This window comes from Tauraco erythrolophus, chromosome 1 (genome assembly GCF_009769465.1).
Source record: "Tauraco erythrolophus isolate bTauEry1 chromosome 1, bTauEry1.pri, whole genome shotgun sequence".
Taxonomy (NCBI): domain Eukaryota; kingdom Metazoa; phylum Chordata; class Aves; order Musophagiformes; family Musophagidae; genus Tauraco; species Tauraco erythrolophus.
The window spans coordinates 125,085,650-125,228,517 of record NC_141465.1 but is presented as its reverse complement, the minus strand read 5'-3'; the positions used below and the strand labels follow the sequence as shown (position 1 = coordinate 125,228,517).

The following is a 142,868-nucleotide window of genomic DNA, read 5'->3' as shown; positions in this document are numbered from 1 at the left end:
CCTGATGAGATGCTGAGAACTCACTGCAAACCAAAAGCTTCCCAAATTGCAGGTCTTTTTTTTTTTTTTTTCTTTTTTAAATTAGACATGACAGAGTATTATGGAGCTGCACCTGGGGACGAATGAGGTCCCGACTGAGAGCTTATGGGTTAGGATTAAAGGCAGAGTAGGGACAGGGGACGTAGTAGTAGGGGTCTGCTACAGACCACCTGACCAGGAGGACTGGGTGGATGAGGCTCTCTACAGACAGATAGGAGCTGCCTCATGTTCACAAGCCCTGGTCCTCATGGGGGACTTCAACCACCCTGATATGTGTTGGAAGGACAAAACAGCAAGGCACAGGCAATCCAGGAGGTTCCTGGAATTCATGGATGAGAACTTCCTTCTCCAAGTGGTAGAGGAACCAATGAGGAGAGGTGCTACGCTGGACCTTGTTCTCACTAACGGCGGAGGGCTGGTGGGGAACGTGACGCTCAAGGACAGCCTTGGCTGCAGCGATCATGAAATGGTAGAATTCAAGTTACTTAGAGAAGCAAGGAGGGTGCATAGCAGGCTCACTACCCTGGATTTCAGGAGAGCAGACTTTGGCCTCTTCAGGGATCTCCTTGCTAGAGTACAATGGGACGAGGCCCTGGAGGGAAGAGGGGCACAAGAAAGCTGGTTAATATTCAAGGATCACCTCCTCCAAGCTCAGGAGCGGTGCATCCCAACAAAGAGAAAGTCAGGTAGGAACACCAGGAGGCCTGCATGGATGAATAAGAAGCTTCTGGACCAGCTCAGGCACAAAAAGAAAGCCTATAGGGGGTGGAAGCAAGGACAGGTAGCCTGGGAAGAATACAGAGATACTGTCCGAGTAACCAGAGATCAGGTTAGGAAAGCCAAAGCCCTGATAGAGTTAAATCTGGCCAGGGACATCAAGGGCAACAAGAAAGGCTTCTATAGATATGTCAGTGATAAAAAGAGATCTAGGGAAAATGTAGACCCTCTCCGGAAAGCAACGGGGGACCTGGCCACCCAGGATATGGAGAAGGCTGAGGTTCTCAAGGACTTCTTTGCCTCAGTCTTCACTAGCACGAGCTCTAGCAGCATGGCCCAAGTCACGGAAGGCAAAGGCAGGGACTGGGAGAATGAAGAACCGCCCACTGTAGGAGAAGATCAGATTCGAGACCATCTAAAGAACCTGAAGGTGCACAAGTCCATGGGACCTGATGAGGTGCATCCACGGGTCCTGAGGGAACTGGCAGATGAAGTTGCTAAGCCGCTATCCATCATATTTCAGAAGTCGTGGCAATCTAGTGAAGTTCCCACTGACTGGAAAAGGGGAAACATAGCCCCCATCTTTAAAAAGGGGAAAAAAGAAGACCCAGGGAACTACAGGCCAGTCAGTCTCACCTCTGTGCCTGGCAAGATCATGGAGCAGATCCTCCTGGCGACTATGCTAAGGCACATAGAAAATAAGGAGGTGATTGGTGACAGCCAACATGGCTTCACTAAGGGCAAATCCTGCCTGACTAATTTGGTGGCCTTCTATGATAAGGTTACAGCATTGATGGATAGGGGAAGAGCAACTGGCATTGTCTACCTGGACTTATCCAAAGCATTTGATACTGTCCCACACGACATCCTTATCTCTACACTGGAAAGACGTGGTTTTGATGAATGGACCACTCAGTGGATAAGGAATTGGCTGGATGGTCGCACTCAAAGAGTTGTGGTTAATGGTTCAATGTCCACGTGGAGGCCAGTGACGAGTGGTGTTCCTCAGGGGTCGGTGCTGGGACCAGTGCTATTTAACATCTTTGTTGGAGACATGGACAGTGGGATTGAGTACGCCCTCAGCAAGTTTGCAGATGACACCAAGTTGTGTGGTGTTGTGGACATGCTGGAGGGAAGGGATGCCATCCAGAGGGACCTTGACAGGCTGGAGAGATGGGCCTGTGAGAACCTAATGAAGTTCAACAAGGCCAAGTGCAAGGTCCTGCACGTGGGTCGGGGCAATCCCATGCACAAGTACAGGGTGAGTGGAGAATGGATTGAGAGCAGCCCTGAGGAAAAGGACTTGGGAGGGCTGGTGGATGAGAAGCTCAACATGAGCTGGCAATGTGCACTGGCAGCCCAGAAAGCCAACCATATCCTGGGCTGTATCAAAAGGAGCGTGGCCAGCAGGTCAAGGGAGGTGATTCTGCCCCTCTACTCAGCTCTCGTGAGACCCCACCTGGAATACTGCGTTCAGCTCTGGAGTCCCCAACACAAGAAGGACATGGAGCTACTGGAACGAGTCCAGAGGAGGGCCACGAAGATGATTCGAAGGCTGAAGCACCTTTGATATGAAGACAGGCTGAGAGAGTTGGGGCTGTTCAGCCTGGAGAAGAGAAGGCTCTGGGGTGATCTTATAGCAGCTTTCCAGTACCTAAAGGGGGCCTACAGGAAAGCTGGAGAGGGACTTTTTACAAGCGTGTGTAGTGATAGGACAAGGGGCAATGGATTTAAACTGAAAGAGGGGAGATTTTGATTAGATCTAAGGAAGAAAGTTTTTACATTGAGGGTGGTGAGGTACTGGAACAGGTTGCCCAGAGAAGTTGTAGATGCCCCATCCCTGGAGGTGTTCAAGGCCAGGTTGGATGAGGCTTTGGGCAACCTGGTGTAGCGGAGAATTTCCCTGCCCATTGCAGGGGAGTTGGAACTAGATGATCTTTGAGGTCCCTTCCAACCCTAACCATTCTATGATTCTATGTTTCTATGATTCTATGATTATTAACCTCAGAAATGACAGAAACAGGTAGCAGCTGTCTAGGCTAAGAAGTTAATGAAAACTGGAACTGTACCGAGTCATTGACACAAACACAACTAAGGGATAAAGGAGGTAAACCCACAAGTGGAGAGGCAACCTGGGACCCTCCAGTGCCCAGTGAATTTTTTATAAAGAGGGGACAATGAAAAGAAAGGAATACTGAACTGGAGGTGGTAACGTGTGAGAGGAATGATTTCATGGGAGCTGGGTCATTATCCCCCATGCTGGCAACACCTCAAGGACTTTGGGTGTGCTGGACTGGAACAACTAGGCATTTTGTCATTAAGTATAGGCTAGAATTGCTTTTATATTTATTTTACTTGCAGCTAATTGCGTTCAAAACTTTGTCTGACCTTGATGTATGTTTTCTTTTTAAGCTTGCTGGGGGATGTTCTGAGGAGGGAGTCATATAAGAATGGAAAATGGTAAACATTCAGGAGAGTTACAGTAATTGTGTCTTTGCCATTTTCATCTCTCCACGCGAAGCAGAGCGTGTTCTAGTGGTATGAAATTCAGAGAAGCTTTGTAAGGGCAAAGTGTCTCTGCTGAATATGCTAGACATCCCTTGCAGCATCAAGACTTGCCTATTTGAAGTCACTGCGAGTTCTCTGTGGTGACGCTAAGTGGTGACATGACGGTGGTGGTGACGCTCTTCAGCAAGGTCCTACCCTAGAGCGCTGTCCTCTGATGCTGGATCAGGAAGCTGTGGATCTATTGCCTGCCAGGCCAAGTGCATGAGCGCGGAAGGGCTTTAATGTCAAACTTTGTGACTCTGCAGGGGAACAGAAGCAAAAGTTGGGAAGAGCGATGTAGAGAAAATTTATCTCCAGGTATAGTCATTTGCCTTTTAGAACCTCTGGGTGGGATGGTCAGTGAGTGGGATGATGACCTTGACAAGAGGACATCAGAGTTTCACTCTCATTTGGGCCATGCAGCCTATCTGTGCCCTTATGCAAGTGCAGTATGTCAGCTTTGGTCTGCTCTGCACAGAGGGCCGTTGAGGTCCCCAGACTAGGTCATCTCTAAATCTTTCAGGGGAGTATGCTTGAATCAGCATACAGCAACTGTGATTTAACAACAAGAGCCCAGTTCTTCTGGCGCTACGGTAATGATAGCTTTGGTGTCTCCCTTAGCTAAGCACGTCCTCACATGCTCCCACTCAAATCACTGAGGTGCGAAAGACTTCAGTGGGTGACCACCTAGGGCCATAGTTAATGGTAATGCTTATAATTCCAAACAGGTTTTTTTTCCCTCTTCTAGATACATGTTATAATTAATATTTCATGACAGTCTCTAGAGATACAGGACAGAATTTCTGGTCTTGGTTTAACAAAATGCATCAACAGGACCACTGTGCATGGGAAATTAAGTGTGCCCAGATGTTCACTAATGCTGGGGCAAAGTATAAAGTTGTGTGATATTTTTCTGATGAGTAGTAGGATTTCACCTTGTTGAGGATGGGTATTTTAAAGGAGGTAGGTGCTCCCCATGGGAAGCAGAGTCATCAAAGCCATATTGAGAGCTTAGGGCTGCCAGTCCTCCTTCCGAGCCACTGCACTTGCCTTGGTACACTTCAGAGTGACACTTGGCTCCTCGCTGAGCTTGCTGCAGCCGTGCATGGTGGCACCAGCAGTTTCTAGCCTTGTGCACGCACAGTGGAGTGTTCAGCACTTGCTGAAAGCAATTCACTGAGCAGCATATTGTTTTCACCCTTGGCAGCTCAGTTGTCTGTCAAGGTTTCTCTGCTGTGGGGTATTTGGAATATGTCAGTAAATATCTTCCCTCTAACAGTGCCAGATGCTTCCACGCACAGCAGCTCCCACAACCACTTTGTAAAGGTTTCGTGGTGAGAGGCTGCCCAGTGCACGGTTCCTGCTGGCTGTTGTGGGTGGTGAGCCGCTGCATGGCTGCTGAGAGAAGTACAAACTGACAGCCATCCATGAGCCATCACTGCAGGATCTTTCCGAATCGTTGTTTCAGCTCCCATCTTAATGACCTGTCCCACAGTGGGACGGTCTTGGTCCATCAGACTTTAGGCTAGAGGCCAAACTCACTAGTTAGCTGGGTTGCTTTTCTTCTGAGCCATTGAGAATTTAAGCAAACAAGATATCAGGTGCTTTTCTGTACAGACCTAGTGGCTTGAACCTTTTGAGATCTTGCCCTCAGGATTTTGTGTCCCTGCAGACAAGTTCAGGATCAGTTTCCAGCACCTTTCCGTCCTCACAGTCCTCTGAGATCTCACACACCGGTTTGTGTATGTGTCCCAAAATGTGCCAGTGCTGTGCTTGGGTAACACCTTCACACCAGTGATTTAACCAGGTGTTTTGGAGAAGACTCATTCAAGAGTCTCTCTGGCACCTCCATTTTTCCAGCTGGTTGAGTTTTTGTAAACAGTGGCTATGTAAAATGTTCTTATCCAGTAATTAAGGGCTCTTGCTTCGTCTTGCTCATCTGCTTCTACCCTGCCAGGTCATGTGAGAAGGGATGTCCTCTCCTCAGCCACGTGGCAGCAGACTGGCTGTGTGGCCTGAGACCGTAGCAGGGGAGGGGCATATGCACAAATTTTTGTGGTATCAAGGGAAGCTTTGTGGAGCATACAAACCATGGTGCAGAACTGATATTACTGCTGGAGTGCTGTGGTGGTTGCGCTGCAGTCAGTAATCTGGTTCGATGCACTCCCTGGGGATGACTATGCTAAAACTCTAGCTCTTGTAAAGGAAACAGGTTTGCTCACCTGTTTTGTTGTTTTTTTTTTAATCAAGAATACCTGATCTATTAAACATTAATTTGTCTCCTTTGTGGTAAGAAAAGTATGTGACTTGAGAATGCCAAAAATGTTGGAGCGTGATTTGTAGCCTTGCTTTTGGGTGGGGTATCAGGGACACCCCAAAATGAACACTGATGGGACCCGAGGTGCCCTGTGGCCACCACCACAAGATTGTGCTCCATCACCATGCGCCTTTAATCACTGCAGACCTCGAGCTCACACATTCTCCTCGGATGAAGAGAGTGCGCCTTTATTACACTGTGAGGACTTTAAATAACTCATTATTGGAGAAAGCAAAGGGAAGAGCGATGCTGTTTGTACCACACTCTAATTGCTGAATGTACTGTGACCTTTCAAATGAGGCCCTAGATTTAATCACAGTTCTCTTCAGGTGCAACCGTTGGCGAACCGATCTGTTTCTCCATCTGCTGCAGGGGGATGAGGGTGCTGGTTGTCCCCATAATATTACAGACGTCCCACCTGCGGGGAAGGAGGTTTCTCTGAAACAAAACAGCAGCCAGGTACGAAACGGCAATGATGGTCCCCAAGGTGAGAAGCACGGTGAATGTTTTAAAGGGAAAGAGCTGACTGTAGGTCCCATTCACCAGGGAGCAGGCTGGGTAGCAGATGACAGGGGGGATGCTCAGGGCAGGCTCCCCAGCCAGCAGTCTCAGGAGGAGCCCAACCAAGAAGCCAGCAGCTGAGCCATAGGTGTTGGTGCTGGGAGCGAAGAGGGCACAGCAGAGCTGGGGGAAGAGCAGGGCATACACCAGCTCGCCGCTGAGGAACCAGAGGTCATAGACAGAGCTGGAGTAAAAAGCCAAACTGGCAGCCCCAGCCCCAAACACCAGTGTGGAGGTCCTCATGGCCCAGAGGACCTCTGTCTCCGTAGCCTGTAAAACAGTGATTGTAACATTATAGACACAGCGTTTACTGGCAGGGTGACCAGCACTGCCCTGCCCTGGGCTGGTTCTCACCAAGCCATCACTGCTTTCAGGCAGTGCTTGCCACCAGCAGCCAAGGGAGGCACCCCTGGAGATGCACCTGCCCTCTATGATTTTAAGGGTCATGGTTTTATGCTGTTTCCATTAATATCCTGGTCCAAATTTTATACCAGTCATTTTATAAAGAGCAAAACTCACCAGTGTGAGTATTTTTATCCCTACCAAGGATATGAACACCCCTGACCTATGTTTGAAGCTCTGGCTCCAGAACTCAGTTTAACAGCTGAAGGACTGACACCTCTAATCACAGACCACACAGGCTGGATTTGAAACTGTTTTGAAACCCAAGCACCTTTCCTAACACAAAAAAACTGCTGAATGCAGTAACCAAGTACCTTTTTCCTCAGGATTTTCCTGTAGATGTTGTGAGCGAACATGGAGCTGGCAGAGAGAAGAGCTGAATCTGCGGAAGACATTGAGGCAGCAGCGATAGCTCCCAAACCAGCGACGGAGATGTATGCTGGGCAGAGGTAGTGTAAAACAAGTGGCAGTATCATTGCTGATTCCCCTCTCTCGAGTGGGCTTGGAAGACCATAGCTTGTCTGGTTCCAGTCTTCAGAACAGAACAAGTTAAAATCACAACAAATCCTTCACTGACGTTTCTGCTGCCTTTCCACAGGCACCAGGCACAGCAGGGCTAAGGACAGACTCACTTGGTGGTTTAGGACTTGGATTAATGTTTTGGATTCTCTTATGATCTCTTGTGATTGCCCTTAGCATGCTGCAGCTCTCACTAGAGGAAAGAGTTTTCTGTTCCCCAGCAGCATGTATAGAAATAGCTGTGCTTTGTCTGTTCCCAGAACTGGGACAGTTAAGGGTCAACATTCTAGACCCTGCTCGTGAGGAGAAGGGAGTTTTGCTCTGATGCTGCTAGTGACAGATGAATTAATGAGTTCAACTGATTTCTTTAAATGTTTGGTGATCTGGCTGATCTTTAACCCTTACTCAACCAACACAGGACTGAGCCCTGGGAGGAAACTGAGTTTTCGGGACTGAACTTCTTGATTTCTTCAAGCAGGTTTTCTTCAGAACGTTATGAACAATCTGTAGTAGTATTGCTGGGTCTTACTTGCAGAAGGCATTAATAGAAGCAAGCATAAGATTTCTTGGAAAATAGAATTATACAGGGTTTTACAGGATCTGCCTTCATCTTTCCTCAATACAAGGTCCATGAAAAGCCATTTCATCATAATGAAAGAGCTTTAAACAGGTCTTGGGGCTGTTCAAATGTCTTTAGGTAGTTGTGCACTGAACCTTAGAGACCTCCACATTTTTGGTACAGGCCACCTAGCTTGGTGGCCAGGGCTAAGCTTTTAGGTACACAGGACTAGGTAATTTGAAATTCTAAATCAGGACAAAAATATGTTCATTATTCAGAGACGAACAATTAGTCTTACCTGTTGATGCTGCAACTGCACCAATAAGCACAGAGGGAATGGCCATTAAAAAGCACCCAAGTGCAGAGAGGTAGGAGATGAGCCTTGCCTGTCCTGGCGAAGCAGCAGAGAGCACTCTTTGGAAGTAAGTTTGCCACGGGATGCTCCCAAGCACCTGAAATATTCAGATGTTACCAGTGGTATCCACCAGGCTGCTGTAGGACATCATCCATCCATTCAGATGAATAATAATCTTCACTGTTATAAAACTCTCGTTTCAAATGCATAAACATTACCCAGCTTTAACTATTGAGGATGATATTTCTGATGGTCAAGGGCGGGTTTTTTTTTCCTTTTTTTTTCATTGTAATGGATGTGGAATTTTGATCAAAACAGATTAATGGATTGAAAGACTGAGAAAGCTGAAAAATAGGTTGCTTGGCATAGTGGAACAGGCATAGAGGAAGGAAAAGAAAAGAGAAGATTTTCAGGAAGGCAACTTCTGTAAAAAATCTGTCCAAACTTAGCTAAAGTATAATCTAAAATTAAAAATAAAATCATAATTTTCACTTTCTTAACAGATAAATTTAATCAGATAAAAATCTGAAGATTCTGTCCTCACCAAACAAGCTCAAGCTTCTGTGTATCCCTATTGCCAGTCTAGCAAAACCAGAACAACCTCCTGTAGTCTTGGCTATATTGGTAGCACAAAAGTTGAGTTGTGCATTGGAGCCAATGGCACCAGGCTTGCTGATGACCTGCAGTTGTGTCATTTTAAGATTTCGTTTCAAATAGAGGGAATTTTACATAATTATGTTCAAAATGCACTATTGAGGCTCCAAGACCATCCTCTCAAAAGGTAGGAAATGCTTCATTTAGGTTCCAGGAGTGGAACTAGTTGCCTGGATGGTCTTAATCAAGAGGTGCATTCCTTCATGTGGGTAAAGGATGAAGTGTTCCTACTGCTTCTTTTCTTCCCACAGCTGAGCTCTGAATCTCCCCAGTCCATTAAGTGTGCTGCAGAATGGCTGAGAGAAGGTTTTACACAACATCCTGCCCCTGTCAACTGTGCAATTTAGGGCTCCTGGCTGGAAGAACCCACAAGTTTTCCAGACAGAAAGTCCCTGCACAATCCCTTCTCCCAACCACTTATCCAATAAATACTCCATACCAGGTAGAAGAAGTCATCCAGCCACCTTCCAAGATACTGTTGTTCTATCTTCCCCATCCAAGGGTCTTGATAAGATTGATGAGTTGCAGTGTAATAAATACTTTCCGTTGCAGAGTTCACCAGGGCAAAGGGGATACAGACCCACTAAGACAGAAACAGAAATAGTTAACCATTTCTCCAGGGTCCTTGTTGTTGGAAAATCTATTCAGATATTGAAATTAAGGTGGATGTAGAATATAAAGTTACATAAGATTAAACCCAGACTATGAGTCTTCCTTTCCTGCCTTTCTTTAAATCGACATTTTTCTGGTTTGTGACATCATCAAGAACGTGAGTCTGTAATTCAGGTCAATTGGTGCCTTCAGTGGACAGATCCCTCTCCTTTCCAGCCAACGTTGTTCTGGATGGGTTCTGCAGAACTTACTTGTGAGCAGCTGTGTTCACCCAGCAAGGCCAATAGCTTGTATGAACACTGTCTGAAATGTGTGAGGAGTGTAAGATGTTTCAGGAGACCTATTGTCCTGAAGAGTAACTGTCGGGAAGGGGCCAGTATTGGTGGAGTTATTTTTGGTCTGAGACATACTGAAAAGAAGAACAGGATTTTTTCCCTTAGTTAGGGAACTGGTAACAAAGAAATGCACAGAACTTGCCAGGCTGAGAGTAATGAAAACCAGCTGGATGACATCTGTGTACGCAACAGAGTAGAGGCCTCCCAGTAGAGTGTAGAGTATGACAGTACATGCTGAGATGATGATAGCCAAAGAGCCTCCAATATCCAAGATAACCCTCATTGTTGCTCCTGCAGAAAAGGACAGCAGTCAAGTGTTTTAAGGCAGATTTCAAACGCGTAGAATACAGAATAATTAAGGGTATGTTATTCCCTTTCTGCTGACACACCACACTGTAGGAGAATTGCATCTTGTACACAGAGTGGGCAGAGTGGGAACTCAGGTGAGCCCATGTTCCCTTTCTGCTCTTGCTGCTACCTTGATGCATGACCTTTGCCAGGCACTTTGCCTTTCTACATCTGCTCTCCCCCAGCAAGAGGAAGGTGCTCTCTCATATTGCCAGACTTCTGTATTATAATGTCATGAATATATAATGCTGTCATTTGTTTTAAACCTAAAAACATAGTTTCCAGAAGTTAAAAATGCTCGCATTTCTCTCACAAAAGGAGACACAAAGTACAACTTTCCAACACAATTCCCAAATGTGTATTATACTCTGATAATTGTACTGCATGACCTTTAAAAAATGTAACAGCAAAGTAAGTATTTACCCAGGGATGCCAGGATAGCTGCAAACCAGAACACCTCTCCTAGCAGTGGTGGAATGAAGAGTAAGCTTCCCATCACATTCCCATAAGTTTCTTGAAGGGGATCCATCACTGTCACATAATTCTTGGATCTCATTGGATTTACAAAGAAGAAACCACCTGTCAGAAGCGATGACATTTTTAGTAGAAATTTGCATGTTTTATATTAGAGGGAAAAAAGTAATATGATGGTATTTGGGTATCAGACCTATATAGTGAGTGTGGAATTCATACATAATGGACCCCAGAGAATGATGCAGCTGATGAGACGCTGGGGCCTCAATTCACTTGCCTAAATGTGGGATTTCATCCATTTGAGAGGTCTCAGGTTATAAAGGACATCTGCTTACAGCTGACAGATAGGACCCTTGAATTTTGGCAGACCTACATCTTTCCAGAGTGGCTACTGAAGACCAGGTAGGACTCCCAAGGGCATCCCAAATGGCGTAAGATACCTGTGTGACTGTAATAGGAACTTAGCTCAGAGGGCACCCACATATAGACTCTTCTCCATCTCCAGTGACCTACCAACCTGAGACACAAAGTTTTCTGAACTTGATTCCTGTGGAAAGTATCAATAAATAAAGTGAAGCATTGAAGACTCATATTTGGCTAAAAAAGAGCCAAACTTGTCCTTGACCATGTGAAGCAACATGTTGATATACGCTCCTTTTCTGGTTACATTTTCATTTTCTCTTCCCAGAACTATATTGTTTTAATCTGCACATTCAGCTGAGTCCCACCCACCTTCATCTAAATATTAGGCTTCAGATGTACAGTCGTCTCATTAAAACCAAAGAATACATATTGTGCCTAACCCTGAAGCCAACAGGACTGCTTGTCTGGGCACTACTGACCTGAGTAAAGATTGCAGGATCAGACCTGCACTCCTCAATTTCATTAGTAAGAATTACTCACATAAGAAATGCTGGCAGTGTATTTCCAAGCCTGATTCATATTCACGTCAGTTGGACTGTTTTCTCTGACTTGAGAGTAAAGGTTATTGTTCTTTTAGGAATTCCTGTGCCAGGTATGCACAGGTCTCCTTGCATTAATCATTCTGTGTCCCCAGAGAGTTATGGCATAACTCAGTGTGGACTGGAAGAAACTTTGGTCTTGACAAAACAGCTGAACCTCAGCATGAGTCCAATAATTCTTGGAGTTAGAAATGGCCACTTAGGTATAGGACACTGCAAACTTAGCTTAGTTTCAACAAAACAGTGACCAGCTGTAAAGTGGGATAAGCTGGATGAACTACAAATTCATCCTGAGATGAGACTACTCAGAAGAATGCATTTTAGTGGAAAAATCAAGATAGTATTATTTTATCACACAGAAATTTTGAAGAAAAAATTAAAATTATACCAATACTCTCAATAGTCTGTGAATTAGAGACCACGACAAAAAAGCAATATGCACAGTGACATGTTTCTAAAGTTCACAAATAAGATTTTTGTGCTATAAATTCTCCAAGCAGGCAAAACTCTACACTAGCTCCAAACTACCCCAATTTCTATCTTTCAGTTTAGAGGACAGCATTATAAATGCTTATTCAGGATCTGTGGGAGACTGAAGAAACAAAGTCACCTTTAAAACGTACTCTAAACACAGTTATACATCTTAATATACTCATATGATTATTTTTAAAAGCTTATGTGTCCTAATTACATGATTTACCAATAACAAGGGACAAGGCAAATCCCACAGGTGCTTGGACCCACAATAGTCCTTTTGAAGGCAGATAGACAATTTCAGCTGTGCCGTTGATATATGCTCCTCCAACCCACGTGGCTGTAAACATGGAAGATGGAAAGGTAAGAATTGCGATACATATTCTCAACTAGTCTTGTGGAACACTCTGAGATCTTGTAAACGTCTTTCTCATACAAACACTTAATTATACTCCTATTTTCTTTACAAAGTTTCCTCCTACAGTGAGATGTGCTGCTGGGTACAGGTAACAGTAATAGAATCTCACCTTAAATAATTTCCCAGGTTCAGGAAGGAAGATCTATGTGTGCATGGAACAGCTCAATGTTTAAACATTTAGAGACAATTTGAATATACTCATTTTAATTTTGTTTTTCTCAGTGGCAGACTTTTGCTAGAGCAAACAGAATTATCTTTGTTATTCTGCTGTGACTAATAGACCATCCTTCATGAGCATCACTTACACAGTCTAAGAAAACAGACATTAGGAAAAAAAAATGCAAGCATGCATTGCAGTCAGAACACAGACTTACAACACGGGCTTAAATGCCTTAGACAGGCAAATACCACTTGGAGAAGCCTTCACAAAAAATGGGTCAGGGAAGCAAATTTCGGATGATGCCAGGCAGCAAGGAGAGGAAAGGGAAGCAGAGGGCAGCAGTCAGTGGGGAAATATTTTCTTTTCAGAAGAAAGCCACATGCTCGACATGAGTCCCAATTTATTCCACACAGAACTGGATTGTTCCCTGAGTAAAATTCTTCTATTATGCTGGATAACAGAAACTGGTTCAAGATTGAGACCATAGTCCTGCTTAATGAAAAGTGTCATATTCTTCAGTCACTCTTCAATTAAACTCTTTAACTCTTAAATAAACTTTTAAATTAATCTCTTTAATTTAAAAGAATCTACATAAACATTAGGTTCTGCTCAGTGTGAAGAGGTTTGGAAGAATCCATCCCAAAATGATTCATGAAACCATACTCCTTTAAAGCCACACTTACGTAAAATCTGCCCTGACATTAAAGGAGTTCATCTGCTTTGAAAGAAAAATCCCCCAGACCTATGTAATGGCGTGTGTTTTAAGAAGAATTTTTACAAGTCCTTTAAGAAAACTTACCTGTTGCAGTAAACAATCCAATAAAAACGGTTATATTTCTGCCTCCAACTATGGCCATTTCAGTTGGATTTCTGTTCTGCTGCTCTTTTTTGCTTTTCCAAGAAGCCCAAATTCCAATAGCTAAAGTTAACATAAAAAACACACTCAAAGATACTAAGCCTGGTATATTTAGAGCCATTTTCTGTTGCTTAATTTACATCACAGAGAGGAACAATGGCTTGATGATAATATTCTTTGATCTAGCCCACAATCAGAAAAAAAAAGAAAAAAAAATCCCAAAAAACAGTGTCGCCTTGTAAAGAAACTGCTAAGTCTTGGTTTGCTGTACTTTGCAAGGAAAGATGCAGTATGAAACACAGCTGTAAACCCAAAAGTCTTGAGGACTGGATGCAGAGCCTCTGTCTTTGGAGGGCTACTGGCAATTCTTCAGTGTTCCCCCTTCTTCAGAAGATATCCAGTCTTATTTTTCTGGGGATCAGAGATTAAGAGGGTAGGAATTAGTGTTGATAAGAGCAATGGAGCACTGATATAAAGGGTAATACCAGCTCGGCTTAAAGGAGGGGAAATGTTATGTTTTGTCTGATATACAAGAGTATGAAAATAACCCGAATTTCTCTAGGTTCTAGGCACAAGGCTAATCCAGAAGATAGGGCTAAGAATTTGTCTGTTTAAAGTTGACTGAACTAAACCCACAATAATCATCAAAATAAATATGGGAAACAGTAAAAGAAGATTTACCGCTGACCAAAGGAGCTGGACGCTGATACTTGAAGCAAGATTGTTATCATTTCACTGCTGGAAACAGGTAGGAGAGCAAGGTGGTGTTAGACTCCGCAATAAAACTACAGGAAAGATACAAATTTTTTAAAACTACTTTGTGAAGCTCCCTTTAAACAGATGTAATTCTGAAAAAAACTCATATATGCTTTAAGGAAATGAGTCAGTTATATTTAGTATAGTGTTACCACACCAGTATCTTCTTAGTTACCCTGTGAATCTTTTTCCATCTGTCCAGGCATGATTTTTCATAACCAATTCTTTGTAAAAACTGGCCTATTTAGGGCACTTGTTTGGCTTTCCTGGATTTTCACATTCATCTGTGAAGTGGGAATTTCCTTTCCTCATGGAAATCAGATTTCTTCTTCACAGATACAGTTGGAGCAGGAGTTTTAAAGCCCAAATCTTTAGGAAGGTTTTCTGCAGTGTGCCAGCTCCTGCAGACAGCCAGGCGTAGCTGTGCATGGAAATGACAGTGGCACAGGTTAAGCACGTCCCATGGGCAGGACATGGTAGGAACACACGGGTTCATGAGTGATGGCTGTGGGAAGAAGGAAGGAGAAGTGCAGGAACCCCATGTTTTCTGTGGCACCTCTCTGTACAAGGGAAAATAGGGGTTCAGTAAGTTATGCAGTGATCTGGCAGTGTTTAAACTACAAGAAGTGTTTAAAAAAAGGTGAAAATTAAAAAAGTTAAAAAAGCCTGACAACCAGATGATTATTTATCTTGCCTTAGGAGAAATATTCCTTTCTATTTATAATCAAGTGCTGTTTTGACTGAGTAAAGGGTTTTAAGTTTGACCCAATTATTTATGTACAAAAAGGGACACTGTGCATTTTAAAGGCACGTTTTCTGAGTGGTAATTAGAAACACTCCCTTTCGCCTTAATTGTACCAGCTATAGAGTCATAGAAACTGCAGCTGTTGGTGGCAATGGAGCCATTGGTTTCTCTGGGTTGCCTTACTCGCTCAAAATGGGTTGTTTCAAAAAACTTTTGCCGTCTGCTGTTTATACACAGACACACGCTAAGCTTATTTCTATAAACAAAGGTTTTGCAGCATGTTTCCTGGGCAGGAACAGGACAGGGTTGAAGGTGCACGTGGCTGAAGGTGCATGCAGCCAGGTCTCAGCCCGCTCTGCAGCCAGGCACTCCTGGGAGGAAACGTCTGGCATTGCATCCTTCATGTGGGGTCAACTAAATTCAACATGTCCCAAGCAAGATTTGAATTTGTTCTTTGACATCTGCAAAGAACGTCTGGACTGACTCTGCTTTTTATCATCTCTTGAAAAAAAAAAAACCAGTAAAAAGTGGCAGGCATAAAAATCCACTGGGAAATTAAACTTTATTTAAAGACCCAGAGGCATGGAGGGCAGATGTAGTAGGACAAAATGTAAGTGAAAATGTTACATGATGGGATGAAGGAGACTTAGAGAAAAGTATGTGTAAGGTAGTTCAGCTGAAGCTGGAGTGTTTTTTGATGATATACAACGCATGGAAGAAGGACTGTAAAAGCATGAAGTTGTATCAAGAAGACCAGTTTCTCCCTGACTCTGTTGTGCTCTTTTGCCACTAGATGACTCTCAGCAAAGGCATCTATTTTACCAAACCCAGGAAATCTAACGAACAGATGTCACCCCACTCACAATGGAGGGCTACAGCTTTGGGTGCCTGTTGCTGCGCCTCTCACCCGAAGCTCCCTGTGTAACCCCTGGGCAGAAATATGCAATTTTAGGATGTGATTCACTGATCTATTTTAGGTTCTGTGAGGCAGGACACAGCAAGGGTAAATCTCACGCTGCTGGACTCAAGGCTGCTTTTGAGAGTTGTGTTGCTGTACCCAGTAGATATTTCAGGGCTTGAATTGGCTTCTCATGTAGAGATGGCTGGTGCCACCTGAGATGCTCTAAAGCTTCTGAGATGTCCACATTCGCAAGTGGGTGTTACAGAGCTTCTGCAAGAGACACACGTCCTTCTGGAGCAGCAGACCGGATATTCAGGTGTATCTCAAATTGTTCTCAGTATCTACCTGGAGGATACTCAGCTGAGCTCTTTCTCTCTCCCTATTGCTTGACTTTGATGCAACAAACTCTGACATGGGTGGTTGATAAAAATAGAGGAGTGCCTGGAAGAAAGTGAGGCATGCTCTATGCCAGGGAAGTTTTCTCACTCCTCTCTCCAGTTGCAATTGCTGTTGTGCAGTAACTTTTTCCCCTTAATTTTTTTCTCAGAGAAACACTACCGCTGTTGCTGATGGGCTCAGCCTTGGCCAGTGATGGGTCCATCTTGGAGCCAGCTGACATTGACTCTATTGGACGTGGGGTACGCTTCTAGCAGCTTCTCTCAGAAACCACTCCTGTAGTCCCCCCGCTACAAAAACATTGCCATGTAAACGAAATACAGGGATCTTTTTGAAGTGGTTGACTATGAGGAGCTCCCTGGGAGGAGGGACACAGGGCTGGAGATGGGGCAGCAGAGCAGAGGTGGGGACCAGTCTGGCACTGGTTTGCTTTACTCTGCATGCCAAGAAAAACTGAGGGCTGGGTCCTGAGGCATCTGAGCTATTTGCATCAAAATGATCTGACAGTTCCTCTTGAGATGGTATGAACTAGTCTTTGGTTTCCAACCCAGGTATCTGAATCATGTCCTTGATCTCAGCAGCTGAAATACCAGACTATTTGTCTCCAGACATTTACAGTTTTTCACATGGTGTGCTTGGTCTGAAGTTTTATTCCTATACCAAGTCAATCCCAGGAACTCCTTTTCCTCACGTTAGAATTATTATCTTTTCCAAGCAACGCAGACTTGCAAGTGGCCGATCTGCATGAGTTTCAAATGCGGAAGAGAGAGAGAGAGAAATTGATTGGAAAGTGACATATTTTTACACCTTGTATGAGAGCCTGTGCGGTGAGACTGCACAGCGAGAATAAATATAAAAATTAAACAAATATTTTGTCATTATGCCTGTGTAAGTTTTTGACCATTAATTATTTAAGATTGATACAGAGAAGACAGATTGATAGTTACATAGGTAGGTAGATAGATAGACAATGAATACAGATGAAAGATAGATATAGAGGACTATTACGAGTTCCTTAGTTTTACTAAATTCTTCATATGTACAATACATAAAACATTTCAGAGACAAAATGCCTCTCTTCTTTTCTTAGGAGATTTCACTGAAATAATTTTTCCCATTTTGGAAAAAAAACCCCAACAAATTAAAATCTGTAGTAATACCAACTCTGAAACATAATATTTTATCTTTAGTCGAGTCAACTCTCTGCCCAAAACAAAATTATTGTTATTAGCATTATGTAGCCATTTTCTTATAGCTCTCTCTGCAGTGCCTGGAGCTGCCTCTGTTGCGATGTGCCGACCAGCTCCTGGAAAAGGCTCTGGTGACACTTCTGAGAGCTCAGGCTCTGATGCGTGTAAAAGGCAATTTACGGGGCCCAAAAAGCCATGAGCTGAAATGATTTCACGTGATTTTAGCCCATCTTTAGTTTTCTTAGGTAAACGAAATTTTAGCGTCCTTGTGTTTGCAAGGGACAGGCATTTGCTTTGATCACCCACACCTCCGCGTCGTTAGGTCCAGCTGAGATACCTGGGTCTCCAGAGATCTGAGAGTGGCTCTCAGGTGCAACACAGGACATGACAGACAGGACATATGTGACTCTTGCCACCTCGAGTGGCACCTGGAGGCTGAGCAGAATGCTTTGTTGCACTTTAGATGTCATCAGATGCTCCTGTCTAGGGTGGGCAACTGAATGTTGCCTGGAGAGGCAATTCCTCCTGCCAGCTTTAGATATCTCTTTCAGTGTGGGCTGGGGGAAGGTTGCCTCTTTCCATGGACTACATAGCTTGACGTCTACCACAGAAAAGACTCCTTTTCAGTAGTTCAAGTCAAACAAGATGAATTCAACTCTACTTTCTGTGTTATTCCATGTCTCTTCCTACCAGAGTTAGTTTGAAGTCACAGTCCCTTTAGGTGACACAAATCAAACCAGAAAATAACTTCAGAATAACAATATTTAATATTTACATATAGCAGTGAGGCCAGCAATTGCACAGTTGGCAGGACAGAGGGTGTCCCCTTAAGAACATAGACACGACAATAAACATCCCCAGGGCAGGACAGCTTGGAACAAGCAGGTGGCAGCAGTACAGTACATTTACAATACATTTACTTTTCCCATGCTGGAGTCGGTGTGTGCCAATGGTTACCTTTCCCTCTCCTGGCACAGCCCAAACTGGCTCTTTCACATAAATTAGAGACAAGGAGGCAAAACTAAAGGATGAGGGGAGGCTGATATTTAGGGACCATGAGGAGCTCATAGAGCCCCTCTGCTGATGAAGGAGTCTCGCTCTGTCTGGCTACATGCTGAACATCCTTACTTCTAGCTGCCTCCTTGACTCTTTTTGAATCACTTGGCTTTATTTTGATGACTGATTTATATGGTAGCACTGCTCGGGCTTCATTGCTGGCAATGAACCGGAGTTTTTAAGCCACCTGACAGGTTTGAATGCACCTAGTCATGGTTGCAAACTTTAACAAGTCCTACCCTTTTTTTTACAGAAGGTACTTCTAAGTTTTATGGGGCGAATTTCCTGCTTCTAAGGGTGAAGCTATGCTCCAAGAAAGCATGCATATGCTCCTCATCTTGGCACAACTGATATTTTCTTCCCCATTTTGTGTAAAGGAGTTTCTGTGCTGCGTTAGAGGACAGCACAAACAGCTGTATTTGTCTGCAATAACTGTGTTCACATAACTTGCTCCCATGCTGAAATGCAGAAACATGAACAACTTTTGACTGAGAAAACATAAATGCCTCTCCTTGAAAAACAGACTCCAAGTGTTTTAAATTTATTCATATTCTCATAACTGCATACATGCCTCCAGGATGGATAAAGATTATTTTATAGTTTGGCTGACTCAGGGAAGTCAGTGGCACGTCCAAGAATTATCCTTTGAGGAAGTCACTGAAATGATGGGGTTTTTGAGATTTACTAGTCATGGACTTTAGCATCAAGGGCTTGATCTTGAGTGATGATGAGGAATTACACAGTTCCTGGTTGGGATTACTGTTGCTGTAACACTAAGACTGATGCAATTTGTTATGTTTCAGATTATCTCTCTTATTTGTTACTAAGCTGCACATAATTACTACCTTTATCAATGTAATGTTTATCTTTACCAGTTAATTGCTTTGTCCATGTGATCTATTCTAGAATAACCCTACAGACCTGTGTAGAAATTAGTGAGACTCCTATGCAGTCTCATGAGGGCAAAATTGGTGCTGAATTTATCCTCTTTTTTCTTGGACATTGCTAAACTCTTGCTCCAAACCCTAGCGTCTATATTGACCCAAATACCCCTCCAGGGCTTCATTTCTCAGATACTCCTGAAGAAATGATTTAGAAGTACATTGGACTTTGTCAAACATGACAGCAAGCTAACAAATGAGAGCCAGAGGATTTGGCTCCAGAGTGGTTGAGGGAGGCTGAAAACCCCGTGCTTCAACTGTCTCTGTGGTGTTCTCGCAAATGCTGCTCAATATAGCCTCTGCACATCCTAATTTACATCTGGAAGTGCCCAGTTAGTAAGTTAATAGGAACAGGCAAGTGAGCTCAAGGTGGGATTTAGAGGGGGTGGGAGGTTATTTACGTCCAGCCAGAGCACCTACTTTGTGCAACTGAAAAATGTATGCATTAACAGCGGTTCAGTTTCTCGTACACGCAAGAGGGCAAGTTTCTCGTACACGCAAGAGCTTTTATCTGGGGACTCTTGTGTTTTATGCACAAGTATGGCAGTCAGGACCAGACAAATTATTGGTTTTGCCAGTACCTGCGATTTAGCAGGAATATTTAGAGAGATGAAAATTTGGAGTCTCAGATCTAAATGATCGAGCCCTTTTCCATCCTGACTTCTTTGTAAAAAATTCATTTTGCCCCATGAAACTCCTAAACATTTTGGGTTTTCTTCGTCACCCTTCCATAAATACAGCACAGTGCACCATTCTTATTTTATGTGAATTGGCAGCTCAGGGCTCGTCTTTGCATCTCCTGTAGGTCCTTCACATTCCGGAAATATTTGTCTGAAAGACAGTGAATGAAAGATGATTAATTAATATTTCAGAGGGATATCAGACTTACTGCAAGCATCTTGTACAATGAAAATAAAGAATGAAAAGGAAGCAGTGGTGATAAATGAAACTTGAAAGAGGTTTTCTTCCATTTTGTAAAACTACATTTTTACTACTATTGGCCAGTTAATACCACCTCTGCTTCTCATCTTTCTCACTTACAGATGCTGAGGGGTCATTACACTTTGTCAAAAAGGCTTCTTGAATAAGAACACATCCATGCAACTGAGTATATCAGTACATCACACTGCTCCGGTGTTTTGAAATACCTGAGGATGGAGTTTTCCCTGACTACAATGGGATGGAGAGAGAGACAGTGTGCAAACACATCCGTATTACCTCGGCTCCCCGGAGGAGCTCATTCGGGGCTGTGCAGATCTCTCTGATCATGTAGCATTACTGGAGGGGGCAAAATAAAAGCGAGAAGAACGTAAAGCACTCTGGTATCTTTTACTGCATACCAACCTTTCTTTTCCTCATACATGTGCCACATATGCAGCCAGTAAGTCTATTGATGACTTGAATAAAACAAAGAATAGCTTCAATCACACCGATGGCCAGGAGAATAGAGAAAAGGACAATATTCCAAAGGACGATGTTTTCAGGTTCTTTGCAAATGCTCCATGTTGTCTGCTTGAACAAATAATTGTCTCTGTGATAGAGAAAAATAATTGGCAACATATTAGAAGATAAAAAATTGAGACTGCTTTCTGTGTTACATTTTCTGAACTTGTTTGCACAATGTAAAATGAGTCTCAAATTCTGCTACAATTGGCAAAAGCCAGTGATTCTCTTCAGATTTTCCTTTGCAGAGCTGCAGCTGATGACTAGAAAAGAGAGCCACATCTGTACTTCGTTGTGCGCACAAGAATCTCCCTTTTGGTTTATGGCAGTGTTAATAACTGAAGGGAAAGATCTCTTATGCTTTAAAAAGGTGTCTTCATATTCTCCATTTTGGCTATGGTATCTCAGTCCAGTTCATCCATCATCTCTAGCTCTGGTTTGAAGAGCGTGGTTGCCAAGGTTAACTTTAAAGATTCAGAGAAAATTTTTGCTTTGCATTTCAGAAGTAGGTAGATCAGACTCAGTTCATGATGATTTAACAGATTAATATGGCATAGTTATTGAATATTTCCTTTTGACTGCAGTGAGAGTCACAGCTCAGCAGCCTTTTGAAAGCATGGTGCAACTTGCACAAGGGGTTGCTGACAAGCACAACAGAAGAAACTCAGGCAGCTTGCCCAGAGACGATCCTTGGTCAAAGAGATAACCAGCTGGAACATGCTGGATCAGAGAAACGTGAATTTACTTGTAGAACGGGTGGACCATCAGTTCACTTTGGATAAATTAAAATTTGGTATAAAAAGATGTGTACGTGGGGGATTAGGGAAAGCAAAGTTGGAGAAGCCTGTAAGTCATACTCACTCCAGAGTGTCATTCCTGAAAGGGTAGAGATATTCTCCATCACCCGTGTCGCAAAGAGGGCCCCAAATCAGCCCCAGTGAGGAGATGACTGCACAGTACACTCCTCCCACAAATCCAAGGACAGCCAGAACCACTGACAGCAGGATCTGAAAAGGAAAAGACCTTCAGCATCACATGCACAAAGACATCGAGTAGCATGGAAAGCTTACACTGAATGGGAAAGAAATGTATTTTACCTGTTTCTTGCTATATGCTGAAACTCATAATAATAGTGTGGTATTTGTGGGAATAAAAAATAGTTGACTTTTTCTTACTAGTGCAGCTATCCTAGATGTTAAAAGATTTCAGACTGTATTTGTTTTGCTTTTAAAAGTGGGTATGTACAGAGCTTGAATTATGCAGAGTTTTATACTGGACACATCGATTATAAAAAATCTAGTGGATTTTCTCTCAAAAAGCCAATATGAAGCCAACACTGGTTCAATGTGGTCCATATCCTGTGCCTTGGCATTTCCAGCTCTTCACCACAAGCACATTTCTCAGCCCTTGTACCAACAGAAACTAGCAAGCAACTAGAGAACCAGGTATGAAAGCAACAGAAGGTGCATTAGTTGTTTTTGCTAATTGATGAGGAATGCAAAAGAGCCTTTCTTATTGCTGCTTTCCTTCATTTTGCAACAACATGACATGTGATTACCACTGCTCGTGTTGAGAAATCTAATTGTGCTACGCGCGGCAACGAACCAGCAGTTTCTTCAAATTCTATGCAACGCACGTGTACGTTTCACGTCCACCACTCCCACGGAAACGATACATTTACTCTGTTTTGGGATAGTTTTCTACTAATGGATGGGATGAACCTGCTTGCTGTTTGTACATAGAAACAAGAATATCAGGTGTACCTGGGACAGGCTTCCCACTGGTCTTGTTAAGAGTCCCTGCCTGTGGTTGTTCAAAACTCTGCCAAGAAGGAGAAGAGAGAAGAAACTCTGTGGAGTGGACTGACAGAGCCTGGGGAAGACCTGGACTAGGAGCAAGGTGTCAAGATTGCCTCCCAGCGAGGGCAGAGGCACGGCAGAGGAAGCACATGGGAAACGCTCCTGTCCACGACTTGAGTTGGAAGCCAAATACCTCAGGCCTCACATTTGCCTGTTGCCAGCAAATACCGGTGAAATCTAATAGCCCACAAGTAAAGCAGAAACTTTCTCCTAATGCCAGCTGCTCCACAGAGCGCTGCATTACAGAGTCGAATGGAAATATCCACCACCCATGTTGCAGATTTGTGGCATAGCCCTGAAAACTATCCACTATCTAGACATGTTCAAGCCAGTGAATGCAGTTTCCAACTTGCCAGCTGATGAGATTACTGCTTCCTGTACAACCTTGCATGCTGCCAGTGTGTGAATTGACGCATTTTGTGTGTCCATTTGCCTCGAAAGCAATCCTTGAGTTAGAAGTTGCTGAGATTTCTCATGAGATTTATTTCATCATTACTGATTAATAACTCTGCCTTTTCTTTTTGCAAAGCTGGACACTCTTTCTGTCTATCTGCATATTGACTGAGTTGCCTCTTGGCAGAGCTTGATTGTCAGCAAAACGTGGGTAATTCAGTATATTGTCCCAGACTAAGGCAGTGCTGGGTTGTAGCTGGTGTACTGTCTCTCATAATAAGATCACTAGCCATGCCTCATGGTGAAGGCGAGTGACTGATACTTTGTCTGAAACTCCTACCTACACTAAACCACTTCTCCTCACTTGTTTTTTCACTTACTTCAACTGTACATTCTGCATCTTGGTTGAAGGATCCTAATTACGCTAATGGTTAATTTTGGAACAGCATAGCAGCATGGGGCATCCCAAAGCCAACTATGATAGAAAATGTCAAATGGTATTTTGCTGCTACTATGTTTTTTGATAGTGGTTAATACTAGTAGTACCCATCAGGGCTATTTTTGATTACTGGTTTTTGACACATGATTTTCTCATTTGAAATCAGTTGGCTGTATGGCTGACTTCATCTCACCTCTTTCCTTTACTGTGCATGTGTTTATATAGACAAAGACTACTTGTCACTGAAAGGGAGTCTGAAGTTGCTGCAGCTGTTAAACTGGACATCCTGGGCATTTTCTAGACATGCAGAGACATTTCCCCATTGTATCTACTCTTCTGGAGTCTTTTCTGGAGACTTGTCCCATATTCTATGGAAAGCCAACAATGTTATTAACCATCACATCATCTCAACCTTTCAGCATTTTCCCTAGCTGCACCATCCTCATTTATCGCTTTTTTTTTGAGATTTTTTCATTTCCTCATTTATGCCTTCAGTTGCAACATGAGGTCTAAACTGGGATGCTTAAATTTGTTGAAATTATTTTCCCATAGTGTTGGTCTATTCTCTATTTCTTTCAAAGATTTAGGTGATCATTTTCGCTGATGGTCTTTTAATGTTTTCCTTGCTCTATTCTTCACACAATTGGATTGTCTCGGGTGAGCTGAAGGAGACTTTTCACGTTCATTCTTTAAGCATTTGCATCAGCTGCTTTGGTGAAGTTATGAAGCTCCTCTTGTCCCAGCTTGTGCTATTCTTTATTGCCCTGGTTCTTGTTTCATGCGCATTTCTTTCTTCTCCATTTCTTTCTCTGGAGGTGTTTTTATGTGGAATTAATATCCTGCCTGGTTATCCAGATACATTTGCTTATCTAGGTTTGTTTGTCTGGAAAGTTGCTATGGCTATTCTTGTTCTACTAGTGACTCTTAAGGAAGGCTTACAGAGAAATACTGGAGCATGTTTGCTCATGCAACAACAGAAACTGTATTTTGGGAGGCCTTTTTTCCTCATTGTGCCAGTGCAGTGGATGCTTTCAGATGTGTACAGACTAAGCTGCAAGACACGGAAGCTTTCTAAATCTGTTGCGTTCCAAAATCATTACTCCATAATGGAAGGACAAGAAACATTTTGGGTATGTTTGCAGGCAATAATTTAAAGTGGAGTAATGAAAAACTTCCTCAATGCAGCACATAATCACAGTGAACTGGAGAACTCAATAAAGTGAATAAAAGGATAAGAAATTTAGCAATTACTGTTACTGTTGTTGATATTTCAGCAACGTGTAAAGGCTGTGATGAAGTCTGACAGTATTAAACCAAGGATTGCATAGAATATAATAGGATAGAGTCCCTATCCTGAGGAAAATTGTTATGTTCTAATTGAATAATAATTCTGATCAGTATTAACTCTATAGTCTTCTTTTTTTTTCCTATGAAAAACAATGCTGAATATTCAGTAAATTATAATTTTATGCCTAAGGTCCCCAAAGCAGAAAGGTGATCAAACTGGCCTTTGGATTACACAGGCTCCTCAGTAGCTCCAGTGGGGACTATTTCTCTGTCAGTAGGCAGAAGCTGGTGGACAAGCCACCAAGAGCTGTGGACCCCGTATCGAGTCCACCCAGACCTGCCTTACAATGGGAAGTTGCTGCCATCATGCACGTTTGTACCAGTCCCAGAGCTCTTCTGCTCTCCAGCACCTGGTGATTCACACCATACCCTGCCTTAGGTATACTGCCTATATGTTCAGGATGTCAGAGCAACCGTGCTGTGTGTGTCTGTGCATTTCTCCCTGTTATCCCCAAAGTAGTTTCCCCTAGGTTTCTTCTCCTTCTCCTGAAGGACATCGTTGGCCTTCAGATCTCCCTGCAGTACTCACCTCTTTTTGCATGCTTGGAAAGCGCCGTTCCCAAGGAACTGTTCCAGGAGAAACTGTTTGTTTTAATGCCATTCATGGCCACTAGTTCTTTGCTCCTGTACCAGTCCCTACATTGAGCCACATTCTGTTTAAACTACAGGGTGACTTGTAAAGCTGCACTCCTTTCAACTTCAGAAGTGCGCAATTTCCATGGTCCCAGAAGACAGCATTGTCAAAGATATACTGTCCTCACTGAGCCTCTTTAGTTTGGTTGAGCAGCTTCATCACCTGGCCATCAGCTCATAATCAAATAGCACGTACTCAAACTACTTTCTCAACATCTATTGTGTTCCTCTGTAACAGCAAACAAGGAAGCGGAGGAGCAGTGTTCAGGTAACCCATCAGTGATGGGAAGGTGCAGACAGGGTACCTGGCATCCATATGCTGCTGCTAGAAATGGCTCAGATGGTGAAAGCGTGGTGGAGGGGAGAGGAGGAACATGGAGAGTCTGCAAATGTGGGCTGCAGGATGGCACTGTGCTACTGCCTGCGTCAGTGGGCTGGGGCGGCGAACTCAGCCAGTCTGGGGAAGTTTGACTCTTGGCTCTGTAACATTTAGTGCTGGGATGAAAGATGGAGAAGGGAGACCTGAGATGCTGTGTGAACTGAGCCCATTTCAGCTGGATTTCGTCTGGTGACTTACCACGTTCAGCAGAGTGTGGGAGCTCCCACAGTACGGCTGGTTTTCACCACTGCTTTCTGCATCACTCAAAACCAGGAGAAGCAGCTGGTTCAGGCGCTGGGTTCAGGGTGCCTAGGCTCACATCCCAGCTCTGCAACTGGCTTACCTGGTCATCATTAGCAAATCCTCCTTGCTGTGTATGTGACATTTGGTAAAATCAATGTAATGAATGTCCCTTGGGATGCAGTTGCTCACATCCTAACGAAGAATGTTTTTTTGTTGTTATGAATAATGAATTAACTTAAGTAAAACATCTTGAAGAGGCAAAGGTCTTCTCATGAATCAAACTAAAAATTAACTGAAGAGTACAGAAAAAACATGTTTTATTTTATGGAATCTGTCATTCCAGGCATCTTCTGGGAAGGATGCAGACTAAAAAAAAATTCTAAGTCAGTTTGTTCTTGCTAATAATGATAACCACGTAGAAACCTGTGGCCAAGGCTTGAGCATTAATGGAGATGCCTGTATGACATGTTGTTTTATAATATTCTTAATTATCAATGAAAAAGTCTCTCTGGTCTTTCTCTGGATGACAAAAAGCCCAAATGGCATTTGCATCTTCATGTGCATAATGCTTGGGCAAACGTGTGCTACAGGTCAAAGCCTTCCATGGGGTCCAGCCTCCAGGAAGAAGCGCTGGCACCTTAGTGCCATCCGCAGCAGCTCAGGCTCTTAGCATGAGCCTGCAAAGTAGGGGACCTACCTACCCCTACAGATGTAAGAACCTGTGGAAAAGCAAATTGCTGTGGAAGGGTATGGAGGAAACAGGACCAGGGGGAAGCAGAAGGAACAGGCAAGTGTCCCAATCTTTAGGATTGCCTTGAGCAGGAGGAAGCTAGAGTCTTGCTTTACTTTATGTGGGTTAAAGTTAAGTAGTTTTGTCCCCCTCTGCCCTCAGCCATGTGGCTAAACGCTCCAGCACCTGGCCTGGCTGAGTATGATTTCCCTCATATCAGTGGCAGCAATATCATAACATTTTTTTTGGCTAACTGAGCTCTGAGCCCCAGCCCAGGGACGCTGTAGATCAAGCTCTTCTTCTGCATTTCCCTGACATGGCTGTTGATGGTGGTGTGATGGTTTGTCATTGTACGTTTCCACCTGCTGAGCAGCCATTTAAGAGCCATTGCGCAAACCCTATAGTGTCATTTCAACACATAAATATCCACTTACCCCACATCTGTTAGCGCAACACCCGGCGCCGCCTGCTCCCAGCATCATGAATGCTGGCAAAATAACCTGTGAGAAAAGCACAAGATGAATTGGTGTACAATACTTCCGCTGGGATGGTTCTTAAAGTCTAGGAGCTGGGGCATCACGTTTCTCGAATGCAAACCACCTTCTGCCTCTTCTCTGTGAGTTACACCTGCGTAGATGTTGATGCTTGCTGAAGAGTATCTCAGGAAGAAGCATGGGATTACAGCTAGAGCTGGCTGGAAAGTTTCTGGTACAGAAATCCTGATTGCTGAAGGTATACTGCTTCTTTTCAGTAGGGTTTTGGTAGTTTTTTTCAGAAACAAATGTGTCAGCTTTGAGAAAATGGAATTTTTGCTCAGAAAAGAGGCATCACTAGAGTAAGAATTATGTCAGTTGAAATCTTCTGAGCATCCTGCTCTGGATTATAATTGGAAAATCAGTCTTAGACTTCCTGAAATACATTTGGCTTTGCTTCCTTGTGGTAAGCTTCTGGGAAGTCTACAAATGGGCTTCACTCAGTAGGGAATTCCCAGTTCACACCAGCTTTCTCCACAGTAATTATCAGGTGGAGCTGGACTGATACAATAAAGTCAGTAACCATCTGCATGTCAGGATATAACACCACCTCACAGAGCCACTCTGGAGATAGAAAAAGATGCATTTAGTTTGGTAGCTGGAGGGCAAGAAAGCTTTTGTGGGTCTAGCTGTGCAGCCAGAGCACTCCTGCTTCCTGGCCTTTTCCCACCACTGCTTGTGTGGGCATCTCACTGAGCAACACAAGAAAATGAGTATTTGAGAAAGTAGGAAACAGTCCCTACAAAGTCAATGAAAGAAGGAGAACCTCCCAAACAAACAAAAAAGGTAAAAGCTGTAAAAACAGCCTGACTACATGTTAAAGAGACATTGTCCCATGTAGGGCAGGAAGAGCAGAATGTCTATGGTGAATGAAGCTCAGGTAATTTATGTGTGGAGTGTGAATATCTCTGTTAGACTGTGCAGGACAGTGTTATGAAATCTCCTTAGATTTGCAGGCCTCTAAATAGTTTTCAAAAGATTTCCTCTCCATTATCTTTTATGCACACTCCAGAGGTAGCCTCCAGCACCTGCCGTGGTTGCTGGACCACAGCTGGAGGCCTGCAGATGCAGAGCATTGAGGTTAAAAGACGTTCCTCTTCCTGAAAAGAAGTCAGCTCTTAAATAACCCCAGGTGGTCCCCAAGGCAGTTTCATTCCCAGCATACCACTGTCTGGCACACAGAAGGAGAGCTGATACCTCTGCCCATCAAACCAACACTCCCTTTCCTCCAGGACTGTCTTTCTTCTTTGAAGGCTGTGAGCACTTCTGCGTCCTGTATTAGCCTGGATCAGGATGAAGGGTTTGCTTGGCAGCTTTCTTTTTTTTTGACATGCCTGATTATAAACACCTGCCTTTTGACACGGGAATGAGAATTGCTAGATTTGGCCGTTGTTGGTAAAATGAGGGCGGTGAGTGAGCCATGGCTCCTTCCGGCATTTCCTGGTGTTGCGCATAGACTTTCCATCAGGAAAGACGTTCCTGTGACACATGGAGCCAGTCTTCTTGTCTTTACACACTAAACTTTTGAAATAAGGAAATAGAGAGGTTTTCACGTCATATAAATTTCCATTAGAGAAGCAGCAGAGGAGGAGGAAAGGGTGGAGCTGGCTGCTGAGCCAAAGGGTGTGCTGATGATCTAGGTATCAGTCTATGGATGACATTCCCAGATGGAGGCAGGTTTTCTGGCTCACAGAGACAGGCAAGGCTGTTATGAAGTTTCCCTCACAGTCTTGGATCCAGAGGCTGTGTCCTGGTTACAGGGGGGTTCTCCAAGGTTGCGTTACCTGTTGACATGACTATCCTGAGTTTCCCTTGGGGAGAAGCTGGGCGCATGGAGGAACACAGTGCAGTCTGGTTTGTCCTCACTGTGGAGTCAAGAATGTCCCAGGCTCCAGTCATTGGGCACTCTTGCCCCTTGCTTAGCTCCCTAAGAGGCCCAGAAGCCAGCGTTCATTTTTTCATGCTTCCAGCACCTGGAAAATGGAGCTGATGATAATGCTTTCTTTCCCCTTCTCTTCACATGTGGGCATTTGTCATGCTGTTTTCTGGAAAACACATACACCCAACAGCATTGTTTGTGGATTGATAATCACTCCTAATGCTGTGTTTGAAAGGTCAAGGCAAATTTTTCCTCCTCTCTCACTAGCTATTCTCATTTTTGATGTACATGATGCTGGCCACAGCCCAGCCTTAAAAGAAGGCATGTTTCCAATGAGCCTGTGATGCTCTCATGCCTAACATCTGCCTTTCCTTTCATTGAATGCCAACGACTCCTGGGCTTGCAGTGATATGAATTTTCCACAGGTCTCTCATGTAGTTCCACTTCTTCCTTTAGGCTTCCTTCCACAAACTCATGCTTACGTCCAAGCTCAGCGTGAGTAATAGACCCAAGTGGTAGCTGGAAGAAGAAGCAGGCAAGCTGCTGGTGGAGAACAATTTATTGAATGATCTTATACCATGTTTCTGCTTCGGGAAATATGAGTCTGAACCACATCCGTTGTAGTTTTTCCATAGACTTAAACGGTAGTTGCATCATAGCCTGACTGTGAATGAGATTTGCTTCTTTCCGAGTTAATTATTCTTAAACATTCTTCTTTTTTGATGCGGAGGTAGCCAGCTCTGTGCCAGTTTGCCATCCGCCTAGGCTGTGTAACGGCCAGTACTTGTGATATGCATGTTACCTGCTTGGCTTTTTATCCGTGTTTGGGTGGATAAGTGGAAGAGTGTAAAAGGAGCAGGCTTTCTAATGAGTTGGAAGGATCAGTGTTCCCAAATATGTTCCTTTCTAGTTATGGATATCCACATAAAAGCAATCTTTCCTGAGTGGTGGAATGGAGAACTGATAATAGAATAGCACATACGAACCTGAGCAAACCCAAAAGGAGATGGTTGAGTGTGTGGGAACACCGCGGGTATTTGGGATTTAAGCCATTTGCAGATCCATATTCCTTGAATGTTGGCTGGGCCTCTAATGAACACCAATTGAAACATGTTTCAGTTTTGCCCCTAGTGTTTTTTGTGAATTATGTGAGCATAAAATCAGTTAGAGAAGTAACAAGGGAGTGCAAATAGTGAAAACTCACCACCTCTACCTGAGCTTAGGACCTCAGCTTAGCTTCAGATCATGGAAGACGAACACCTGTGTCACCCTTCTCTACAGTGAGAATTCAGTCCTATTGCTTCCTCGTGACTTGGAGTCCTGATATTTATTTCAGGAATGCCGTGTATTCCTGTAATTAGGGACTTTTTCCAGTCTTGAATGCACTTTCCCAGTCCTGTACCCAACTTCCCAGTTAAACTGCTCACATATTTATGCAAAACACATTTCTACGACTTTTTTTGTTAACAGAGGTTTTCTTAGCCCTGAATTTAAGACAAAACAAAACAAAAACCACAATAAGAAGAAGTAGCAATACTTTTCCCTTACCAGTATCCCAGCTCCCAGAATGCCATGGAAGAACCAGACCAGATCGGTTATCTCGCTGAGCTGCAGAACTCGTCCACTGGGGAAGTACAGGAGGATGTTGGAGACTATGGCACATGCCGCCAGCGGGAACAGGGTGATCCCAATGCACTTTGAACACTTACCAGTGCACATGACAGCTCTCTTCTGAGAAAAGACACAGGGAGGGTTGGGTTACTACAGCACAGGGAGCATGGGATTTCTGCCGTTTTCTCTTTTAATGAAACAAGAATTAGTTTTGAAGCAAGAAATGTTCCAGTTAAGACTTACACAGATAATCGTGTTCTACAGAGTCTGTTCCCTTCAGAGGCTTTATTTAAAACTGAATTATTAAGAACTGGAACGTTAACTGAATTTATTTCAAGTTGCCAGGACTAAACATATGTTGGTATTAAACAAACAGAAAGTTTTGTTTTAATTGTTAATGGACAATTGTCTGTCCATTTGGAACATCAGTAACACAACCAGGGCCACACAAACCGATACCCTGGCTGGCAGACTTCATGGTGAGGTTAAAGCCTTGAGTAGAAGAGGAGGTGGATGCACCGGGTTGTCTGGGACCACTGTCTTGGGAGGCTGCTTTGAGATCTCTTGCTCTGAAGGAAATGACTGCCAGAAACGCTGTAGAAATGTTCAACCCTGCCTTGGTGCTGAGGCAGACTGGGGAGCCTCACCAGGGTCCCTACCAGCTGCATTTTCTCTGTTTTAGTCAAAAAGCAAGAATTGGAAAAACTGTCATTACTATTTCCCATGTTGTGCTTATTCTGCAGATAAGGGGAGATGACACTGTGGGTTATGGGGCTGTTCTGCACCCATGCTAAAATATCTGAAAAACTAGAAATACGTCTAATCCTGTGGCTATTTGCTGAGGGCAGGTCACAAAGTCATCCCACCTCATTTTCAGACATCTGCCATAATGTGTAAAACAGCAGCTTAATATTTCAGGTTCTTCTTTCAAGATCAAAGAATCATCTTTTAAAATCAAAGAATCAACATAAATGAAACACTGGTCGAAAGGGATGTCTGCAGGTCTTCAGTCTGACCTCCTGCTGAAAGCAGGACTACCACCAACACTAGCTTGCTGTGTCAGCCATGGCTTTGCATAGCTGAGCCTTGAAAATCCCCAAGGATGAAGCTACCACCATGTCTGTGGGCAACCTTTGGTAGGACTGCCTCAACCTCTTGGTGAAAAGATCTTTCCTCATGTCTAACCTGAATCTCCCATGCTGTAAATGTGCCTGTTGCTCCTTGTTATGTCCTCTCCCATAACTCCATCACCTCTATCTCTTCCTCACAAATTTGATGTAGGCTGCTATTAGATCCCCCTTCGCCAAAGTGAGCAACTCCAGCTCATAATGTACCCATGCCGTGATCTATAGCCGAAGAGAAAAGGCTGATCAATATAAAAGTGGATCCACAGATATTTCTCCATGTTAGGTTGGAAATTTCGGACTATTGTAACTGAGATTATTGAACTTTCACACAGACATTAACTTTATGGCATAAACCGATCACAACTTCTTCATGATGTTTTATCACAGCTGCACTCCAACTCAGGGCTTTCAAATGCATAAAAATGCAAAATGTCAATCTGCGGGTTTCTGTCCTTGGAGAAATCTGACTGTTCATGACAGAGATGGCTTAATTCTACCACTAGCAAGTTATAAAATGTATGAGAAGGATGATAATCTGGATACACATCATTTCAGTACACACGCCCATGTTATACACACACACGCAACCATGCATGAACGCATGCCTACGCTTGCTACATGTAAATAGTTTTTGTAATAACCGAGGCAGTAAACACTGAAATGTCCCTCAATTTATTCATGTGTGTTGGCTCATCCTGAAAGTTTTCTGACAGAAGTCAGTGTTGAGAAGGTATTAAATGGGCTAGGAGTATGGCAATCAAGCGAAGTTGGGTTCTCAAGCAAAAAAGCCCAGGTGAAAGACAGTATGAAGATATCTGAGAAAGCCAGAGACAGGCTGAAACTGGCTTTGTTGACAGAACGAAGACAGCAAAGAGGTGAGGTAAGGCACGATGACAGACCAAAGTCCTCAGACCTCTGTAACTGAGAGGGAAAACAGACAGACTTTATGGGATGCCATATATTGCTGTGAGATAGCTGAGACTGCCAGACACTTTTTGTGAGTTTACATTTCTATAGCAAAAAATCTGCCTTGTTCTCTGCTGCTATGAGTTTAATAAGAGCACTGAGCTTATATGTTTTATGATCTGAGCACTTTACAATCATGTTATGCTTTTTAATCCAGCTTTAAAAAGAGTTACCTGGCATTAAACTATTTGAGAAGGAAAAAATTTAAACAAAGATTCTTCTTGGTTTATGGTCATTACCTATTGTTTATACAGTGCTCAAAATTGGGCAGGGCATTTTGCAAGCCTCTGGGCTCAAAGAGATAAAAATCTAAGCAGGCCCACAATATGCAAATGAAAGATGAAGCAGGGAGGGAGTGGAGGGGAATGGAAAGAATATTGGATACCTCACTCATCTTTCTCTCAAACGCCCAATGCGTTTGTTATTTTTTTACACTGATTTTTGCCTGTCAGCTTTCCCCTCTCATTCCAACTTTTGTTTTTCCATGTGTTTGCCCAGCCTCACCTACTTCTCCCCTCCCAGAGAGAGGCAAACAAGCACAGGCACAGTCTGACCTCCTTCTATAAAAGCTAAGTCTTGAAGGCGAGTTATAAATTCTCTTCTGCATCTTTCACACATAGCCGTAGGACCCAATTCTCGCACAGTGCGAGGGAATACAATACTGCTTTGGCTGGAAGAACAGGGGTTTATAGCCCATTCTCTCTGACCTATCTCAACACCACTTCAAACTGCAAGGAGAACTTACCTAAACATCAATCACCAGACCTAGCGAGAGCCTCTACCACCAAAATCAGTGCCACTTTGCTACTTGTGTACATCAGAGGATCTGACTATGTTATTACAGCTTAGGAAAACACTCTGGATTGCCAGAAGCACTTAAAATGCTTTATTAATTCAGCAAACAAAAGCCCTTTCTACAGCTTTGTTAAGCATGGTAGCTAAAGCAAGCTTCTGATTTTTAACTAGGGTTTTACTTTTTAATGCTGAAGGAAGCAAGTGAATACCTTGGCTTACCTTCTATACTGAGCTAAGATGACCTCCAGGCTCCAGTTGACTTTGGGCTCTCCAGCTCCTCTCTCTCTGCAGCGTGGCGTTCCGATGGAGGCACAGCAATGTTTTCAGCACAGCAATGACAGCTTCTATTAAACAAACAGCTGTTTTCCTCTGGAGAATGAGGAAATACCCCAAGTTATCCCCAGTTGGCCAGGATGAGGTTGACATGCCAGCAGTGCTATTGATTATTTTAAGGCAGTGTTCCAGTGGTCAATGCCTTGCCCCCCCGGGACACACAGACTGGAGCAGCGGAGACCTTTTTACTGCCGTAACCATTTCAGCCGTGCACAGTTTGGCAGGAGAGGAGAGGCAGGAGATGGCAGGAGGGCAAGCATGTGAAGAGAAGCAAGGGATGCATGGCAGAAAATGTGACGGAAACAGAAGGTGGTGGCACAGCAAAGTATGACCATTAGTGCAGAGTCATCTTCTGTACAAAATATGGCCCTGGGTTTATTCCAAAAGCGTGCTGTTGGGAAAGCTGGGTGAGGAGAGTGTGGATGGGAAGAGGAGGAAAGAGAATTCTCAGTAAGACAGGGGAAAAAAGAAAGAGAAGAGCAGAAGGGCTGGAGAGAAGGGAGAGGTGTGACAAAGTGAGGAAACAAGGAAAGAAAAACACAATTCCAAGGAGGAGAGAGTGGGAATATAGAAGGGAAATTGAAGATTTTCTTTGGCAAATGAGAAGACAAAGGTAGAAGAGACACTAGGGATGGGTCAAGAAATGAAAAACACAGCAAAGTGTATGAAGAAATGTTAAAATTAAACTGGGAGTAGGCTCGTACTGAGGAAAGAGGGATGAAGTAATTTTCTTTTGTAGGAAATGTGATAGTAATAACCATTAAAATACGTCAAAACACTAAACGACATGAACATATAAGTCACTCAGCAGGTTAGATTTGGCCCAAATCATGCTGGGGATATGCTCAGCTATGTCTTCAGCTGAAAACATGCCTCCTGCGACAGGCACCGGCCATTGCCTTGTTCTCAACATTGAGATGGAAGGGCGACTTGATCACAAAAACGTTGATGAAAATGGCATGTGAGTGAATGCAAAGATGCAAAATATTCCAGTCTCCACCCTTCTGTCTCTCATATTCATTCTCATCTTTGGAGAAAATTTCTCACTATGAAAGATTGGTTGTGTAGAGTGGAATTCATCTCACATGACTTTAGGCCTCCATGAGGTAGATGTCACCCTAGACTGCTTTTATTCCTAGTGAGAAAAACAGACACTTTGAAGGAAAAAAATCACCAAACCTATTTTAGCAGCTATTGTAGGGTTACAGTAAATCATTAATGGTGAAAGAATCTCAACGCTTGTTCAGACCTAAATGTTGTCACCTGTGGTCAGATGAATTCCATCCATGAGGACTACAAGTGTGGCAGGGTGGCTGCAAATGCACAGGGGCACAGCTGGGGACTTTGGTCCCCAGATTGTGCGTTTAATACTACAGCATCAGAGGATGCAGGGAAGGCTGTCTTCATCACTGACTCACAGCCAGTGAAAATCTTTTAAAAGCCCTTAGAGTAATCTCAGGCAAATAAACTTCATCACAGTACAAGTGGCAAAAAAGAGAGAAACTGAGCTGAACCCTCTGAGCCTGAGGCCTCAAACTTCAACTGACATCAGTGACAACAGCGTTTCCCCGTGCTTTATGTGGTTCCACTTCAACCCCAGGGAAAAGGAACAAAGTAAATCTCAGACAGTCTTCAGACAGGGCAAGGGCACAAGGTCTAATGGCATTTAAAGTGTTTAAAGAATTAAATTTAGAACAACTTGAAGACCATCAGCAATTTTCACTGACAGCTGGGGCACCTGGGGGAGACCTGCCAGCATATGTAGAGAGCTAAGAAGCAAATAAGGAAACTTAAAATGAACCTTTCCCTTAAATCTCATATCCTGGTTGCTTGGAGTTTTTGTAGACTCTTACTGTATGATATCTCCAAGGTGCCACCTTTCCCATCCTCACATAGCTAACACTCTCATTTGGGCTCAGCATCCTTGATTTTGATTCTGCTTTTCTCTGATTTCGCCTGGCTCAGAGCCCTCCAGGGTGATGTTCAAGGCTCTCCTCTGTAGTTTCTCATCTGTACCATGTCCCCAGCACTGTACAGGCCTTTACTGACCTTTTTAAGTTTCTTCTTTTCACCTTCTAAAGCCTATCACATCCTACCATACTTCATTTATTGCTTATCACTTAGTGTCTAACTTGATACCTAGACTCGTGTCTCTTCATTTCAAATACCTTTCAGTGCCATTCTCCACTGAATGCTTAATAGTTTTTCAAGCAATTGCATGATGAGCAGAACAGATATTGTATTAGTTTTGTGCTGTTCTATTTGCCTACAGCAATCTGTTGTCCTTTGTTCTATCACATAGATTTTAAACTGTTCGGGAGGAGTTCAGTGTTATCATCTGTGTTTGTACAATGCTTTGTGCTCAGGGGCTTAACCAAAGGCATTACAGAAAAATAAAAACACTGGTAAGCCAAATTAAACACAATTCTATTACTATTTCAAGAATATCTTCAGGTTTGCTCATTTCTGAGTTGGATCTATATTCAGTCTTTGATGAGATCTGAATTAAATGCTGCTCATTGCGAGATTCAGGAGGGATGCCAAAAAGAAGAGCACAATAAAAGTCTGTATTAACACCAGAGAGTCTGACTCCAACCTGTTTTTCTGAAGTGATAAACTCATCCTAAAGAAATTAAATAAAATTCCAAGCTCTGAAACACTTAGAAAAACTGAGTTTTGTTTGTGAAGTGTTTAGTGGCTAAGCTGAGTGTATACGATTGTGTACATCTATTTTTCCCCCTGCAATATTGACTTTGGAGGCAATGAAAGCATTTTGTGTTCCACTGATCAATGCCTCCTGATTATATTGACGCACGGTACATCAGCTTTGGTCCTCCTTTTATTTCTATCCTTTTAGCCATAAACTCTTTATTAATTTTCCGGTTACATGTAGCAGCATGAGTAACAAGAGAGAAAGTGTAAATATGTAAAAAATCTTGTTTGTGACACTAGGAATGAAAACCATTCCAGCCCTACAATTTCCTTGGGTAGTGCAATGTGTGAGTTAGAAACTGAAGAATCACAGCCCCGTGCAGGTTTTTGAAGGGCATATCTGACTGCCCACTTACTCTATTAATAGATCTGCCCTATTTGGAGTGCAGCTGCAGCGCGTGGATGAAAAAAAAGGCCCTTTTTGCTGTTGATACCCCATGTAAAAAGGAGCCAAGCAGCTCTACTCTCATTTATTCTAGTATAAATCTTAAGTGCTTTCTCTGTAGTCAAAGCTTTATTCCAGGTACACAGTGATACTCCACTCAATTTAATTTATTTCACTTTGGCACCATGACACAAGTTATCTTGGGCTGCTGTTTCCTATGACACTTATGTTGTTAACGTTTTCTTCAACTGAGGGAAGGAGAGGTTGATTTTCCCAAAGAAAAATCAGGAAGCAAACTGCTGTTAAGAGGCTTCTTCCGAGAGGAGCTGGCTCTGAGAAGGTTCATGAGCTTGAGCATTGCTAATAATCTTCCCCGAAGCCCCAGCTGACTCTCCCTGCTCTTGCAGCTGGTACTCAGGTTAACATCCCTGCCTGTATCCAGAAGTGTGCAGACGCCCTGTTAAGGTAGAAACACCAGGTGGAAACAGCAGTACTGGTGTTGTTCAGGTTTTCCTTATCCAGAGTATCGGAGATTCACATAACCCCAGCCAACAAAGCGCTGATTGCATTGCAAGAGCACTGAGCAAGATGAGGGGCAGCTCAATGCAAAAAGGCTTAAGTCTTGAATCAGATCAGAGATAGCCACAATAAATGACATTGAATAATTGGGTGGTGCAGGTTACGATGCTTATATTAAGGTTATGTGCGAGTCGGAAGAGGTGGAACGGAAGTTGTTCTGGACCAAGTTTGAAGTAGACTCTCCACACTCTTTAGGAGTATATTCACTACACGGTACCGTCACACACAGTTGGTCCTAACACACAGCATATGCTGGACATGCACTTCACAGTGACAACATCTTACATGTCACATGGATGGATCTTTCTTTCTCTTCTATTTTACCATCTTTTTTGTTTTCCTTCTTTCTTTTCCCTTGTGTCTCATTTTTATGCACAACCCCTTTCTTACATACTTAGGCTTTCTCTCTCCTCCCTCAGATGACATCCTGCTGAGCACAGGTTTCCCCCTCCGATGGCAGTGCACACATCATTGTCTCTGGGGACACTGGTGCCACTACTAAGAGACAGCCCTTTGGGAATAATCTCCGTGGTGATCAGTGACTCTTGTGAGCCTGAGACAACCCAGTTTTGCACAGCCAATGTGCTGTAGAAGCATCTTCTGCAATAGGGGGGAATGGTGTTGAAACAACAGCCAGTGAGCTCTGCTCGTCCTGCAAGGTGTTACCCACTGCTTGCTTGTGTGTCTGCCTGTTCATCTGATTTATCACAAAGCTCATTTTATTTAATTGCCTGAGTGTTTTGCCCAGGGACAGCACTGTGCCAGCCCCACTGTCTTCTAAAATGGCAATGAACCATGACCTGTGGTCAAGGTTTGTTTGTGCTCCTAACTCAGAACAACACTGTCACTATCCAATATTAAAATAATTAGAGGTTTGTGCTTTCATTTTGCTGGTTTTGTGCAACACTTCGTTCTGGTTTTGGCTGAAAGGCATTTCTCATCCCTCTGTATTGTCACTGGGATTTGTCTAAGTATGTGCTCAGGGTGCAGGTGAATTAGGAGCTAAAACCAGTATTGACTGGAAAATGGCCTTATTTACCTGACCAAACAGGAGAAATGTTACTCCTTCTGATGATTGTTCTCCTTCTTCATAACTTGCCCTGAACTGCTTTGTTTCTCCCAGGAAGACTTCAGCAACGAAGAACAAATATTGAGAATCTACTGAAAAAGCATGGGCTCTGTTAAAAAATATTAAAAATTTTTGTTAAAAATCTGTTAAATTTTTTTCTGACATTGTCAATTGGAGGAAGGTTTCTGAGGTTCAAGGTGTTGTTTCTGGTCAGCCTGAGACACATATGGCTCAGCTGGATGACCTATAAGAGATTAAAGCCCACTGTGGGACACTGAAGCACCTGGAGCAGCTACTCCAACCAGAATGAGAGAAGAGGGGAACAGACAAGAAGTTAGGAGCAATCATCAAACAGGCTGAAAGAGTTGGGTCTGTTCAGCCTGGAGAAGAGAAGGCTTCGGGGTGATCTTATTGCAGCCTTCCAATATCTAAAGGGAGCCTCCAAGAAAGCTGGAGAGGGGCTTTTTACAAGGGCATGGAGTGACAGGACAAGGGGCAATGGCTTCAAACTGAAAAAGGGGAGATTTTTGTTAGAACTAAGGAAGAAATTCTTCCCTCTGAGAGTGGTGAAGCATTGGTACAGGTTGGCCAGAGAAGTTGTGGATGCCTTGTGCCTGGAAATGTTCAAAGCCAGGTTGGATGAGGCTTTGAGCAACCTGATATATTTTGTGATGTGGTTGTCTGCAAGCAGAGAATTTCAGAAACCAAGACAGTGCTAAAAAATGTCCAAAGGCACTTCCCACTTAGGGAAATAATGCCCTAATTGCCTCAGGCCCTTCTGCTACATAAGATACGTGGAGATTTAAAATACTCTTCTGTCCCATAGTGGGCCCAAACTAACAACTTCAGACTCAGCAGGGTGGTGAACTATCCATTCTTCAACCAGCCAGTGCCAGTTAGACAAGTCAGACAGACCTCAAGGTCTGAAGACCAGCTGTATTTCCAAAGGCTTATCCAATTTTTTCCATGTGTCAATTTCTCTGATACAGGCAATGTAAGTAAGCAGTAAGTACTTTCACTAGCAAGCAGTCACTCTAGCTACAAACCTGGCCTCATGTATGTTTGAAATGTCATAGCTATATTAACACAACTAGTATTGATTTTCTTTTTCTTTTTTTCTTTTTTTTTTTTTTTGGCACAAAACCATCCAGCCAATTCCTTATCCACAGAGTGGTCCATCCATCAAATCCATGTCTCCAGTTTAGAGACAAGGAAGTGGGGCAGTGTCAAATGCTTTGGAGAAGTCCAGGTAGATGATGTCAGTTGCTCTTCCCTTATCCACTAATGCTGTAACCCCATCACAGAAGGCCACCAAATCTGTTAAGCATCATTTACCCTTAGTGAAGCCACATTGGCTGCCACCAATCATGTCCTTTTTTTCCATATGCCTTAGCATAGTTGCCAGGAGCATCTGCTCCATGATCTCGCAGGGCACAGAGGTGAGACTGACTGGTCTGCAGTTCCCTGGGACTTCCTTTTTTCCCTTTTTAAAAATGGGGACTATGTTTCCCTTTTTCCGGTTGGTAGGAACTTCACCGGACTGCCATGACTTCTTAAATAGGGTGGATAGTGGTTTAACAACTTCATCTGCCAGTTCCCTCAGGACCTGTGGATGCACCTCATCAGGTCCCATGGACTTAGAATCGTAGAACAGAATCATAGAATGGTTTGGGCTGGAAGGGACCTCAAAGATCATCTAGTTCCCACCCCCCTGCCATAGGCAGGGAAATCCTCCACTACACCAGGTTGCCCAAAGCCTCAATCCAACGCTTCCAGGGATGGGGCATTTACAACTTCTCTGCAAAACCTGTTCCAGTGCCTCACCACCCTCAGAGTCAAAAATTTCTTCCTTAGATCTAATCTAAATCTCCCCTCTTTCAGTTTAAAGCCATTGCCCCTTGTCCTATCACTACATGCCCTTATAAAAACTCCCTCTCCAGTTTTCCTGTAGGCCCCCTCTAAGTACTGGAAGGCTGCTGTAAGATCACCCCGGAGCCTTCTCTTCTCCAGGCTGAACAGCCCCAACTCTCTCAGCCTGTCTTCATAGTAGAGGTTCTCCAGCCCTCAGATCATCTTCGTGGCCCTCCTCTAGACCCGCTCCAGCAGCTCCATGTCCTTCTTGTGTTGGGGACTCCAGAGCTGAATGCAGTATTCTAGGTGGGGTCTCACGATAGCAGAATGGAGGGGCAGAATCACCTCCCTCGATCTGCTGGCCACACTTCTTTTGTGCACCTTCAGGTTCCTTAGATGCTCTTGAACCTGATCTTCTCCTACAGTGGCATTTCTTCACCCTTCCAGTCCCTGCCTTTGCTTTCTGTGACTTGGGCTGTGTGGCTGGAGCTCTTGCCAGTGAAGACTGAGGCAAAAAATTCATCGAGTACCTCAACCTTCTCCAGGTGGCTTCCCCTTGCTTGAGCAGGAGGTTTGGACCTGTAGGGCTTCAGAGGTCCCTTCCAGCCTCAGCCGCTTTGTGATTGTGTGGCTCTGTGAAGGACTGTGATATATCAGAGAGGGATAGCAGCACAGTGCTCGTGTGGCTCAGGGGCAGCTGCACTGTCCTTTGCACCGAGTGCCATGGTCACATTAGCAGCAGTGGCACTGTGCTCCCATGGGGTTTTATCTCTGATACCTGTAGCAGAGCTGTCTTGGGTCCTCAGCTACTCTACTACCGGCATGAGGAGGACATCAAAAAGCTAGACTTAGAAAGATGAATAAACTCTCCAGCGTACTCTGCTGTCATTCCTCGGTGGTGTAATCCATTCTTTTTATTAGGGTGTGGGCCTAAATTGAGCTAAGGGCAGAACATGCAGTAACTCTGCGATGATAGCAGGTCTCCAGAGGCTGGGGAGAAAGGCAAGAACCTGGGGAAGTGTTAAGTAGGAAGATACAGGGTGGAGACAGGATCATAAAAGAGCTGGGTGAGAGATGAACCCACACACACTAGAAAAAATGAAAACCTGGAGGGCCTCCTCCAGTAGGAACATCTTGCCCTGTGCAACGCTGGGGCTTTGTGCTTGTGTCTTGCTTGGCCAGCAGCACAGAGAGGCAATGAAAGATAACATCTGGTGCTGTCAGAGCGAGCTTAATGAGAGCCCAAGGATCAAATGCAGACCTGGAAAGCTGAAGTAGTACATGGAGAACAGCTGGTTCAGTGTTTTAAACCTATTTTTGATATCCCTAAGATGTTTGTATTGTTGCATACAGCTATTATGAGATAAGGATGCATTTCCCCATGACCTGTCAGAAACACTGCTGCCTCTTCCTTGCAAGAATTGCTTTTTGAAAGAGGCTGGGATTCTTTAAAGAGTATTTTAATAGTTTTATAACAGCACATGTCTCATGGTAGCTTGCATCAGGCATTGTCTTCCTATGAGGAGCTCACAAAAAAAATACAGCTGGTTTTGTCCTTAGCCTGTTTGCCAGCTGGTATTAAATGAACTGGATGCTTTTATTTGGGAAAAAGTACACAAGAAAACCATATGGATTCATACAGTAGCCAGAGGAAGTTTCAGCAGTTGCTCGATTCACCTGGGACACAGCCACAACCTCCTTCTGCAGATGTACTGAAATCGTTCCTGAAGGAGGGGAAGGATGGATATGCCCAGCCACTGGGCTAGACTGGTACTCCCCAGCCAGGATCTGCTTCTGTGACCCTTCGCGCTCTGAAGGAAAGGTGGGATGGCTCAGATCAGCATGTCTCACCCCAGAACATCCCAGTCCCACTACACTACTGGCCTTGGCCATGCTTCCCATCCCCTCTGCTGAGCCAGTGCCAGCCCTTTCGCAGCCACGTGTGAGAGGTTTCAGCATTTGGCTGGGCGCCACTTGGCTCTGTTGCTCCTCTGTCCTTCTGCCTGCCTAGTCAGGCATTAGATAAAGGAACAAATTACTGCGGAGCATCTCATCACTGCATGTAAACTCCTCTGTGGTGTGCACCCAGCCCTTGGCTCCCTGGGAAGGATGAAGACTCATTGCGAGAGACTCACCAGGCGTCTGGGAAGGAAGAGGGATGAGCTGCCACCAAGCCCATGCTCATCTCCTTCCTGCTGAGCAGCTGATTGACAGCAACCTGTTACCGCCAGGAATTTGTCTTACGTCTTCAAATACTTCAACTTGCACTTTGAGAGTTTTGACTTTTTTTTTTAAATGAGTGTAATACTTTCAGTCCTCGTCACTGCAGAGAAAACTTCAAAACCGCTCAAAAAATCAGAGGCTAAATAAGGACAATTAGCATTTACTATCTTTCGTGATAAACTTTTCCTTTTTGAGAGCCTGACTTGTGATTTTTGGACACCCCAGAAGAGCGATATTATGCTTTTTGTCTAGCAAGGCACTTTCAAAAAGCAACTGTTGCAAAAAAAACCCCTGCGTGTGGTAAGTTACTACACGCGTTGCTTTTCTCTGGCTTTGTGCTCCTTTCATCGCTCTTTGTCTGGTTTATCTGGCTGGTGAGATTAGGAGCACTGCAGGGCAGGGAGGGTCCCTGTCTGCGTATTTGCACTGTGTCTTGCCACTGGTAAAGGAAGCCAGTAATCATCGCTCTTGCTGCTTTCATGTCTACTTGCACAATAGAAATAATTAATAGTAATAGCAATGCTTTGCCTATCTGCGGCTCCTTTCATCTGAAGACCTTAAAGTGCTCGGCAAGCATTAACTAAATTAGCTTCCAAATACCTGGAGAGGGAGTCAGATATAATGATCCCCACTTTGCAGATGAGCACATATGAGGAGAAGCCAAGGCTAACTGAGTGCTTACAGTTAGTCAGCTCAAACCAGGTTTTCTCCATTGGGGGATGTTGCTCAGCACTTCTTGAGGCTCAAACTGTTTTCTCAGGTGCCCAAAGGTGGGTTTTGATGTCCACTTTTTGACTTCCAAAACATACAGGCTGTGGACCTGCATGATCTGCCCCAGGTCTTACAGGAGCTGGAGAAGGCATTTCAAGTACCGTGATTCATGAATTTTCCCATTTGAACTACTAACCTGACCTGGGAAAGGAGGAAGCTCTGCTTACACCCTGTTGGCACCAGTGGGAGCAGGCAAAGCCAGGGTGACTCTGTCTGAGTTATTCCTGGTTTCAGAAATGTAAGCAGACTCCAGTGCAGAAACTCTCCAGCTCGGACCTGGGCATGGTGCAGCCACATTTGCATCGTGCTGCCTTTCACTTCATAACCCTTTCGGAGAAGGATCTGCATCTGAGTTGGCAAATTTGCTCAGTCTTATATGTGTGGTGTGGACTTACCAGGCTGCATCCTGCCACAGCATTCACAAGCCCTGCTTGCAAAGAAAGATGCAAAGAGTCCTGACTGAACTCGAGTCTTAATCCACAGTCATCTTGTCTCCTGCATGTCTTGCTTAGCCCAAGAGTGCTCTACACCTCCCAGGATTGTACTCAGCAGGGAAAAGGAGAGACTGGGCAAGAGCTGGGCAGAGAAGAAGTCCTCAGTGGGGACTACATGAGATTCAGTACTAACTCAGAATGATAGAATAAAGGTAAATGATGCTTTGGGAGACCACAGCAAGCTCTTAAAGGTGATAATTGGGTTGTTGGAAGGGAGAGGGTTTTTTCCATAAAATGTGGAATTTCTAATTCTGTAGAAATTACTTTCCTTTTTAATACTAGACTTGAAAGGTTTCCACTCTAGGAATGGCACTCTGGCTGGAACACAGGCTTCTTCAAAGAGGAAGCTACATTGTCACTGAAGAGCAGCAGGGCCGCTTTTTATTGCAAAGCTTCATAGACAAAGATGAAAGACACTGTTAAGTGTTGGCAGCCATCTGCAGATCCCATAAAAAATCACATCATGTCACTGTAGGCAACCATCCAGGCTTCCACAAGGTCATGACATTTTCCCCACAATCTCCTTTTCAGGCCGAGAATCTGAACAGAGGAAGTTGTCTGGACAGCCCGTAATTTCTGTTAGTTCCTCCACCTCACACAGCACTCTCCTGTTTGATCAGCAGACCCCCAGCAAAGTGTCACGAGCCTGCCAGGAATTTGGGTGTTTATAATACTCTTGGGGATGGCTTGCCTGACAGAAGTGAGCTTGGAAGCCACTTGTGCAGATGCAGCCACATCACTTCTTTCTTTTTTTTCCCACAATGTTCCATACTCTCCTTTCTGCTTTAAATAGTCCTGGTTAGTTTTCCAGTGCTGGGGTTTCTTACCACAACTCCCCTATTTACCTAGAGAGAAAATGGGGCAATGATCTCATAGGAGGAAAACAAAAGAGCCACATTTTCCCTAGGGTAAGTAAGTAGGTCAGTGCTGTGAGACGTGATGGAAGAGGATCCCGTGATGCCCACAGGGCGACTGGAGGAGGCTGGACAGGCAGCGGAGCTTCTCAGGGAAGAGCCTTGTTGGCCCTTGGTGCTGGCACTCCTGCTAGCAGGCAGCAAAGATGGGTACAAAAGGGTTTCGCCATGCAAATGGTTCAGAGCATCGCTCCCGTGAAGAATGAAAGACCAATGAGACGCTAGTCTCCCCCACTCCTGTGCACAGAGGGAAGGTCGTGGGGCAGGAGGGTTGTCGCCTTGCTTCTGATGCTGGACGGGGAACCAGGAGAACAGACTGCCTCCCAGCATGAGTGCCTGGAAGTTACCTAGCCTTCCTCTTTCCTCATTTGTATAATAAGGTTAATAAAAATGCTGTGCCCCACAGTGATGACGTAAAGTTAAGCTCTTTCATGTTTGTTAGATGCTACAATGGGCAGCACCATAGAACCCCATAAATAATATACCTTGAAGTTCTGTCGAGGTATTAGCCTTGTTTTAACAGTGCAGGTATTACATTAGTTGCTGCACGCAAGAAGCTTCTCTTAATTAGGATCAAACCCTCCTTTTTTTAGCTTTGCTTTAATGGCTTTTGTGACTGAACACATTTCACTTGCCCAGCCTACTTGGCAATTTATTATATTCTCTTCAAACTTGCAGCTCCTTTCAGTACACTGTTAAACACCTTCCTTCTCATTGTTGCATCACTTTACAATCTTTGAATTTAAGTGTCTTTTTTTTTTCAATGTATAATTAGTTTCTCTAAAGTCTAAATTCAGCTACAGTATCATCCTTTGTTGTCGGCGTGGCAGGTATAGGATTTGGCTTAAACCCATGATAGAAAAGAAAGGCTCTGTGGGCCACTTCTGATATAAGAGGATCCCTCTTTTCCATTTCACACCTTGGCTCAAGATTTGTCCACAACTGGTAATGTATCAAAGTAGCTGTTCTGCAAGAAGAGTGTCTGCACAGAGAAGTTCAGAGAAAATCCTTCTGCCCTAATGATCTCCAGACAACCATTGTGGTAAATGTCCAATTGTGACCCTGAGCTGGGTGCGTGGACTGAGCCCAAATGGCTGGAGGGCAGTGCTGGTGAGGGCAATGTGGGAACCTGGAGGGCTGGGTTCAGTCTCCCTCCTGCCACAAAGACTTCTGGGCAGATGTGAGTCAGGTCCACACTGGGCTGCCTGCAATATGGGCCACAGCTGCCCTTCTAATATCCTCGCTGATCACAGATCTTTGTTGTTCTTGGAGTTTCAGCAGCTTTTTTGTCTGTCTCCAGCAGTTTCAGCGCTCAGACTTGGAGTATTACTGGGAAGTCCTGTACATGCCAAGGATGCCTTTCTCACCAAGATCCTATCCAGAATTGTGAATAGAAGTGGTGGATACCTTGGAGTGCAGATGATTTTTGAGATTTCAAACCTACCAGTGTGAACTCAAAAGACTCAAGCAATTCAGATATTCAGATACATCTTATGTGACGATTCAAGACTGTAACATGAGGTTTACCTCTGCTTACTGCCGCTGCAACTCAGAACATGATAAGAAAGTGCAATAGAAATGTTTTTTTTTTCACAGATGTATCGTGAGGATTTTGTATTTCATATGTGTTCGTGGCTGGAGAGCGTGGGAAAACCGATGACAGGGGAGGACGACTTGGTTAAAACAGCAGTGTGAAACTTGGGAGGGTGTAACTCAGTTCCCAGCTTTACCACAGGCACTTGGTAAATCACCTTGGGATGGTGTCCTGGTTTCAGCTGGGACAGAGTTAGCTCTTCTTTTTAACAGCTAGGAGAGCTCCGTGTTTTGGTTTTAGTCTGAGAAGAACGCTGGCAGCGCACTGATGTTTATGGTTGGCGCTGAGGTCTCAAGGACTTTTCAGCTGCCGTGTTCTTGCCAGTGTGCAGGAGCACAACAGGATAGGGGGGAGCATGGCCGGGACAGGGGGTCCACGATTTGTACTTAGACTTAGGATTGAGGGCTAAATTGGCCAATTAGCATTCCATATCATGCAGCATCATGCCCAGTATAAAATGAGGGTCAGCCGAAAAGAAGGGCCTTTGCTCTTCTGGACTCTCACTTTCAGACTCTCGGAGTGCTCTCTCTCTCTCTCTCTCTCTCTCTCTCTCTCTCTCTCTCTCTCTCTCCAGGCCTCTCGCTCGTCCAGGATTGCGATGTCGGGACTTATCTGTTTCGAGATAATTAGTTCGGGACTAGACGGGCCTCGGTCAAGGGGTGGTGAGCAATTACACCGTACATCACTCATTTGTATATATTTATCATTGTACATATCTGTATATATTCATATATTAGTGGTAGCGGTATTAAATTGTTCTTATCTCAACCCACAGGTCTCTTTCCCTTTTCTCCTTTAATTCCCTTCCTTGTCCCTGGGGGAGTGGGGAGCGGTGAGTGAGCAGCTGTGTGGAGTTTAGTTGCTGGAGCGGCTTAAACCACGACAGATGGTCACTACAAGCACAGCTTCAGCTTTGGTGGCAACACCAGCTAAGTGTAATCTTATGCTGGAAACAGGCAGACTAATTCCTCAACCTGGATTGCAATGCAGACACAAACCAACATAGCAGGGGGACTGGGAAGGAGTGTCTACAAACGGGAATGCCAACATAGCAGGGGGACCGGGAAGGAGTGTCTACGAATGGGAACGCTACTGCTATCAAGAAGCAGAGGGAGGAGCATAGTCAATCTGCTTGAGCATCAGCTCATCATCTGCTCAATGGAGAATGAAAGCCGGGTTTCAGTAGCAGGCAGTCTGAATAAAATGCTCATCTCCAAACTCATGTCACCTCATTTCAAGGAACTGTAGAAGATCAGCACATCCAATATCTCTCTTCACTGTCCTTATGGCCATCATCAGGTTAACTTCAGTATTCTATTTAATTCACTAACATTAGTTGGCACAAATCTGGGCTTTAGTGCATTAACTTAAACTAATTATTGTAATAATTCCTGATGTACTTAAGAGGAAATCTCCACTGGTGATGTTTCGAGGGCTCATTCACAAGCTGGTACTCAAGGTATTCACTCTGCAGACCTATAAACATTGCTCCTCCTTACAAAACTCAGAAATCTAGCCATGCACTGATTTTAGCCTTCAGATGGACAGAAAGTCTCAGAGAAACCAGCATCCAATTCTTTTGCTGAAAGGATCTTGAACAAAGGAACAAATTTAATCCTATTACCTCGCTGCCAGAGGGAAACTTCCCAGAAATTTTCCTGATGCAAGAGCAAAACAGCTGTTCTTTCATCTTTTTCTGAGTCATGCCCACAGCACCTCTCTGGCATGTGAATGTGCCTGGTTTTAATGATGTGACAAGGTAATTAGTGTTAATATGTGGATGCAAATGGTATACAAGTTGCCAGATCTAGTAAATGCTGAAGCCAAGCTAAGGCGTTTACCAGACTTACAACACATTGCTGATATAGGGTGCTAATGCCCACAAATTATTCCTGTTACACAAATAATTTTTACAGTAATAGACAAAGAAATTAACCTTGTATTTGAATTTCAAATAGTTATTCTAGCAAGAAAGCAACCAGGACCCAATCCTGGGAATATGAGAAGCAATAGAAAAGCTAGGACATAGCACTATCATTATTTAAATTACTATAGTGCAGTCAAGGGCCAGCTCGGAATTGGACACTTGCCCTTCCTATTCCCCATTAGCTCAATGTGCTTGAGTTATGAGTCCACATATATATAGATTTATGTTAAACATATAACAGAATTTTTCAGTTACAAAAAAGCAAACAAACAGAAGGTCATAGCAAAACTATGTGAATTAAATTGTCCCCATGCCTGGTCTTTAAATCTCTCTAATGCCATGCAAATGGCTGATTTAGGCAATTGAGCTCTTCACAATCTAATTCACAGTACATGTTACCCTCTAAATAAACATATTTCCCATTCAAATGCAAATGTTCTTATGTTATAACAACGAATATTTGCATAACAGGCACCCAGTTCTGTAAACTCAGGTGCTTAAGTGACAGGAGATGAAGCTGGTAGTTTGCCTTGGCTCAGGAGAGCTGCTCTGGGCAAGGGCAGTATTCACTGCAGGAGGCTGCAGGGTCCCAGGCGCTGTGCAAAGATTACAGTGGGAACCTGCTAACCTGTGAAAAGGCCACCTTGGCCTTTTCACAGCTTCATAGCCCATGAGCTGGCCCGTTGGTCCCACCACAGTTGCATCTTTGGTAGTTGTGCCACCAGCTGACAAAGCCTCTGCCTGTCCTGCAGTCATTGTCTTTTCTTTTCCTTTCTAATTATGCCTTTCAGAATCACAGCACTATTAGTTGGCATCAGTTGAGTAGCCGAGTGACACAACAAAGCAGTGGAAAAGGAAGGTGATTTTTAACTCTTGGTATTTTGGAAGAGAAAGCATAGATTGACGTGAGATGCCAAGAGGTTGGGCGGTGTGTGGTTTGCAGCAGAAGGCTGAAGAGCTGAGCAAGGTCTTCAAAGTTATCAGGAAGCTTGTGGGTGCCATTTCTGCAGATCAGGATCTCTGCTTATACAACAACTGCCTTGTCCCATCACTTCTCCTCCTTCTCATTGTTCATCAATTAACTGACTTGAGATAGTGAACATCAGCATACACCAGAGAGCAGCTTACAGCTGAGGGACTCTGCTTTCACAGCTACGTTAAGCTGACCATTTGCAACCAGCTGACTGTATCCTTACCCACCTATACAGGGCTTTAAGCCCTCACAGCTAAAGAGGGACAAGGCAGGGCCTAAAGGAACGGAAAGCTTCTTTAGTAAGGTGCTCTGTGCGTCTGTGTGCCTTGTGTCTGAATTTAGGTGAGACTCTCCACAGTCCAGGTGGCTGGAGGCTGGGATGCTGTGAACCTCACCTGCTTTTTGGATTCTGTGTGTGACTTCAGAGGCACCTGAACATCAGCGATGGAGAGAGGTGTTCGGCACAGCTGACCATACGTGCAGTTGTCGCTATCACATTCCAGAGGGTGAACATCGGGCAACAGTCACGTAAAAACATTCACATCACTGAGCTAAGTTTTGACAGATCAAGTTAAACCAAGTTCATCTGAGCAGCCTCTTACACTGATATCCATGAGTAACCATTAGCTTCAACGGGAAGAGGGCAGATGATTCTGGAGCTGAAAGGGGAATTTCGCAACTGTTAAACCTGGCAATGAGTCTCAAGTGTAATGCTATATTCCAGAACTGCAACTTCTTAATGTCTTTAGTTGTTTAAAAATGAATAAGAGAGCAGTATGATTTTGCAGAGTGTTTTGCTGCTTAGAGGATGCTGCCTAAATGATTTAGGATACCCTATCAATTCATACTTGTGTAGATTTACACTTTGCTTTGCCAAGAAGGCAATAAAGATGTCCTCTTAGAGGAAGTTAAGCTATAAAGGGAGGGACTGATTTTCTAGAGAGCTACGTGGGCACGTTAATTACCAAGGTTAATAAAAGGGTAATCTTTATGTGTCTCAATTCTTAGGTGTCCAAATGGAAAAACTATGCAAGGGCTTTATTTCTGAAATGTTTGTAAAAAAGGGCCTCATTTGGTGCACTCTAAAAGTGAATATAGTTAGATCACTTGCAATCTTAACAAATGGGTCAGAAACTCCTTGAAATTGGAGAGGTACTGGCAAATTCTTCTCTCTCTCTGATAATGCTGGATTATAACCCAGTGTCATGTTATTGAGAAAACCCAATGAAGACTACAAGATGCTAGCTTTAAAAATATCAGACATGATAAAGGAGTTAAAATAAAAATTAAAAAATAGAGTTTTGACAGGGATGGCAAGAACATCCCCAAACTCCCTTCCTCAATATGCCGTACTATCTGGTCTGGAAAATGGAGGACAAAAAAAGTATCTGAACTTCTGAAAAAGCACCAGCTGGCTCTAGCCTGGACAGGTAAGTGAGCAATTTATGTATTCACCAAAGGATTGGCATAGGTCCTACCATGACAGCAACCTCCTCCCTAGCCCTGCTCTGCGTAGCCAGGTTTTCTACCTATCCCAGTCCTAACCTGCTAAAAAGGAGGAGCTTTGCTCTATCCATTCCTTATTTATAACTTGTTGAGAGCTGGGAGGGAGGGAGGGGTGAACTCTCTGTGGTGCATCCTGCTGCTGCCTGCCCGCTGCCAGCCTCACAATCACAACTACAAATGCCTCCCGCGCAGCTTGGTGACTGCCTTCGAGCTCTTGGATTCCTCTGGCTTTTTGCAGTGGTGGAAGCAAAGACCAGAACCTATTACCTCGGGATTGTGGAAGAGAACTGGGACTATGCACCATCTGGAAAAAATCTGATCACAGGACAAAACCTCTTAGAGGACAAGTAAGTCACTGGGGGCTCTGATAAATGTATCGAGACATATGGACAACTCCAAAGAAAATTGACTGACGTGGTTAGTGTTGTAAATGACTGAGGATGGCCTTTTTCTTATTTTTCTTCTGATGATGTTGTCATAGGCAGGATTTCAGCTTCAAGGCAAGAATAAAGTTTTGTAGACTTCTCTTCCATCGTGGTTCATTAAGCAAGGGGATAGTTAGTGTGTATTTGAAGGCGATGTTATGGAACTGATGTTCGTCAAAAACGGCTCAGGTAGTGGCCTCAAACTCCCCTGTGTGGGTTTCATGGCGATGCAGGTATTTCTGGGACTTGTTGTCCAAAGGCAAATTTCAACTTTGCCGTAATCAAGCACAGCTCTTTGCAATAAGACATAGAAGTCTGTTTAACTGGCAAAAGACTCTAAGTTTTCTCCCTGTGAGATGATAAAAGTTGAAGGGATTGGTATGACATTGCAAAATTCAGATGTGTATAGTACCTATCAATGAGATAAAAGTAGATGGTCCATATATCTCTGCGGTGTACACAACTGTGGATTTCCTCCATTTAGGAAATCTATTTAGATAAGTGCTTCAATATACAACAGCAAATGGTCACACCGAAGTCCCAGCAATCACCGATGCTGAAAACAGAGTGTGTAGGTAAGCACTGTGATGAATCAGTCAGTGGAAAACAGGTGTCCATTCTCATGCAACCTCGCACTTCTTGGGTTGGCTACGTGTCTCTCCCACACCAGGAGAGCTGGCCTGGACATTGGATGGGGATGACACAGACCCTCGGTGCCTCTCTACAGAGTGAGCTTCAAACATGGATGGGAATATTTTTAAGATTTCATTGATACCTTTGACATCCTAGAGATAGTGTGTGAGTCCTTCCTCTAAGCCTAGGATTGGGATTGGGGTGGGAGCTGTGAGCAAGTGAGGAGGTTCTAACGTCCATACCAGGCCTGGAGGCACACTGGGAGCTGGATACTGTGTCCTAAGAGTAGGAAATGGAAATGTCCTTTCTGACTTTTCAGGAAATCCTAAGCAATGATGAACTTTTCTCTAGTGGCCAGTAATTTCAGAATCACTCTCAATTGGATTTCATAAAGAAAATTACTTTGCCACAAGCAGGAGGCATGAAAGAGTTTTATTTTTCAACATAAATATATGCTTATGCTCTTAGCAACCAGAGGTCCCAGATAACATCCAAGCCAATAGGTGTTACATTTTTAGGTAGAAATCAGGGTAATGGTTTGTTTCTAGCCCATGAAAACAGGCTTTGCTGGAAAGGTTATTCTTCAGTTATGTTAAACACTTGAATTTCTCAATTCCCTACTCTTTTTAGCAGGGCATAACTTTCTCCACTCCCTAAACTGGAAGACTTCTCACTAAAATTAGTTGAGCTTTAAGTGAAGGACAGCTACTTGTAAATGCACCCCAATACCATAGACGGGTTGGAATCTGTTATGTAAACTGTACTTTAAAGCTTTTTTTCTGCACTTTGTGCTCCCTGAACATCAAATGACACATTTACTTTAAAGTCTGTGACATAAATGTAATGCCTCTTACATGGCATGACAGGAAAGGAAGATAGCTTATGTCTTCAGTCATCGCTGTAATGTAATAATTACAGAATATTAATTCCAAAGGGTTTACCCACAGAGGATTTTAATGTACACTATACATTCAAAGCTGGAGAGCTGTTTGTGATGAACTCCCTATGTGCAGAATAATAAAATGATTCTTGTAACTAGTTTACTCCATTTCCAAACTGTACTGAGTTGAACTAGAAAAAAGTCCTGTATTGTGGAATAATAGTCTGTCTGCATAAGCATGTGGACTAACTAGTGAACCAGTAATAGCTATTTTGACTATTTAGCCCTTTAGGATTACCTCTAATGTGAATTTAAAGCAGTATACTAATGGGTTACTTTTCAGCTAATTAATTGACTCCTGTGGATATTATAAAAAACATAGTTCCACAAACAAAGTTTAAGGATCAGTTCCTAGGTGGAGATAGGATTGCATTTTGAGCCAGCTGTGTTCTGCTAGCGCAGTGCTTCGGCTCGCTGAGCCTAGCACTTCTCACCCTGTGATGCGTCCTCACAGCGCCCATCTAATGGGGCACTATCTCAGGTTTATTGATAGGGAAGTGAAGATAAAGAGGTTGCAGACAAACTAATTATCTTTAAAAGAGTCGGTGCATACATATAAAGGAACGCTCCCTTTGATTCCAGCTAGCTCACAGAGATATAATCAAAACCACTTGGTCTTCACTACTTAATAAAAATGCTGAATTACCAAGTGTGTAATGGAAAGCGTTACGTTACCTGGATCAGAGGTGAGATTTAAGAGATAATTTTCAATGTCGCTCTGCCAAAGTCAATAGTACCTTCCCCAGCCTTTAGTTTTTAGCAGTAAAGAGGAGAAAGGAGACTTCGGTAGCTGAGGCATGGGGCTGGAAATGAGGTGAGCTGGTTCAGGCACCAGGCACGGCTATGGTGCTCGGTTCCCCTGGTGCTGGTGCTGAGTGAGCCACCTCCTGAGCCACGAGCTCTAGAGCTGCATCAGCACCTGGTTGGGCGTGACCTGAAAAGGATGCCTCTCGTCAGAGCTAATTAACCCAAACTCAGCCCTGTGTTAACATAACTATTCTGCTTGGATTCTGATTTTTATTATGCCCTGTGTTGCTGCAGTGCTCAAGGGCCAGCCTGCTGCTTGCATGGAGCAAGGATCTGGCTGTTCATCAGTGCTTTGTATGTAAAGAGAGTAATGAGGCTGTTTGCCATTTGTCTTGTCTTCTTGAAGCCTTGAGCTGTTCCACTAATTCTCATAATTTGGAGTGTTATGAATGAAACCAAGACATTTCACTCTCGGTTCTCCCTTTGAACATTAAGCTGGCATTTTCTGAAGCACACAGGACTTTGGAAATCACAGATCCAAATTACGGCCACTGAGTGTAGGTGAGCTGGGCAAGTGTTCAGCAGACCCCGCCACTTGATATAACTGGTAAAAGAGCTGACATCATTAAACCATGGTGGACTGGACACACAGGCCGCAAGGTGTTGTCAGTGCTGCTGGACGTGCAGCAGATTTTGTGGATTAGGGTGTGATATTGCTGCAGCAGGAGGGTGAGCTCAGACATTGCCTACTCCCTTTAATGGTCACATAGGCAACGGCCTTTCAAGACAAAAAATACACCTAAGTGTTGTGGCTTGACATACATCAGCCTTTCCCTCCCTACTGTGGCTCAGCCCTCGGGATTAGAGTTTGGTTTATAATCCTTTTAAATTAATTTGGTACTTGTTTATATGATGGACACTTAAATCTTGCTCTGCTGGTGGTAGATGTTATTAAGTTTTGCCTTATGTAACAGCTCATCCCTTCTCTTTAGGCCACCAACCCTACATTTATCTGGGCCAAGTCTTGCACCTACCAACACTAACGGGTGTTTTTTGTTACCACAACATCAAACACAGTTTGTGCAATTTGCCTATGAGGAGATCCCACCCAGATAAATGGCAGTGAAACTGTCGTCACAGATGCTAAACTATTGGCTGAGTCATCATGCAGCCAAATGACCCAATTGCATCAACGGAGGTGATCATTGTGGGAAGGGTCAACATCAAAAGGACATTCGAAGCAAAATCCTGGCTCTAATGAAGCCTGACAGGAGTTTTGTTATTGACTTCAGGGAGAGCAAAAGTTTATTCTAGGAGAGAAACCATTACAGCCATTCTTAACCAACAACACCTCAGAGCTTCATCCAAGATTTTCTGGGTTTGATTGACCTCTTCCATGGCTTGAGTAGGTCAGAAAAGGCCTAAAACATCCTTTGAGGACATTGTGTCTCTCTCTTTCGAGAACACACAACTTAATTTGTTGTTTGATGCTTTGTGATGAGGCCATCATCTACAAATGTGAGTTGGTCCCCCTCCACTGGCCATCCCTCTAGCACAGACATTGCATTGGCCTTAGCACAGGGGTCATGGTTTGGCAGAGTGTTACCCTGAACAGGTTACATGAGCCAGGGGTTAGAATAATTTGGGCAGCCTGGACACTGTCCTAGCTTTCTCCAGACACAGGAAAAATGAGGAACTCTGAGGAAAAAAAAAAAAGTTATAAACCGAGCCATAGAATACATGAAGAGGGTAGAGAGTAAGGAAGGTTTCACCACCAACAGATTTTAGGGAAAAAAACCACATAGTTGTTTACATGGTTGTCATTGTAAAATCTATGGGACTTTAGGAGAACAATGGTAATTGTTGATGATTCGAGGGCTGAAGCACCTCTCCTATGAAGATAGAGTTGGGGCTGTTCAGCCTGGAGAAGAGAAGGCTCCGGGGTGATCTTATAGCAGCCTTCCAGTACTTAAAGGGGGCCTACAAGAAAGCTGGAGAGGGACTTTTTACAAGAGTATGTAGTGATTGGACAAGGGGCAATGGCTTTAAACTGAAAGAGGGGAGATTTAGATTAGATATAAGGAAGAAATTTTTCACTCAGAGGGTGGTGAGGCACTGGAACAGGTTGCCCAGAGAAGTTGTGGATGCCCCATCCCTGGAAATGTTCAAGGCCAGGTTGGATGAGGGTTTGAGCAATCCGATCTAGTGGAAGGTGTCCCTGCCCATGGCAGGGGGGTTGGAACCAGATGATCTTTAAGGTCCCTTCCAACCCAAACCATTCTATGATTCTATAATTCTATGATGGTAAGAAAAGTTGCCTACAGTTGCACCCAGGAGTGTATAGTGACTATTGGACATGTTAACCACAGGAGAAATTCTGGGACTCTACATCTGGCAGTTATTCAAAGTGCCGATATTTCAGCAGTGATTACAGTGGCAAACAAACTCAGCAGGCTTTGAAATTGTATCAACGAGGGATCTGGCTCCAATCTACTGAGGAGCTATTTCTCTGGCTGTGTACAACGTGTAGCTCTTTCCATTTCTTACTGCGCCCTGTAAGATAGTACTCATGTGAGCTGAGGTTGGTTGTTTTTTTTTTTTAAATAACCTCTGTCAGGTTGTAGCTCCATTTCTTAAGATCAAAGGTAGTATAAACACGGTAAAAATGTTAGCAAAATACTTTTTCTGTATGATAAAAGAGATAGACGTAGAAATTACACTTAACTCATGGTCTTACTCTAATTTGTGGTCCTACACTGAGATGGCAGATTATCTGCTTGTCTAGTCTTTATTTGAAGTAGGATCTACGTGACACACTTGTTTTACTCTTTCTCTCGTTTGGAAGAGTTGTGGTGCTCATCATGGCAGGGAGATGGCTGTCTGTAACTATTTTAATACTTATTTTAACGAATTAGAGTTAATTCTCTATTAATAACTCCCTGTCTCACTCTTGTGTTGCCAACTTTTCTTGGATTTAAGAACAGCTGAGAGTGGTCAACTGGCAAAATAAAATCAGGCACAGACATAAAGGCAGGATTTGCATAGTTTTCTTAGTCCGAACGAGATTTTTTTGTGCCTTGATTCACAAGCCTGCTTACCTCTACACATAACGTCAAGCCTCGCCTGACTGGAGGAGATGAAGGAGGGCGTTTAGGAAGCTTGTATGGGTACAGCTCCAGAGGATGGAGTATTCCTCTTTCCTGTAAGAAGTGGGACTGGCTGATCATCATGACTTTCTGCACATGAAGTTCAGGCTGACGACTGAGTTGGCGGGAGATAGTCAAGATTTAGAAGAGCAGCTCTTACATCTACACGAGACCAGAAAGATGGAAGAGGTTCAGGCAGCGATATCACAAAGCCAACAGGAGGATGAAGCAGTCTGAAGTGAGCAAGGGAGCATGGAGAAGCAGAGAGAAGGTTTCTCTTCTTGTAACAAGAGAGAAATGATGGACAGGAGACATTTTGGCAGGGGTTGCCCAGTAGGATAGGCACATTGTGACCACTGGAAGAAAGAGGAAAAAGCAAATTCAGGGAATGGATGTGTTTATCCATTACTGCATTTGGAGAAGCCACTGCTACAATAACATATTGGAATATCAGTGGGTGGGAACGAATGAAAGAGGAGATGCATTTGAAGGGGTTGTCTAACTCAGTGACTGAAAAGGTGAAGTATTTCCCAAGGAAGCAGATACCATCAAAAGAAGACAGAGAATGGTGTTTGAGAACTGTTGTCGAAGACAGGAGACGAAAGGTCAGCAGGACACTACCCTGAAGCTGAGAAAATCTCTGAGGGACTCTGGAGATGGCTGGTAAGGAACTGCGGGGTGGGAGATGGGGTGGTATAAATGACACTGGCAGCAGCGCCTTCATGGAGCACTGAGAAGAAGCTCTCACTGAAAGAAAGAAGAGAGACAAGGGGGAAACCTCTGTGTCCCACTGATGGAGCAGCAGGGCCCATGGCACTAAGCCTGCGTCAACTCCCTCCGACATATCCGCTAGCTGCACTGTGGCATGGGATAGAGGTATCAGCCACACAGTGTGGCCACATGCCTATGCTCCTGGAAATGCAGAGAGGAAGCTGCTCACATCCGTGCATCCTTTCTGTGAGCTTCCTATGGCTGATACCATTAGCTCCAGAGTGAGTAGTCTTTCTGCAAAGGACTTAAGCACTATAATGTGCAGCACAGCAACACTTGTAAAGAGGCATTGAGCTACCGGCTGCTTAGAAGGCTGAGGTGGGCACCCAAAAACAAAAGTCTGGGACAAAATGGAGCAGCCTGGATAGCTTAGAGTGAGACTCACAGCAACCAGTGTACTCTGTTCTTAGGTACTGAGGGTAACCAAAAAGATAAGCTGAAAATACATGTACAGGTAGGAGAACTGGCCTTTACCCATTCCAGACAGAAAGAGAAGTGAGGCTGAAGTGTCGGCACTCCAAGGAACTCCCAAACATCAGGGAATTTTGAGTAAGATACTCTTCTGTTCTTTGGAGAGTGTGGGTCTAGAAGGAAAGGAAGCTGTGAAAGAGCCCGAGTCTGCAATACAACAACAAGGGCATCACTGGCATGTAGGATTTGTCTCTCAGAGTTGATCAGTTGTTTTCTTTTGGACAATGACTAAACAAAATGCATAATTAACCAGAACCAAGAGGACAAGTTGCTTCTTTCATGCTGTGATTCCTTTCTGGCTCCATGACTCTTGCGTTGCTTGATGCCCTGCACAGAGGAGCATCACCAACGTTGTGACTGACTGCAGCTGATACCCATTGCGCTAACAGTGGGCTCTGCAGCTCCGAATGAGTGGAGGAGGATTTGCATGGGTCTCTTTTCAGAAAGCTGGCACTAAAAAGACTTCTTTTTCTGACTCTAAATGGCTTTAAGTAGGAGACAGGCACAAATCTAGCCAAGAGAGAGGCTACAGCACGACTTTGGGCATGGAGAAAGTCTCTGGTGCCAAAACCTACAGTTTTTTTTCAGGTTGATTTCTTGAACTTCAATACCTAACTGGATTTTGGGATCACTGATCTATAAATTTAAAGGAGTTAGGCTCAGTCAAGCATTTGACAAAGCCTGATCAAGAAGTGCGTTTTTCTGGGGTACAGTTCTCCTTCTGCAGGAGAAACAGTGTATTCCAGGGATGTGAAGTTATGGGAGAGTGTGCAATGCTGGCTGGCCAGAAGGCCAAGGGCATAAGGGCACTGTCAACATGGGGAAAGCACGGTGCCACGGCAGCACCATATTTAAAATATTGGGTAGCTGATTGTCGTGGTTTAACCCCAGCCAGAACACAAGCCTCACACAGCCACTCGCTCACTCCCCTCACAGTGGGATGGGGGAGAGGATTAGAAGGGTAAAAGTGAGAAAACTTGTGGTTTGAGATAAAGAGAGTTTAATAGGTAGAGCAAAGCAAAACAAGGAATTCCTTCATCACTTCCCACTGGCAGGCAGGTGTTCAGCCATCTCCAGCAAAGCAGAGCTCCATCACATGTAATGGTTACTTAGGAAGACAAACACCATCACTCCAAAAGTCTCCCGCTTCCTTCTTCTTCCCCCAGCTTTATATGCTGAGCATGACATTATGTGGTATAGAATACTCCATTGGCCACTTTGGGTGAGTTGCTCTGGCTATGTGCCCTCCCAGCTTCTTGTGCACCTGCACACTAGCAAAGCATGGAAAGTTGAAAAGTCCTTGATTTCTTAGCAACAACTAAAACCATCAGTATATCATCAACATTATTCTCGTATCAAATTTCATATACAGTGCTACTCTAGCTACTAAGCAGAAAATTAACTCTATCCCAGCAGAAATAAGAAGGCTGATGAAAATACAAAAAATTATGCTGGAAAATATCTCCTGAAAATAAGTACTTTCTGAAAAAAATCTATTTAATTTTTTTCTAGAGACGATTTCTTGTAAATCCTTTTAAAAATTAATTTATAATTCGAATTAGGGCATAGCCACATGAATACATTGCCATGAGGTAAGGAAGCGTGTGCATTTACACTGTACTGCTACTGACACCACCTGCTGCTCTGTGGTAAGGGCTCTTGTAGCAGCTTTTCCCTGATGGCGGTGGAAGCTATCTTCTCCTCGGTGAGTGTGGTCTACTTGCCAGGTCTTGCTATGCACACAGGCAGTTACAGCAGACTTGTTAATTCACTGAAAATCCAGACTTCTTGGCAACTTGTTCCTTAACCACGCTTTTGGAGTGTATTTATCTGACATATGTTACTCTATGAAGAAGCAGACTGAGAAGCTTCTGTGCCTTCCCCTCCATCCTAGCCAACTGTTTCTGCTACAGCAGTATCATTGGCAACGTTTTAATTTATGTCCAAATAGCTCTCAAAATATAACAACAGCTTGTTATAAAGCGTATTTTTCAAATGAAAAATCTTTTTTTTTTTTGGAGGCTTTTATATCTGAATTGCTTCAGGGATCTGGTTTAGACAGTGACCATGGAGGTATAATGACCACAGAGAGGGGATGTTGTGAGTTACAGTGTCAAGCAGAGATGACTTGAAAAGAGGGAGCAGTGGATCTTATGGTGAAGAAATTACAGGAAATCAAGCCTTTTGACTCATGTGACATCCAACACTTAGGTTGCTGGCACTGCACAAAAGCACCTAAACAAAATAAGTTCAAGCAGATGAGCTGGCCAGTCACAAAAACTCACTATAAATATGAAATTGCTGTATTTCTGCCAGTGACACTTCAACAAAATTTAGCTCAGCTTTTTTATGCATTTGTTAGGAAACATGAAAGTTCAAAATATCTTCAGGGGATGCCATATCTTATGGGGCAGTCAACTATGGTGAATTGGTCATAGAGTCCACTGCTGGTTATGTAGCAAAGGGCTTAATTTCTACCCTATTTGTGTGGGATATTAGGGATGAAGAATGTCTCCCATACTTGTCTCATACAACGTGAAGAGAGGTAAAAAACCTTTTTTATGGTAACAGATTACATGAACACAGGTTGCCAGTATGATGTTATAGTTAAAAGGGCAAAACTAATTCCCAGTTGTGCAAGAAATATTGACTGGGAGCACCTCTGGCTTTAGCTGGAATATTACATGCTTATTTTGTGAAGTTGTTGTCTTCAGACTTCAAAAGAGAAATATTGAAATGCTTTCAGAAAAGAACTTCGGGAAAGATTTGTGGCATAAAGAATGTCAGTGTACTTGGTTTGTCGAGAAGAAGAGTAGGACGCAATTTAGTCAATTAATTAAAACTTATGCAAGTGCCTGCATAGAAAAGCAGCTCTTCGTGGTAGGTGGCTTCTTTGATCTGAGAGAGGGCTTGATGGGAACCAGTGGTTGGAGTGTGGAGCTACATGACATTAGACTACAAATGCAATTCAGGATTCGAAGAGAACAGGTATTTAATAGCAATAGTATGTCAACCACTGACCATATGGTAGTTTCTCCATCACTTGAAGTTGCTATAAACATAGGCGCTGGAATGTAGAAATGACACATTTCATGAAAAAAAAAAATCCGTGCTTCTCTTTTGAGGTGTCAAACTAGTTGACTAGAATCACTTTTATTGACTTTTGAAAAAAAACTTAATTTGGTTTCCTTTTCCTTCTGAACAGTCATGCTTTTACATGTGAGGTTTCAAACCTTTAAAAGAGGGAGAAGCTACTAAAACTGTACAGAAAGGCCTGAGTAGTTGGTCGTCAAGTGAAGACTTGCAGTAGCTGTGCTAAAGACCAGACCTACCAGTAGCATGGCTGTTATTGTACAGAAAAGGGCTTGGACCCTGCAAGTGCTGTCCAGGTTTACTCCTCAGCTTTTATTCCACCAGCTATGTGATATGTCCCAGGGAACTATACACTTGCAGTGCAAGCACCAGTTATTTGATGTTTTTTTGTCTCTAAATTATTTTCCCTTCCCAACACTAGGTTTGCAAGCGTGTATGCAACAAGAGGAGCCAACCGGATAGGACGTGTGTACAAAAAGGCTGTATTTAGGCAATATACAGATGACACTTACTCTCAGGAGATCCCTAAAGCAGCCTGGCTGGGGTTCCTCGGGCCAGTCCTGAAGGCAGAAGAAGAGGATGTCTTCATCGTCCATCTAAAAAACTTTGCTTCTCGCCCATACTCTGTGCATCCACACGGCGTCTTCTATGACAAGGAGTCTGAAGGTACAAGCTGGTTTGCCTTTTCCTCTCCTTTTCCCCTGGAGTAGCCAATATCATGGCTAAAAGTTTGTCCAAGTATTTATTATTCTGGTCATTGACATCAGAGGACTTTAGATCACCCTCTCATAAACTCATCAGTAATTGCAGCTGATGACTAAAAACAGAAACAGCCTTTTTGCCACAAACTTTCCACACCTGGGATGAATCCAGTACTGAAACAGGTTAGGTGGGTCTTTTTTTCCTGAATTATTTTCCTGAATTACAAGTCATCTTATATATATATATATATAAGGCATCTTCCCTCCTTCCTTCTACTTCTAGCCTGTTTGAATGGATGGAGATCTTGTAAGTAAATGTTTTCCTCTCTATAGGGTTATAATAGGCATGACTAATTTTCAGATGCCCAAACCTATGCATATGTATTTTGGTTAGAGAACTGCATGGACTAATTTCATTACTTTGTTCAGTTTTCTGTGAGAAGATACACAACATTAGCTGACAAAATGTGTAAATGACTGATGAGAGTAAAGAGCCAAGGAAAAATTAGAGCCTGTTAATGCATTTTTAGAGATCTGTCTACTGATAAATAATGGATTTTAACTCTCAAAATTTTTTTGACTGTTTTACTAGAGCTTCTGAGTTTTTTCAGAATTGCTCAGTGATTCTGTGTTTGTGAGTGCTGTTATTATTTTAGAAATCTGCAATAAAATAGAAGAAATCACATATTTATTTAAGGAAAACAGTTAAGGGGTGGCTAAAAGCTTCCTTTTTCCTTTTAATATATTAGGAGCACTTTACCCTGATGGAACCAGCGGTAAAAGCAAAGAGGACGACTTTGTTGTTCCCGGTGGAAATTACACGTACACATGGCCAGTAAGGAAAGATTATTCTCCAACTTTGGCAGACTCAAACTGCTTGACTTGGATTTACCATTCTCACATTGACACACCAAGAGATATTTCATCTGGTTTAATTGGGCCACTGCTGGTTTGTAAAAAAGGTACTGAGCTAGAAACACTGATAAAGCAAGCCCCTCTGCCAAGCTTGGCATCTTAACAGTCATTTTTGCTTACAGGTATAAACATGATGGTCTAGAGTCTATCCCTACATAGCCCATAAAAAGGGGCAAGGAATAGCTGGGCCATTCCAGGAGCATCCCAGGGTAGGTATTGTAGCTCTGGGACAACCCTCTTCCTGCTCCCCTTTGGCTTCACAAGAGATTTGCCTCGGCTGGTGGAGGGACTGCAGCATTCTCTGTGGCCAGCCAGTCGTGGCCGAGACCAAAAATAAATGTTCCCAAACTGGGATCGTTTCAGGACAAGCGAAGGACTCATTGCCCAGGAAATTAAATTAGGGCTGGGCGGGTGACTTCGGCATTGGCATTTACATATTTGAAACTCCAATATTCTTTGTGATTTTTTCCCCATGTGGATTATATATTTATTTTTGCTCACAAGTTGCGTATCACAACCTGAATCATGTATTTATTTTTGCTCACAAGTTGTGTATCACAACCATATGGGGATGTGCGGCGAAGAACTGAGGTGACAGCCTGTCCCGTGTACTTTACAGCTTGCTAATTTTGTGCTGGAGCTGTCAGGGACCATTTACCAGCCCTCTTCCCTCTATCAACTGAGCCGTCGCTCCCTCTCCTCCTGGGCACGGGTAACTCTGCCACCTCTTTCCAATACCTCCTGCAGTACAAAATCAGCCCTGTTTTTTTATACAAAGCATGTAAGTGAAGCAGGTTTTATATATGAAGAGAAAGATTTCAACGTGGAAAGGATTGGCCTGATCTCCATCTTAACTCGCACAATTAAAATATCTCAGACTTTTCTCCCGGAGAGTCTTTGAAATCTGCAGAACTGCCTGAATATGTGAAACTGAGCCAATAACTGTGCAATAACACATGAAGCTAGGAGACAGCACATCCAAAACAATCCTAGCCTGAAAGGCCAGGTTATCGGCATGCTTGGTCTTGAATTCATCAAGGTGGATATCTGCATGATGCTACTGCTGTAGTCCTTTGTCCAACGGTGGTGGGTGGCTCCTTACAGCGAGGCTCTGAGGCTCCCTCTCGTAGGAGACAGGTGAAGCAAAGGTTTTATGGGTTCAGAGTTAGGCTGGACGACTAGGTGAAGTCTAAACCCGCCAATGGTTAATAATAGACTACTCAGTATCGCCACTCCTATAGTCTCAGATTTTTCCCAGCTGATCATAGAATCATAGAACGGTTTGGGTTGGAAGGGACCTCAAAGATCATCTAGTTCCAACCCCCCCGCCATGGACAGGGAAACCCTCCACTACACCAGGTTGCCCAAAGCCTCATCCAACCTGGCCTTGAACACTTCCAGGGATGGGGCATCTACAACTTCTCTGGGCAACCTGTTCCACTGCCTCACCATCCTCTGAGCGAAAAATTTCTTCCTTATATCTAATCTAAATCTGCCCTTCTTCAGTTTAAAGCCATTATCACTCAGATAATGACACTGAATTTAGCTTAAATAGATTATATTTGTCCTGCCTTCAGTCTTTTAAACTTAAGTGTCTAGTCCTAGATGATTGTCAACACTTCCTCGTTAGTCTGTGGAGAGTGAACCACATTTAGACAGCCATGCTGAGGGTATGGTTCACCAGTCGCTTCAATGCAACAGAAAGGCAGGCACTCACCTCTCCTTAATTCCCGGTCAAAAAAAAAGTCATTGGTTTCTGGCTGGATCAGACCCATGACCTGGCTCACTATGTAGGCACACAGATGCTAACACTGGCTAAAGGGCAGGCTTGGGTGCAGTGGGCCAAAGAAGGGGAAAATGAAAGCACAGATATTGGTAGGTGCTTGTGCTTATGCCAAAACAAATAGATCTTGAAATATCAGCCTGGCTTAGACGAGATGAGCTGCCTTCTGGAGGCACTCATCTGTTCAAAGGCTGTTGGAGGGGGGTCAAGATGTCTTAGAAGAGCAAAATTAGATGAGATTCATCCTGCCCTACAGATCACAGACAAAGCACTGTATTTACTGAAGTGCTCCAAAGTTATTGTCACTTTTAAATTCAACCCCCTCCAAGGCTCTTTTTATCACTTTCCTTTTCGTTTGCAATTTAGGAACTGCAGATGAGACTTCAATAGAAGGGACTGGTGCTGCTAATGCTTTTGCCCTGATGTTTAGCATTGTAGATGAAAACCTCAGCTGGTACCTCGATGAGAATATAAACTCTTTCTGCTTAGAACCAGCCACAGTTGACAAAGAGGATGAAGGTTTCCAGACCAGCAACCGAATGCATGGTGAGCAGGACTCTTGATCAAATGGTGACCTACAGCAGTGACCAGGCTTTTCTTATTGCAGCAGGACTTTCTGTCCCTTGTGATGTCTGTCCTTTACCTGTGTCAGCAAGGAATGGGTCAGGATGTACAAGCACTGTGATGATAAAAAGCCTCTCCCTGAACACAGCACAACACACTGGTTCGCAGAAAAGAGATTTGATTTTCATGCCCAGCTCTGAACAAATGCTGTCATTTGTTCAGCATTTTATCTTAGGCAACAGATTTAAGCCATTTACTGACTGTTTGACCAGCTGTGAAAAGAAAAAAGCAAACTGCAGAGCACTTTGAGATGTGTGTATTGGAAGAGTCCAGCATTTCTCAAAGGGCCTTACGGATGGTGGGATGGCTGGTACAACCACTCCTGCCCTTCAGAGTCCATTGGCCAACGGTGCTTTGTGCCATTTGGACATCTGATGGAAGAAGTTAAATCCAGATATTTCTCTGTATTTTGGTTGTTCCATGGAGCCTAGGAGCTAAAATATTTCGCAAAATATGAGTCTTGATCTCCTAGTGTCCTAATACATTCTCAGGCATGGAAGCCAAAGAGAGAGAGTTGACTAGACTGATTTGACTGATACCATAATTTCCAAATCTAAATTGCTTAAGCCTGGCATATAATGGTATATTTATGACTCAGAATAAGAGGAAATAGATTTCAGACATGCTAAATAGCTGCAGAACAAGTTAACATCATTGTCAGACCTTTTTGGTGATGACTTGGCCTTTGCAACATCTTGGTATCACCCAGGAAGTATTTCACAGACCCAACCAGGGAATTTGGGCCATTTGATCATCCAGAGCTGTAAGCTGTATGGTCAAAACGTTACTCTTCATCAAGGAGCCTATGAGGGCCTTATTCAGTGTGGACATTTAGGTAGTTTCTTTTCTGGGCCAGGAAAGTATCATCCTTAGAAATGGGGTCAGAGGCACTTGGCACTTCTCTTTCACCTCTCATAAAGTCTCATACTTTTGTTTTTAGCTATTAATGGTTATATTTATGGCAATCTCCCTGGCTTGGAGATGTGTGCTGACACTTCCATGTCCTGGCACTTGATTGGCATGGGAAACGAGATAGATATCCACGCCGCGTATTTCTACGGCCACACGTTCACTAACAGAGAGCAGAGGGCAGATGTCGTCGGTCTGTTCCCAGCAACGTTCATCACAGCGGACATGACTCCTGGAAACCCAGGGAGGTGGCTGATAACGTGCCAGGTTAACGAGCACTTACGAGGTATGCTGCTATAGATCTCCCTGATCCTTTCAGAAGTTCCAGTCTGTTATGCCTGGATAAAAAAACTGAGAGATATATTGAGGGGATCCTGCTTAGGATTTGGCACTTGTTTTGAGACTAACTGAACACTTTGGAACTATTTCACCAGATAAACATCATGAATATGAGTTTAGTCACCAGTGGAAATTATACCTGTTGGGCCAAACCTTCAGCTAGTACGGATGACTTAGCTGTGTAATTCATATAAGGAAAGCTTGCTAGACGCAGTGCTGACACCATGCTTTCTGTGTAAACTGGAGATTTTGATGAGCAATGAGAGGAGCCTTCACCATCACTTTTTGTTGTAGATAAATACTTACACATAAAGATAAATCATGCCAGCTGAACACTTCATAGCTTTTTCCTTTACAGAAATTGGACAAAAATTGGCAGTGTTTTCAGAAACCTTCACGTGAAGGAATTTGATGGTGATGTTGTGATATTTGTGCTGTGTGAGAGCCCAAAAGTATGTATCATAAACTAGGTCTCATGACAGCAGGCTATGTACAACTACCATAGCTGAGACAAGTTGGGAGAATTTTTTCTTTTCAGAACTAGCACGTTGATTTCAGTGGGATTTGCATCAGGCAAACCAAACTTGATTCTGGCAAGCAACAAATATCTTCAGTGTCGTAATAACCAGCCTCTATTTCAATGAAAGTCAAAGGCAGGTTATGCCATTTTGCACACTTCAGGAGGCACTCTGACATCCAAAATCATTCTCCTATCCTCACTCAGATTAAGGAATTGAGTAAATAAGCCCACTAAAGAGTGTCATTGATGTCAGTGGGTTTCACCTGCGGCATGAAGCATCACCTTGCAAGAGAATTCTGCTAGCATCTGGCCCAGTGTAGGCAGAGGAAGTCTTTAAAACCAGAAGTTTACCCTAGTAATTGTTTCCAATCTGTGTAGCTCCTAGAGAGTTTTGAATATGCGTTTGTATCCCTGGCATTGCTGGCTCCACAGGTGGCCAAGGACTGTCTCCAGACTCTTTCTCCTCCCAGGTGGCATGGAGGCACTATATGATGTTCAGTTCTGCAAAAAAAACCTGTCTCAGCCTTCACCATTCAGTCGCAAGAGAAGATATTATATCGCTGCTGAAGAAGTGATCTGGAATTATGGACCTGATGGTTATGATAAATTCACTGGGCAGGGTTTAAACGCCACTGGCAGGTAAGCTTTCTTGTCCTCTCCTGTCGTGCTTTAATTTCAGTGAGTGAGACTTCCTCAGTGATTCACCAGGGCTAGGTCCTGCACTGTTATTAATTTTAACTGAAAGGGGCAGGGAGGAGTGGATTTGAACAACCTTGTCAGAAAGTTAGATTCATAACTGCGGTGCTCGGAGTTGCCTTCTGGAAGCACTTATCTTCCTCCATTAAGTCCACGGAGAAAGTGAGCCCTGGTGAGGTAGGCAAAGTTCAACAGAGTTAATGACCCTATGTCGAGACTCCTCAGACAGCTTTCACACTTACAATTGGTGTATCTCAGAGGTGGCATAATGGTAGATTTTTTCCCTTTGTTATTACTGGTGAAGATGAATTGTATTACAATATCTCCCAGGAAAGCTAACAAGAATTAGAGACACATCGTGCACAGGTAATGGCACAGGCCTTGCCCTAAGGTAGTCAGAGGTAAGTTGACACAGATGTCTCCCTACGTAAATTGAGGTTAAACACATCAAAGTCTAATGCACAAGCAATGCCCATTTGTTATCTAATTTATAACTATAATTCAGACCAGTAATATCTCCCTTCAATTGCTAGGAAAGTGTATGCAAACTAGTAACTTGGAGGGTCATTTCTCCTGTGTCTGGAGTAATGACTTTGTCCAAAATGAAGGGTTCTACCTGAACCTGCAATTTTTTAACCAGTCTGATTGTTAACTCCACAGTGACTCTGCAATATTTTTCACACAAGGGACTGATAGAATAGGAGGGCAATACTGGAAAGTTCACTATGTGGAATATACTGATGCAACGTTCAGTAAGAAGAAGATTCGGTCAGAGGACATGAAGCACCTGGGAATACTTGGTACAGTGAATATGTTCCCCTCCTGTCATTACATCGGGTTTGAATGCAGATCCACTTGGATCCAGAGGGAAATTTTGTGCACGCAGCTGCCAGTCAGCCCTCTCTCGTTTAGACGGAAACATGTTAGAGGATCATTCTTCTAATATCTTCCTTCACTCTTTTTTTTAAGGCCCCGTTATAAAAGCTGAAGTGGGAGACACAGTGCTAGTTACTTTTGCCAACAAAGCCAAAAGAAGTTATAGCATTATGGCTCATGGCGTAAGCTTCAGCAAGCTGTCAGAAGGCGCTCCCTACTTAGATGGTGAGTTTTGACTGTACTGCTGTGTCATCACATCCACAATACCTGAGCCTAAAGATCTTCTGTTGCTCTGCAGGTTTGCCCTTTTTGTGGATACAAAGGCACAGAGGGGTGATTTGATTAATTTGTACTTACCCTACGTGTCACAGCCCATGGGGCTCCTTTGTCTGGCAATGTACTGGTTCTTCCCTTTGGACATGTGCTAGACAACATGTCTAAAACTAGCTGAGGTCCATGTTGAGCAGAAGTCACAAGCACAATCCCATTTGTACTAGTTCTAATCTAATATTGCTTAACTGCTGTCAGTGGGTCTCCTCTGGACGTGCTCCAGAAGTGTGAAGCTTAGGATCTGGCATGATGCCCCTGCTGAGTCTTTGCATATAGCTAATCACATTGTCTGGGTTGCTTCACTCCTGATTCTCTAATCCAGGTCAGATATTGCCTTTGCTTCACTGTCAGGATAGTCAGTGTTGGAGGCCGCTTTTATCTGATTGACCTGGAATGTGAAGCAGCAATAATCCTTATTAATCCTCATAAATACGAGAACGCTGAAATGGAACATTTACCAATAGCTTCCTCTCATTTTATGCAAGAACAGGATCTTTATCACGTAAGTTTAACCATTAAATGTTAAATGTCGTGTTTAATTGGTAGGCACCTTTTCCAGTTAGTGACAAGAAACAAACCCTTCAGAGGGTGAGAAGTCCCACTTACTTTGAACATGTATTTTATGAGGGAGTAGGTCACCCTCTGGAGATGTGTTTCTTTCTCCATCAATTACAGAAGAAGCCTGGAGTTTTAGTTAGGGACTTAGCTTTGGATGGCTCAAGTAAGGCGAGCTGAATCTCATCCATAGTGCCTACAGAGATAATATTGTGGCCTCTGGAAAAGTATTTGCTGCATCTGCAGCACTGAAAATAAAGGTAGGTTTCTTGTTGTCTGAGTTGCTTTGTTTCCACCACAATACATCTGAAAGAAACTCACAGGACATAATCCCTCTTTAGAGATCTGTGATAAGAGAATTAGGTCAACATGTAAAACTCGTATCATCATACAATAAAATCAATACAAAAGAATTTATTAAATTCTGTTGTCTCTAGTTGCTGACCTTGCAACACCACAAATTTGCCAGCAGGCCCCAATGCATCATGAAACACCTGGTTTGAGTTCAGCCCTGAAGTTATCTGCATAAATCCTAATGACATCTGTAGTCAGATGTAGTTCCCCGATGGAAATGCAGCTTCCCTCTGCCCACAGTCCTGTTGTGCTTTCATTCAATGCTCCTCAGTAATAACACCCATCAGCTTTGCACGCTTTGCTATGGAGCAAAATCAAACCAAACCCTATAATTCAGCAGCAGTGCTGCACACTGCTGGGTCTTTGGAGAGGAATCTCACTCCAAATCCATCAACAATCTTTCTGCTGGTGCTTCTCTCCTTGTAACTCTTGTGTCTTGGGTTTCTATCATATATATCTACAAATGTGTACAGGTAGGGGACCTATAGGGGCTGTAGGTTTACACTGAAGGTAAATGACTTTTCAAAGGCTGTGCATTGTCTGAGTGCAGCTTATTTATGTGAAAATACTGTATATAACCATACCTACAGACATCTACAGATGTCTGCAGATATCTTTTTTCAATTGTGCTCTCAGGAAATACTCTTCCATGTTGCATTTGACACGTCAAATCTCAGAGGGTCTTTAACTTCAAATCAATGTTCTCCTTATTGAGCACTGCTGCAGGACGAATCCAGTAGTATCAGCTATTGTTGAACAGTACTCTACTTTGTGTTGCACTTTGTGGCAAATAGTATATGTTCATATACTGCATAACACTGCTATTTTCTCTCGCATCTAAGTTTTCAAGAGGATTCTCTTGGAGTATTAGAGAGGAGTATTAGATCAGTGCAATCTGCTGCTGCCAGACACATCTGACTGCACTGAGAAAATCCAGTCAATGGATGCCTAAGTGTTAAACAAAATCTCTGATTTGATCTGCCTCATAACAAAGACCAGAAAGGTTACTTAGCACTTTTTTTCTACAAAGGGTGCAGGACTGGCCCCTTTTCCCAACCTTCCTTTCAAGTCCCTTCTTTTTTAAGTCCTCTCTGAGTGGATACCAACACTCTTTTACAGTGGCTAAATTACATGCGTGGTGCTACATCCACCCTGTGCACAGCAGCAGACAATGGCCCAAATCCTTTAAAAGTAGCTTCCAAAAAAAGTAATAGCAACTGCTCTCTGGAGACTCTGACAGAGGTTCCTGTGCATTGCTACAAAATCAAAAAGAAACAATTACCAGGATCAGATTTGTTTTGAATTTCTAAAGAGCCACAGCTGCAGCTCCGCTCGCTGGTGTAATTGCTTTGTTGGTGCCTAATGAAAAGCTGGAGTCTGTGTGAGTCTGTGTGTGTCTGTCTGCATTTGTGCAGCAGATGAATCTCACGGTAGGGCCGGTAAGCCCCATTTAAGCACAAGGATGAGTTCTGCATGTCTTGTCTGATTGAATCTAGATAATGCAGATAGCATCAAAGGTGTCTGGGTGAAGCAACTAAACTTGTTCTGCGGGGAACAGGCTTGGTTGTTGCCATGGCACAGGACTCTCGTGACATATCCCCATGGCGTAAGTGTCCAGACCATGGGATGGTGCTTGAGCAGTGGCTGCAAGGGGGAGTTTGTCCACAGAAATCAGTAGCTACGTCTGACTCCCAGCTAACGTTTGTATTCAGGAAGACAAAACCTTCCCATAACCTTGATGCTTCTCAATTTTCTCTCCGCAGGCTATCCGAAGCCAGGAGCCCACGTCAAGCCAGGTGAAACCTTCACATACAAATGGAGGGTGCCTGAAAATGGAGGTCCAACAGACAGTGACCCTCCATGCCTGACCTACCTGTACTACTCAGCCACCGATGCCGTCAAGGACACCAACTCCGGCCTCGTGGGGCCTTTGCTGGTCTGTCGGAAGAATACGCTGAATGACGACGGGACACAGGTGCCCAACGTGGATATTTACCTGTCCATAACAGCAGGGCGGTGCACCACAGGGGTTCCCATAGGGGCCAATTTGCCCAGTTCCCAGCTCAGTTTCAAGAGATTAAACAAATGTCATTCCTCAGGGTAAAAGTTGACCTAAGGGGATGGTTAGGAAGATGAAACTGTCATTTCCCAGTATTCTGGCTTGTCCCTAGGTTTTCCGTGTTTTCCCTGCACTTCTAGCAATGAATACCTCCTTCCACCCTAAGTAAGTAACAGGCACTTTATTTATCCTTCTGGCTGATGGAAGAGTGCCAATCTCTGTTTCTACAAGGACATAGTAAGAAGGAGGCTGTGATTTTTTTGGGAAAGAAAGCTTTGTTAAAAAAAAATAAATCATTTTTACTTGGGTAATTCTGCACAGACTTTTTTTAATGTCTTGGCTTTCTTCTCGGCTACAGAAAGGAATAGACAGAGAATTTTACCTCCTCTTTTCAATCTTTGACGAGAATGACAGCTGGTATCTGAACAAGAATATTGAAGCATTTACTGGAGACCCTTCAAAAGTAGATGAAAATGATGCAGCTTTCAAGAAATCCAACCACATGCATGGTATGAAATATCTAATATCTGTTAATGATACCTTTTCTTCAATCATATTAGGAAGATGAGTTGGCAGATTTTATCATCATTCCTAGCTGGCTGCAGTGCACTGGAGGGTAAGGTGGAAAGCTGTCAGTCAGCTTATGGCCAGCTCCTGATGCCCTTGGAGCACATGTTGAAACCGCAGTCACGTAAGCAATGAATGCATCCACCTATCAGCTACACCTGGAGAAAGGGAACAGAGTGTTGCTTTTAGATACCGCACTTGGGTCTATAAAAAAGCGTAATGCTAGAGTCAGGCACCAACTGCAGAAGAGACCAATGATTTAAATTTCATTGTTGGCCTTGGCACTGACTCAGACCATGAAGGTTCACCTGCTTTCCTCTGCTAGCTCCCACCTGGGCAGTGACCACCTCTGGAAGAGGAGAGGCAAAGACTAGGGGAATGGCCAATAATATTTTAAAACATCACTTCTGATGTATCTGACTTCAGCATGGACCTCCTTCAAGTTATTCCTGATATGACAAACTTGAGCAAATCACATAAACTCTCTTTGCTTTAGTTTTCTGAAGAGCACCAAGAATGTATATTGTCATAGAACATCGGGGCTTTCTGGACCCATCTATTTTATTCTTCCATTATAAGGTGGTATCTCATACTAAATTTTTATTCTGCCACAACATGTCTCACCCAGTGATCACAGAGAGCATTTGACTATTAGGAAGTTAGCCTCATAACACCCTTGTGTATGAAAGAGATACATTTTGGAAGTAAAAGTGGAAATCAAAGGTCAAAATCACATAAAAAGGCTCCATCAGAAGCGAGCTTATAACTTAAACTCTTTATGGCCCATTCCACAGCCTTAATGATCCAGTTATACATTCTCCAGACTGAAAAGAGGTACCTAATTTGTGCACTTAACTGGTGTCTGTGAGGCACCCTGAAAAGCTTGGGGAGAAGTGCTACATCACTGCAAGGGGCTAATACAAGATTTCACAGGCTAAAAAACAATAGTAGAAGTTCAGATTTTGGAGGAATAGCATTTAGATATTAATTTGGTGTCCTCCAGTTCTACCTTTGTTTCACAAAATGCCCCTTTAACACTGTGACTTGCTGAGTTGTGAGTCTCTTGCCAGGGAGGTGGTAGGAGGCTCTGTGACGAGTTTCCATTGACCTGCTGCTAATCGAGCTCTTTCCTTCTCCTCCAGCTGTTAACGGCTACGTGTTTGGTAACCTGCCAGGCCTGGCCATGTGCAAGGATGACAAAGTCTCCTGGCACCTCATCGGGCTGGGCAGTCACCACGACATGCACGGGGTTCAGTTTCAAGGAAACACCATCGACCTGAGAGGGACAACGAGGGACAGCCTGGCCTTGTTTCCTCATCTGTCAGGGACAGCGCTGATGCAGCCAGACCGCGTGGGTACGTTCCTGAACTTATCTTGGTGATGTGTCACGTTCAGAAATCAGGCAGCCAAAATAACAGTCGGTGAGATGCTCTGCTCTGCACGAGGGAACCTGAAAGTGTGCAGACCGTGGGGACCTGGTATAGTTGAGAATTCAGGCTGGTCTAGTTATCTGGGAAGGTGCTATAAATCAGATATGTGTGTGCACCAAAGGGTGAAGGCTTCGTTGACCTTGGGATAGGCAGAGCAGCAGGCAGAGAGATAGCTAACGGGATGCTCACAGAATTCCCACAACTCTCAAAATAGGCTTTTTTAGCAAAGATGCTCTTGCAGTCACTGCAGCCTTTGATCCATTAGAGCTGTAGAAAAGTTGATCCATGGTGGTTTGGCCTTCCATGGAGGAAGAGCAAAGGCTTAGAGAGTTGCAGCTTTAATTCAGTCGTTTTTATATCATGTAGTTATAAGCAGCATCTTCCCTTTTGTTAGAGGCATTCTTATATAATGGGTCTTTATCTGCATTGCAAAGTCTCTAGAGGTCTCCATTAGCCTGGTAACACTGGGCAACTGCAGGGGCTCAGTGGAGAGTCTCAGGCACCCAAGGCTGGTGCAGCAGCAGGAACCAGCATCTCTGAAACACCCACCTTGTTTCTCTATGCCTTCATTGGTGTTTGCAATGCACGCTCCTACATATTCTTATGTTCCCCATGGACACGTCTGCAGCATGGGCAGCACCAGTGAGGGCTTACTGGCAAGCCTGTTCCTTCTGCCAGACATCTAATTGATTGCTGTTCAGAGCTCCCTTGGCTAAGCTGATCTAACTCAAATAGTTAGAAGTAATTCATGGAGATTTTTGAGTGAAGATGGAGCAGGTTAGTCTTTCTGATGGAGCAAAAAGTTACTTGCTGACTTACAGAACTCAATTTGTGTCTGCATTGACATTTGGCTTTTAGTTGAAGAGCCTGTTGTAATGTAGGAGTTACAGGCCACAGCCCTGCTGTGTCTTATGTGCATGTTTAGTCTTATGTGTGGATGTCAGCCTGAAACCCCATCCTCTTATGTCTTGGGATGGATTGGGTTTGTTTCAGGATAGAGAAAAGATGTGTAAGACACGGGACCTAATTTGCCAAGCTGATTTTCAAAGCTTTTTTAATTACCCAAATCTCATGTGCTTTCCTTTCTAGGCACTTTCAAAGTGGTTTGCAGGACTTTTGATCACTTTGTTGGTGGGATGAAACATCTCTATGAGGTTAGCAGCTGCCGTAATACCACCCAAGCCCAACACCAGCACGGAGCCATGAGGCTCTACTACATCGCTGCGGAGGAGGTGGAGTGGGACTATGCCTCGAATAAGAGCTCGGCACCGAAGATTTATAACATAAGCAGCAACAAGAAAAGGTACTCAAAGCAAAAAATGCTTGTGGGCATGGGGGATGATCATAGCAGAGGGGGAACTTTGAAGCATCCTTTTGTGAAGACAGCCTCATAGTTTTTAGGAGGCACTCTGACAAACAAAATAAGAGAAAACATATTTATAAAGTGATAACCTCTCAGACCAGACTAGTTCATAGGCAGCATTTTCAAATGTTTTCATCTCAGAGTGTCTTGTAATGCTGTTGTACCCAAGAAAACTTCCAAGTACCTAAATCCAAATGTGTATTCCAGCCCTAGCTCAACTCTACAATGGTGCCCCCCAAAATCCTACTCTCCCTCTCTCCCTAGTCTCCCCATCCCAGTGTTCTGGTTTTCAGGAGAAGAAACTCAGGTACCTGTCCCAGGCACGAGCCCCTGCATGCAGTGCAGATACATTAAGGAGGTTCTGAGCCCGCTTTGCTGCAGTGCAGTAGCCCCTGGCTCCCCTGGGAAACCAGAATGCTGTAACTACTGCGAGTGAATCACGTCCGCACTGTACTGTGCTAAGGAATAAAAAGCATGTGCAGACGATGCATGTTCCAGATAGTATTTCATAGGGAGGTCTCTGAGACCACTTTGATGAAGACAAAAAGGAACAGAGAACATATTTCAAAATCAAACTTGAGAAAAGCGGCTGGGAAGCTGCACCCTGTAAAGAGGAAGAGTATGGTGGAGTCGATAGAAAATATACCTGAAGAGTTACAGATGATGAAGAGTGTTTAAAGAAAATATTAACTCCAGTATTGCTCAAGGTGGTGTTGCACACACGGTATGTTACACGCTACAGTCAGCGGCGTTCCTGGGGCATTTTTCGCTTTTATTTAGTCGTTTGTGAGTCAACCTTGCAACTCCCCTGCCTGGGGCACCTTGGAGATGGGGTGCTCCCAGGAGAGGGTGACTGCTGTCCTCTGCAGCAGGTGGTGAGTGTCCTCTGCTGGCCAGGCAGCCCTCTGGGATCCCACGGGAGCAGCAGCAGCCAGCAAACCCGGAGGGAACAAAATCTTCCTCTGCCAGGTGCAGAAGGGAAAACACATTTCTCACTTTATCTTAATGCTGGGAAAGCATCCAGGCCTGCACAGCCCGCAGCAGCAGGAGGGCAGGACACAGCAGCCCCCTCTTCTCTCAGATGATGGCATTTGCTTTTGCAAGCTTAGGCTGCCGTTATCATCTTCCCGTGGCTGACTAACAGCCAAGATAGTGGAAGCAGCCGTCGTGGTAAGAAGATTCAGGTTTGCAGGGACAGGCAGGATCTTTTATCAGAGTGGAGGATGGAGCTGGAGGGAGCGCCCAAACTCACTCTTAGCTTGAACTTCTCTGCTCTGACAGCTCTGGTGAAGGATTTGTGTTCCCAAAAATTTGTAGTGAGTGCAACATATCCTCAGATTTACCTGTTTGGAGAGAGTGTGCTTTTAGTGAGGATTATCACTGCTATTATTTGCTGTTTAAACATCTCTTGCAGCACCCAGGGCTTCACATCAATCAGGATGTTGGACTAAGTCATATGTTCTCATCACATCTATTGTGAATGACACGTTACTGGCCTTTAGATACGCAAGGATCAGTGCTTTTAATTTTTACCTTTTTATTCTGCAGCTATGAGGATGCTTTCCTGAGCCACGCAGGAGATCTGATCAATTCAAAATACAAGAAGGTGATTTACAGAGAGTATACAAACGCCAACTTCACGCAGCGCAAAGTGAGGACGGAGGAGGAGAAACATTTGCAACTCCTGGGCAAGTAGCTCTCACAGCTCACAGACAAGGACAGATAAGTGAGAGGATTGTTTTCGGAAAACGAAGAGTTTTTCCAGCATTGTTAACATGGAAAACAAAGAACACTGATGCCTATTCCAGGTTATCAGTGATTTTACACCCAATTTGTATAATTGCTGAGTGTAAAGATGCTTTCCAAACTAGACAACTCATTTTCAAACATGAATAAGGATTTTCCTAAGAAGTACTAACAGGGAGGATGCCAAAACAGCAATTCCAGGATTCACATTACCATCAGAGTACATAAAACGGGGGAGACTCTTGTAGGCAGATTAAGTCAATATTAAGGGGCTGGATTTGTATCTGAAATGGGGCCAGACAAAATTTTACATGTGTCATAAAATAACTATCAGCTCATGTTTTTTCTGGGGTGAGAAGTGGGCAACAACTGATCAGAAAGTAGTCAACACTCTGTAGGAATATATTTGACATTTCCTTCTTTGCAGTATAAAAGTGAAAAAATAGTTTAAAAAAAGAGCTGTTATCAGAAAGAGAGCGTTAAGAAAATGTTAAGAAATAAAGTTTTGAATGATACAAAAACCATCCACAAGACTTTTCCTTAAAAATGAGCTGTCCAAAGACCTGTCTCCAGAGTAAACAATTCTTCATTGACTGAAAATCAAAAAGATTATTTACATATATGGAGCTTTTCATCAGCTTAGATAACAAATTGATTTTGATGGATTTGTTGAAAGAATAAAAAAGCCTGAGGGTTTCGAGAAAGACCTTGGCTCCTCTCCTAGGTCAAGCTATTGAAAGTTTGTTAAATTCAGAAAAGCAGCATTAATCATTGGCACCTTCTGGTTTAATTTAGGGCCGTTACTCCGTGCCGAGGTTGGTGACTCTATACTGGTCGTATTTAAGAACAAAGCCAGCAGGCCTTACTCGATAAGTGCACAAGGTATAGAAGAAGTGGGTTGTGAAGAACGACCTGAGACACCAGTCACCCTCCCTGGTAAGGCTTTTCTATTTTTTTTTTTATCTTTGAGCTATGAAGGCTGTATATAAAAGCCTTTTAACACATGAATGCTAATCTCTCTTTCAAGCTACACGTACCTATATATTCTTATAGGCTTAATACACTCAACGTTTATTCAGATACGATTCTGTGTTGTTATACGTGTAGGTTCTTGATCAAGTGAGCATGTTTGGACAGAGAATGAACCTTTGTTCCTATCAGGGGTAGAAACAAAAAAGTAGTATCACTGGACAACCTCCAAAACAAGCAGAAGCAGGCCCATAATCATGGCAAGAGAAGTGTAAGCCAGCACTGCATTTGCTCCAGACCAACACTCTGACAACGTTTTAAAAACAGAGAAAACCATTGGTGGAGTCTTGGTTGGCAATGTTAACTCTCCTCTCTCTTAATCTACACAGAATTGGCGTTTGCATTCAGACCTGATGCATAACATGCAAAATGTCACTGTCACATGATTTAAAAGTCTTTGAAGAAGTGTACCAAATGTGTCTCAGTTTCTAGTGAGGAAAATAGTAGAAAATAGTTCTCGCAGCATTAATATTTTTCATATAGAAAAATACCTGTTAAGATTTTCGTGCGTCAATTTTTGTCTTCAGTTTTATATTCTAGTAGGAAGCCAAACTCAAACCCAGGCATTATAGTCAATCCAAAACATACACACCTTTGCCTACCACCACCCGTGCCAGTTTTTTCATAGTACTTGTAAGCTTCAGTGTGAAACTAAACGAAAAGAAATTCTGATGTACTAAACCTCTCTGGAAGCTGAAATCTCTGTCTTGTAGGTTGCTCTGTCAACACAGTACAATCACACACAAATTCGTGGCCAAATGGGAGGCAGCATCTGCCTTGCAGGAGCCTGATGAATGAATACCTGTGGTTAATATATATATATAAAAGGAGATGATTTATATGATTCCCTTGTTTCGTTATTTGCTCCATGATGTTGTCGATGCTGTTTTGTTGACAGCCGAGGTCTGACACTGGAAACGCTACTGTCATGTCTCCTGTGTCCACATGGGAGCAGCCTTGGGACCAGTTAGAGGAGGGAAGGTGTCTACCTTTGACAGTAAGCCAAAGGAAAGGACTCTTCAGCAAGATCCAAGTACAGTCTTTTCCTTAGGAGTTTGGAAGTAACAATTAACATGGAAAACAAGTCCCTCAAAATAAGAATAAATCCTGGGCCCTTCAGTCCCCACCACCATCATCTCAAAATCCTCGCTGCCTGTCTTCCCAGGCCAGGCTGGACTGCACACCCCAAGCTCCCCAGAGCTCGTCTAGTTCTGCTAAATCCTGTCAGATTTGTATCCTGCTAAATTGTGCTCCCAATAGCACTGCCAGCTCCTGAAGACACTGTGGGTGGCATGGTAAAGAGACACAGAAAGCAGATCCATAGCAGCCTAAGCCAAAACAGCTCTCAGCTGCCTTATCTTGGTCCTCTCTCTGTCCAGTCCTCCATTTAAACAGCAGCAAAAAGGGAGAAAACATCCATTTTCCTCTTGTTTATCAGTCTTTTCAGGGTTATGCTTCATTTGTACTTTGAAGACAGGTTTTTGATGCCATCTGAAGTGTCTCAGGTTTTAAGTAGAGTGGAGATTTTTCCATCTACAGTCTCCAAATGTTCTGAAGGGAGGCAGAAAAAGCAAGGAAGTGGTGAAGAACCACGGCCAGGCTCCCTTCTTACATCATGCCCTCTAAAAAAGGATGATGATATGTACATTAGATACGGATGGATGGCAAAATGTTCCCTGATGTGTGTCTCCATGGCATGACAGCCTCTGAGACGGAGAGGTTTCATTTTTGTGTTTTAGAATCATAGAATCATAGAATCGTAGAATGGTTAGGGTTGGAAGGGACCTTAAAGATCAACTAGTTCCAACCCCCCTGCCATGGGCAGAGAAATCCTCCACTACACCAGGTTGCCCAAAGCCTCATACAACCTGGCCTTGAACACTTCCAGGGATGGGGCAGTCACAACTTCTCTGAGCAACCTGTGCCAGTGGCTCACCACCCTCAATGTAAAAAATTTCTTCCTTATATCTAATTGAAATCTCCCCTCTGTCGGTTTGAATCCATTGCCCCTTGTCCTATCACTACACACCCTTGTAAAAAGTCCCTCTCCAGCTTTCCTGTAGGCCCCCTTTACGTACTGGAAAGCCGCTATAAGATCACCCCGGAGCCTTCTCTTCTCCAGGCTGAACAGCCCCAACTCTCTCAGTCTGTCTTCATAGCAGAGGTGCTCCAGCCCTCGGATCAATTTTCCGTCCTGTTAGTGTAGTGATGTGTCTTGAAAGCCTTTCTGATCTCTAATGAAGTGCATAAACCTATGGTGTAATGAACAGAAGGTGCTCGTCCTGTAAGATTAAATGACATTGCAACATTTATGTGAGACTCATCTCATATAGTATGATATTTGAGAGTCACCACTTCTTTTTTTGTAGTTATTGCTGTCCAATAAAACCCACTATTGCATGGTGCATTAAAACAGCATAGTGAGTCAGTGACACAAAACTAGGCTCAGTCACTTCACAACTATTTACACTTGAAAATTCTCTTTGGCCCTGATGCCCACAGCTCTTGACAGCTGTTGGGTTGTGCCTATACGAAGGCATGGCCAAGAGTCCTGTGGTTTCCTTGTTATCCCCTGACTCGTAATGTGTCCCCACCTGTTCTTGGCTTTTGTCACCCTGTAAGGCTTTTGGGCCAGAAACTGCCTGGCTCAACATTTCTCCACCACTCAAAAGGTCAAGGTGTTGATCACATTTTGGTCTCCTAGCCTTCCCTGCAGTACTAGCCAAAAAACAAAGCAGGGAAACACAGCGCAGGCAGTTCATCTGAACATAGGTGTTTGTATTCAGTGTAGGAAACTGATCCTCACCCAAATAGATAATTTTCCCATCAGGGAGGACATGGCAGAGGCCAAGGCTTTTGGGAAAGGACAAGGGTTCTCCAGTAACTGCTGAGGAGAGGAGGCTTAGCTGGAAGAGGGAAGGACTCCCTTGTCGCTCCCAGTTAGCAGGTTGGTATGTACCCAGCTCTCCTCTCCTGGCCCAGAGCTGATACGCTGCTGCAGCACCATCCGCAAAATCCCAGGGGCAACTGTCACATCTTTGTGCCATTTTCAACTGAGAAAGTCCAGGAGATATTTTCTGGAGCTTGGCAGCTGACATCTTCAACAGACCATAAGCATTGGCATCCAAGATCATTAATCTCCTACAAGTTTTGCCCACAGAGAGAGATGAAAAGTCCTGTCTCCAAACTTCCCTCTAGGGGTTGCCACTGTTGCCATCATCATTTGCAGACCTTCTTTTCTGGGGGCTATCTGCCCTGGTTTACACCACCAGAACCTCACTGACCTCCTGGAAGGCAGAATCATCTACACATCCTGTTGCTGCATGCTTACACGGATAGTTTTGATGCAGATCATTTTTTGATGAGGAGGGTAGCAGATCTCAGTTACATACTATGCAAAGCCTCTAATACCCAGCTGCTCTTGGTAAAAATGTTCTCTCTGTTTCAGGGGAAATAAACACCTACAGGTGGAACATCCCAGGACGATCTGGCCCTGGTAAAACAGATCCAAACTGTATCACTTGGGTTTATTATTCAACAGCGAATTTTGTGAAGGTAACCAAGAAATGGTCATTAGAGATTACCGTGCTCTGGATAAAACATCTGCCTTGCGTAATGTTTCTGAAGGGATCCTGCTCCTCGTTTATCTGAGGACCACAGGATAGAGGAATGATTTACAGAGCTAGATGCTTTGTCGTCTTTGATAACAGTTGCGCATGCCTGGGTAATTTAATCTACTGAAATCCCCAGGAATACGCCATGGTAATGTGATTCCTTCCTTAAAGGACAGTTGAAGGGATCTTGGGTGAAGGCAAAATATTGCTTTGATACACTAACATAGGAACGTGTAGAGAAAGATATCTCCAATCCAACAGAGTCATGATTTTTTCTCATCTATTAGGAAAATGGAGTTTCATCTTTATTTAATCTGTAGTTAAGCAGTATTTATTTCACAACTGCATGAACTATGAGATTTGTAATGTATATATTTATTTTATTTCAGGACACATACAGCGGTCTGATTGGGCCTCTCATAGTTTGCAGAAAAGGAATTCTAGATGAAAGAGGTCTAAGGAAAGACATTGATCGTGAATTTACCCTTCTGTTTATGGTGTTCAATGAAAATGAATCCTGGTATTTGAAAGAAAATATTGAAACATACCATCACAAGAATCCTGATGATTCTAATTCCACTGGGAACTCTGTAGAAAGCAACAGCATGCATGGTATGTAGGACTTGGTGGCAGCAGCCAAGAGGACAGAGGTTTATTTTTCATAGCCCTTTTAGGAAGACATTGGACTTAGCCTCCTGTTGCCCAAACATGTGACAACTTCATAAGCTGCAACTCTAGAAACAAAAAGATTTCCTGAGCCCCAGATGAGATATTTTTCTGACAAGATAGTTTAATCTTATGGGAAGAGGCTGCCCTGCCAGACTTCCCTTGTCATTTGGGAGCTGTGTTCCTTGTGAGCTTGTTTAGTAGAAGAGTAAGGACGGTATTTTAAAATCGTGGCGGTAGTAGCAGCCAGCCCAGGGTCCAGGTGGAACGGGCAGGAACAGTCCTGGCAAATCAAACTTCTCTTTCTACAGATGGTACCCATTTTAGGCAACAACTCCATTCCCTCTTTTTCTGTGTAGCTTTCCCACATAAATCTTGTTTGTGCAGGAGTTTAATTTCAACCAGTAAAAAATCTACCTGATGCTTTTCAAGACAAAAAAATGGTTCCTGCTGTGCAGTTAGATGATTTGGAAACTGAAATAAAAATGTGACTGTCTCTCTGCAATGGCAGAGGTCACTATGGAGAGCCCTTGCCCAGGCCACACGTGCCTGTCTGCTCTCTGCCTGGGCACCTGGTCTGCCTGGAGAGAAAGTGCGAAAGGTGCCTGAAGTGGAGGTTATCATCACCCATACTGTGAGCAGTTATTAATCACTCCTATTTTCTCTTTCTTCCAGCAATCAATGGGAAGATTTTTAACAGTCTCCTGGGTCTAACGATGAATGAAGGTGATAGGACAAATTGGTACTTGATAGGAATGGGCGATGAAGTGGATGTACATACAGTTCACTTCCATGCACAGACCTTCATCTTTAAGGTTGGTAAAATTAATCAAAGTAAAACCTTTATAGTCTGGGTTCTAGCCTGGTTTTGCAGCTTGGGCATGGACAGAGACCTGGGCTGGTGCTGAGGTCAGTGGGAGTTTTGCGTGTGAAGGAAATAATACAAAATGAATGAGATCCTTGCAAAGATTCTACCACTCTGAATCTATTACGAAACATGAATAACTGTCACTAATAGAGGACATGATTCGGTGGGTAAAAATACATATTTACCCATGGGTATAAGGGAAGATACAGGGAGTATTTCAGAAAGAGTTATGCCCAATTACATTGTGGCTTTATGTTGTGAGAGCTTGACACTGGCAGGACTAGCTGAAAAATCTGTCTTTCAAAGAAAAGCTCAGAAGTCCTCAGGAGGGGTGTCCTGCTGTTAACTAATTAATTGATTAAAAGAGAGGTGACCACAGACCTCAGTTTCCCTGGATGAGGCATACTAGAAACATCTAACAAGAACCATTTCATCTGCCTTGAGGAGCTGAAAGTCTAACTGGAAAATTTCAGTGCCGATGGTGGGTCTTTGAGGCAAGACTCTTATCATGCTGGTTTTGCCTTGCCACAGACAGATAAGGACCACAGAGGAGACGTATACGACCTTTTTCCTGGGACTTTCCAGACAGTTGAACTTGTAGCAGAAAACCCTGGAACGTGGCTTCTGCACTGCCACGTAGCTGATCACATCCACTCTGGCATGGAGACAACCTACACCATCAATAAATCAGGTGCAGTATCAGAAACAGGTCCTAGGACTCGGAGGTGGTATTGCAGCAGATTGGATTGAAGGCAGGGAGAAAAGGAAGAGAGCTAGTGTCAACGCTGCGCCCTGCATGCTGGTGGGAAGCACCTGTAAATGACTGCCAGGGCCCGTCAGCGGGACAGGACAAACATTCCTAATGATATGGCAAGGACAGCAATCTTTGCTGCACTTTGCAACTTAAAACCGGTTGGTGCTTCACAAGAGTTCCTCTACCAAGTGGCAGCCTGTGGACCACTAGTCAGCCATAGGTGGTGCAGAAAACAACTGCAAAGCTATTTTTCAGCCTTGGTGACACATGGTGTATGGGAGGGTCTGCAGACTGGCTTGGTGCTGGGTCGTCCCAGCAATCACTGCTGGCTCATGGGGCTGTGTGAGTTCTTTCCTGCATGGGCAGAGACCGGCCGAGACAGATACAAGGCTCTTCAGGAGAATGATTGTTCATCCTGTCTGAGAAACAGGTGATCCTTTGGCTACGAAAAGTTGGCAAACTCTTTGGGTGGTGTTGGTTCTTTCCACTTCTTGTGAGTAAAGCCAGAAGTGTTTTGTGAACATCACATCGCATAACTTCACTAAACATAGAATCATAGAATCATAGAATGGTTTGGGTTGGAAGGGACCTCAAAGATCATCTAGTTCCAACCCCTCTGCCATGGGCAGGGAAATCCTCCACTACACCAGGTTGCCCAAAGCCTCATCCAACCTGGCCTTGAACACCTCCAGGGATGGGGCATCCACAACTTCTCTGGGCAACCTGTTCCAGTACCTCACCACCCTCAATGTAAAGAATTTCTTTCTTATAGCTAACGTAAATCTGTCCTCTTTCAGTTTAAATCCATTGCCCCTTGTCCTATCACTACACACCTTTGTAAAAAGTCCCTCTCCAGCTTTCCTGTAGTCCCCCTTTAGGTACTGGAAAGCTGCTATAAGATCACCCTGGAGCCTTCTCTTCTCCAGGCTGAACAGCCCCAACTCTCTCAGCCTGTTTTCATAGCAGAGGTGCGCCAGCCCTCGGATCATCTTTGTGGCCCTCCTCTGGACTCGCTCCAGTAGCTCCATGTCCTTCTTGTGTTGGGGACTCCAGAGCTGAATGCAGTATTCCAGGTGGGGTCTCACAAGAGCAGAGTAAAGGGGCAGAATCACCTCCCTCGACCTGCTGGCCACGCTCCTTTTGATACAGCCCAGGATACAGTTGGCTTTCTGGGCTGCCAGCGCACATTGCCGGCTCATGTTGAGCTTCTCATCCACCAGCACTCCCAAGTCCTTTTCCTCAGGGCTGCTCTCAATCCATTCTCCGCTCAGCCTGTACTTGTGCTTGGGATTGCCCCGACCCACGTGCAGGACCTTGCACTTGACCTTGTTGAACTTCATGAGGTTCTCACAGGCCCATCTCTCCAGCCTGTCAAGGTCCCTCTGGATGGCATCCCTTCCCGCCAGCGTGTCTACAACACCACACAACTTGATGTCATCTGCAAACAAACATCTGGATCTAGCATCTCCTGCCTGGGTTCCTGCTCTGCTTGCTATACAACTCCACAGGCACTGCACCAATGCGAGCAGGCACACCTTGTACCTGTAACCCTGCAGCACCAAGATGACAAAAATGTAACGGCAAACATAGCCAAAATACTCCTTCCTTGGAGAAAGTGGATTTATTTTATACCACATATTTGTCTGGAATGTGAAACTTGAACAAGCAAATGCAGAATCATAGAATGGTTTGGGTTGGGAGGGACCTCAAAGATCATCTAGTTCCAACCCCCCTGCCATGGGCAGGGACACCTTCCCCTAGATCAGGTTGCTCAAAGCCTCATCCAACCTGGCCTTGAACACTTCCAGGGATGGGGCATCCACAACTGCTCTGGGCAACCTGTGCCAGCACTTCACCACTCTTACCATAAAAAATTTCTTCCTTATGTCCAATCTAAATCTACCCTCTTTCAGTTTAAAACCTTTACCTCTCGTCCTGTCACTACCATAAGCAGTGAAGTAACAAAGATGCAACTTTACTGCAACAGGTTGCCCAGAGAAGTTGTAGATGCCTCATCCCTGGAAGTGTTCAAGGCCAGGTTGGATGAGGCTTTGGGCAACCTGGTGTAGTGGAGGGTTTCCTTGCCCACGGCAGAGGGGTCGGAACTAGATGATCTTTGAGGTTCCTTCCAACCCAAACCATTCTATGATTTTATGATTCTATGACTCTATGATTCTACGATTCTGTGATTCTACGATTCTATGCCTATAGAGAAGGGGGACAGTGCCCATGGAGCTGCACCAAGCAATAGCTGTGCTGATGTGATTTCTGTTCAAATCAGCAAGGTAGAAGGAGCTAAGTAAAAGCTTAAAAAGCTACTTTTCCAGAAGACAAAAAAAAAAATGTTTATTAAGGTTTTCACCTTAGCTATGGTTTCTCTCTGTCCTCACAGACCGAGAAGCTCCTTCAGAAGAAGGACTCACAACTGGAGCATATGATACAACCACTGCAGAAAATAGGACCACTGCAAAGAGTAAGGATTTCTTAAAATGTCATGTAAAACTCTTCAGACTAACACAGATTTCTCATGAACTACTTGTCTCTCAACAGATTATGATGGCAAAGAGGGCAATTTTTTTGGCAAAACTTCGAGTCCTGGGGAAGCCAGCCTGATACTCGCAGCCTTTTTTTTCATCGGACTTGTTCTGCTCTCAACAGTATTAACCATCTTCTGCCTCGTCACCCGCCAGGGAAGCAGGATCCATTACACGGCTCTGCATGACAAAAGTGCGCTTCTATCAGATTCCCCGTAAATCCCCGCTTTCAGCATCATTCACAGAGCCGCACTGGATTTCATGACATGCTGCTAACAAAACTGGAGCAAGACGTATGCTGATAGTCCTACCCTGTAGCCAGCGCTCACAAGAGTGAACATGAGCCGTAGGGTTCGGCTCTAAGACCACGTACCGCCCATCGCTCCTCCGGAGTTGAGTTGAGCTTTGGCCAAGATCAAATTTGGCAGCCGAGCAGAGCAGCACACCTCTCGGCATCCACACCAGCTGCAAAGGATTTATCCACGGGAGTCAGGAGTGGGCAGCGTGGCATCTGTGTGCTCTGTGCAGAAACACAGAGTTCATGCTGGGGAAAAAGTACCACCAGGGACTGTCTTAAGCATGCCGGCTTCTGAAGGAGCAGGTGTCAATGTGGAAGTCCCTGTGGCTTCCCGAAGTCTGGCTCAATGAATTCACCAACATTCAAGTGATTCTTTTCTTTTGCCCTGTTAAATGAGGAAACTGTGCACTGGGAACAGATTTTTAAAGGCATTTAGGGACCTACCAATATATTTTAGCACACCATGGAGTTGAGCAGTGCTCCTGCTGTTAGTTTCTAACCACTTTTGTTACTCCCTTTAAAAATCTAGCCCTGAGCAGCCTCCAAGAAATTTAGTTGACTTGGTAATTGCTGCTCGTTCTGGTCCTGACTTTGTACCTCTTCTTTTCACTGAGCAGCACCTCACTCCCTACCTGTAACAAAGCCATCAGGAGGCTGATCTGTGAGGAAGACAGACAGAATCAGGCCACATATAGTAATACTTGAATGTTTATAGCTCATTTTTCATTAGGTAGTGCTCACTCTTGCCTGCTCACATCAGCTACAGCTCTTGCAGAGGAATTCCAGAACAAACCCATCTGTGAAACTGTTTATCCAAATTTGATTTTCAATGTACATTCAAGTTGCTGCATTTTTTTTTTAATGCCTTTTTTTCCATTTCTGTATTTTGAAGTATGTTCAAATATAGGCAACTGCCCATCACTCTTATTGTAGCTTAATGGTGTCCTGGATTATGTCCAGCTAACCAATATGTTGCAGTTTCTTGAAAGTTTCTGTTACGTCTTGATTCTTTGTTTCCCAGGTCATTTAAGAGCACACGGGTGAGGTAGAAGTGGAGGACTGAGCCCAAATAGGAGTTACACCACAGCAATAAACACTTCCAGACTCCTTCTCCAAATCTTCCCTTTGAGCTGACAAAAACAAACACTCTAAGTCCTTTCATCTTCCTGTTTTGTAAACACTAAAATCGAGGTCTCCTGTGCAAAACCACTGTCTGTCTGTGCAGAACATTTGCTTTCTGTATGCATATGAAATTAAAGCCTTTCACTTAAACGTGCTGTTAATAAAGCAAATTATTTGGTACTTTACTTCTAGAGTAGCTAACGTGTCTGACTTTTTAGGAACAGATTAATAAATATATTTTGACCATAGAAACTATCCAGCCAAAGTGATTGCAACAATAATAAAAATCCAGTTGTTTGTATGAACCTTCTGGCACAGTTCATGTCATCTGGCATGCTTCTCAGCTGGATGGCAGCTCTGAAACAGGAACAAAGCCTCCAAAGGTCCTCAGGATGTCACCGCTGTGACACAGCCTGCCGCAGAGAGTGTGAAGCATCACAGAAAGTGAAAAGCATTGAGTTTACCGTTGCCTGTCTGATGCAGGCAGCCCCGTGCCCCGACACCTGTGTTGAAGGACAGCATCTGTGTTGGGCTGAAGGACCAGCAGGAACAGAGAGCAAACCAACAAAATGAACAGAGGAAGAAAATGAACAAGTGACCAGGACAAGTGTATTCTCCACAGAGTGCTACAGACCCCTGGGTATGAAAAATCTAGATTATGAACTTGGGTAGCAGTTGGAGACTGTCCGAGCACCAAAAGCTCAGAAGGTGACAAATACAAGACCAACCTTTCAAAACTTTCCAGAGGAATGAGCAGCTCTGACACCCACACAACCCAAGTGGGATGAAACTGTTCTAAAAAAAAAAACCCAGAAAAGTGGCCAATGGAACAAAAGAGATCATGGAAAAATCAATGCACTTTTTTTTTTTTTTTTTTTTCCTTAAAGAAAATTTGGCCTCAGTGAGTTTTTTGAAGGACTCAACATGTAGATAACAGACCTGGATGAATATTTCCTGCTTACATTTTCATTAGACATTTTAGAAGGTTCTTAGTTAAAGCTTCTTAAAGAAATAAAATCACCACGGGATGAGAGGAAGGTCTACGGAGGCTAAATAACTGGTTAAAAGACAGGAAAAAGCGGTCAGATTTCAGGGTAGAAAAGGGTGACCAAGTGTAGTGACAATCATAAATACATGTAGCATGAAAAATGATGCCGAGTGTAAAAAGCTGCAAAATAACCTTGTTCTAGAGAATGATAAAAAGATAAAATTTAGTACTGATACATTTAAAGCAGTGCTTTTGGAAAAAAGCAATCCTACCCCTACGTGCATCGTACTGTCTATACAAATCAGAAACAGGACCTTATTTGTGATAATTTAACAACGACGTTAGCTCAAGTGCTCTTCAGCGAGTCAATGGCAACTGAATATTAGGAATCATTAGGAACCAGGAGCAGAGCAAACTAGAAAACAGCATAGTACCATTATAGAAATGTCTGGGGCACCTGCATCTGGAACACAGCGTGAGTCACATCCCCTGGCCTCATCCAGGAGAGGACACAGCAGCACAAGAACAGCACAGAAAGAACCGAATCAGTGTTGTAGAACAGTTTCCATACAAGGAATGTTTTCTTCGGATTAGGTTTTGGAAAAATAGGAAGGACAATTGAAAGCAGACAGGATAGTAGTTTTATAAAGGGAGAGTTGAGTGGAGAAGGAAACAATTTGTCCCTTTTGGCAGAAGTAGTATGAGGTAGGGGAGCACTACGTGCAAAGCACAGCGCAGGAGGTGGTTCTTTACGGGGTGGTCAGCCACCTCTGTGACTCTGGTCTGAGGAGGTGGAGGATGCTCCGAGCTTACAGAGGTTCAGAAAGCAACCGGAAAAATATAAGGGGGAAAATTAATTAAGGGTTATTAAAGGTGAAGGCACCCACTGACTCCTGCAAAAAGTGGCTTGAGATGTGGTGGTGGTGACCAAATGCTTCAAAATGACACAGTACATAGAATCATAAAATGTTTTGGGTTGGAAGGGACCTTAAAGATCATCTAGTTTCAACCCGCCTGCCATGGGCAGGGACACCCTCCACTACATCAGGTTGCTCAAAGCCTCATTCAACCCGGCCTTAAACACCTCCAGGGTTGGGGCATCCACAACTCCTCCAGGCAACCTGTTCCAGTGCCTCACCACCCTCAACGTAAAAAATTTCTTCCTTAGATGTAATGGAAATCTGTTTTCAGTTTAAAGCCATTGCCCCTTGTCCTATCACTACATGCCCTTGTAAAAAGTCCCTCTCCAGCTTTCCTGTAGGCACCCTTTAAGTACTGGAAGGCTGCGATAAGATCACCCCGGAGCCTTCTCTTCTCCAGGCTGAACAGCCCCAACTCTCTCAGTGTGTCTTCATAGGAGAGGTGCTCCAGCCCTCGGATCATCTTTGTGGCATGGTACTAGGGAGATGAAGGGCTTGGAGCACCTGCCAGACCAGATGAGGTAGAGAGAGCTGGGGCCGCTCAGCCTGGAGAAGAGATGACCCGGGGGGGTTACCCATGTGTGCGAACCCCTGTCGGGGGTGTAGTGCAGACAGAGCCAGGCCCTTCTCAGCGGCGCCCGGCGACAGGACCAGAGGCGATGGGCGCAAACTGAGCTAGCAGAGGTCTCCATCTTCTGGGGCACTCCAAGGCGGTCGGCAAGGCCCACAGCCCCCCCGCTCCGGACAGGGGGCTGCTACACGACCCCACCTCCTGCAGCCCCGCCGCCGTCTAGGAGGGGCCGGCCCAGCCCGCACCCGCGCACGGCCCCCCCTCCCCGCCGGGCGGAGCCGCGCGGGGCCGGGCCGGGCTGCGGGGGCGCTGCCGAGCCGAGCCGAGCCGCGCCGGGCGGAGCCGAGCCGCGCCGGGCCGGGCCGAGCCGAGCCGAGCCGAGCCGGGCCAGGCCGGGCAGTGCCGTGCCGTGCCGTGCCGTGCCCGCCATGGCCATCGCGCACATCGCCACCGAGTACGTCTTCTCCGACTTCCTGCTGAAGGAGCCGCCGGAGACGCGCTACAAGGGGCTGCGGCTGGAGCTGGCGCTGGACAAGATCGTCACCTGCATCGCCGTGGGGCTGCCGCTGCTCCTCATCTCCCTCGCCTTCGCCCAGGAGGTCTCCATCGGTAACCGGCCTCCTCCGACAGTTTCCCCCCGCCCCGGGCACCGGCACCTCTCGCGGCGAACAAAGGGCTCGGCGGGGCGGGGGTCGCCGGCGGGGGGGGGGGGGGTCGCGGGAAGCGCTCTGTGGGGGCTGTGCTTCCAGCTCCCGGGAGGGGTTTCCACTCGGGGGTAGGGCGAAAGGCACCTTTGGGCCATGGGGAGTGCGCAAGAGGGAGAGCAGCTCTCCCGGGGAGCATCCCCAGGAGCAGGCGGTGTGTTGCCCGGGTGTGCAGGGCATCTCGGCTGGCCTTCCCCATGCCCTCCTCCTCCTCGGGGCATTCCCTAACCCCTGTCGTTCTCGTAACACCTCCTAAGCAAGAGCCCGGTCAGCTCAGCAGCTGCCCCTTCTCCCGTGGCTCTGGTTAAGGGGCCGTGCCGCTCTTTGTGTCCCAGCGCTGCTCAGCCTCGAGCGTGGGGGACCCGCTGAGCTGTGCCCGGGGACCTGCCCGTGGTCTCCCGGTTCCCGGCCCTCGGAGTGTGTTTGCCATAAGATCTCGCTGGCATTCAGCAGCTGTCAGGGAGAGGTGCCAAGGAAAAGGGGTCTCAGACCTCTGCGTTTGGGCTGCGGGTGGCTCGGTGGCGTGTCGAGGCCGGTCACCTGCTCCTCGGGGAGGGGCGGTGGAAGCGCTCGCCAAAGCTTCCCCCGGCTCTGCTGCCCTTCTGCAGCTGTGCCAGGTCAGCCCCTGGGGTGACTCGGTGGATGAAGCTTTATAGGAGAAGGGCCGAGTTTCCTGATGGAAGCTAGCGTTTTTTCTCCCCGTCTCCAAGTTGCAGAAGTGCTTGTGCAGCAGCCAGCCCTTTTCAGAGTCTGAAACGACGAGGAGATGTTTAAATCCAAATGATGAGAGCTTGTAACTTGAGGGCTCACTTACAAAATCTGTTTGCTTGTAAGAAATGCTCTGCATTTAAATAGTACTGTATGAATGAAGATTTCAAAGGTAAATAAACAGCACTGTATGTTTTGAGACAGGGGTGAGTCACTGGACTTCGACCCTTTCAGAAATAGTTTGATTTCCTGCGTGTACCTGTTTTATTGTCATTCAGTGTTGTACACCTGAGACACATCGTCTATAGGTTTGAATCCAGTGAATGTGGAGAGAGCGGAAGCTGGAATGGGACTGTGAATTAGTCGTGAATCTGTGCAAAAACATCATAAACAGCATTGATAGGATACCAAGCTGCTTAGGAGATAAGATGCCCCAGACTGCTGTATTTACATCTAGCTACACACCTATTGCAATAGATGTGGTTTTGACCCAAAGCATTGTGGCCTGCAATAACCATGCAGAGGACTCAAGGACAACCAGGCTGGGAATGCCAACACCAAATCTGAGCCCTGTGGCAGCTCTGCTCAATCAGAGACTCGATGGATACAGCAGTATTTCTGTAATCTAACCTGCTACTTTTAGTTTTAAATTTGCTACTGATAAGTGCACACTTCTTCCTCTTAAAGCAATCAAAAAGACGGCTTGCATTTCCACATACTAGCTCATATATGGACCCCTTAGTTCTTCCTTCTGCTTGTCCTCTAAAAGCTCTGGATCCAGGTTGAAAGAGTGCCTGTGTATGAAGGTCTCTTATGAGCTCTACAGAAGTATTTCTTTCATTTTCCTTCCTTGCATAAAGCTACAACACACAGTTGAATGGCACAGTTTGGTAAAGTGTGCCTTTCTTTCAGAGGACTTAGGTTTTCGTCTTTGCTATTCAAACATTTGGGCCTCAGTGCACGCTATATAGAACATGTTTCAGTATTAAACTAATTCAGATTGAATCTGTGACTGCAGTAGATTAATAAAGCAGGAATTAAAATGCATGCTACATCTTGCATATGCTTTATTTCAGTTATAATCCCGAGAGACTGTTAGAAGAAAACGTGGGGTTTAAAAACAAGCTCTTCCATTTGAAAAATAAACATGAAAATAAGTAGGAGAAATACACCAGGCCTCTGGTGGGAGTGAAACTGCACCACGTGGTTTCCATACAGAAAGTGATACTATATCAGCCGAGCTCCTATTACAGGTGTCACCTATTTCCTGCAGAGTCCTTGCGGCTTAGCAGGCTGGCTGCTTACGGGAGCCCCCGAAGCTGTTTCCATTAAGGCATTTTTAGGGGATAGGGAGGGCCTTGGGGGCTGGATATACTCGGTTCTGTGAGCAATATAGTTCAGCCAGTGATAAAATAGGAAGCAAAGATTGGTTTCAAATGCTTCCTGGTGTAATTGTGCTTTGAAAAAGCTCAGGAGTGCTAAAATGAGAGAAAATGGTAGGGTCTGTTGTAGGTCTGAAGAAAAGCAACTCGGAATCAGAAGTGATTGTGAAAGTGGTATGTGAGTCACAGCGTGGAAATATCTCTGCCTCTGGGTACAAACATTGAACACCCTTTCCAAAAATGAACGCTCGGCTCCTATTTCTGTCGGGATAATTGCATTTTTCCCACCTAAAATTCCCTTGGCACCTCCATCTATCACCTTCCCTTCCCACCCTGCTTTCCTGCTTCATTGCAGTGCCATGTCAGGTAACTGCAATTTTCCTCCTACATGCGGTTCCTGTTGTGCAAAATGATTAAAATGTTTGCGGAGGCCACAGAGGTTTTCTGAAGCCACTGAGTAACTTTTAGTTTTGATAAAAGTTTCAGGACATATAAATGCGATTCCAGTTGGGTATCACAGAGGATTTCTCTGCCAGAGGCTTGGAAAACACAGCTGCCGTGCTTGGGCAGCGGGCACTGCTGAAACTCCCGGGGTTGGTGCCTGCACTGCCCGTTGGCATCCTTCAGGGGCAGGAGGAGAACTAATCTAAGCTTATTCTTGGTTATGTTCTAGAAACTCATGGTCAGCTGCAGGTTTGTGATGATTTTAGGCTGGTTCTGGTAGTGCTTAGTTGTGATTGAGCTGTTCTCTGCCAGCCCTGCGAAGCTTTGCCGCTTGAAATCCTGCACCTGTTATCTCTTTACAGCTAGGCCTTGTTTTATACAGTTTTATATAATTTTATACTGAGAATTTGAAAATGCAAATAACAATAGGATTGTGAGGATTGTGTTGTGTGTCCTTATATTTCTTATGTTGTGGCCTTATATTATTACCCTATATTATTTAGCAGTTCTTAAGGTAAATACATTACGGGTGGTCAGGTAGTACAGTAACAGAAACTATATAAATAGGGCTAAATCACCCATCCCTCTTAGAAAAAAGAAAAAAGAAAAAAAGAAAAAAAAGAAAAGATAGGGGCACCCTCAGCAACATATGAACCACAGAATCAGTAGAAGTTTATTTGTGTCATTTTCCCATGGCCATGTTTTTAATAAGAGTAGCTTTGAGCCGGGATTGAGATTCCAGTATTTAAACTCTGTGTGTATATGTTATGAGATATGCTTTCTCCTTGTAAACAACTTAGCTGAGAACACAGATACTTATGACCAAGGCACTGCTTGTCTCAGGATGCTGCAGCTCTAAGCAGGTACGGTCAGCTTAGCAGTGAGGAGATCGAAACAAGCTGCTTGATTTTGGCAGAGGCTTGTTTCCAGATTAGTTCTGGGAAAAATATCAGTGCCTGGCTTGGGCTGCAGCTGAAGGAAAAGCTGATGTGTGAGCTGTCCACTCGACATCAAATATTTGCATCTTTTCGCATAGGAAGGTGATTGGGAATTGTTCATACGTGCTTATGCCCAGCAACTGCTTGTCACCAAACGATGTTGTTTGACCTTCCCTACAGAGCAGCTTTCGGGCACCGCTGGGCAGCGGGCAGCCTGTGCCGGCTGTGTCCACCATGGCTTTGTGTGCGAGGTGATGGCTGGGAAGGGAGATGAGGAGGGAGGGAGGGAGCTGGAGAGGGGAAAAGAAGGGAATCTTGTGGTGGCCACCAAAGCAGTCCTTACTACATGTTCAGTTTGAGTGTTGGTTGTGCATGGCTCATACATAGTTGGTATAGAACCACAGAATCATACAATGGTTTGGGTTGGAAGGGACCTTGAAGATCATCTAGTTCCAACCCCCCTGCCATGGGCAGGGACACCTTGCATTAGACTAGGTTGCTGAAAGCCTCATCCAACCTGGCCTTGAACACTGCCAGGGATGGGCATTCACAACTTCTCTGGACAACCTTTTCCAGTGCTACACCACCCTCAGAGTGAAGAATTTCTTCCTTATATCTGATTGAAATCTACCTTCTTCCAGTTTAAAGCCATTGCCCTTTGTCCTATCACTACATGCCCTTGTAAAAAGCCCCTTTCCAGCCTTCTTGTAGGCCCCCTTTAAGCACTGGAAAGCTGCTATAAGATCACCCAGGAGCCTTCTCCAGGCTGAATAGCCCCAACTCTCTCAGCCTGTCTTCATAGCTCCAGCCCTTGGATCATCTTCATGGCCCTCCTCTGGACCCACTCCAACAGCTCTGTGTCCTTCTTATGTTGGGGACTCCAGAGCTGAATGCAGTACTGCAGGTGGGGTCTCATGAGAGCAGAGTAGAGGGGCAGAATCACCTCCCTCAACCTGCTGGCCACGCTTCAATTAATCCTCTTATTTTAGCATCTCTGTTTGCTTTATGATATAAGAAAACATCTTGGAAACCTTCCCAGGACACAGAAACCATCATGTATCAAGTAAAGACTCCTAAGAGACTGGTACAATCAGCATGAAGTCCTGGCAAGGGCTACTGGCTTGTCAGTTGTGGCAGGATGCTGGGTTAGGAAGGGCCTGGCCATGGACCAACCCACGGCATCTGCACGAATCTGTCAAAATGAAGATTTGCTGCACTAAAATAGTCTTATTTCCCTCTGATGTATCTTATCATGCTGGAGAGTGCTCAAAGGTGGGAAGGTGGAGCCTTGCCCTATGCTCTACGCACCACAGGGTTAATGTCCCCTTTGAGCACTTTGGACTTTCCCAGTGGTGACAATCCTTGCTTGCCCTGCTCAATTTCCACCTAATTTCTGGGAGAGTTTTTTCCCCAATTTGTTTGTTTTGGTTCCCATCCCCCCAGCTGGCTGCCTGTGGGATTTAAGGTGCTTTGACCAGCAGAAAACGCAGGATGAAGGGTGCTAGTGGGGATCTCTGGGTGCTATATCTCAACAGCTTCTGTGGGTGCCACAGAGACAGCAGTGCCCATCTGCAGCATCCCTTATTGCACGGCCAGCTGAGCCTGTGTCTCTCTATGCAGGTTAATCATGTTTGTCAAACAGTCGTGACAATCAAATGTATAGAAAGGAAAAGAAAACACCAATTGTGAGACTAAATCACTATGAATATACAAAAAAAATAGTCCAAACTCTTGAATTAGGCTCTTTTCCTCTCCTCCTACCCCATTGCTGGCCCTCCCTGCTGATGTCCTTCTCCCTTCACGTTCACAAGTTGTTGGGGAGGCTTTTGGGAAATGATCCTGTCTTGTGACTTCCGTAAGGACTGGGGGCTAAAGTTAAGAGCTGGGTGTAATTAGGCCAAAGACTATTAATGTGGCAGCTGGTGGTGGAGAGCTTGAAAAACATCTCCAGTGGTGCTGAGGCAGGCTGTATGCTAATAGTTGACATTTGCCCATCTTGCAACTAGTTCAGCAGGGTGCTCTGAAACCCGGGACATGGGTGGTAGGACAGAGTCAACAAGTGTGCAAATAGCATCAGTCTGGAGCAGCTGGACAAACTGTGGACTTTGAAGCATCTTTCATTAGCGGTGCAGACCCTGGAGAAGAGCAGCGTACGCTGTGCTGCTCTTTGGCGTATAAGGAGCGCTCAGTAAATAGCAGAAGTTCCCAGCGTCAGGAGTGGGTCTGCCTGGGAGCCAGGACAAATGCCTAAAAACATTTGCTTTAATGTCAAGCCTGAGTTGTCTTTGGGTGAACGTCTTCAGCTGTCAATGAGGAGATTTTTTTCTATTTAACTTCTGCACAGCCAGGTTTACATTTCCTACGGAAATGATGGTAAGCTGCTTTTGGTGCCAGAATTAATTTTAAAAGCATCATGGCCCTCTGGTGCTGCCTGAGATTTGGGGTACCATCAGTGTTGACAGTGGAGCCAGATGGTCATCACCACTGTTTTGAGGTGTTTCTCCTTCAGGTAAAGAGAACCTTTTTTTTGTCTTCCTTAAATCTCACTGGTGGGAATTTCATTCAGAAGTATTTTCCCATAAATCAAAAAACCTATTGCTCTGAAGGCAACACTTGTTAAGCACGCACTTGTTTTCCCACTGCATGACTTTGAGACTTCTCTGAGGGATGACTGACAGCCCTGTGGAGAGAGAAGGATACTTGCTGGCTTCTCTGACCCACTCCACTTAAACATTGCATCACCTGAGCTTACTCCATTGCCAAAGTAAACCTCGGCAAACAGGTTCTTTTCTTCAGTGCGCCCATTTGTGTCTCTCCAAACCTCCTTCTTAAACATAGTGGCTATTCTGTTTCACCCAACCTGCCACTTTGATCCATGAGAAGCATCCATAAATCTAATAAAATCATTCCTCCTGATCTGCTCTTAATGCCTGTGTGTACACCCACGCATACAGTTACTTCTTTGGCATGCATTGGGACATCTTTTTTTCATATTTTTAAAATCTTTTTTAATGTTGGGGTGCAGGATGTGCATCAGGTGGTGCCTGGCAGTCTGTACGTTATGGATGTGTGTCTTGATTTTCTTGTTTGTGGTTTTTTCTTCAGTGGCTGCTCACGTGGATATTTCTTGCTAGATAAGATCAGGTGTTTGGATGTGGTGGCTAGTTCATTTTGCCTCGTGGAGAATTATAGCAGTAATGAATGGCTAGGTTTTCATCCAAGCTTATGCAAATCTTTTCCCAGTGATTGCAGTGTATTAGAAACCAAATAATTACTTACTGAAGGTTTAATCTTGTCAACTACAACCACCCGATCCTGGTTCAGGAAAAATAGTTCAGCATATGATTAACATTGATTCTTGGAAGTACCCTCCGTTAGCTGTAGTTTCTTAGATGTGTAAGTCAGAAGGGGGATGTTGTGCTGCTAGGAAGAACGCCAGTCCAGCTTGCCGGTTTTGTGCTCTCTCTGGTAAGGGGTACAGGCAGAGGGTGCTGAGCCCTCTGCTCGTCCTGCCTTGCACCCCAGGAAAGCAGTCAGATACTGAACGAGGACTCTTCTTCAGATTTGAGATATTCCTTGAGATTCTGGGAGTTTCTTTTGGTAGGTAGGTTTCCTTTTTTGGAAAGCATCTACAGGGGCAGTAGGGAAGGAATCGCCAAAGTGATTTGCATCCTACTTGTTCAGCATTGACAGCAACATTTCTGCCTCCATTTAGGCAAAAGCAGCTGGAGTAGGCCCAATGCTCAACTCTGAGAAGTCCCAGCCAGGACTGGGACATCTACTTTTACACGCCTGATGATGAATCCTTCCCAAATGAGCTCACAAGACTTAGGCAAAGTGAATGAAAAGGTGTTACCGAGGCACAAGACCTCCACATGCAGGCAGCCCCATGCTGTGCAGGAGCTGCAGAGGAGCCAGCTGCAGAAGAAATGGGTTCTCCTGGTACAGACATGGAGGAGATAGCTGGGGGCTTGTTAGCAGAGCGCACACGAAGACATGCCGGGGCCGGGTGGGGTGACCGCTCACTGTGCTGCTCACTGGCTGCCGTGACTCAGGCTTGTACCCTGCGCTTGGTCGCATGCCTGCAAGTAATTCCTGCTGTCAGCAGCCAGCTCTGTTGGATAATCTTGGCACACTTGTAAAAGTGACGTTTCATCATACATGGCTGCACGCCTATTGCTGCCTAAAGTGCCTGTAGGTCTTTTGACTGGTCTTTTTTTAGGGCAACCATAGTAAGTGGCATTTTTTTTCCCCTCATGTTTTTTCGTGGAAGTGTAAGTCAAATCCCCATCGCTGCCCCTCCAAAGTTGATTTAGTATGAGGGAATGATTAAAAAAAAAAGCACGTTGCCAAGTGTAATGATAACTTGGCCAAAGACTGTTGTTGCAACTGCTGGACAAATACGGTCATTTATTATTCCTCAACCTTCTCGCTGTGTATTTTATCTCCCTCTTGTTGTTATGGGCTTCGCTGCTGCTTTTCTTTTTCCCTTTCTATTACTTGTGGGAGCAAAGGACAGGGAAAGACTTCATGCCACCGAGCCAGGAGGCTGTTCCTTTGATAGCAGAGGACTATTAACCTTTCGTAAACTAGCCTTGTGCACGCATGTGTGCGCAGTGGGTCTGTAGAAGGCATTTGGCCCTTTGCCTAATTTCTCCTCTAGTAAAACCCACAGATTTTCTTTTTTGCTTCCTCTAGAATAGCCCAACATAAAGTAAATTATCTGTAAAGATTTATTGCTATTGCTCCTTTGAAGGGGAGAGGGAAGGAAAAAAAGATGAAAAATTGTGATCATTTTCAGATGCATTTAATAATCTGTGTTCTGTGTAGGTTATGTACAAAACCAACCTCTCCATTTAAGCCTTAATTTACCTTAATTTACATTAATGTAATTTACATTAACAAGTGTTTACAACCAAGACTGCGGTAAGCTAATTAAGAACCAGTGCAATAACTGGAATGTCCCCAGGTTCTGCATGATGTCAAGCTTTATCTCCTTGGCTCCCAAGTCAAGTTGCCAAAGGTTTCCCATGTCCCTGCCAAAACCTTGGGGCTCAGCAGAGCCAGATTCACTGCTCTGCTGCACCACTGGCATTGCTGTAGCAATTCTGGAATGAAGTTATGCACATAACTCTTTGGAGAAGGAGATTGATTGCCTTTTTCCTCACAGATTTAAACACTCCATGACTTTCAGTGATTTCCCACCCGTTAACCAGAACGAACACGTGGAATGTGTTTCTTGTTGCAGATAGATACACAGATATGAGTACGAGAAAGGATCTTTCTGAACATTCCTATTGCTTGCCTTTTGAAAGTGCCACTTGTTTGCTGCATCATGCCGGGCACAGCTGGCAGCAGGAGGTTCGTTAAGTGATGAGAGCAGAGCATGAATGGTCCCTGCCCAGGGGAGAACAGACACTCCGATGGCCTGCTCTTTTTATTTATTTTTTCTTTTTCTGCAGTATGTTATTTCTTGAGCTTCCACAGCTAATGGAAATTCTCTGGAAAGCAGAAACTCCCAGAGCTTTGGGAGAGTGCAAGTGCTTCCCTGGTGCCGACTTTGCTAAATCACGAGCTCTGGTCTGATAAATAGTAATTTGTTTTCCATAAGGGAGGCTTGTGACAGGTCAAACCATGTCCTTATGATACTACAGCCTTAGAAATAATTATAGTAGTGACTAATAAAGAAAGGCTTTTATTCATAACGCTCCTTGACTATGCTACATTGTAAAAATGCTGTACAAGTTACAAGGCGAATGCCGTCAGCTACTGTTACAAAAGAAGTACTTACTCTCTGAAAACTAAGCCAGAAAAAAGGCACAATGAATGATACACTCTTTTATGAAATACTTATTCCCATAAAGCACACAGCGATGCCGTTAGCACTAAGTTTAATGAATATATTAAGAAAAAAAGTAGCGATATTCCCCCTTCTTGCTATTTGGTACTGGTGTATTGGAGGTTGCCCTTGGAAGAGGGATGTTCATGGAAGAGCCATCTCCACTTTGTGTAATCATTTGGTGAAACAGATATCATTCTAGCAGCCTTCCAGTACTTAAAGAGGTCTTACAAGAAAGCTGGAGAGGGACTTTGTACAAGCTTGTGTAGTGATAGAACACAGGACAATGGCTTCAAGCTGAAAGAGGGGAGATTTTGATTAGGTGTAAGGAAGAAATTCTTCACTCTGAGAGTGGTGAGGCACTGGAACAGGTTGTCCAGAGAAGTTGTGGATGCCTCATCCCTGGCAGTGTTCAAGGCCAGGCTGGATAGGGCTTTAGCAACCTGATCTAGTGGAGGGTGTCCCTGCATATGGCAGGGAGGCTGGAACTAGATGATCTTTAAGGTTTCTTCCAATCCAAACCGTTTTATGATTCTCTGATCTTGTTTCAACATTTATGAACGCCTGCTGGAAATGTCTGGGGTTTTTGCATTCCCTCTCAAAGCTTCAGAAAGAAAATCAAACCCCCTTATCCTGTTGTGCTAGCTTCGTTCTGAGGACGCACTGATACTCCACATCTAATAACCACTCTTCCTCATTGAAATGTGCTGCGGGAAATCTCATCTGGTACCTGTAGCTGGTTAGAGCAGAATTTGACCCTAAGGCTGTGGCTGGCTAAAGAGCTGCTCTTGCTGTCAGTTAGTGCCCTGATCTTAATTTGAAACTTCCGAGCAACTGGAGAGGCACTGGGAATGAATGAGGATGGTGGTGATATGCCTGATCCTGGGCACAGCACGTCACTGCACTGGTGAGGAGGGATCTGGCACCCTTCGGAGGTGGCTGGGGGACACTCTTGCTCTGCTGGAAGTTGCAGGAGGAAAGCCCTGTTTTCACACGTATAGCTTGAACCCCTCAAAACTCAAGCACAGTCTCAGAGGCAGAAGAAGTGGCAGCATTCTGGGCCAAACTTGCCCTTGCACAACTGCAAGGACTGCCGGGCTGCGGGAGTGGAGTGTGAGGTCCTGTTTCTATAAACGTGTAAGCTGTAGGCTCCGCGTGTGGGAAATGAAGCAGCACGATAGTACGTGACGGTACTGTTTTGTTGGGAAACCAGCCTTATCGGATGATGCTTTGTGGTGGTTCCCCTTTAGCCAACCTAAGTCAAGTGTAAGAGAGAGAGAGAGGTCTTGGAGGTCATGTTACCCCCCTCAAACTTATGAAAATAGGCCTAAAAGACAGGTGCTTCTAATATGCTGTCTCAACCCTTAGGAGACATCAGAATGTCTCTGTGGGAGTTTAAGCCTTTGAGTGCAGTGAGAACTCAGTGACTCCTGTCCCTGCAGAGCTGCTGTGGTTTCCATTCGATAACCTAATAGCTTTGGATACTGTGAAATCCTGAGTGTCAGCTTTCCTTCCTAAACTTGACTTCTGGATTTTTTTAACCTTCTGAGGACATGATAACTTTTACTTTTGTTTTCCCAGGTGCTCAGATAAGCTGTTTTGCACCCAGCTCCTTCTCCTGGCGACAAGCTGCTTATGTGGACTCCTACTGCTGGGCAGCCGTGCAGCAGAAGCAACCATCCCAGAACAACTCACAAAACATTCCCCTGTGGCTGCATAAAGTACGTACAGATCTCCTTCTCCCGGAAAAATTGTCCCTATTGCCTTTGCTTTGCTTTTCTTGCTCCTCTGCTTTAGTCCTTGGCTTTGACTTGGCTTTCTATTTTTAGAGAGAATGTTTTCTTTCTCTAACTTCCAAAAAGGGTAGTACTAGAGAAGGTATTTTCTGCTTTTAAATGAAGGGTCTGTCATGCTGTAATAACAAATATCATCAGTTATCTGACATGAGAGTAATGTTAATGTTGCTGTGTTTCCCTGGAGCTGAGTGCCTCACCTGGCTTTAGTCAGGAACTATTTTAAAGCCAGGATACCGGACACAACAACTGCCCTAACGCTTGTATCAGAAGCTTATTTTAGGAAAACAGGGTAGTAAAAACATTTAGTATTTTTATTGTATTACACTTGGCCAATTTTGTGTGGAGAGAAACTCATGGCAGATAGGCATTTTAGGAGAGATGAAATCCATCACTGGTACCAATGGGTTTAAACCCTGTCTCCGTGTGCTCTTCTGAGCTTCTTCAGGCTGCTCCCCTGCAAAGCATGAGCAGGCTTTCACTGCTCTGGGTAAAGCAGCGTCATACTGAATGCACAGGAAGAGACTGATTTTATGGGTAAAAAGTGCAGTAGGTACTAAGATACTTGAGCTGGCTCAAAGCAGTTAGGCGAGCTTTGGCAGGAGTTACAAACTCTGAGTGCATGCCGTGAGCTCCAACGCCTGGAGCTGACCCAGGTCGAGAGACAGCGTCACCCTGCTCAGGCAGTGCTGGTGCTGAAGTAGGAAATGCTGTTGGGGCTCTCCAAATTTGGAGTGTTGTATGCTGCCTTCTCCAGCCCTTCTGTTACTTGTCCCAGCAAACAACCCCGCCGGCACCCAGCAGTGGAGGACAACCTGGTGTTAGAGGGAGCTCAGGTCTGGGACCTGCAGCTCCTGTATTTCTGTGTTTTTCTGGTGTATCCCGTACCTCAGCTTTTATTATCCAGTCAGCTGGTGGTGTCTTCTCTGAAGGACTATTCAGGGCTGTCTCTGATGCATTTGCTGGCTCAGATCTCCAACTGAAAGGGTTTATTAATTGCCTTCTCCAGTTAGCTCCACTCATAAACTTGCATTTCATGAGTATTAAAGCCAGACTTGTTGATTTCTAGCCTGAACTCTTGAATTAGGGCTCCACTTGACTTCAGCCAGACCTTCTACAGAGGCCAGCTGAAGCTGCTGGGACACCTCACAACGCAGGCAGCTTGCAAGGGTAGAAACTTCACCTGCGGATCTGGATACGTTGCAGCCCCTCTCTCTTGAGGGAACTAGTTCTCATTACCCGATCTCTTTTTGTTGAAGTTTATGCCATAGTCACCTGCTGATAGCTGTAAGTCTCCTAATTTGCCAGCCATGACTAATAGCTTAAGTAGTCATAGAATCATAGAATCATAGAATCATAGAATGGTTTGGGTTGGAAGGGACCTCAAAGATCATCTAGTTCCAACCCCCCTGCCATGGGCAGGGACACCCTCCACTACATCAGGTTGCTCAAAGCCTCATCCAACCCGGCCTTAAACACCTCCAGGGTTGGGGCATCCACAACTCCTCTGGGCAACCTGTTTCAGTGCCTCACCACCCTCAGAGTGAAAAATTTCTTTCTTATATCTAACCTGAATCTGCCCTCTTTCAGTTTAAATCCATTGCCCCTTGTCCTATCACTACACGCCCTTGTAAAAAGTCCCTCTCCAGCTTTCCTGTAGACCCCCTTTAGGTACTGTCCTTCCTATGTTCTTAGTTTAAGATTTCCTCCTCTTTGTCAGTAGAAAAAAAAAAACAAACAAGAAAAATACTTACATGGTTGAGTCCTCTGACAAGACCCGTCTTCAAGACCCGTCTTCAGGTTTATCATTGATGAAACTTAGTCTAGTTGGGCTCTTCTGCTGTCTCTGTTTTCTTCGAGGGTTTTCCATTCAGGCTTAATTCCCTCAAGAGGTTTTTTGTCTTTATCTGAAGTGTCAGAACAGAGATATTAATTTCTAAAGGTGAGTGGTAAATAGAGACAGACAGTGGTAATGTGGGATGGAAGAGTCATGTTTTTGCTCCCTCTGTGCACATAGTTTGCTTCTTGTCTCTAAAGATGAGTGCTCCACCTAACAACTTATTTTGATAAAACTTAGCTTGATCCTCAAGTGGAACAGAAACAAGCTTTTGGCCATTGTGAGTGAGCAGTCCTTGTAGTCCAGGGGAAGAAGAGACTGCACTGCGAAGCCTTTTTAATCCATAGTGCACAGAGAAAGTTTTCAAGTTTGTATGCTGTGTCAAAACAAAGTAAGTAACAGGTGAGGTAAAAAAGGTCATGTATGGTTTGAGATTCACTTTCAGATCTGGAAGCAGGATAGTATCTCAACCACATGACAACTTTCAGAATGATGAGTCATTTATAGCTCACGTTTCTGCCCTGAAAACCAATGGAATATCTTCCACTGACTCAAAGAGGAATAGGATTGAATCCAGAAGGAGCTTAATACCTTTGCTTCTGGAAAGGTGTCGTTGCTGTCATTAGCCTGTTTGAGGGCCAGTGTTTACTTAGACTCTTCGTGGTGCCATATAGAAATTTGGAGCTGAAGAAGCAGACATTTCACTATGATCTTATTTTTAATGAGAAATATTTTCATCTGAAGTGAGTGAAGACACTTCAGTGCTTCCTTCTTTGTGGACTACTGTATGCCAGTGAATTTTCTCAAAGCTGTAATTCAGACCTGTGCAGCTTATTTTACTTAAAGTTGCTGTCTGACCACTGTTAGGTATGCTGGAAGTCAGAATGCTTGCAGTCACTCTAATAGTGTTTGCCCAGAGGAAGTAAGGACTGAAGATGCAGTAAAATTAGAAAACTGTTGTTTTCTAAATGTTGCTAAAGTGATTCTCATCTTCTGCCAGCCATCTTTATCCAGACCTTGGCAAGCTCTCTGTAAATTAGGTCCTTGAAAATGCCTTTTGGGTATAGCTTGGCAGCTATGTTTTCTTTGAATGATGAAAGCATATTTGAGCTTATGAAGTTTTTAAAATGCCGCTTTAACTGGATCTTAGCAGATTTGAAGATGGGGATGTTATATAATAGACTATTTTGTGGTTTAGTCAACACTACTTCTTCTACAGCCGTGCGTACATTCTGGTTGAACAGTTAGCTGGTTTCTAACAAATTAACTTAAATGGACTGATGTCTTCAAAGCTTATTTCCCTGGCCTCCCAATAAACAATGAAATGTCATGAGAATGTCAGAAATTAATTTTGATATTTGTAGTGCTAGCACCGTATGGGTATTTATCAGTGTGAAGCTACATGCGTGCATCGGGAGCTGAAATGTAGTGAGACTGGTTCATGCCATTCTGAGTATTTATCTGAATGCAGATGTTCATGAATTCGGGTAAGACACAATTGTTTTGGAAAATATACATTCAGTTTGTGCAAGTAATCTTCATGAGAGGAACAAATGCTGGCATTTGAATAAATGGTCGTGACTTCAAGAGTTCAGTGTGTTAAATAGACATGAGATTTCAGACTGCATGTGCGCAGGTTATTTTTCTTCTCCATTCATAGTAGCTAGTATTGATTTAAAACTGCTTGACCTATTTATGGTCAAGAGCGTAAGAAATGTAAGAAAACAGCACACATCTATGAAGTGTAAGGACTTTAGTGTGCATAAATTATTTGCTGTGATGATAACCTTTATAACTGCTTTTGCAAGTGTAGACCACAAGACTGAAAACCATGTGTTGTGCTGAGATGGGGGATCATGGCTCTGCATCGTGACACTGCTGGACATCCTATTTCCTAAGCTTTCTCTGTCCAGAATGATTATAGCCGACCTGTCAGATCTGGTCCTCTTTTCATCTTTGACTGCCCTGTGGGATGTGTTAGTCTCAGAGTACAGCCATGAGATACAGAGAGGCACTAAATCTGCAGTTTTCATTTCAGTTACTTTTTGCAGAGCAGTGATTTTGAGCGCAGATGTCTTTAGCCTAGAGGGAGGAATCCTTCTCTGCACAGATTTCTGCTCAGATAAGGCTTGGATTTCAGTGCCTCAGCAGCAGCAGTTGACATGGGCTCTGGCAGTTTCTGATGTTGAGCTGTCAGAGATATCCTGCTCAGGTATAAGGTGCTCTTTATAGCCTGTAACGTATACAGAGCTCAAAAGCTTTTCAAGTGAAATGAATTGCAACAGTACAGAATGAGGGGCAGTTGCCCGACCTCTTGGCTTCCTAGTGCTCTGCTTCCTTGGGAGCTTGCTGTCCCACTCAGCATGCCATCAGACTAAGTGACAAACAAGGCAGATGAACCTGCTTCCATAAGGTTCCATCAGGAACTGGAAGAGGTTGCCCACAGAAGTTGTAGATGCCCCATCCCTGGAAGTGTTCAAGGCCAGGTTGGATGAGGCTTTGGGCAACCTGGGTGTAGTGGAGAGTGTCCCTGCCCATGGCAGGGGGGTTGGAACTAGATGATCTTTAAGGTCCCTTCCAACCCAAACCATTCTATGATTCTATGATTCTGTGATCATCTTTACCTTTCAAGGCCTCAGCAATACTTAGCAGAAAACATATAGGAGACTCTAGTTTGAGTCCCTGGTGCATGCACTACTAGTTTTGTCTTTCTCATGCTGACTACTAATCATACAGTATCTATGCCTGGTACCTTCCAGACACTTGGATTAGCCTAGCTGAAGCTCTGCTACTCTGTTTTTGAGAGGCAAACTCGTTGAGTCTTTATCTGTCCTTTTCTCCTTGTAGCTGTGTGGAAATGAAGGCTCAGGGAGTCCAGGCTGAAGCACGGTATTATAGCCCTCAATGCACTTTCACTAATAAAGTTCAAAAAGGAGGATTTGCCACCATGGGATATTGTATCTATTCTAACGTATCTGTTGTAATCTGCTTTCAGAAGACCTTTCTTCGGTTATGCTCAATCTCACACCATCTGAAATCCAACGTTGTGAACTTGATGTTGAAAAGGAACTTGATAACTAGACAGCAGAGGAAAAACTGAGTTTTGCTTTTAGGACGGTATCTTTCGCTGGCATATCTTTGAGCATATATTTCTTGAAGTCAGAGACACTTCCTATTTAACGTACTACTGCAAACTATCCAAGACCGGAGTAGCATTTCCTCCTTGTGTATTCAGTGCCTTGGAAGCAAATATATAAACCATAAGAAGGGTGTATGGCACATGCTTATCCATGTTTGAATATCATGGATTCCTCTTCTTAAAATGGGAAGTCATTATGGGTGACTGTAAAATGCAGTCAGATGAGCTGCATAATCCGAGTCTGTTGCTCTGAAACCTAGGACTCGTGCCAGATGACTTTGCATTTTCACTTCTGCCTGGCGGTTCAAAGCCTTAGATTTTAATGATTCAAAACAATTTGCTAGTTATCTAAGCCTGCTGTTAACAAATAGAACAAGCCTATCTTTCGTTTTTAAAAAAGCCAGAATCCGAGAAGGATGGAGTCGCGCATCAAGTGCTGTGGAAGGGCTGACAAATATAGGCTTTTGTTTTCAAACAAAAAGAGCTGGGCTAATGATCACGCTGCTGCTCGGGGTTTGAGACCATTCAGAAAACAGCTGCATAATGTTTTCTCATGCTGCCATAAGCTGCAGCTTTGGGAGTGATGAGAGCCTGACAAGGGGAAGCCCAGTAAACTCTTGACAAATGTGTCTTTGCCCCAGTAGTGTTATGCTTCTGGGTGAAGAGGCAGTGGTGAAGGAGTCGGAGAGAGGAGGAGGTGCAAGGGAAGATGGCAGAGGCTGGTCTTTGTAAGACAACAGTCTGTAACGAGGCAGGGAGATGGGTGAGATTGGAGGAGGTCTGGGGCAGAGCAGCAAGGCTGATGCCACCGTGCTACACATGTGCAGAACATGCCCACAGAGACTTTTTCTAGGTATAAAGGAAGAGATGGAGACTGGGACAACAGAGGTTTTGGGCTGTGACTTCAGTGTGTCAACCACCTTGCCTCTTGCCACATGTGTAGGCCTCAGGGTAAAGAGATCTCGAGAACTAATCAGATGCTCTTGGTGGCGTTTCCAGTTTTGAGGATTATGAAGAAAGCTCATAAATCCGCTGACGCCTGTAAAATTTCAAATGAACGAGTGGTAAAGCCAAGTGGTATAAATAGATGTAGGAAGCTTTGGCCACTCCTTACTAAATCAAATGTTTCTTTGTTGTTTCCCTGCCTGGCACCAGTGGAAGAGTGCTAAGAAGTGTATGACACAGAAATAAGTGGAGTCAAACAGGCTTTGCAGTAATCTTACACAAGCTGGCATTTGTTAAGGCCTATGGAAAAGGTGTTGCAGCTTAGAGGAGGTTAGATAAGTTTAAGCTGTGTTCATAGATAGATAATACTGAATTCAGAGGACTGAAAGAGCCTAGCCATGAAACCATAAAGCTTTGGGTAGACAAGGCATCCAGAACTTTGACCTGGGAGACCCAGTGGCATTGTCCACAGAGATAAATATGAAGGGATGAAGGGCATTTGATTGAGCTGTTGGGTTGGAGTTGAGGAGATGTCTACAAAAACACGTTGGACACACCAGAGCTTTACATCTCATCCGGAAAGAATAGAACTGGAAAACAGCAGATGATCTGATATTATCTGCTGTGTACAGAGGGAATCATAGAATCATAGAATCAGAATGGTTTGGATTGGAAGGGACCTCAAAGATCATCTAGTTCCAACCCCCCTGCCATGGGCAGGGAAACCCTCCACTACACCAGGTTGCTCAAAGCCTCATCTAACCTGTCCTTGAAGAGGAAGAGAGGAGGCAGTGAATGCAGAGCTCTGTGTAGTTTCCATGGGCTGCTGGGGGAGGATCATGTGAAAGGTGAAGCAAGAAGAGCTGAGAGGCGACAACCACTAAGGACATGATTTTGAGAGAATGAGCTTGCTCAGTTCGGTCAAAAGCAGTTAGCACTTCAAAAAGAAGAGCAGCAGCCCACTTCAGGGCTGTCTTGGCTGCTGGCATGGGTAGGAGCTCTGGAGGGAAGAAATTTCTCATGGCTATAGACAATCCATTCTATGAGCACGGTTTAGTAGTGCAGATGATAGGTTGGCCAGGGAGGTTGCCCAGGGAGGTGGTTGAGTCCCCATCCCTGGATGTGTTTAAGAACAGGGTGGATGAACTACTTAGGGATATGGTTTAATGGGGATTAGGGACGGTTGGACTGGATGATCTCTAAGGTCTTTTCCAACCTAGAAATCTATGAAATCTATGAAATCTATGAAATCTATGAAATCTATGAAATCTATGAAGATAGTGTGGATTCAGTGGGAGTGCTGGGCAGATCAGCAGTCCTCAACAATTCCAGGAGATCAGAAGGAATCTCCTGGATCTCTCTGGCCTGTGAGGTCAGTCTGGTGCAGTGCTCGTTCCTTGCTGGTGTGGAAGAGCTACCTCTAGTGGGATGTACCCTAGAACTACAACCACCTCTGCTTTTGACTAGATTTCTGGAACTTGGTACTGGTTAGCCAGTTCCTGCAGAATTTCTGTTTCAGTTTTAAAGGTGAGAACTTCTGGAGGTTTTCGTGCTTGAGGGCTTACCTAGAGACTTAGAGCAATTTTGGCCGAGGTCAATTATGTTGCTACTGAGCAGAAACAGTTGAAGCATGAATTTATAAGAAGGGTTGTCTGGGAAAGCTGACCATTAAACACAGCAGTCTCTGTTTTCTGTGGCTATTTAGTGCTTTTCATGCCTTTGGCTTACTGTGTGTCCCAAAGTTCTGATGTGACTACTATCTGGAGAATGTGCGCATCCAGAATGATGGTTTGCAGTACAGTCTCCAGTTGCTGATGCAGTTCTTTTAAGAAGTCTGTTTTTATTTATGTGCTAATATGTCTTATGCATTCCCAGTATTAATAATAACATAGGGTTTTGCTTTAAGGGTAGGTGATATTAGAAGCAGTTTTCCTGGATAAAATGTTCAATAATATCAAATTATTTATTTTGTGCATACAAAACTTTAATCTCCCTTGATTAATACAAATGCAAGTTAACATGTTAATATTTGTTCCAGATTCTTATCTCGTTAAATATCTACAAATGTAAGTGGAGCTGTTCCACTTGCACTGGTTAATGACTTCAGTCCAACTTTCCTCTAAAATCCTCCATTGGCTTTTTCAATGAAAGTGCCCCTGTGCGTAGCTGTAACATTTAAGATGCTTTAAATCTCTTTCAAATCTGTTCACCACAACTAATTTAAAATTCCATAGGAATTGAGGCTGGGTTTGAGTTAAGTGTGCTTAATGTCAAAAATTGAATATAATGAATTAGAGATTAGCCAAATTTGCAGTACATTTTTTCAAGTAACTTTGTCTAACTAGGTCTTACGTCGTGTGTCTGTAAGGGTAATGTTATGTATGAATGTACGCCTGGAATATAATGTCACAGTAATCAGAAAGTGCCTTCTTTCCAGCAGCTGGAGGGAATTAGAGATTTTATCTCATGGTAAAAAACTCCTACTTGTCGATGACTATAAGAAAGACTTCAACCTTTTGTATTTTATACCTGCTTCAGACCTTTCCCTAAGCAATGGAGACCACGTAAGGGCTGACTTCTCAGCGCTGCATTAACACTAGATAACTACTCCACTTAGGAGTTATCTAAAAATATTTAAATACCCTTAAATATTACAACCATAGTTACATCCTTTACCATCTGTGTATGTCAGGCACTCTGAACAGACATGTCTTTGCAGGCAGATGCAGCTCTATGAATGGTCTATTCATTAACCTCCTGACAGCTAATGGAGAGCAGGAGAGATTTTGCCAGCGTTTGGAGCATTTTAGTTGCTATAAACAGTGGTGACACATTTGGAAGGAAGAGTTGGGTGACACTATACTCTTCTTCCAGTCACTGTCTCTGATAGCTGCTTTGGTTGCCTTTGCTATTTGTGGTTAATGCTGCCTCTCTCAATTTCAGCTCCATCAGTGCAGTTCTGAATATGCAATGGAAATGTTACCAGGATCATGGTAACTTTATTCTGGTTTGTTTGGGGGTTTTTTGCAAAGCTCTAAGCAGTAGCAGGGTGACTGGAGCTGTCTGAAAAGAGAATTTGCTTCCCTGCCTATCCCAAATAGCCACAAAAGTGAGTTTTACAAAAAGCATTTAAATAAAAATATAGGGAATTTAATAGGCTTATAGGGAATTTAATGGACTTATAAGGAATAGTGGTGACTGGCTGACATTTTATGTACAGGTAGAACCTAATCTGAATTTTTTCTCCCTTCAGTTCTTCCCATACATCCTTCTGCTCGTCGCCATCCTGCTATATCTACCGTGTTTGTTCTGGCGCTTCACTGCAGCACCTCACCTTTCTTCAGACTTGAAATTTATTATGGAAGAACTTGACAAAGCCTATAACAGAGCAATCAAAGCTGCTAATAGCATCCGCAGCGGAGACCCCAGGGACCCTACTGACTTGGTTCCAACTGTTAATGAGAACTTGACACAGAGGTGAGATGCTGGAGCTTCGCTTTCTTTGCTCTTTCCCTTAAGCTCTTAGCAGATGTAGCACTTGCACTCTCTTAGAAGTTTATTGCACAGGTTTGAATGTTGACCTGACACACTTTTAGATTTGTTTCAAAGCAAGGAGACATCTGAAATCATTACTGTGGGCACTTGGAGCTGGAACTTAAAACTTTCTTTTTTTGAAGAAAACATTTGATGAGCTTTTCAGATTACTAATTATCTGAGATGTCCTGATTTCATAGGATCATAGAATGGTTTGGGTTAGAAGGACCTTAAAGATCATCTAGTTCCAACCCCCCTGTCATGGGCAGGGACACCTTGCACTAGATCAGGTTGCTCAAAGCCTCATCCAACCTGGCCTTGAACACTTCCAGGGATGGGACATCCACAACTTCTGTGGGCAACCTGTTCCAACCTGTTTATCACCCTCAGAGTGAAGAATTTCTTCCTTATATCTAATCGAAATCTCCCCTCTTTCGGTTTAAAGCCATTGCCGCTTGTCCTATCACTCCATGCCCTTGTCAAAAGCCCCTCTCCAGCTTTCTTTAGTTGTAACAGATGTTAATTAGTTTTACCCACCACAGCATAAGAAAACCTCAGTTCTTAATGTTCTCGACAGTCCTTTGTGTGCAGTAAGCAAAGTCTGTTACTTGTCATCTCCTGTCCTTTCAGATCCAGGTCCACAAAGCTTCTGTTTAAAGAAAAAAAACCACCAAAACCGAAACTGCCTCTCTGATCAAATTGGTGCCCTCTTCTAACCAGATCCAATTTCTCCTGCATCCTAGGTCAGGGTGCCTGTTTGTTGTTGCGTGTGGGGGTACAAGCAATGCCATGAGGACTTAGGTCTGTCCTTAGAATGTGGAGTTAGGTCTTGATAAGTAAATAGACTTCCAGTGCGTTATTGCCAAACAAATGCTTGGGAAGTCTGCTTTCCCTCGTGGATTTGCTTACTATACCTGGTTCGTACTGGAAAAGAACAAAAATATTTTTTTACTGCAAGGGCAATAGTTTTTTTTCCATTTTCCAACTCTTTTTCCAACTTTGAGCCCTTTTGTCTCTTAAGTGGCTTTTCTGTATGAGAGCATCAATGTTCTTTATTTATCTGCTATTCTGTTGGTTTTTTATTGACTTCTATAAAACTACCCTTGGTTTACCCCAAGAAGAGGGAATCAAATCTTGTGTCTATTATAGAGTACTAGGTTTCTTTGAAATTTGAGGTAGGTGAATGCTGCAGCATCTGATCTATGTGATTTGTTTTTTTTCTCTCTCTCTTTCAGTTTGTGGGAAATATCTGAAAGCCACTTTAAATACCCAATTGTGGAGCAGTACCTGAAGACGAAGAAGAATTCCAAATGCTTAATAATTAAATACATTATCTGCCGTTTACTCACGCTAGTAATTATTTTCATTGCATGCCTCTACCTGGGCTACTACATTAGCCTCTCCTCTTTGAGTGATGAGTTTCTCTGCACTATTAAAACTGGGATCTTAAAGAACGACACAACTGTTCCAGAAGTGGTTCAGTGCAAGCTTATTGCTGTTGGTGTCTTCAAGGTACTCAGCTATATCAACCTGATAGTCTATCTCCTAGTGATGCCGCTGGTAGTGTATGCGATGTTTGTTCCATGGAGGTGGAATTCGGGTATTCTCAAAGTGTATGAAATCCTGCCAACTTTCGATGTTCTGAAACTTAAGTCAAAGTGTTTTGATGACTTAAGCCTTTACCTCCTCTTTCTTGAGGAAAACGTGAGTGAACTGAAATCATTTAAATGCCTCAAAGTGCTGGAGAACATTGCAGTTTCTGAGAAGTTTGATGTCATGCAACTTTTGGTAAACCTTGGTACTATTAAGACAGATACGGTAGATGGGAAGCCAGGGACAGCTGTGTTGGAGAAGCCTGAAGAAACAACTACAGAAGAGCTGTCAAAAAATGCAACAGAGCTACAAGGTAAGGTGACTTGCTCTTTCTTTAAAAAGAAAAATCGAAGAAAGAAACACTGCAAAAACACCACATCCAAATGTGCTGCTATAGAGAGATAAAGAACCCATTAAACCAAAAATTCTTTTGTGCAAAACAAAGCAGGTTTCATCTAGATGTGTATTCCTACCAAAAACATTTTAATATATTCTACAAGAAAATGGGCTTGCTTAGACCTTGCTATGTTGTCTGCAGTATAACTGCTATAACGTCACAAATGTGTCAGAAAATTGTGGTGTTGCAAGTCAGTGGAACAGGCTGGACACTGAAGTGTCCGTGAAGTTGGTGGTCCTTGCTGACATCTCTGCTCCAGCAGTAAGAGGCTTCAGTTGTCTGAACTTAACTCCTGAAGACCACCTGCACAGTAGAGGAGGACTAGATTGGTCTACAGTAGCTTGTGCTTGAAGAAGCTCCAGTGAGAAAGCTGGTGTTTTCAGACATTTGTTTTTCAGAGATTAGCTCAAAAGAGTACTAACTGCTGCTTCTGCTTTTCATTCAGGCTTTGGCAGAAATCTCAGATGAGCGTTTCTGATGCTCAGAAATGCTGCTGGCAGAGGAACAGAAAATGACAAAAGAAAGGAAGTGGGACTGAGGCCAGTGAACCTGCTGCTCTTCCTTCTTACACAGAGAGAAAGGAAGATTGACTGTAAAGTGGTCTGAATCAGTCTGGATTGGTGCAGCTGTTGTCTGAATATTCCCACCAGTTTTCAGACATGATCTGCTTTGAGCAATCGCTGTTATATGAAATGTAGCCTTAGATTCTGTGTTAAAAAGTGTGGCATAGCTTAAACGTGATTCCAGTTCCCTCCTCAAGTGCAAAATTAGAGAAGAGGAGCCAAATATCCAGGGACAGGCATAAAAGGATGGAAAAGCTTTCTTGCCATGTGAACATGGCCACTGTCATAGCTATCCCTGCAGAAGCAGCAGGACACCAGTGCCTACATCCCCTGAATGAAGGAGTTCAAACTCTGTGGGCTGCTTCCTCACAAAGTCTTTCACTCATGGAAGCGAAGGTGCTTTAAACATTTAGCAACTGACCTGAGTAGTCGAGCCCAATGCTGTGGGCAAGTTGAACTGTTTCAAAGGCAGAAACAAAAATAAATCTACTTTCCCTTCAGAAAGCTGTGCCCTGTGCTTAAAAAAAAGAAGCAGCAGCACCCAGAAGGTAACTGTTCCTCTGTACTTTGGACAAGAGGTTCTGGTAGGCTGAGGTTTGGAGGTGAAGTCAATTTATACAACAGGAGAATTCAGATCAAACAAGCAGAATTATTTTCAAACTAGGAGAAGCACTTCTGGCAGCTAACTTCAGTACAGCAGTTTGGAGTAATTCTGAGAGAAAATAGTTTTCCTTTTAAATGTGTCCCTTTTTGAAATTACAAGTGGGTGGGTTTTGATAGGAGAATTTTGAGAGCTCAAGGTGGAGATCTCTGCTCAAGGAGCTGAAAAAGCTAATAGAAAATCTGACTCATTTTTTTCTGAAAGCAGAACTTTTGAGACTGTTTTCATCTCCCAAAACCACTTCAAAGATGTATTTTCCTCCAGAGCAGAACAAACTCATGCTTGGAGCTCTATTAAATGCATTGCAGAAAGAACCTGCCATTTCATGACCAGCTCTGGCTGGTTCAACCCTCTCCTTCTGCCTGGGTGCTGCTGCAGACTTCACCTCCCAGCAGCAAAGCTTCACCTGTGGCTCGTCTTTTCTCCTGTCGCCAGTAGCAACAGCGTGTTTTAATAAGCAACTGTGTTGACCAACCAGTGGTAGCTGCTGACTCTGGACTGTAAGGGTAGGAAGGGCTGCAGGGCACCCTGCTGCTGGGTTCCACATCTGGACAGTGCAGGGGTGGCTGGGAACCACTCAGCAGCTCCAGCACGGCACAGGACAGCCTGCCTTGTCTTGGTGGCACTTCCTTTGTGAAGGAGAATGTGTTGAGTGGTGTGATGGCCCCTTTCGCTTCTAAAAGTTTACTTTCTCTTTAGTTTTGACAGACCGTGACGCAAGTGGCAACATGAGTCCGAGAGAAGATAAAAAACTTCGCCAGAGACTTATTGATTCTTCGTGCTGATGCTTCTCCACCACAGTGGGCAGGAGCTCCATACTGCAGGAGGCTTCTCCTCCACCTTCACTGTGCTCAACGCAGGGTGCTGCTCTTTGAACACAACTGTCTCAGTAGCCTGACAGTTCCTCAGAGGCCAAACTCTTTTACAGACTACTTGTTGTATAACAACCAGCATTCATGTACCTGAAAAAGCATGTTGTAGACTTTCATTATTTATTTAAAAAAAAAAAAACAACACCACACGCAAGGAACAACAGGAACAAAAATTTCCTATCACGAGTATCAAGTGACATGCACTGAATGCAACTGAAACTGGGAGCAGGAAAGAGCTAACACTATACTGTACAGGGATGGGAAACAACCCTGTGGATATCAAAAGGAGATGGCCACGTTGCATTCTGAAAAGTTGCTCTGCTGGGAGCAGCTGTCTCAGTTCTGGGATTTAAGTGAGGCGTCTGGGGGCTCCCTGCCCTAGAAAAGGGATTTTTGGAGTCTGGGTTTTTCTTAATGAGTCTGATTAATCTGTGTAGCAGGTGGTGGCAGGCCACTGTTATTGGCTGTGTCTTCACAGGAAAAATAGAGGTTGCCCTGTTCAGCCTGAGATGTTTTGGTTAGTGACGTCTGGGATTCATTTACTCAGCACTGATGGAAGAGAAACTACAAACAGGCTTAGTATAAAGGGTACTGTAATGTTAGGGATTTTGAATTTTCTATGTATTCATAAATTGATAATGTCTTAACACTTTTTTTTACGAAATGTAATGATATGTGAGCTAAACTTTCGGTTAATTTCTATTTCTCAGTCGTTTTCGTCTTAGTGACTAACAAACCTGCCTTGGAGTTTGGACTGAAAAATCAATGAAGATGGTTCCATTTTTGAAATGGTTCGTAGAAGTTATTTTGTGACATTTGTACGTGTGGAAATTGTTTCAACATGTTTGTAGTATCGAACACAATATCAGTTGTGCTGTCTTCCAAAACCCACTTGAGAAAAGTCTTATTTGTACTACAGTAGCCCCTGAGTGCCTCAGCAGAGGCCAGCACCTGATAAGCGAAGTGAGGTAGATGTAAATACGTTGAAAGGTTGTTCTCCCTGCACATCCTGTGACTTCATTTTAATTGAAGATACGATGCTGAAGTGGGTTGGAACGGAAAGACGGGGAAGCGGCTGTAAATTGGAAAACTGTCCTGTTTTGTTATTGTACTCTTTGGAGGGGTTAGTGTTCAGCTTTAATATCGTTGTCCCCCTGCCCAGGATCTCTACCTTCAGTTAACATTAAAATTACTTTTGCCTTGAATTTTAGATACAAGGTGAGGTGGGTGGGGGTTTAGCACCACAATGGCAGTGTGTCTCTTTCACAAATGTTGTATGCTCACTTGTGTTTCCATATTGTCCATGTACCTGAAATGGTTTGCCTGTCACTTCCTCCAAGTTGTCTTTTTAGATATAGTACCACCGCTTTTATAGCTAGGTAGGACTTCCATTTTCCAGGTGATCCATGTCACCTGCTGTTGTGTTCTTGACTGTTGGCATTCTCTGTATGGATGGGGATGAGGAGGAAAAAGAAAAAATTCCTGTTACCACCTTTCCACGGAACGATCTGTGTGCTGCAGCTGATTTCAAAGAGATAGTGCACCTACTTGAATTTGGCAGCTGTTGTTAAACAAGCGGATCCCTAAGTGCTGCTGTACGGTACTTTGGACTAGTATTACAAGAACTCTATGGTCATTATATGGCTTTCAGCTAAGACAAGCCTTATTTAAAAGAAAGTCTTTAAAGCCATAGTATTATGCTACCTCTGCACAGGACAGTAGCACAGCTGTGATTCTCATGTCTGCTGCATTACCAGCAAGAAATGGGGCTCGTGTTGGATACTGGTGATCCAAACTGCTTGATTTTGCTGCCTCGTATCTCCCAGCAAACCTACAACCCCTCTGACCTTTTCTAGATTGTTTCTGCCAGGCTGTGCTGACATGTTGCCGATGGTCGATGCAGATGCACATTGAGCATTGCGTGTTTTGAACAAGGAGCTATAGTTCAATACTAAGGTTTTGTGATGTGGATGTGTCTGAACTGTTTGGTGTAAGTAGAGTTCTCAGTCTTTAAAACTCAAAGCTTCTGAAAGTAACGTGCTCGTGTTTCTTGTTGGATATGAACCTAACTTTTTACTAATTCCCCTTTTATATTTAAAAATATGACTTGCTGCAGTGGATCTCTCTTTGTCTTCTGAAGTGCTCAATAAAATATGTGTCAATTCTTCTTGGTTATTTAAATAAAATCAATTTTGTGAACTACAGCAACGTAAGTGACTGAAGGTTCCAGGAACAGTCGCCATGTCACCATCTGAAAACCCATAGTGCAACACAGGTGGTCTGATGCTAAACCTTGAGCAAATTTTTTGGACAGTAGTTATAATTTGTTCTTTTAAGCTCTGTTCTCATAAAATTGTCAGAGCAACATGAATTAGTTCAAAATCTATTTAACTTTTTAAAACTGTTGAGAAAGCATCAGCACATGATAAATAGCCTATCTATTGTGTGAGTTACTGTCTGAAAATTTGTCACGGGCTCAGCACATTTGAGCTTTTCGGCTGTATCTTGCTGTTCTAAGATGTGTTGCTAAACTGTATTTTAGTGGCACCACTCCTGCTGTATTTTTGTCTTTTAGAAACATGAGCTAAATTCCAATTTAGGTCTTAAGGAGGACAGTCCGTCTTTAGTCTCTTCATCACTACACTCTTTCTAGAAACAGTTACATCCATCTGTCTTTTTTTAAATACCCCAGAAAGTAAAAGGGCAATGTTGAGATTCAGATTTGGTCTGTGCCATGCTTTGTCTGACCCTTCTCTCTCCAACAGCTGGATATTAGTAGTCCTCCAAATTGCAGCTAGATCCTCTGCATGTTCTTTGCCTTATCATAGTATCATAGAATACCAGCTTGGAAGTGACTTCAAGGATCATCTGGTTACGACACTGTTCAATGACTCTTGGCTACCTTGTGAGTTTTAAAACTTGTGATACAAACTGCATTACACAGGGAGAGAGTGAAAATGTTTATTCCCATAGCAGATGGTGTGCCTCTAAAAGCAGCTGTAACCCGCTGCTTTTTCTCCTCTCAGTGTTGTCAGTCACTTTCAGAATAAAGAGTGTGTTTTAGGTCCATGTTTTGTTTCTTTTACTGGGAGCAATAGGTGGTTTTTTAGTAGGAGCTCTTTCAGTAGGAGTTTTGATGCCAGGTTTAGGCACTAGATCTATAGCCCATTTAATGTGCGTAAAGGAAGTTATGGCTGCACGGTGTAAAGTGAAGACTGAAATCAGGTCATGAGTGATTTTCTGAAGATGGAGGTGGTAAGAGGGATTTAACCTCCACCACCACCACTGTCTGCTGCCTACAGTGGTTTCTGTCTGTCTGAGTTAAAACTTTCTAAGAAGGAAGCCATTTGGTCTAAATTTTTAGTTTTAAATGAGTGCCATATTGCTGATATGTATAATCAAAATGATATTGTTGCACCCTATGGACTAATCTAACCTTATCATACCTGCATCAACTAGGCTTCCTCAGCAGTGCATACAAGCCACAGGTAGCTCATTGTTCGTTATTCTTCTTCGCTGGGTTCTCATTAAGAAATTTAAAGCAGATTTTATGATGCTGGATACTGGTTTGATTTTTAGATCCACTAAAGGGAAAGTGACACTGAGGCCACGCACAGCCACCTGCTCTAGAAGGGACCGCTGTAAAGCCAGGTGTGGTGTAGCTCAGCACCACCACCTTGCCCATGGGCTGAGTGGGGTTGGGGGCACCAGCAGAAGCATGGAGGTGGTGCTGCAGTGCAGGGTGGCTGTGCCATGTGGACACGGGACAATGCTGAGCTGGGTCACTGGTCCCTAACCGCTCTATTGAGCTTTGTGTGCGTGTCCCAAGGTAATGAATGCACCATCTTAATACCTGCTCAGAAATGTGGAACTGGCCTTTTCAATGACTGCGTGAGCTGGCTGTGTGGCCCAAAATGGTGGGAAGGGACTAAAGAAAGTATTGGAGAAGTCTTGTGCAGATGCTTTATCCCATGCTAACTGCTCTTGACTTGTATCGTGTACAACCTTGTACTTTCACAGTGAGTGATATTGTGAAATACTTTCACGATTGCTTCCCTGCTCACTTCAGTCAAACTCCACAGGCATCAAAGTTTCAATTGACCAAATTGTAGTGAGGGATCTTATTAAATACGATTTACATTGATCCAAAGGAACTGTATACCGTATATTCTTCTAATAACGACATTGTCGAAATCTCTATGTACTGTGCATAAAAAGTAGATGTCTTCATTGAACGGCTCTGCTATCATGGAAGTGCAGTATATTCTAATGTACTGAAGGAAATTAGGGGTAGTTTGGACTTCACATACACTGAAAGGATTTTGTCAACTTGTCTTTCAGGGTTTTTTTCTGTAGCTAGGCTTATACTGCAGAGTTGCCTTTGAAGGCTCACAGGAACAGCCTTATACAACTTATTTCTAACCAGTGGATCAAAGTATACAGCAACTATTGTATTTTAAAAGGTGGAGTATTGTATCTGTCTTGCAGAAGTTTGTAATTCTGCTTTTAATGAACTTTAGACTGTATTGCCCTCAATGAGTGGTTGTCAACACTATACAGGTGTTTTCATGCTGCTACGACATTGCTCTGAGAACTGGATTGTTGCAAACAGAACAAGAGCAGATTAAAGAACTCAGTAGTAAGTACTCACCATGTCTGTGTTGTGCTTAGGAGTGTCTCTATCCACTAAGGCTTGTATTGAAGTCCCTGGCATTTACTCCTGGAATAAGAGTTGAAAAACATGCTAAGAGGAGTACAAGATAACCCTCACTGTCTGTGAAGTGAGCCAAAGAATTAGACTCTCATTCAAGAGTACTCTTTGTACTCAGAGGTTTGAAAAAGTGTAGGGTTTGGAGGTTTTTTTCCGGTGGTACCAAGCAGATGAGGAAACAAAACAGTGTAGCTTCCTTCTAAGTACTGAGAAACGCTAATGGAAGGGACCTGCTAGATGAACTCATCACAATCATTTCTTGGCTTGGGAAGACATTTCAGAAAACTATCTGTCTGAAGACTTTGTGCAACTTGTTTGGTCAGTGGCCAGCTTAGAAGACTTCTTGTCTCAGACGGTAATGGGGCAGAATCACCTAAGGGAATCAAAGGCAAAACCCTGGTCCAGCGCAGGGCCACAAAGATGATTAAGGGAGTGGAGCATCTCCCTTATGAGGAAAGGCTGAGGGGGCTGGGTCTCTTTAGCTTGGAGAAGAGGAGACTGAGGGGGGACCTCATTAATGTTTATAAATACGTAAAGGGTGACTGTCATGAGGATGGAGCCAGGCTCTTCTCACTGGCATCCAATGATAGGACAAGGGGAAATGGATATAAGCTGGAACATAGGAGGTTCCGCTTAAACATGAGGAAGAACTTCTTCCCGGTAAGGGTGACAGATCACTGGAACAGGCTGCCCAGGGAGGTTGTGGAGTCTCCTTCTCTGCAGATGTTCAAAACCCGCCTGGACGTGTTCTTGTGTGATCTAATCTAGGTGGTCCTGCTCAGGCAGGGGGATTGGACTAGATGATCCTTCGAGGTCCCTTTCAATCCCTAACATTCTGTGGTTCTGTGATTCTGTGTAATCAGAAGGGTGACAGCTGCGGCATTGGAAGTGTCCTAGGAAGGACAACACCGGCGAAGAGAAGTTTGAGGTTTTGTGGTGGTAGTATATCCTAGATGTGTGCAATTAGCAAAAGCCCTGGTCTATCAAATGGCCTAATACAGGTTTAATGGGAGATTAGGGACGGTTGGACTGGATGATCTCTAAGGTCTTTTCCAACCTAGAAATCTATGAAATCTATGAAAATGTGAAGATTCTATTGTTCAGAAGCGCAACCAGCAGCAAGTAAATATTTGCATTAAAATCAAGGCCAACAACTCTCCCATGGCACCTTCACCACTGAAGACTGTTTCTCCCACGGACTCAGCACAGCTTTGCAAAGGAACCTGCCCTGAACTAAGCCCATTTCAGATGCTATGGAATCTCAGATAAAAACTACTTCCAGAGGAGTCTCACATGAGCACTTTTACCAACCACAGTTCTTACAGCTCATGTTCCAGACCTTACACAAAACATCGTAAGGACAGTCAGGACGAAAATTCATCTATCCTGGTATCTTGTCTTTCAGAGTGGTCAACAGTAGCTACCTAGGGGACAACAGTAGGTATAAGTCAAGCAGTATTAGCTAATGGCCAAGCATATAGCCATGCTTTCCCAGAAGAGTGACACCACTAAGGACTTCCTGAAATGGGGCTATTATTAAACCTTTATATATGATAATTGCTGGTAGACTTAACTTCCAGAAATTTCTCCAGCTGCTTTTGGAACCCACGAAATCTTTCAACACCCATAATTCCTGACAGCAAGGAGCTCCACAGCTTGATTAAATGTTGTGCAGAGAACTATCTCCTTTGGTGTTTTCAGCTGACACCTTGATGACCTGAATTAAAATTACTCAGTAGCAGCAAGAAAATTAGCTGGAGTGACCTTTCCTCATGCTTTAGTGTTGCAGAACACACTACTCAGATACTTGCAGATACTTACCAGCAACAAAAGTCTCTCACACCTTTGCTAAGCCCAGCTGACACTGATATGCTAGCTCAGATGTTCCCGTCTGAGAAATGGACTGAGTTATTTCTTTATGGAGGTTTAATTAAAACTCTCTCAGCAGAAATTTCTAAGAATTCAAAGTCAGTATTTCTGCAGTAAAGTTACTGAATATTTTAACCTAATTTTATGGAAAATCCACCTGTTCCCAAAGACTCTTAAATTAAAGAAAAAGGGTTGTACTTCATTCTAGCCAGCGGCAAAATATGGTCAGAAATCAGAGCCTTTCAGTGCTCTTTTAGCTTGAAGTCCTGTGAATGCTCACGTTGTAATGCCAGCCATCTCAGAAAACAGACAATGTGGATTTCATTACTAATTGGAGAGGGACTCTGCTTCACTAGTAGTTGTGTTTTCATTTATTAACTCTTCAGGGTTCCTCAAAACACACACAGTACATGTATGGACGCACCAGCTACCAAAGAGCACAGCCAGATATATCTAAGGCTGAATGTGAAGCAACAGAGTGTGATGGTTTGATGGGGGGCAGGTGGGATGTTCTGGTGGCAGGAGAGGGAATTTGCTCCACCAGATCAGACTTCCATCCCCCCTCGGGGTTGAGCCAATCGATGCCTCTGTGAATTGCCCTATTTAAGTTGGGACAAAGGAACTGGAAAGGTGTGGTTTTGCCCAGGAGCGAGGAGAAGGGAGGAGAGCACTGCCCCCGCTGAGGATGGTGGTGGCAGAGCCACTTGGGGAACTCGGGTAGCCCCCAGCTCCTGGGGTGCCCACCGGGCCGAGTTCACCCGGAGAGGACTGAGATCTGAGAGAAACGGCCACACCGACACCAGGTCAGTGAAGATGGAGCGGGACGAGATGTGCCGGAGCTGAGTTTCTCCTGTAATTGGTGGCGAGACGGCAGCAGCCCCCTGCAGCCAGGATGGACTCGGTGGAGCAGAGACCTACTCGCAGCCCGTGGAGAAGCCCACGTCAGGGAAGAGATGCCTGAGCCTGAGAGAGGTTGTGGAGCATGGGATGCACGACGAGTAACTGTTAATAACGGAGCTTGGGATGGACGACGAGGTAGTGAGGCATCTAGAGTCCATGGGATGACCCATGCCGAAGCGAGTGACCACAACTCCCTAAGAATCCGAGACTGTGGTAAAGCCCGCACTGGAGCGATCCGATGGGGAAGGATTGCATCCTGCGGGTAGGACTCACTCTGGAGAAGTTTGTGGGTTTTTCCTCATGAGTAAGGGATCCACTGGAGCAAGGGAAAATGGTGTAAGGACTCCTCTTCCTTTAAGAAAGGAGTGGCAGTAACAACATGGAATGAACTGACCTGCACTCCCCCATTCCCTGTCCCCCTGCGCCACTGGGGGGAGGTAGAGCCGGGAATCATAGAATCATAGAATGGTTAGGGCTGGAAGGGACCTTCAAAGGTCATCTAGTCCAACCCCCCTGCAACAAACAGGGATATCTCCAACTAGATCAGGTTGCTCACGGCCTCATCCAACCTGGCCTTGAACGTCTCCAGGGATGGAGCATCCACCACCTCTCTGGGCAACCTGTTCCAGTGTTCTACAACTCTCATGGTAAAAATTTTTTTCCTAATATCCAATCTGAATCTACCTCCCTCTATTTTAAAACCATTACCCCTTGTCCTATCACAACTGGCCCTCCTGAACAGCCTCTCCCCATCTTTCTTGTAGGCCCCCTTGAGGTACTGGAAGACCGCTATAAGGTCACCCCGGAGCCTCCTCTTCTCCAGGCTGAACAGCCCCAACTCTTTCAGCCTGTCCTCATAGGAAAGGTGCTCCAGCCCTCTTATCATCTTCGTAGCCCTCCTCTGGACCCCTCTCCAACTGGTCCATGTCCTTCTTATGTTGGGGGCTCCAGAACTGGACGCAGTACTCCAGGTGAGGTCTCACGAGGGCAGAGTAGAGGGGAAGAATCACCTCTCTCGACCTGTTGGCCACGCTCCTCTTGATGCAGCCCAGGATGCGGTTGGCCTTCTGGGCCACAAGAGTTTTATAATAAAAACCCAGGGATTTTCCTTCCCTCCACAGTTCTTTCTCAGGCATTTCTCAGTCAAGCCCCACTCTGAAGGTTGCACAGGATAAAAAACATAGCCAGAGCACCACAAGTAGCCTGAAGCTACTGTTGAGGACTTTAGAAAGCTAATCCTCATTTTGCCAGGAAACAAAACCCACAATCTGCTTTGGGGACCTCAGGAATGTGATAAATATCAAATCAACAGAGTCCTTTCTCTTCATCTCCAATGGCTATGAAAAAATACAGGAGACAGCAGCACAGATGTAGTAACCTACTGAGAAGTGAGATGACTCCTTCCTTAGTGTCCCAGCTTTCTTCAGCACTCTCCAGGTGGAATCCAAAGATGAGTACCTGTCAGAGACTAAGGATCAGGAGACATCACCCCAAGTCTTGCCATATTCTTTTTGGTATTTTCTGCAGAAGAATCTTCTCTGAACCCAAAATATCCTCATCTGCACCTGCTTATAACACACCTCTCAGATGAAGTTTACAAAGATCATCGAAACAAGAGTTAGGTCACAGCATCAAAGAAAATCTCAGTGTACAGGCTGTCTTTGAAAGTGGATCCAATTAACTCCTTCAGTTCCTCCAGCATTTTGCCAGTGTTGCCATATTGTTACCCACAATTTCTTGTTGGTTAAGAGCTCACGCACCCAGAAAACCAGAGGGAGTGGGTGGAAGTCTCACTGTCTTAGGAAATCAGACTTAATTGAATCTCAGCACTGTCTCAAGCCTTCATGCTTTTCTAGTCTGTTGCCTGAAAAATACAGAAAGCCTTAAGCCTCCCCTCCACCTGTATGCACTTATCCGGGTCTCTTCAGGTCAACAGATTTTCCAGGAGCTCCCACAGGTCCTTGCTATCATAGAAACATAGAATCATAGAATGGTTTGGGCTGGAAGTGACCTCAAAGATCATCTAGTTCCAACCCTCCTGCCATGGACAGGGACACTTTCCACTACACCAGGTTGCCCAAAGCCTCATCCAACCTGGCCTTGAACACTTCCAGGGATGAAGCATCCACAACTTCTCTGGACAACCTGTTCCAGTGCCTCACCACCCTCAGAGTGAAGAATTTCTTCCTTATATCTAATCTAAATTTCTACTGACTCAGAGACCCATGTAGCCACAGAGTATCCAGGGGGGCACCTCATCTTGGTCATTTGAAAAGCATATTGGACCTCCTTCTGTTGATCCAAGACCCAGGAGAGCTGATCAAACACTTCAGTGCTTTCGAAGGAGGTCCATTGCAACTGCCATGGCCATAACGGTCTGTTTGAGCCATAGAGAAGAAAGACACAAGTTCTTTTGCTCAGACTGAAGTTCCTCTTTCATACACAGCATCCTCTAAAGAAAAGTTCCTAAAGAGAGAGATTCCCCTTCTTCCTCTGGAAGAAAGGTGTTTCTCTAGGGGAGAGAGAATATCTCCCTGCTTTCATATCCTGGGATTGAGCTGCATCTCAGCATGAATTTCCCAGGCCTCATGGGCGGGATGAAAAGCTGGAATCTAGTCACACTGACTACCAACCCACAGGGTTTTGATACTCCCATAGCAGAAGCAGCTACAGTTTTCCAGCTTTAGATACATCCTTAGACAAATCACTTCCTGCTAAAGCCCATCTCCTCACATGCCTTTACTATGTACAAAGACAGATGAGCTCTGACATCTCAGAGCTGCTGCCAAAGGCCCACAGCATCAGCACTTCTCACCTCTTCCTCTTCATAGACCAGACAGTGAACTGCCACAAAACTGTGCTTCCCTCATTTGAGGGAAGGAGCGTTGTTCCCACACTCTGAATGAAATATTTGTGTCTTTAGAACTGCATCAAAAGGTGGGGGGAAAGGTAATGTCAAAAGTATGTGTCAGAGAGGCTATCTGGCATTAGAAACTAATGTCATCGTCCTGAGTTACAGCAATGTGCTCCAGATCAGTTTTGAACTCAAGGAGAAGGTATGAAATCATAGAATTATAGAATTCTAGAATCATCAAATCATAGAAATCATAGAAGTGTACTGAAATACCTTCACTGAAATGCTGAGCTGTTTCTTTCCTTCTCCTCTTCCTCCCCACTACAGCCCCTCCTCCCCCAAGGCTTGTTGCAGGAGGTTGAGTGGTAGATGGCCACTGATGTGGCCACAGTGGCCTCCCAAGCTTCAGACATTGTCTCTATGCTGTCAAGTCTGGTCAGAGCAGTGAATGATGAGGCAGCCATGACCTCATAGCCCTTTGATTCAGCACTGAGCACCTCGGGGGGCAGGGAAGAGTACATTCTCCTGATTCTCAGGGAGTGTAACAGCAAAGCAAGAGGTGGAGATTGCTGGACCATTGCTAGTAGCAAGTTTGATGAAGGTGATGAAGACAAACTCCTCAGAGATTTTGTCTGGGGCTTCATATGACCTTAAAGCTCACAAATGACATATTTGAAGTGACAGTAGGCCAGAGGCAACAGGATGTCACTAGAAGCTCATCTTAATTCTTCCGCTACAACCTAAAAAGAACCACAAAAGAAAACAACATACAGGAGAAAGTCTGAGGCAGCAGGTCAGGTGGAACTAGCTATTGGTGACTGCATGACTTCAGCTCTTCATCTCCATGTCTGAGGTAACAGTGAGACAAGCCTCACCTCTCCTGAGAGACCCTCCAGTTACAAGCATTCCCTGAGCTGTTTAACTGTCACCACTGTGACCGTTTGGTGAAGGTAAGCAGTTCAGTAGTAATTAAATTGCCAGTAAATTTAGCCCATTTGCAGTTCTGTGGTATTCTCTTCCAAGAAGGTTCAACCAACAAGTCACCTCTAAAGGAGAAGTCAGCTAGGACATCTGATGCAGCAGGGGAGGGACTGACAGTTTACAGGCAGGATAAAAAAAAAAAAAGGAATGATGTAATGCAGTTGCCCGTCATTTAGGAGTAACTGAAATTCCTTCCCCCTACATGGACCTGGAGTGCCCTTCAAGAAGGACTTGGTCATTGGAGAAACTTTGCGTCTCCTTGTGCCTGGTGCAGCAAAAGTCTTAGGGACATTCTGCGCATGCTCAAGAACTGTGCAGGATACGGCCTTTTCTTTAAGGAGGAAGCTCCACCGAGGAAAAGCTACAGCAAGATCTGGGAGCCACTGTCAGCTCTTATTACCAGAGAGAAACTTTTGAAGACATTTTGTATTTTGAAAAAAAAAAACCCAAACCATCCCCAAACTGGGCTTTTTAATTCAAAGAAGACAAGGTCATCTGCATTCTCATGTCCCTTGAAGTTAATGTTATTAAGCTAGTTATATAAGCAACCTCTGCAGGGAGATGACAACGATTTGGAGAACAATAAAGGAGGCCTGGGAGATATTCTGGTACATTTCTATTTGAAAAGCTCAAATTGTTCTCCCTATTACTTTGAAGATGATATTTGGTATAGACTCAGGAATGGCCTTTGTGCGAAGGCTGCGTTTTTAAGCCTTTCAAAATGATTATACTTCTCCTGTGCACAGGAAGGTTGGGGAAGTAGATGGAGAAATTACATGGAGGAAAAAACAGCATTTGCTGGATTAGAGCAAAATGACTGCAATAAAGTCTCCAAGGCCAGGTTGGATGAGCTGTTGAGCATTCTGGTGTAGTGGAGGGTGTCCCTGCCCATGGCAAGGGGGTTGGAAATAGATGATCTTTGAGGTTCCAACCCAAATCATTCTATGATTCTATGATTCTAAAGAGTCGGACAAATTGAGAACTGACTTGGAATGAGAAGCCAAAACTTGGGAGATGGTATCGCTTGCAGAAGAAGAAGACAGAAAAGGTGTGACCCCTTCCAAGTACTTGGACAGTCCTAAGTCTCATAATTTCTCTGCTGTTACCAAACATTCAAATCCATAGGCAAAACTTCCCATTTTTGCCCTGTTTGTTAACTACATGTGAAGGACATCATCCTACCATTATTTTCAGATAGACAGATGTCCTGGTTTCAGCTGGGAGAGTTAGTTCCTTTTTAGCAGCTAGAAGAGCTCTGTGTTTTAGCTTTACTCTGGGATTTGTTATGAGAAGAAGGCTGACAGCGCACTGATGTTTATAGCTGACACTGAGACCTCAAAGACTTTTCAGCTTCTTGTGTTCTTGCCAGTGTGCAGGAGCACAACAGGCTGGGGGGGAGCATGGCCGGGACAGAGGGTCCACAACTCCCCTTATGATTTGAATGTAGATTTAGGACTGAGGGCCAAATTGGCCAATGACGTATTTCATATCATGCAGCATCATGCCCAGTGTATAGATGAGGGTTGACCAGAAAGAAGGCTTTTGCTCTTAGGGGATTTCACTCCGGGACTCTGAGTGCTCTCTCTTTCTCACTCTCCTTTCGGATCTCTTGCTCGATCAGGATTGTGGTGTTGGGACTTATCTGTTTCAGGATCATTTTCCAGGGACAGACGTTGGTCACCCGGTGGTGAGCAATTACACTGTGCGTCACTTCTTTGTATATATTATTATCATTATACATATATATATATATTTTCATATATTATTATTAAATTGTTCTTATCTCAACCCACATGTCTCCTTCTGTTTTCCCCTTTAATTCTCTTCCCCATCCCCTGGGGGTGGGATAGGGTGAGCGAGTGGCTGTGTGGTGTTTAGTTGCCGGCTGGGCTAACCCACGACACTAATATCGTGATGAGGTACCAAGACTATAACATCTGGAAACGCAATTGCTGGTGGTAAAGCTGTCCAAAAGTTGGTTATTTCTCTCAGATTTCCTCTAGAGGGAGGTGCTCTTTGGGAAAGAACTGAGCAGATTTAGGGGTAAGGCAGAATTTGGGAAACAAAGTGCACTCTTTATAGAAAGATAATAGTGAAGATGATACTAGATAGCTTGAGAAAGCAGAGATCTTCTGGACATCGCTGCAATTGTTAGGCAATCACGTCATAGCCAACTAGGTGACTGAGAGAGAAGTTATCAAAGCATTAGACTGGAATCTCAGACAGGCTGAGAGAGTTGGGGTTTTTCAGCCCGGAGGAGAGAAGGCTCCAGGGAGACCTTCTAGCAGCCTTCCAGTACTTAAAGGGGACCTATGAGAAAGCTGGAGAGGGACTTTTTGGAAGGGCACGCAGTGATAGGACAAGAGTCAATGGCTTTAAACTGAAAGAGGGGAGATTTCAATTAGATCTAAGGAAGAAACTCTTCACTGTGAGGGTGGTGAGGTGCTGGAACAGGTTGTCCAGAGGAGTTGCAGATGCCTCATCCCTGGAAGTGTTCAAGGCCAGATTGGATGAGGCTTTGGGCAACCTGGTGTAGTGGAAGGTGTCCCTGCTCATAGCAGGACGTTGGAACTAAATGTTCTTATTAAATGATTCTTCGAAAGAAGTGTGGCCAGCAGGTCGAGGGAGGGGATTCTGCCTCTCTACTCTGCTCTCGTGAGACCCCACCTGGAATACTGCGTTCAGCTCTGGAGTCCCCAACACAAGAAGGATAGGGAGCCCCTGGAACAGGTCCAGAGGAATGCCATAAAGATGATCCAAGGGCTGGAACACCTCTGCTATGAAGACAGGCTGAGAGAGTTGGGGCTGTTCAGCCTGGAGAAGAAGAGGCTCCAGGGTGATCTTATAGCAGCCTTCTAGTACCTAAAGGGGGCCTACAGGAAAGCTGGAGAGGGACTTTTTACAAGGGTGTGTAGTGATAGGACAAGGGACAATGGATTTAAACTGAAAGAGGGCAGATTTAGATTAAAGAAAGAAATTTTCACTCAGAGGGTGGTGAGGCACTGGAACAGGTTGCCCAGAGAAGCTGTGGATGCCTCACCATTGGAAGTGTTCAAGGCCAGGTTGGATGAGGCTTTGGGCAACCTGGTGTAGTGGAGGGTTTCTCTGCCCATGGCAGGGGGGTTGGAACTAGATGATCTCTGAGGCCCCTTTCAACCCAAACCATTCTATGGTTCTATGACTATGATTCTATGTACTAGACACAGAGGCTGTGGGAAGGTAAGAGCTCTCTCAGCCAGACTTGTGAGAGCTGTTACATCATGTGGGTGCAGGCTGTCACAGCCTGGTGGCTTTGATGCAAGGCTGGCAGACTGCAGCAGCAGCAGCGCTGGCTACACTATCTCACCAGCACTCAAGAGATCTATGAATAAGGCAGTTGTGAATAATAGTTTTTCTCAGTCTCCTGGTAAACTGCTTTTCTAAAGCCCTGTCTATGTGTCCACATACAGTTCCTAAATCAGTCTATGTAGAGGGATAAGACATCCCTGAAGCTCTTGGAACACTTTTCCGTTACCTGACACTTCATAGTAGCTGTTTGTTGCTTCTTTTTAAGACCATGAAAGTCTAATTTTAGTGGGAATACCTGCCCATGGCCCTGTGACAACTGTGCTTGCAGCACACAAGTAGAGAAAACAGAGCTGGAACTCCTCTGCTAAGTCCATGCATAGGTCATGGTTCACCACTGTGCAGATGTATCTACTCACATCCAAGAGCCATACAGCTTCATCCAACTGTTGTGAGCTCAGCATGAACTCCCAGCTCAGTAGCTTCACTGTACAAATGTAGCCTGCATCTGGGAGCAAGTTGGGGAGTCTCTGCTTTCCCAGAGCAGACAAGTCTGTAGCTGGCAAAGATGTTAGGGTATCACACTGTGGTCCATTAGTTACTTCTATGCAGGACATAGCCAGACTGTTTTACTCGTGGTCTACCCAAAATACATCAAAAAACATCCTGAGGTTTCATATTCAATATGCAAATGTTTAAGACTCTCAGTAATTGAATGATGGGTGTGAGTAATTACTCTCTTTGAGGTACCAAAATGTAGACAAGGGTATCAACGTTTCTTAAGTGCTTTGAGCTTCAGTGATAAAAAAATCACGTTTGTATTAACTACTAGAGGCAAGTTAAATACACTCATTAAGGAAATTAAGAGTTTTACACTTATCAGAAAACTGTGGTTTTGAAATCTCTGAAACTTCCCATTATTTTTTCCATAAGAGCAATGGAAGGAAAGATAGTTTGGATATGGCGCCTGATACCCTTGGGAAATGCCTGTGAGACAATGGTGTTAATGTTCCTGTAGTTCCAGGAAATTGCTATATTTTTAGCAGCCCTCCTCTCATCTCCATCAACTGAGAGGATAACGTATTCGTCCCATGCTGAGAGGAGGAGTAGGCTGCCCTGAGTCAGAGACAATACCAACCAAAGCTGAGGTTCATTTTTTCTATGCAGGAGAAATCTGTCATCTTTTCTTTGGATTATGATCTCAGCCCACTTCAAGAAGTCTTGGTTTTCTTTTATGTATTATAGCAAGAGGCTTTGAGCATGCTATGTGCTGTCAGTTTTGCCTGTACTCTATGAAATATCCCTTTAATGGATGCAGGTACAATGCTTCAGCTCTTTGGATGAGACAGTCTCCGGTTTGGCTTACTGCTAATTATGACAGGCATAGCAAAGCATGTATGAAGAAAAAAATCCTCCATTTGTCTCCACTAAGGAGCTGGCTCTTGCCATTTTTTTTTGGCTGCAACAGAAATTTCTCTGTCACAAAAACCACCAAAACCACAAAAAAACTCATCTAGTGGAATAAAGACAATTGTGGATTTTTCCTGCTGAGCACCACAATATCCAACGGCAGTGGCAGTTCATGCTCAAAAGACTTTGACACAGAACTGGGCTGCTTCCCATGAGACTGATGCTAGTGCACGTTAAATACTATGATGAAGTGTTGCTCACCAGCCTGGGCTGCGGCACCAAGGACGCTGTTGCATCTTCCGCAGCCAGGAGGAAATGGCCTGCCTCTTGTAGGCAGGATCGGTACCTTGAGTTGATTAGTAATTAATTCATTATCTCAACTCAGTCCAGCTGGCTAATAATGATTGGTTGCCATAATTTCCCCTTTTTGTTTTAACATTTTTTGTTTTCACAAAGGCTTTAAGGTGAGCAGAGACCCGGCCCATTCATCCAACTCCAGCACGCTTCCCTCCCGCGAATACCACGTCGGGGCTTGCGGCTTTACCTCCTTCTCCGAAGGACTCTCGCTCGAGCTCCCGGCTCCGGCTCTGGCTCTTTTGTCTCGGCTCGGGCTCTCAGCTCCGGCGAGGGAGTCAGGGCTTCCCAGGGTCTCATGGATGTATCACGTCAGGGTCACCAGTTGTTACTCACCAGCCTGGGCTGCAGCACCAAGGACGCTGTTGCATCTTCCACAGCCAGGAGGAAATGGCCTGCCTCTTGTGGGTAGGGTCGGTACCTCGAGCTGATTAGTAATTAGTTCATTATCTCAACTCAATCCAGCTGGGTAATAATGACTGGTTGCCATAATGAAGAGCCTGGAGATGGTTCAAATGCAAGGATTTAATTGGGAAGACACTGTGAGTGGGGCTCTGCAAGCTTGCTCTTTCGAGTACCCAAGTGAAAGATGGGCTACTGAGCACAAGGCATTCGAGAAGTGACCTGAACTCAAGTAGGTGAAATTAAATAAGGACAAATGCAAAATAACAACTACACTTAGGAGCGAGAAATTAAATGGAGAATAGTCAGCTAGGTGTTAGAAATTCAAATGCATCTGTGACGATTTTTCCAATGAAACCTCCCAACTCCCCCATCCAAATCTCCCACCACTTTGGACCACCACAGGAGGAATACCATGTGTAAGACATAGTAGGTGGCTCTCCTCTTCCACTTATGATGGGTCAGGGAATACCTGACATACTCTGTTTCAAACATCACTTTTCAGGATAAATACATGCAGAAAGTAGAATCATAGATTCATGGTATGGTTTGAGTTGGAAGGGACCTTAAAGATCATCTATTCCAACCCTTGTGCCATGGGCAGGGACATCTTTTGCTAGATCAGGTTGCTCAAAGCCTCATCCAACCTGGCCTTCAACACTTCCAACGGTGGGGCATCCAAAGCTTCTCTGGACAACCTGTTCCAGTGTGTCATCACTCTCATAATGAAAAACTGGCTTCCTTATGTCCAATCTAAATCTGCCCTCTTTCAGTTTAAACCCCTTGTCCTCTGTCCTGTCACTATAGGGCCTGGTAGTAAGTCTCTCTCAGAGTTTCTTATAGGTCCTCTTTAAGTACTGAAAGGCTGCAATAAGGTCTCCCTGGAGCCTTCTCTTCTCCAGGCTGAACAACTCCAACTCTCTCAGCCTGTCTTCACAGGAGACATGCTCCAGCCCTCAGATCATCTTCGTGGCCCTCCTCTGGACCCACTCCAACAGCTCCATGTCCTTCTTGTGTTGGGGACCCCAGAGCTGAACACAGTATTCCAGGTGGGGTCTCACAAGAGCAGAGTAGAGGAGCAGAATCGTCTCCCTCAACCTGCTGGCCGCACTTCTTTGGATGCAACCCAGGAGATGATTGGCTTTCTGGGCTGCAAGGGCACATTGCCAGCTCATGTTGAGCTTCTCATCCACCAGCACACCCACATCCTTCTCCTCTGAGCTGCTCTCAATCCATTCTCTGCCCAGCCTGTATTTGTGCTTGGACTTGCCCCGACCCACGTACAGGACCTTGCACTTGTCCTTGTTGAACCTCTTGGGGTTCACATGGGCCCACTCAGGGCCTGTCAGGGTCCCTCTGGATGGCATCCCTTCCCTTTAGTGAATCAACTGCACCACTCAGCTTGGTTTCATCTGCAGACTTACTGAGGGTGCACTCAATCCCGTTGTCTATGTCATTGATGAAGATATTAAGCAATATTGGTCCCACTACCAATTCTTGTGGCATCTACTGAATGCTGAGAAGTTACATGTCAGCATCATATTATTACCTACTTGTCCATTCCATGCTGAAGTGGCTGAAAATTAATGACATTTGGGTTTCTAAAGCAGTTTTTATGCTTTTGAAAATCCTATACTTCTCTGCTCCCAAGTGACAAAAACACAAGGGTCTTAACTGAACTGTACTGCACATTTTTTTTCAGCCTAAACTTTAGGTTTAAAATGCCTGAGAGTCCTTTTTAAATCCATGTTTGTCTTTTCTGATTGAAATGCTTAGTTATCATATCTCTGTCTTTCTCAGCCTTGAAATGATGGCAACTAACTCCTCTCCTTTGCATTTTGTATCTACTCTTCTACTGCAACACCTTTCTTAGTAGAGATTTTCCCTACCATTTTCCCAATCCAAACCATTCTAGGATTCAAGGATTCTACCTGCTAAGAATCTGTAAGTGAAGTGCTAGTGTGAAAAACATAGCACCAGCTGTGTTTTCACTGGACCAAGGCTTGGAGAAAGGCTGCTGAGCTGGGTTTACATGATGGGATTTTGGTAGTATGGGAGGGGTTGTGGAAATGGCCCCTGTAAGTGGCTGTGAAAAGCTTCCCCGGCTCCAAAACCTGCTGCCCATGGAGATTAACAGTGGAGCAGAGATCCACCCCCAGCCTGTGGAAAATCCCATGCTGGAGTAGAGATGCCTGCACCTAAGGGAGGTGGTATATTGTCTCAGTGGGAAGGACCCCACACTGCTGGAGACTGGCGATGAAGCAGAGATGCATCTGAAGTCCGTGGAAGGCCCCATGCCAGAGCAGGTGGCTGCACCCTAAGAAGCCGTGACTCTGCGGGAAAAGCTTGTGCTGGAGCAATCTGATGGGTAAGGATTGCATCCTGCGGGAAGGACGCATGTTGGAGAAGTCTGTGGACTGTTCCATGAGGAGGGGATCCATTGAAGCACAAGAAAAGTGTACGGAGACCTCCTCCTTCAAGGAAGGAGCGGCAGAAGGAGCGCATGACAAACTGATTTAAAAAATTTTCATAACAATTAAGCTTAGAGGTTTAGATGCTTAGAAAAATGGCATTTGCAAGGGAAAGCCAGAAGAGCTCTGATTTTTATAGAAGAGAGTGGGGAGAAGTAAGAAAAGTCTCAAAAGAAAAAATAGCAAAAGACAGCTCTTCACAAAGGACATGAAAAGGAAGCCACCAAATTCATTTGCAAAAGCGACAATTTAGCTTAAATGCTCAGAAAATGCTTTACTTGCAAAGCTGCAAAGCCCTAGGCTTGGGCTATGTTTTGTCTTCACAGCACTGATGCTAGAAAGTGTCACATTACCAGTAGTGGTACCATGGACCACAGGGCTGGAGTCCAGAGCATCGAGGGAGGGAGGGAGGGAGGGAGGGAGGGAAAGAGGGAAGAAAAGAAAGTTGAAAGCTGAACATCTCATCTGACATCAACAAATACAAGCAAGACTTCAAGGATTTGCTTTCCCCTGAGTGCTATTCAGAATAGTACAAGATGCTAAATACAGCCTGGCATCGTCTTTGTTCCCTTTCAAGGTCCGTGTGTAATTCCACATGGAGAAAATGAATAAAACACTAGGAACATCATTGTTAGAAACAGATAATTAATATTCATGAGTTCATAGAACTTGTAAGTTAATTTTCATAGGCCCATTAATGATATTTTTCAAGAAAATAGAAAAATAAGAAAACAGTATTGTCAATACAAGTAATTTCACTTTTGAATAGAAAAACACAGCACTCTCTAAGTCATGAAAGTTACAGAGCCAGCCACTTAAGGTTTTGGAGATGCCAGCATTAACTTTACATATGTGACCTTACTAGAGTTCCCTTATTCCAGATGTGCCAGACGATGCATTCTCTAAATGCAATTCATTTTTCCACAAAGCTCCTGTGCCCAGGCTCTGTGCATCTCCTGCAAGGAGCAGCTGTTCAGTGCCTTGCATACTCTTGTCACCTGGTAGACACCACTGTGCTGTGTTCACAGTCTGCTCCAGAGTGCACGTGTGTGAAAGCTCCAGAGGAAACAACTGGGCCAGGTTTAAGAGAACGGCTTATGCTGATAACCAAGGACGTGACTGATAGCAATCAAACTGGTGAACTCTGAGGAGCACACTACCCCAGGGCCAGAGAGCTAAGCTTTGGTAAAGCTGAGAGCAGAAGACCTGTGGTGTGATGACAGGATGATGGCCACAAGGTGACGGCACATCACCTGTGCCATTGCTCTTCCTTCACCCCAACAGGAGGAAAGTCTGTAACTATAAAGACACTGAAAAGGATGGAAAAAACCAGCAAACTTTGCCTAAGATTTATGGAAGAAGAAGCAGGCCAGATTTTGAGGGAAAACGTAACAATAATAATTGTTGACTCTTAAAGAGTATAAAACAAAATCTAGTTCATTGCTGTCAACAAAAAGGAACCCAAAAGACGTAATGAGGAGTCAGTAGACAGCATCCCTTGAGCTTTGTGTCACACAGGGGTCAGCCTGGCCAGGCCACCCGGGCAGACACACAGATCTTGGTGCTCCTGAGGGCGTGGGCAGGAAGGTGGGAGTGAGGAGAATTGACTTGCTTAGATAGTCAGATAAAATAAAACGAGCTCCTCTCTCCATGACGCCTCACACTTAGCTCTGATTCCTTATGTTCCCAGAGGGGTAAGAAAAGCCTCTCGACATGATCCTTACCGTGTTCACTCCAGAGCGACCAGTCCCTTCTCACACCAAAGTCCCCCACAAGCTTGTTCTTGCAGATTTGTTTTCCTAAGGCTAGCTACTAAACCACCTGTTTCAAAGCACCACACAAGACCAAAATTCAAAAGGTAGGAAAAAGTCCAGCTGCAGCAGGCAAACACACACAAAAGGGGAAATAAAAGAAGATAATCTCCACCATGTACATGTATCTCATTTTATCACCACGCAGACCACCCCTTCACATTCACCAAGGTGGCATCTGAATAGAGATTACGCACCAATGGCTGTATTCACATTTTAAAAGAACTCCCCTGGTCTGTAACAGAGCTGCAGTAGAATGGAAAAACACTCGTGAAGCCTGGATGCCCAATTTGAAGTTCCCAGGACCTGATGTTTTGCAATAGTTTGCATCATACTGCACTTTGTGTGTGCAGAGCACAACCCCCGCTGATTTCAGCAGCACCGGTGAATGCAAAATGTTTCTCCAGAATCCCAAATCAGATATGAAGAAAGTTAAAAAAAGCTTATTTGGAAATGCTCATCAGAAATTGCCCTGTACCACATTAAGTACATTGTAGCACAATGTATTATGTACAGTTTTCAAGGGCACCATTTCTAGTGCTTTAACTGTGCCCTTCTCTTGCCCCCTTCTGCCCTATTCTCTCTAAAACTTGTACCTCTGCTGCCCACTGGACACTAGTTTGCTCCTGGACAGGCTGCTAAGGCTCACTGTCCAATCTGCCTCTTCTTTTCTTTTCACCAGGTCCACCTTTCCTATTCTCTGTAATTAAATCAAACAGCTTCAGCACTTCTCACACTCTCTCTGTGCCCAGAACCAGGATTGGGCAGAGCCTGGAGGAGAAAGGTCTTCCACTCAGCACAGGGGTGCGGGATCCAGAGCTGGAACTGCAGGAGCCCTGCTCAAACCCACCCAGAGCATGTGACTGGGCATTTGAGGATTTTGTCTACTGGAGTTATAGCAAGGTTCTACGTATGTAGGTGTTTGAAGGATGATAGCTGCACCCAAAGCTGGTGAATCTTAAGATGTTACCTTCATCTTCAGAAAGAACATCTTCCAGAGTTCAGACCGTGAGCCCTTGGTCCCAGAGAAAGCTGAATACAAGGATCTAGCTGCAGGATCCACCATAACATATGTACGTGCTTGAAAACAGCGTCACCGCATTCACTGAAAGTGGAATAAAGGACCTCTGATGTACAATGCAGCTCAGCCCAAATGGTTCTGTCTTGGCAGGGCTGTATTAAAGTGTTGGGCAGGCAGAGCATCCCCTGAGGCTCACCTCTGCCACCAGTCCGGCCGTCAGCTCCAATCGACCATTAACCCGCAGCCTCTCTCACATCGAAAGCTCCCTCAGACAGAGCTCCCAGTACACCCAGCACGGCCAGTAGGACCAAGGTCCATACACCAGTCATAGTGATTTCCCAGGAGTCCTCAGAATGACGGATTGACAGCTGCTGCAAGTGCTGTCTTGGCAGCATGTCCTTCTCTGGCAGGGAAACTGAGAGGCTTTTTGCCCCAAAGTTTTAGTCCCTTCGGCATTTGATCAGTCTCATGCCTGGAGGATGTGCAGAGTGTAAACTCCTGCATGTGTTTGATGATGATGAGTATCAGAAATCAAAGACACCATTCAGGCAAAACTCTAAAAACTCTCAGAAAGCAGTGATTTGTGGGCAAGAGAGAAACTCTAGACATCTAACTCAACTGAGTCGTCATCAGACAACAAACAGAATAATCACAATTGAAGTAAGAATTTGTGCTTGAGTCGGTTAAGCTACAGACTCACGAAAAAGAAGAAAAAAAGAAAAGATGCGACAGAAAAAAATAAAGCCTTAAAGCATAAGAAGGTGAATCCAAAATGCCAAAGAAGATTTTTCCCTCTCCTCTTTGATGAGTTTGACAACAGCAAAATCATACTTTGAAAATGCCTTGCTTTAGCTTCCTGAGGAGAGTCACCCATCCCATGCTCACTCAGCTCTCCCCAGACAGCAGATGATGCTGACAAGGCAGAGCCACCATAGTGTTGGTCTGGCAGAAGCCACAAGTAGCATGTGGCCGTGCACAGGAGTGGAGATACTTTGAAGGATCAGAGCAGAAGGTCAAGCTACTAGCAAAATCTAACTTTCCAAAGTAGATTTCCAGGCAGACTTCCTCTCTCAGATCATTTACGACCAAACAGACAGAGAATCCTGCAAAATACTGGATACTATAAGAAGATTTGAAACATTACGTTTATAGAATCATACAATCTTTTAGGCTGGAAGACATCTTGAAGATCATTGAGTCCGACCGTTAACCCAGCACTGCCAAGTTCACCGCTAAACCATGTCCCTAAGCACCACATCTAGTCTTTTTAAATGCCTCCAGGGATGGTGACTCAATCACTTCCCTGGGTAGCCTGTTCCAATGTTTGATAACCCTTTCGGTGAAGAATTTTTTCCTAATATCCAATCTAAACCTCCCCTGGCACAACTTGAGGCCATTTCTCTTGTCCGATTGATTGTTACTTAGGAGAAGAGACCAACACCTGCCTTGCTACAACCTCCTTTCAGGTAGTTGTAGAGAGCAATAAGGCCTCCCATTACCCTCTTTTTTTTCTCTAAGGGCAGACTTTTTTAAAAAAAAAGAAAAGTAGACAACATTTTCCATTTCTAAAGCCAGGTGACTCTATAGGTAAACCCAACCATAGCTCTGACAATTTGCTTCCCTGAGTGAAGAAAGGATGCTTTTGGGAAGGGTCTCTTGATTTCCTCTCAATCTCCTCCTTTTACCCCAGGCAGGGAAGCTCTTTTGCTCTTTCCTAGCTTAAGCTGAGCGAAGCCCTTCCCGAAATCCAAGTAAAGAAAGATTTTTATTAATGAATACAAAACAACAGACATGTAGCCTTCAAAACGGTTTTATTCAATGTTACAAAACCTGTAACGAAATTAAGGTGGGAAGAAGCTGGCATTGGCTCCCTTTATCTTCTTTCCTCACTCCATCCCCTTTCCTTGTGTCCTGTCTCTGAGTCTCTTCTTCCCCCTGCTGCCATCACACGCTCCCTCCCCTCTCAGCTTCCTCCTCACCACTCTTCTCCCTCCTCTTTGCTACCAGTGAGTGAACACTCGCTGCTAGAAACCACACGTAAACACAGACCATTTTCTTTTGGCTGGGAGAACCCAATGTAGCATCTAATTTGTTGCTTTATCCCTTTCCCATGTGTGCATGCACACGTTTTTCCTCTCCTGGAGAAATATTTTAGTATCTGGGGGAAATATTTTAGTATCTGGGAGAAATACGTAAAATTTTTAACTTAAATACTGTTTAAATACTTAAAAAGTGATAAGGATGATTACAAGGGGTTATGAGGGACTCCGAAATTAAATTGGAACTGCATAACTACAGGGAAGGAAGCAGCAAAGGGAAAAATGAAACGATAATGTCCACTGAAGGAACTTTGGAAGGGATGGGCTGACTTCTTAAACTTTCATGAAAAGGGTTTTCCAACACTACCCAAACTCTCTCTTGTAGAGCAGAAATGGGATGAGGTTCCTGCTTCTCCCACATGCTTTGGCCTGTGAATACAAACTTGCTCAGGGTAGTGTGGCCGAGCGGTCTAAGGCGCTGGATTAAGGCTCCAGTCTCTTCGGAGGCGTGGGTTCGAATCCCACCGCTGCCAGGAATGTTTTCCAAGACAGGAGTAACATTTGGCACAAGTATAAATTAGGAGAGGAGTGCTGTTGAAAGGGAAAATCAGAAAATCCCGCAGAGAGGGATCTGGGAGTGCTGTTGGGACAGCAGCAGACACAGTGTGTCAGCAGTGTGCCCGTACAGCCACGAGGGCAAACCCCATGCTGCGGTGCATCATACACAGTATAACCAGTTGGTCCAAAGAGGTGATTATCCTGTTGCATTCAGTGCTTGTGTGCTGTGCAGTTCTGGGCCTCACAATTTAAAAAGGATGGGAAGGTCTTTGAATGCCAATGGTGAAAGGGCTGGAAGGAATGTCTTATAAGGAGCAGCTGAGGGCACTGGGTTTGTTTATTTTTGCAGCCCAGAAAGCCAACCGTATCCTAGGCTGCATCCAAAGAAGTGTGGCCAGCAGGTCGAGGGAGGTGATTCTGCCCCTCCACTCTGCTCTCATGAGACCCCCACCTGGAATACTGCATTCAGCTCTTGAGTCCCCAACACAAGAAGGACATGGAGCTGCTGGAGCGAGTCCAGAGGAGGGCCACGAAGATGATCCGAGGGCTGGAGCATGTCTCCTGTGAAGACAGGCTGAGAGAGTTGGGGCTGTTCAGCCTGGAGAAGAGAAGACTCCAGGGTGATCTTATTGCAGCTTTCCAGTACTTAAAGGGGCCCTACAGGAAAGCTGGAGGGGGACTTTTTACAAGGGCGTGTAGTGATAGGACAAGGGGCAATGGATTCAAACTGAAAGAGGGGAGATTTAAATTGGATATAAGGAAGAAATTTTTCACTCAGAGGGTGGTGAGGCACTGGAACAGGTTGCCCAGAGAAGTTGTAGATGCCCCATCCCTGGAAGTGTTCAAGGCCAGGTTGGATGAGGCTTTGGGCAACCCGGTGTAGTGGAGAGTTTCCCTGCCCATGGCAGTGGGGGTTGGAACTAGATGATCTTTGAGGTCCCTTCCAACCTAAACCATTCTATGATTCTTATACTGAACATATAGGTCAGACCGTGCACAACTGAAATCAGGGAATGTGTCTGATTTAAGCAGTTCAGAGTATGGGCAAGGTTACTGCAGTTCTAAAAATACTCCATCACTGCTTTCCTCTTTTAAGTGCATAGTATTAGATTTTTAGGTACTCAGCATTTCCAGAGGTTTATTTGCTGGTAAAGAGTTGTGATCTGCTGTCACTGGACTGGGGAGCGTGGTTCATGGGCTCTTCACATTTGGGATCTCAAGTAGAGTAGAGTAGAGTAGACTAGAAAAGTAGAATAGAATAGAATAGAATAGAATAGAATAGAATAGAATAGAATAGAACAGAATAGAATAGAACAGAATATTTCAGTTGGAAGGGATCTACAATGATTATCTAGTCCAACTACCTGACTACTTCAGGGCTGACATGTTGCAAATGTTAAGGGAGGAAATGGGACTTGGCTTAAGGGGTCAAAGCAGGCACGAGGAAGGGTTTGATTCTGCATATCAGTGACACGAGGTACTTTGACTCATGAGGCCTTCACAAAGGGTAGTAAAATAGCATTGGACTCAAAGTGAGAGACTGGTAACACCTTGTGAAAGGACAGGCTGGCTGCAAGGAGTGACTGGCATTTCAGTCTCTTGAAATAGTCAGGTGTGAAAGACCTGCACAAGGCTTAAAATTATTTCAGAAATGTAAGCTTATTACAAGACATTGGGAAAAACAGTTTCTCTCTTTTTTTTCCTCCATTTATAGTCATTTATAAAAAGAAGATTTTTTTGCCTTCACTGCTGGATGCTGCAAGCTGAATGTGGAACGGGGCACTTTGGTGTGACAGTCAAGCTAATTTCCACAGCACAGGGAGAGTTATTGCTTTCCTGTGCAATACAAGGTACAGTTTTTGGAACGTCCGTTTTTTTCATTATTCAAAATCAGATTTTCTTCTGCTAAGAACATTGTGCTCTTCAAACTACTCCAGACAGCTGCAGTCACATCAATTTTCTTAGCCGCCCCAAGAAGGACACATCTCACTTGTCTTTAAATGCACCAAAATTGCGCAGTCACCAGTGGATGTCTTGCAGAGAAATTATCCACTTTCATTATGTGCTATCACAGATGTCATCTGTTCTCTTAAAGCAGTTGATTTATGAACTGATTTCAGAGAGCTAACATCTTAGTTGAGATGAAATGTCCCAAATGTCTGATCTGAGAAGTACCCAGGTGCTTTACAGGATAATAGAGCAACATCCAAAGGCAAATTAAGTCAAACTGTGCGATCATTTAGCTGCCACTTGACAATAATGCAAAGATGCTCTGATCAAAGGTCATAGTCCAAACTCAGAGTAGTGTTTAATTACCTGTTCTCCAACTGTGGATGGCATGTCCAACATTCTCCAAAGTAGCTTTTTGGGCTTTAGTTCTCTATTTGAAGAAAAGCTTTCTGAATATTCATGACTTTGTCTTAGGAGAGAAAAATTCTGTGTGATTTAGTACTGGCCACAGATGCTGAGCTAAAAGGTTGGTGTTTGCCATCTA

General features: G+C 44.2%; 4 protein-coding genes and 1 non-coding gene across 5 annotated transcripts; 3 read left to right on the top strand and 2 right to left on the bottom strand.

Moving 5' to 3' along the window:
* Nucleotides 1-5,929: 5,929 nt before the first annotated feature.
* LOC104377142 (high affinity choline transporter 1) lies at nucleotides 5,930-13,430 on the bottom strand. The gene is made up of 8 exons (XM_086616343.1): nucleotides 13,253-13,430; nucleotides 12,102-12,215; nucleotides 10,389-10,544; nucleotides 9,760-9,908; nucleotides 9,110-9,253; nucleotides 7,960-8,113; nucleotides 6,898-7,115; nucleotides 5,930-6,451 (listed from the first exon to the last, which is right to left on the bottom strand). Exons 1-8 carry the CDS (start codon nucleotides 13,428-13,430, stop codon nucleotides 5,930-5,932), a joined length of 1,635 nt encoding a protein of 544 aa, XP_086472469.1.
* A 6,674-nt stretch (nucleotides 13,431-20,104) lies between these two features.
* On the bottom strand, nucleotides 20,105-30,891 carry LOC104377139 (transmembrane 4 L6 family member 1). Its single transcript, XM_009983864.2, has 5 exons — nucleotides 30,721-30,891; nucleotides 27,195-27,260; nucleotides 21,599-21,744; nucleotides 20,639-20,825; nucleotides 20,105-20,125 (listed from the first exon to the last, which is right to left on the bottom strand). The coding sequence occupies exons 1-5, from the start codon at nucleotides 30,889-30,891 to the stop codon at nucleotides 20,105-20,107; spliced, it is 591 nt and encodes a 196-aa protein (XP_009982166.1).
* A 20,288-nt stretch (nucleotides 30,892-51,179) lies between these two features.
* On the top strand, nucleotides 51,180-86,679 carry HEPHL1 (hephaestin like 1). Its single transcript, XM_009983865.2, has 20 exons — nucleotides 51,180-51,349; nucleotides 61,650-61,894; nucleotides 62,679-62,891; nucleotides 64,994-65,173; nucleotides 66,192-66,446; nucleotides 67,490-67,658; nucleotides 68,376-68,515; nucleotides 68,685-68,816; nucleotides 71,594-71,805; nucleotides 72,248-72,398; nucleotides 73,599-73,811; nucleotides 74,976-75,189; nucleotides 76,798-76,937; nucleotides 77,791-77,931; nucleotides 81,473-81,579; nucleotides 82,028-82,250; nucleotides 82,980-83,119; nucleotides 83,704-83,863; nucleotides 86,319-86,399; nucleotides 86,477-86,679. The coding sequence occupies exons 1-20, from the start codon at nucleotides 51,180-51,182 to the stop codon at nucleotides 86,677-86,679; spliced, it is 3,489 nt and encodes a 1,162-aa protein (XP_009982167.2).
* Nucleotides 86,680-90,648: 3,969 nt separating this feature from the next.
* On the top strand, nucleotides 90,649-115,621 carry PANX1 (pannexin 1). The gene is made up of 6 exons (XM_086614108.1): nucleotides 90,649-90,746; nucleotides 90,781-90,968; nucleotides 101,956-102,095; nucleotides 111,342-111,565; nucleotides 112,858-113,528; nucleotides 115,536-115,621. Exons 2-6 carry the CDS (start codon nucleotides 90,788-90,790, stop codon nucleotides 115,619-115,621), a joined length of 1,302 nt encoding a protein of 433 aa, XP_086470234.1. The 5' UTR covers nucleotides 90,649-90,746; nucleotides 90,781-90,787.
* Nucleotides 115,622-140,267: 24,646 nt separating this feature from the next.
* TRNAL-AAG (transfer RNA leucine (anticodon AAG)) lies at nucleotides 140,268-140,349 on the top strand. The gene has a single exon. It is a non-coding gene; the product is annotated as a tRNA-Leu (tRNA).
* Nucleotides 140,350-142,868: the final 2,519 nt, after the last annotated feature.

Excerpts from the sequence above, each read along its gene's own strand:
- LOC104377142 (XM_086616343.1), bottom strand. The coding sequence starts at position 13,430 with ATGGCTCTAAATATACCAGGCTTAGTATCTTTGAGTGTGTTTTTTATG. Across the intron at positions 9,909-10,388 it reads AGCTATCCTGGCATCCCTGG|GAGCAACAATGAGGGTTATC; the intron begins GTAAATACTTAC and ends CCTTTTCTGCAG. Across the intron at positions 6,452-6,897 it reads GGAAAATCCTGAGGAAAAAG|GCTACGGAGACAGAGGTCCT; the intron begins GTACTTGGTTAC and ends ACTGTTTTACAG.
- LOC104377139 (XM_009983864.2), bottom strand. The coding sequence starts at position 30,891 with ATGTGCACTGGTAAGTGTTCAAAGTGCATTGGGATCACCCTGTTCCCG. Across the intron at positions 21,745-27,194 it reads GTTGCGCTAACAGATGTGGG|ATCCTGCTGTCAGTGGTTCT; the intron begins GTAAGTGGATAT and ends TTTCCTTTTCAG. Across the intron at positions 20,826-21,598 it reads TTCAGGAATGACACTCTGGA|AGACAATTATTTGTTCAAGC; the intron begins GTGAGTATGACT and ends TCTCTATCACAG.
- PANX1 (XM_086614108.1), top strand. The coding sequence starts at position 90,788 with ATGGCCATCGCGCACATCGCCACCGAGTACGTCTTCTCCGACTTCCTG. Across the intron at positions 111,566-112,857 it reads AATGAGAACTTGACACAGAG|TTTGTGGGAAATATCTGAAA; the intron begins GTGAGATGCTGG and ends TCTCTCTTTCAG. Across the intron at positions 113,529-115,535 it reads AAATGCAACAGAGCTACAAG|TTTTGACAGACCGTGACGCA; the intron begins GTAAGGTGACTT and ends CTTTCTCTTTAG.
- HEPHL1 (XM_009983865.2), top strand. The coding sequence starts at position 51,180 with ATGCCTCCCGCGCAGCTTGGTGACTGCCTTCGAGCTCTTGGATTCCTC. Across the intron at positions 75,190-76,797 it reads ATAAGCAGCAACAAGAAAAG|CTATGAGGATGCTTTCCTGA; the intron begins GTACTCAAAGCA and ends TTTATTCTGCAG. Across the intron at positions 77,932-81,472 it reads GACACCAGTCACCCTCCCTG|GGGAAATAAACACCTACAGG; the intron begins GTAAGGCTTTTC and ends TCTCTGTTTCAG.